Genomic DNA, 144,179 nt, shown 5'->3' with positions numbered 1-144,179 from the left:
TCTTAATCTCAGGAAACAAACTGAGGGTTGCTGGAGTGGGGGCTGGGGTGGGAGGGATGGGCTCACTGGGTGTTGGACACTGGGGAGGGTATGTGTTCTGGTAAGCGCTGTGAATTGTGCAAGACTGTTGAATCTCAGATCTGTACCTCTGAAACAAATAATGCAATATATGTTAAGAAAGAAAAAAAGAAGAAGAAGAATGTAGCAGGAGGGGAAGAATGAAGGGGGGAAAATCGGAGGGGGAGAAGAACCATGAGAGACGATGGACTCTGAAAAAGAAACTGAGGGTTCTAGAGGGGAGGGGGGTGGGAGGATGGCTTAGCATGGTGATGGGTATTGAGCAGGGCACGTTCTGCATGGAGCACTGGGTGTTATGCACAAACAATGAATCATGGAACACTATATCTAAAACTAATGATGTAATGTATGGGGATTAACATAACAATAAAAACATTTAAGAATAATAAAGAAAAAGAAAGCTTGCTATTAGACTTCCATGCAAAAGTGGGGCCGCAGTGCTAACTTCATGAAACAAGTGGGGAGGCGTGTCCTCCCTTCTCCCGGGGCCTGAGTCTCACACGGAAAATGGTTTGGGACTCCATTGCACTTCTCTCACGCAGGCACACAGCAAAATGCTTCCAACCTCAGGAATGCCTATGTTCGCGGAAGCAGGAATTCTCTACAGAGTTGTTCCTTCGACTTAGGTGCTTGGCTTTAGGCCTGCAGGCACACCCGGGGCAACTGCACTAGCCTCGTAAACAAGAGGTGAGTTGACAGCTGCCTGTCTCTCCCTCGATTTTACCTATGGAACCTGTCCCCAGGCCCTCACCCACAGTGCAGCGTAAACTGCTTTCTCACACAGAGAGGTCGACGGTAGCTAAAGCACGGTTTCTCTACTGTGCAGTTTCTTCGAGTTAGAACGCTAGCTATTAGACTTCCATGCAAATGTGGGGCTGCCGTGCTAGCTTGGTCAAACACATGGGGAGTCGTGTTCTGCCTTTCGCTGGGGCCTGAGTCTCACTCGCAAAAAGCTTTGGACTCCCTTGCAGTGCTCTCACGCACGCACACAACAAAATGCTGCCACCCTCAGGAGCAGCTCCTTCACCTGAAGCACAGGCTCTCAACCGAGTTTTTCCTTTGAGTTAGGTGGATTCATTTAAGCCTGCACACACACCCTGGGCACCGGTACTAGCCCCATAACCATAATGTGGGTTGAGAGCTGCCTTCTGTACTGGCCTGTCTCTCCCCGATATTACGATATTGAAACCGTCCCCAGGCTCTCAGCCACAGTACACCCTAAACTGCTTCGCCCACAGAGAGGTCGACGGTAGCTAAAGCAAGGTTTCTCTACTGTGTTGTTTCTTCGAGTTTGAAAGCTAGCTATTAGACTTCCATTCAAATGTGGGGCTGCAGTACTAGTGTCACGGAGCAAGTGGGGAGTCGTGTTCTGGCTTCTTCCGGGGCCTGGGTCTCACAAGGAAAGTGGTTTTGGACTCACTTGCTGTGCACTCACGCATGCACACCACACAATGCGTCCACCCTGAGGCATGGCTCTTTTAGCCGAAGCAGGAATTCCCTACAGAGTTGTTCCTTTGAGTTGTTAGGTGGTTGGCTTATGGCCTGCAGGCACACCCAGGGCAAGGGTACTAGCCTCATAAACAAGAGGTGAGTTGAGAGCTGCCTTCCGCACCGGCCTGTTTCTCACTCCATTTCACGTATGGGACCCTTTCCCCGGTCTCTCCTACACGAGCACTATACAACTCCTGCGGCTTCAGGAACGGCAATGTTAGCTAAAGCGCAGTAACGCTACAGCATTGATTCTTGGTGTTAGTAGCCTGGGAGGCGAATGAGCTGCAGCTGGGATTCTTGACAGGCTTGTTTCTTCGCAGTCAGTGTCGAGCACATAGCATTCCAAGCACACATGGAGCAGTAGTGTTAGCTTCAGGTAGCAAGAGCTGAGTCCAGAGGTGCCTTCTGCCCAGACCTATTTCTCTCTTGGTTTCACGTATGGAACCCGTTCCCCAGGCTCTCAGCCACGGTGCTCCGTGTAATGCTTCCTCCGTCTAGAGGTCGACGGTAGCTAAAGCACGGTTTCTCTACAGTGTTGTTTCTTCGAGTTAGAACACTAGCTGTTAGACTTCCATGCAAAAGTGGGGCTGCCGTGCTAGCGTGATGAAACACATGGGGAGTCGTGTTCTGCCTTCTGCTGGGGCCTGAGGCTCACTCACAAAAAGCTTTGGACTCCCTTGCAGTGCTCTCATGCACGCACGCAACAAAATGCTTCCACCCTCAGGAGCGGCTCTTTTAGCTGAAGCATGGATTCTCCCGCTAGTTTTTCCTTCGAGTTAGGCGGTTTTCATGAAGCCTGCACACACACCCGGGGCAACGGTACTAGCCCCATAACCGTGGTGTGAGTTGAGAGCTGCCTTCTCTCCGGCCTGTCTCTCCCTCGATTTTCCGAAACGGAACCCGTCCCCAGGCTCTCAACCACCGTACACCCTAAACTGCTTCCTCCCACACAGAGGTCGTCGGTAGCTAAAGCACGGTTTCTCTTCAGTGTTGTTTCTCCGAGTTAGAACGCTTGCTATGAATGTCCACAATAGCCAAACTGTGGAAAGAGCCAAGATGTCCACCAACAGATGAATGGATAAAGAAGAGGGGGTATATATATATACAATGGAATATTATGCAGCCATCAAAACGAATGAGATCTTGCCATCTGCAACGACGTGGATGGAACTGGAGGGTCTCATGCTGAGCGAAATAAGTCAAACAGAGAAAGACATGTATCATATGACCTCACTGATAGGAGGAATTCTTAATCTCAGGAAACAAACTGAGGGTTGCTGGAGTGGGGGCTGGGGTGGGAGGGATGGGCTCACTGGGTGTTGGACACTGGGGAGGGTATGTGTTCTGGTAAGCGCTGTGAATTGTGCAAGACTGTTGAATGTCAGATCTGTACCTCTGAAACAAATAATGCAATATATGTTAAGAAAGAAAAAAAGAAGAAGAAGAATGTAGCAGGAGGGGAAGAATGAAGGGGGGAAAATCGGAGGGGGAGAAGAACCATGAGAGACGATGGACTCTGAAAAAGAAACTGAGGGTTCTAGAGGGGAGGGGGGTGGGAGGATGGCTTAGCCTGGTGATGGGTATTGAGCAGGGCACGTTCTGCATGGAGCACTGGGTGTTATGCACAAACAATGAATCATGGAACACTATATCTAAAACTAATGATGTAATGTATGGGGATTAACATAACAATAAAAACATTTAAGAATAATAAAGAAAAAGAAAGCTTGCTATTAGACTTCCATGCAAAAGTGGGGCCGCAGTGCTAACTTCATGAAACAAGTGGGGAGGCGTGTCCTCCCTTCTCCCGGGGCCTGAGTCTCACACGGAAAATGGTTTGGGACTCCATTGCACTTCTCTCACGCAGGCACACAGCAAAATGCTTCCAGCCTCAGGAATGCCTATGTTCGCGGAAGCAGGAATTCTCTACACAGTTGTTCTTTCGACTTAGGTGCTTGGCTTTAGGCCTGCAGGCACACCCGGGGCAACTGCACTAGCCTCGTAAACAAGAGGTGAGTTGACAGCTGCCTGTCTCTCCCTCGATTTTACCTATGGAACCTGTCCCCAGGCCCTCACCCACAGTGCAGCGTAAACTGCTTTCTCACACAGAGAGGTCGACGGTAGCTAAAGCACGGTTTCTCTACTCTGTAGTTTCTTCGAGTTAGAACGCTAGCTATTAGACTTCCATGCAAATGTGGGGCTGCCGTGCTAGCTTGGTCAAACACATGGGGAGTCGTGTTCTGCCTTTCGCTGGGGCCTGAGTCTCACTCGCAAAAAGCTTTGGACTCCCTTGCAGTGCTCTCACGCACGCACACAACAAAATGCTGCCACCCTCAGGAGCAGCTCTTTTACCTGAAGCACAGGCTCTCAACCGAGTTTTTCCTTCGAGTTAGGTGGATTCATTTAAGCCTGCACACACACCCTGGGCACCGGTACTAGCCCCATAACCATGATGTGGGTTGAGAGCTGCCTTCTGTACTGGCCTGTCTCTCCCCGATATTACGATATTGAAACCGTCCCCAGGCTCTCAGCCACATTACACCCTAAACTGCTTCGCCCACAGAGAGGTCGACGGTAGCTAAAGCACGGTTTCTCTACCGTGTAGTTTCTTCGAGCTAGCTATTAGACTTCCATGCAAATGTGGGGCTGCCGTGCGAGCTTGGTCAAACACATGGGGAGTCGTGTTCTGCCTTTCGCTGGGGCCTGAGTCTCACTCGCAAAAAGCTTTGGACTCCCTTGCAGTGCTCTCACGCACGCACACAACAAAATGCTGCCACCCTCAGGAGCAGCTCTTTTACCTGAAGCACAGGCTCTCAACCGAGTTTTTCCTTCGAGTTAGGTGGCTTCATTTAAGCCTGCACACACACCCTGGGCAACGGTACTAGCCCCATAACCATGATGTGGGTTGAGAGCTGCCTTCTGTACCAGCCTGTCTCTCCCCCGATATTACGATATTGAAACCGTCCCCAGGCTCTTCCATTCAAATGTGGGGCTGCAGTACTAGTGTCACGGAGCAAGTGGGGAGTCGTGTTCTGGCTTCTTCCGGGGCCTGGGTCTCACAAGGAAAGTGGTTTTGGACTCACTTGCTGTGCACTCACGCATGCACACCACACAATGCGTCCACCCTGAGGCATGGCTCTTTTAGCCGAAGCAGGAATTCCCTACAGAGTTGTTCCTTTGAGTTAGGTGGTTGGCTTATGGCCTGCAGGCACACCCAGGGCAAGGGTACTAGCCTCATAAACAAGAGGTGAGTTGAGAGCTGCCTTCCGCACCGGTCTGTTTCTCACTCCATTTCACGTATGGGACCCTTTCCCCGGTCTCTCCTACACGAGCACTATACAACTCCTGCGACTTCAGGAACGGCAATGTTAGCTAAAGCGCAGTAACGCTACAGCATTGATTCTTGGTGTTAGTAGCCTGGGAGGCGAATGAGCTGCAGCTGGGATTCTTGACAGGCTTGTTTCTTCGCAGTCAGTGTCGAGCACATAGCATTCCAAGCACACATGGAGCAGTAGTGTTAGCTTCAGGTAGCAAGAGCTGAGTCCAGAGGTGCCTTCTGCCCAGACCTATTTCTCTCTTGGTTTCACGTATGGAACCCGTTCCCCAGGCTCTCAGCCACGGTGCTCCGTGTAATGCTTCCTCCGTCTAGAGGTCGACGGTAGCTAAAGCACGGTTTCTCTACAGTGTTGTTTCTTCGAGTTAGAACACTAGCTGTTAGACTTCCATGCAAAAGTGGGGCTGCCGTGCTAGCGTGATGAAACACATGGGGAGTCGTGTTCTGCCTTCTGCTGGGGCCTGAGGCTCACTCACAAAAAGCTTTGGACTCCCTTGCAGGGCTCTCATGCACGCACACAACAAAATGCTTCCACCCTCAGGAGCGGCTCTTTTAGCTGAAGCATGGATTCTCCAGCGAGTTTTTCCTTCGAGTTAGGCGGTTTTCATGAGGCCTGCACACACACCCGGGGCAACGGTACTAGCCCCATAACCATGGTGTGAGTTGAGAGCTCCGGCCTCTCTCTCCCCCGATATTACGAAATGGAAACCGTCCCCAGGCTCTCAGCCACAGTACACCCTAAACTGCTTCGCCCACAGAGAGGTCGACGGTAGCTAAAGCACGGTTTCTCTACAGTGTTTTTTCTCCGAGTTAGAAAGCTAGCTATTAGACTTCCATGCAAAAGTGGGGCCGCAGTACTAGCTTCATGGAGCAAGTGGGGAGTCGTGTTCTGGCTTCTTCCGGGGCCTGGGTCTCACAAGGAAACTGGTTTTGGACTCACTTGCAGTGATCTCACGCATGCACACAGCAAAACGCGTCCACCCTGAGGCATGGCTCTTTCAGCCAAAGCAGGAATTCCCTACAGAGTTGTTCCTTTGAGTTAGGTGGTTGGCTTATGGCCTGCAGGCACCCCCGGGGCAAGGGCACTAGCCTCCTAAACCAGAGGTGACTTGAGAGCTGCCTTCCGCACCGGCCTCTTTCTCACTCCATTTCACGTCTGGGACCCTTTGCCCGGTCTCTCGTACACGAGCATTGTGAAATTCCTCCTGCTTCAGGAACGGCAATGTTAACTCAAGCGCAGTCACTCTTTAGGATTGACTCTTGGTGTTAGTAGCCTGGTAACTAGGCATCCAGGCACACAGGGTACCGCAGTGCTAATCTCCTCAAACAAGAGGTGAGTCCACAGCAGCCTTCCTTCCAGGCCTGCTTCTCACTCCGAGTTACGTTTAGGTTCCATTTCTCATGCTTTCACAAAAACACGCAATAGATGAAGTTCACGCTCAGGAAGGGCGATCTTTGCTGAGGCACGGGTTCTCTACAGTTTTGTTCCTTTGCGTTGCGTGGATGGCACTGAGGATTCCATGCACACACGGGAGAGCCGATCTAGTTTCCTGAAACAAGAGTTGAGTCGATAGGTGCCTTCTGCCCATGCTTATTTCTCCCTCCAAATTGTGCTGGGACTCCTTCCCCAGGTTTGCACTCAAGCAGACTTGAAAATGCTGCCACCCTGTGGAGAGGCGAATGAGCTGAACCTGGGGTTCTAGACCGGCTTCTTTCTGCCAAATCAGTGTGGAGCCCTTAGCATTCCTATGCACACATGGAGCCAAAGTGTTAGCTTCAGGTAACAAGAGCTGAGTCGAGAGGAGCCTTCTGGCCAGGACTCCTTCTCCCTCGGTTTCACGTAAGGAACCCGTTCCTCAGACCCTCACCCACGGTAGCCTGGAAAGTGCTTCCTCCCTCAGAGAGGTGGATGGTAGCTAAAGCACGGTTTCTCTACCGTGTTGTTTCTTCCAGGGAGAACGCTAGCGATTAGACTTCCATGCAAAAGTAGGGCCGCAGTGCTAGCTAAAGGAAACACACGGGGAGTCGTGTTCTGCCTTTTGCTGGGGCCTGAGTCTCACTCGCAGAAACTTTGGACTCCCTTGCAGTCCTCCCACGCACGCACACAACCAAATGTTTCCACCCTCAGGAGCGGCTGTTTTAGCTGAAGCACGGATCCTCTACCGTGTTATTCCGTCGAGTTGGGTGGCTGTCTTAAGCCTGCACACACACCCAGGGCAACGGTACTTGCCCCATAACCATGGTGTGAGTTGAGAGCTGCCTTCTCTCCGGCCTGTCTCTCCCTCGATTTTACGAAACGGAACCCGTCCCCAGGCTCTCAACCACCGTACACCCTAAACTGCTTCCTCCCACACAGAGGTCGTCGGTAGCTAAAGCACGATTTTTCTTCAGTGTTGTTTCTCCGAGTTAGAACGCTTGCTATGAATGTCCACAATAGCCAAACTGTGGAAGGAGCCAAGATGTCCACCAACAGATGAATGGATAAAGAAGAGGGGGTATATATATATATATATACAATGGAATAATATGCAGCCATCAAAAGGAATGAGATCTTGCCATCTGCAACGACGTGGATGGAACTGGAGGGTATCACGCTGAGCGAAATAAGTCAAACAGAGAAAGACATGTATCATATGACCTCACTGATAGGAGGAATTCTTAATCTCAGGAAACAAACTGAGGGTTGCTGGAGTGGGGGCTGGGGTGGGAGGGATGGGCTCACTGGGTGTTGGACACTGGGGAGGGTATGTGTTCCGGTAAGCGCTGTGAATTGTGCAAGACTGTTGAATGTCAGATCTGTACCTCTGAAACAAATAATGCAATATATGTTAAGAAAGAAAAAAAGAAGAAGAAGAATGTAGCAGGAGGGGAAGAATGAAGGGGGGGAAATCGGAGGGGGAGAAGAACCATGAGAGACGATGGACACTGAAAAAGAAACTGAGGGTTCTAGAGGGGAGGGGGGTGGGAGGATGGCTTAGCCTGGTGATGGGTATTGAGCAGGGCACGTTCTGCATGGAGCACTGGGTGTTATGCACAAACAATGAATCATGGAACACTATATCTAAAACTAATGATGTAATGTATGGGGATTAACATAACAATAAAAACATTTAAGAATAATAAAGAAAAAGAAAGCTTGCTGTTAGACTTCCATGCAAAAGTGGGGCCGCAGTGCTAACTTCATGAAACAAGTGGGGAGGCGTGTCCTCCCTTCTCCCGGGGCCTGAGTCTCACACGGAAAATGGTTTGGGACTCCATTGCACTTCTCTCACGCAGGCACACAGCAAAATGCTTCCAGCCTCAGGAATGCCTATGTTCGCGGAAGCAGGAATTCTCTACACAGTTGTTCTTTCGACTTAGGTGCTTGGCTTTAGGCCTGCAGGCACACCCGGGGCAACTGCACTAGCCTCGTAAACAAGAGGTGAGTTGACAGCTGCCTGTCTCTCCCTCGATTTTACCTATGGAACCTGTCCCCAGGCCCTCACCCACAGTGCAGCGTAAACTGCTTTCTCACACAGAGAGGTCGACGGTAGCTAAAGCACGGTTTCTCTACTGTGTAGTTTCTTCGAGTTAGAACGCTAGCTATTAGACTTCCATGCAAATGTGGGGCTGCCGTGGAGCTTGGTCAAACACATGGGGAGTCGTGTTCTGCCTTTCGCTGGGGCCTGAGTCTCACTCGCATAAAGCTTTGGACTCCCTTGCAGTGCTCTCACGCACGCACACAACAAAATGCTGCCACCCTCAGGAGCAGCTCTTTTACCTGCAGCACAGGCTCTCAACCGAGTTTTTCCTTTGAGTTAGGTGGATTCATTTAAGCCTGCACACACACCCTGGGCACCGGTACTAGCCCCATAACCATGATGTGGGTTGAGCGCTGCCTTCTGTACTGGCCTGTCTCTCCCCCGATATTACGATATTGAAACCGTCCCCAGGCTCTCAGCCACAGTACACCCTAAACTGCTTCACCCACAGAGAGGTCGACGGTAGCTAAAGCAGGGTTTCTCTACAGTGTTGTTTCTTCGAGTTAGAAAGGTAGCTATTAGACTTCCATTCAAATGTGGGGTGCAGTACTAGTGTCACGGAGCAAGTGGGGAGTCGTGTTCTGGCTTCTTCCGGGGCCTGGGTCTCACAAGGAAAATGGTTTTGGACTCACTTGCTGTGCACTCACGCATGCACACCACACAATGCGTCCACCCTGAGGCATGGCTCTTTTAGCCGAAGCAGGAATTCCCTACAGAGTTGTTCCTTTGAGTTAGGTGGTTGGCTTATGGCCTGCAGGCACACCCAGGGCAAGGGTACTAGCCTCATAAACAAGAGGTGAGTTGAGAGCTGCCTTCCGCACCGGCCTGTTTCTCACTCCATTTCACGTATGGGACCCTTTCCCCGGTCTCTCCTACACGAGCACTATACAACTCCTGCGGCTTCAGGAACGGCAATGTTAGCTAAAGCGCAGTAACGCTACAGCATTGATTCTTGGTGTTAGTAGCCTGGGAGGCGAATGAGCTGCAGCTGGGATTCTTGACAGGCTTGTTTCTTCCCAGTCAGTGTCGAGCACATAGCATTCCAAGCACACATGGAGCAGTCGTGTTAGCTTCAGGTAGCAAGAGCTGAGTCCAGAGGTGCCTTCTGCCCAGACCTATTTCTCTCTTGGTTTCACGTATGGAACCCGTTCCCCAGGCTCTCAGCCACGGTACTCCGTGTAATGCTTCCTCCGTCTAGAGGTCGACGGTAGCTAAAGCACGGTTTCTCTACAGTGTTGTTTCTTCGAGTTAGAACACTAGCTATTAGACTTCCATGCAAAAGTGGGGCTGCCGTGCTAGATTGATGAAACACATGGGGAGTCGTGTTCTGCCTTTCGCTGGGGCCTGAGTCTCACTCGCAAAAAGCTTTGGACTCCCTTGCAGGGCTCTCACGCACGCACACAACAAAATGCTGCCACCCTCAGGAGCAGCTGTTTTACCTGCAGCACAGGCTCTCAACAGAGATTTTCCTTCGAGTTTGGTGGCTGTGCTTAAGCCGGCGCGCACAGCCTGGGCAACGGTACTAGCCCCATAACCATGATGTGGGTTGAGAGCTGCCTTATGTACCGGCCTGTCTCTCCCCCGATATTATGATATTGAAACCGTCCCCAGGCTCTCAGCCACAGTACACCCTAAACTGCTTCGCCCACAGAGAGGTCGACGGTAGCTAAAGCACGGTTTCTCTACAGTGTTGTTTCTTCGAGTTAGAACGCTAGCTATTAGACCTCCATGCAAAATTGGGGCCGCAGTGCTGGCTTCACGAAATAAGTGAGGAGTCGTGTGCTGCCTTCTGCAGCTGCCTGAGGCTCCCTCCGAATTAGGTTTGCGATTCCCTTGCAGTGCTCTCACGCACACACACAAAAGAAGCTTCCACCTTCAGGAGCAGCTGTTTTAGCTGAAGCACAGATTCTTTACTGAGTTTTTCTTTCGAGTTAGGTGGTTGTGTTTAAGCCAGCACACACCCACGGGGCAACGGAACTAGCCCCATAACCATGTAGTGAGTTTAGAGCTGCCTTATGTACCGGCCTCTCTCTCCCCCGATATTACGAAATGGAAACCGTCCCCAGGCTCTCAGCCACAGTACACCCTAAACTGCTTCGCCCACAGAGAGGTCGACGGTAGCTAAAGCACGGTTTCTCTACAGTGTTTTTTCTCCGAGTTAGAAAGCTAGCTATTAGACTTCCATGCAAAAGTGGGGCCGCAGTACTAGCTTCATGGAGCAAGTGGGGAGTCGTGTTCTGGCTTCTTCCGGGGCCTGGGTCTCACAAGGAAACTGGTTTTGGACTCACTTGCAGTGATCTCACGCATGCACACAGCAAAATGCGTCCACCCTGAGGCATGGCTCTTTCAGCCAAAGCAGGAATTCCCTACAGAGTTGTTCCTTTGAGTTAGGTGGTTGGCTTATGGCCTGCAGGCACCCCCGGGGCAAGGGCACTAGCCTCCTAAACCAGAGGTGACTTGAGAGCTGCCTTCCGCACCGGCCTCTTTCTCACTCCATTTCACGTCTGGGACCCTTTGCCCGGTCTCTCGTACACGAGCATTGTGAAATTCCTCCTGCTTCAGGAACGGCAATGTTAACTCAAGCGCAGTCACTCTTTAGGATTGACTCTTGGTGTTAGTAGCCTGGTAACTAGGCATCCAGGCACACAGGGTACCGCAGTGCTAATCTCCTCAAACAAGAGGTGAGTCCACAGCAGCCTTCCTTCCAGGCCTGCTTCTCACTCCGAGTTACGTTTAGGTTCCATTTCTCATGCTTTCACAAAAACACGCAATAGATGAAGTTCACGCTCAGGAAGGGCGATCTTTGCTGAGGCACGGGTTCTCTACAGTTTTGTTCCTTTGCGTTGCGTGGATGGCACTGAGGATTCCATGCACACACGGGAGAGCCGATCTAGTTTCCTGAAACAAGAGTTGAGTCGATAGGTGCCTTCTGCCCATGCTTATTTCTCCCTCCAAATTGTGCTGGGACTCCTTCCCCAGGTTTGCACTCAAGCAGACTTGAAAATGCTGCCACCCTGTGGAGAGGCGAATGAGCTGAACCTGGGGTTCTAGACCGGCTTCTTTCTGCCAAATCAGTGTGGAGCCCTTAGCATTCCTATGCACACATGGAGCCAAAGTGTTAGCTTCAGGTAACAAGAGCTGAGTCGAGAGGAGCCTTCTGGCCAGGACTCCTTCTCCCTCGGTTTCACGTAAGGAACCCGTTCCTCAGACCCTCACCCACGGTAGCCTGGAAAGTGCTTCCTCCCTCAGAGAGGTGGATGGTAGCTAAAGCACGGTTTCTCTACCGTGTTGTTTCTTCCAGGGAGAACGCTAGCGATTAGACTTCCATGCAAAAGTAGGGCCGCAGTGCTAGCTAAAGGAAACACACGGGGAGTCGTGTTCTGCCTTTTGCTGGGGCCTGAGTCTCACTCGCAGAAACTTTGGACTCCCTTGCAGTCCTCCCACGCACGCACACAACCAAATGTTTCCACCCTCAAGAGCGGCTGTTTTAGCTGAAGCACGGATCCTCTACCGTGTTATTCCGTCGAGTTGGGTGGCTGTCTTAAGCCTGCACACACACCCAGGGCAACGGTACTAGCTCCATAACCATGATGTGAGTTGAGAGGTGCCTTCTGTACCGGCCTGTCTCTCCCCCAATTTTACAAAATGGAAAATGTCCCCAGGCTCCCAGCCACAGTACACCGTAAACTGCTTCGCCCACAGAGAGGTCGACGGTAGCTAAAGCACGATTTCTCTACTGTTTAGTTTCTTCGAGTTAGAACGCTAGCTATTAGACTTCCATGCAAATGTGGGGCTGCCGTGCTAGCTTGGTCAAACACATGGGGAGTCGTGTTCTGCCTTTCGCTGGGGCCTGAGTCTCACTCGCAAAAAGCTTTGGACTCCCTTGCAGGGCTCTCACGCACGCACACAACAAAATGCTGCCACCCTCAGGAGCAGCTGTTTTACCTGCAGCACAGGCTCTCAACAGAGATTTTCCTTCGAGTTTGGTGGCTGTGCTTAAGCCGGCGCACACAGCCTGGGCAACGGTACTAGCCCCATAACCATGATGTGGGTTGAGAGCTGCCTTCTGTACCAGCCTGTCTCTCCCCCGATATTACGATATTGAAACCGTCCCCAGGCTCTCAGCCACAGTACACCCTAAACTGCTTCGCCCACAGAGAGGACGACTGTAGCTAAAGCACGGTTTCTCTACTGTGTTGTTTCTTCGAGTTTGAAAGCTAGCTATTAGACTTCCATTCAAATGTGGGGCTGCAGTACTAGTGTCACGGAGCAAGTGGGGAGTCGTGTTCTGGCTTCTTCCGGGGCCTGGGTCTCACAAGGGAAGTGGTTTTGGACGCACTTGCTGTGCACTCACGCATGCACACCACACAATGCGTCCACCCTGAGGCATGGCTCTTTTAGCCGAAGCAGGAATTCCCTACAGAGTTGTTCCTTTGAGTTAGGTGGTTGGCTTATGGCCTGCAGGCACACCCAGGGCAAGGGTACTAGCCTCATAAACAAGAGGTGAGTTGAGAGCTGCCTTCCGCACCGGTCTGTTTCTCACTCCATTTCACGTATGGGACCCTTTCCCCGGTCTCTCCTACACGAGCACTATACAACTCCTGCGACTTCAGGAACGGCAATGTTAGCTAAAGCGCAGTAACGCTACAGCATTGATTCTTGGTGTTAGTAGCCTGGGAGGCGAATGAGCTGCAGCTGGGATTCTTGACAGGCTTGTTTCTTCGCAGTCAGTGTCGAGCACATAGCATTCCAAGCACACATGGAGCAGTAGTGTTAGCTTCAGGTAGCAAGAGCTGAGTCCAGAGGTGCCTTCTGCCCAGACCTATTTCTCTCTTGGTTTCACGTATGGAACCCGTTCCCCAGGCTCTCAGCCACGGTGCTCCGTGTAATGCTTCCTCCGTCTAGAGGTCGACGGTAGCTAAAGCACGGTTTCTCTACAGTGTTGTTTCTTCGAGTTAGAACACTAGCTGTTAGACTTCCATGCAAAAGTGGGGCTGCCGTGCTAGCGTGATGAAACACATGGGGAGTCGTGTTCTGCCTTCTGCTGGGGCCTGAGGCTCACTCACAAAAAGCTTTGGACTCCCTTGCAGGGCTCTCATGCACGCACACAACAAAATGCTTCCACCCTCAGGAGCGGCTCTTTTAGCTGAAGCATGGATTCTCCAGCGAGTTTTTCCTTCGAGTTAGGCGGTTTTCATGAGGCCTGCACACACACCCGGGGCAACGGTACTAGCCCCATAACCATGGTGTGAGTTGAGAGCTCCGGCCTCTCTCTCCCCCGATATTACGAAATGGAAACCGTCCCCAGGCTCTCAGCCACAGTACACCCTAAACTGCTTCGCCCACAGAGAGGTCGACGGTAGCTAAAGCACGGTTTCTCTACAGTGTTTTTTCTCCGAGTTAGAAAGCTAGCTATTAGACTTCCATGCAAAAGTGGGGCCGCAGTACTAGCTTCATGGAGCAAGTGGGGAGTCGTGTTCTGGCTTCTTCCGGGGCCTGGGTCTCACAAGGAAACTGGTTTTGGACTCACTTGCAGTGATCTCACGCATGCACAGAGCAAAATGCGTCCACCCTGAGGCATGGCTCTTTCAGCCAAAGCAGGAATTCCCTACAGAGTTGTTCCTTTGAGTTAGGTGGTTGGCTTATGGCCTGCAGGCACCCCCGGGGCAAGGGCACTAGCCTCCTAAACCAGAGGTGACTTGAGAGCTGCCTTCCGCACCGGCCTCTTTCTCACTCCATTTCACGTCTGGGACCCTTTGCCCGGTCTCTCGTACACGAGCATTGTGAAATTCCTCCTGCTTCAGGAACGGCAATGTTAACTCAAGCGCAGTCACTCTTTAGGATTGACTCTTGGTGTTAGTAGCCTGGTAACTAGGCATCCAGGCACACAGGGTACCGCAGTGCTAATCTCCTCAAACAAGAGGTGAGTCCACAGCAGCCTTCCTTCCAGGCCTGCTTCTCACTCCGAGTTACGTTTAGGTTCCATTTCTCATGCTTTCACAAAAACACGCAATAGATGAAGTTCACGCTCAGGAAGGGCGATCTTTGCTGAGGCACGGGTTCTCTACAGTTTTGTTCCTTTGCATTGCGTGGATGGCACTGAGGATTCCATGCACACACGGGAGAGCCGATCTAGTTTCCTGAAACAAGAGTTGAGTCGATAGGTGCCTTCTGCCCATGCTTATTTCTCCCTCCAAATTCTGCTGGGACTCCTTCCCCAGGTTTGCACTCAAGCAGACTTGAAAATGCTGCCACCCTGTGGAGAGGCGAATGAGCTGAACCTGGGGTTCTAGACCGTCTTCTTTCTGCCAAATCAGTGTGGAGCCCTTAGCATTCCTATGCACACATGGAGCCAAAGTGTTAGCTTCAGGTAACAAGAGCTGAGTCGAGAGGAGCCTTCTGGCCAGGACTCCTTCTCCCTCGGTTTCACGTAAGGAACCCGTTCCTCAGACCCTCACCCACGGTAGCCTGGAAAGTGCTTCCTCCCTCAGAGAGGTGGATGGTAGCTAAAGCACGGTTTCTCTACCGTGTTGTTTCTTCCAGGGAGAACGCTAGCGATTAGACTTCCATGCAAAAGTAGGGCCGCAGTGCTAGCTAAAGGAAACACACGGGGAGTCGTGTTCTGCCTTTTGCTGGGGCCTGAGTCTCACTCGCAGAAACTTTGGACTCCCTTGCAGTCCTCCCACGCACGCACACAACCAAATGTTTCCACCCTCAGGAGCGGCTGTTTTAGCTGAAGCACGGATCCTCTACCGTGTTATTCCGTCGAGTTGGGTGGCTGTCTTAAGCCTGCACACACACCCAGGGCAACGGTACTAGCCCCATAACCATGGTGTGAGTTGAGAGCTGCCTTCTCTCCGGCCTGTCTCTCCCTCGATTTTACGAAACGGAACCCGTCCCCAGGCTCTCAACCACCGTACACCCTAAACTGCTTCCTCCCACACAGAGGTCGTCGGTAGCTAAAGCACGATTTCTCTTCAGTGTTGTTTCTCCGAGTTAGAACGCTTGCTATGAATGTCCACAATAGCCAAACTGTGGAAGGAGCCAAGATGTCCACCAACAGATGAATGGATAAAGAAGAGGGGGTATATATATATATATATACAATGGAATATTATGCAGCCATCAAAAGGAATGAGATCTTGCCATCTGCAACGACGTGGATGGAACTGGAGGGTATCACGCTGAGCGAAATAAGTCAAACAGAGAAAGACATGTATCATATGACCTCACTGATAGGAGGAATTCTTAATCTCAGGAAACAAACTGAGGGTTGCTGGAGTGGGGGCTGGGGTGGGAGGGATGGGCTCACTGGGTGTTGGACACTGGGGAGGGTATGTGTTCCGGTAAGCGCTGTGAATTGTGCAAGACTGTTGAATCTCAGATCTGTACCTCTGAAACAAATAATGCAATATATGTTAAGAAAGAAAAAAAGAAGAAGAAGAATGTAGCAGGAGGGGAAGAATGAAGGGGGGGAAATCGGAGGGGGAGAAGAACCATGAGAGACGATGGACACTGAAAAAGAAACTGAGGGTTCTAGAGGGGAGGGGGGTGGGAGGATGGCTTAGCCTGGTGATGGGTATTGAGCAGGGCACGTTCTGCATGGAGCACTGGGTGTTATGCACAAACAATGAATCATGGAACACTATATCTAAAACTAATGATGTAATGTATGGGGATTAACATAACAATAAAAACATTTAAGAATAATAAAGAAAAAGAAAGCTTGCTGTTAGACTTCCATGCAAAAGTGGGGCCGCAGTGCTAACTTCATGAAACAAGTGGGGAGGCGTGTCCTCCCTTCTCCCGGGGCCTGAGTCTCACACGGAAAATGGTTTGGGACTCCATTGCACTTCTCTCACGCAGGCACACAGCAAAATGCTTCCAGCCTCAGGAATGCCTATGTTCGCGGAAGCAGGAATTCTCTACACAGTTGTTCTTTCGACTTAGGTGCTTGGCTTTAGGCCTGCAGGCACACCCGGGGCAACTGCACTAGCCTCGTAAACAAGAGGTGAGTTGACAGCTGCCTGTCTCTCCCTCGATTTTACCTATGGAACCTGTCCCCAGGCCCTCACCCACAGTGCAGCGTAAACTGCTTTCTCACACAGAGAGGTCGACGGTAGCTAAAGCACGGTTTCTCTACTGTGTAGTTTCTTCGAGTTAGAACGCTAGCTATTAGACTTCCATGCAAATGTGGGGCTGCCGTGGAGCTTGGTCAAACACATGGGGAGTCGTGTTCTGCCTTTCGCTGGGGCCTGAGTCTCACTCGCATAAAGCTTTGGACTCCCTTGCAGTGCTCTCACGCACGCACACAACAAAATGCTGCCACCCTCAGGAGCAGCTCTTTTACCTGCAGCACAGGCTCTCAACCGAGTTTTTCCTTTGAGTTAGGTGGATTCATTTAAGCCTGCACACACACCCTGGGCACCGGTACTAGCCCCATAACCATGATGTGGGTTGAGCGCTGCCTTCTGTACTGGCCTGTCTCTCCCCCGATATTACGATATTGAAACCGTCCCCAGGCTCTCAGCCACAGTACACCCTAAACTGCTTCACCCACAGAGAGGTCGACGGTAGCTAAAGCAGGGTTTCTCTACAGTGTTGTTTCTTCGAGTTAGAAAGGTAGCTATTAGACTTCCATTCAAATGTGGGGTGCAGTACTAGTGTCACGGAGCAAGTGGGGAGTCGTGTTCTGGCTTCTTCCGGGGCCTGGGTCTCACAAGGAAAATGGTTTTGGACTCACTTGCTGTGCACTCACGCATGCACACCACACAATGCGTCCACCCTGAGGCATGGCTCTTTTAGCCGAAGCAGGAATTCCCTACAGAGTTGTTCCTTTGAGTTAGGTGGTTGGCTTATGGCCTGCAGGCACACCCAGGGCAAGGGTACTAGCCTCATAAACAAGAGGTGAGTTGAGAGCTGCCTTCCGCACCGGCCTGTTTCTCACTCCATTTCACGTATGGGACCCTTTCCCCGGTCTCTCCTACACGAGCACTATACAACTCCTGCGGCTTCAGGAACGGCAATGTTAGCTAAAGCGCAGTAACGCTACAGCATTGATTCTTGGTGTTAGTAGCCTGGGAGGCGAATGAGCTGCAGCTGGGATTCTTGACAGGCTTGTTTCTTCCCAGTCAGTGTCGAGCACATAGCATTCCAAGCACACATGGAGCAGTCGTGTTAGCTTCAGGTAGCAAGAGCTGAGTCCAGAGGTGCCTTCTGCCCAGACCTATTTCTCTCTTGGTTTCACGTATGGAACCCGTTCCCCAGGCTCTCAGCCACGGTACTCCGTGTAATGCTTCCTCCGTCTAGAGGTCGACGGTAGCTAAAGCACGGTTTCTCTACAGTGTTGTTTCTTCGAGTTAGAACACTAGCTGTTAGACTTCCATGCAAAAGTGGGGCTGCCGTGCTAGATTGATGAAACACATGGGGAGTCGTGTTCTGCCTTTCGCTGGGGCCTGAGTCTCACTCGCAAAAAGCTTTGGACTCCCTTGCAGGGCTCTCACGCACGCACACAACAAAATGCTGCCACCCTCAGGAGCAGCTGTTTTACCTGCAGCACAGGCTCTCAACAGAGATTTTCCTTCGAGTTTGGTGGCTGTGCTTAAGCCGGCGCGCACAGCCTGGGCAACGGTACTAGCCCCATAACCATGATGTGGGTTGAGAGCTGCCTTATGTACCGGCCTGTCTCTCCCCCGATATTATGATATTGAAACCGTCCCCAGGCTCTCAGCCACAGTACACCCTAAACTGCTTCGCCCACAGAGAGGTCGACGGTAGCTAAAGCACGGTTTCTCTACAGTGTTGTTTCTTCGAGTTAGAACGCTAGCTATTAGACCTCCATGCAAAATTGGGGCCGCAGTGCTGGCTTCACGAAATAAGTGAGGAGTCGTGTGCTGCCTTCTGCAGCTGCCTGAGGCTCCCTCCGAATTAGGTTTGCGATTCCCTTGCAGTGCTCTCACGCACACACACAAAAGAAGCTTCCACCTTCAGGAGCAGCTGTTTTAGCTGAAGCACAGATTCTTTACTGAGTTTTTCTTTCGAGTTAGGTGGTTGTGTTTAAGCCAGCACACACCCACGGGGCAACGGAACTAGCCCCATAACCATGTAGTGAGTTTAGAGCTGCCTTATGTACCGGCCTCTCTCTCCCCCGATATTACGAAATGGAAACCGTCCCCAGGCTCTCAGCCACAGTACACCCTAAACTGCTTCGCCCACAGAGAGGTCGACGGTAGCTAAAGCACGGTTTCTCTACAGTGTTTTTTCTCCGAGTTAGAAAGCTAGCTATTAGACTTCCATGCAAAAGTGGGGCCGCAGTACTAGCTTCATGGAGCAAGTGGGGAGTCGTGTTCTGGCTTCTTCCGGGGCCTGGGTCTCACAAGGAAACTGGTTTTGGACTCACTTGCAGTGATCTCACGCATGCACACAGCAAAATGCGTCCACCCTGAGGCATGGCTCTTTCAGCCAAAGCAGGAATTCCCTACAGAGTTGTTCCTTTGAGTTAAGTGGTTGGCTTATGGCCTGCAGGCACCCCCGGGGCAAGGGCACTAGCCTCCTAAACCAGAGGTGACTTGAGAGCTGCCTTCCGCACCGGCCTCTTTCTCACTCCATTTCACGTCTGGGACCCTTTGCCCGGTCTCTCGTACACGAGCATTGTGAAATTCCTCCTGCTTCAGGAACGGCAATGTTAACTCAAGCGCAGTCACTCTTTAGGATTGACTCTTGGTGTTAGTAGCCTGGTAACTAGGCATCCAGGCACACAGGGTACCGCAGTGCTAATCTCCTCAAACAAGAGGTGAGTCCACAGCAGCCTTCCTTCCAGGCCTGCTTCTCACTCCGAGTTACGTTTAGGTTCCATTTCTCATGCTTTCACAAAAACACGCAATAGATGAAGTTCACGCTCAGGAAGGGCGATCTTTGCTGAGGCACGGGTTCTCTACAGTTTTGTTCCTTTGCGTTGCGTGGATGGCACTGAGGATTCCATGCACACACGGGAGAGCCGATCTAGTTTCCTGAAACAAGAGTTGAGTCGATAGGTGCCTTCTGCCCATGCTTATTTCTCCCTCCAAATTGTGCTGGGACTCCTTCCCCAGGTTTGCACTCAAGCAGACTTGAAAATGCTGCCACCCTGTGGAGAGGCGAATGAGCTGAACCTGGGGTTCTAGACCGGCTTCTTTCTGCCAAATCAGTGTGGAGCCCTTAGCATTCCTATGCACACATGGAGCCAAAGTGTTAGCTTCAGGTAACAAGAGCTGAGTCGAGAGGAGCCTTCTGGCCAGGACTCCTTCTCCCTCGGTTTCACGTAAGGAACCCGTTCCTCAGACCCTCACCCACGGTAGCCTGGAAAGTGCTTCCTCCCTCAGAGAGGTGGATGGTAGCTAAAGCACGGTTTCTCTACCGTGTTGTTTCTTCCAGGGAGAAGGCTAGCGATTAGACTTCCATGCAAAAGTAGGGCCGCAGTGCTAGCTAAAGGAAACACACGGGGAGTCGTGTTCTGCCTTTTGCTGGGGCCTGAGTCTCACTCGCAGAAACTTTGGACTCCCTTGCCGTCCTCCCACGCACGCACACAACCAAATGTTTCCACCCTCAAGAGCGGCTGTTTTAGCTGAAGCACGGATCCTCTACCGTGTTATTCCGTCGAGTTGGGTGGCTGTCTTAAGCCTGCACACACACCCAGGGCAACGGTACTAGCTCCATAACCATGATGTGAGTTGAGAGGTGCCTTCTGTACCGGCCTGTCTCTCCCCCAATTTTACAAAATGGAAAATGTCCCCAGGCTCCCAGCCACAGTACACCGTAAACTGCTTCGCCCACAAAGAGGTCGACGGTAGCTAAAGCACGATTTCTCTACTGTTTAGTTTCTTCGAGTTAGAACGCTAGCTATTAGACTTCCATGCAAATGTGGGGCTGCCGTGCTAGCTTGGTCAAACACATGGGGAGTCGTGTTCTGCCTTTCGCTGGGGCCTGAGTCTCACTCGCAAAAAGCTTTGGACTCCCTTGCAGGGCTCTCACGCACGCACACAACAAAATGCTGCCACCCTCAGGAGCAGCTGTTTTACCTGCAGCACAGGCTCTCAACAGAGATTTTCCTTCGAGTTTGGTGGCTGTGCTTAAGCCGGCGCACACAGCCTGGGCAACGGTACTAGCCCCATAACCATGATGTGGGTTGAGAGCTGCCTTATGTACCGGCCTGTCTCTCCCCCGATATTATGATATTGAAACCGTCCCCAGGCTCTCAGCCACAGTACACCCTAAACTGCTTTGCCCACAGAGAGGTCGACGGTAGCTAAAGCACGGTTTCTCTACAGTGTTGTTTCTTCGAGTTAGAACGCTAGCTATTAGACCTCCATGCAAAATTGGGGCCGCAGTGCTGGCATCACGAAATAAGTGCGGTGTCGTGTGCTGCCTTCTGCAGCTCCCTGAGGCTCCCTCCGAATTAGGTTTGCGATTCCCTTGCAGTGCTCTCATGCACACACACAAAAGAAGCTTCCACCTTCAGGAGCAGCTGTTTTAGCTGAAGCACAGATTCTGTACTGAGTTTTTCTTTCGAGTTAGGTGGTTGTGTTTAAGCCAGCACACACCCACGGGGCAACGGAACTAGCCCCATAACCATTTAGTGAGTTTAGAGCTGCCTTATGTACCGGCCTCTCTCTCCCCCGATATTACGAAATGGAAACCGTCCCCAGGCTCTCAGCCACAGTACACCCTAAACTGCTTCGCCCACGGAGAGGTCGACGGTAGCTAAAGCACGGTTTCTCTACAGTGTTTTTTCTCCGAGTTAGAAAGCTAGCTATTAGACTTCCATGCAAAAGTGGGGCCGCAGTACTAGCTTCATGGAGCAAGTGGGGAGTCGTGTTCTGGCTTCTTCCGGGGCCTGGGTCTCACAAGGAAACTGGTTTTGGACTCACTTGCAGTGATCTCACGCATGCACACAGCAAAATGCATCCACCCTGAGGCATGGCTCTTTCAGCCAAAGCAGGAATTCCCTACAGAGTTGTTCCTTTGAGTTAGGTGGTTGGCTTATGGCCTGCAGGCACCCCCGGGGCAAGGGCACTAGCCTCCTAAACCAGAGGTGACTTGAGAGCTGCCTTCCGCACCGGCCTCTCTCTCACTCCATTTCACGTCTGGGACCCTTTGCTCGGTCTCTCGTACACGAGCATTGTGAAATTCCTCCTGCTTCAGGAACGGCAATGTTAACTCAAGCGCAGTCACTCTTTAGGATTGACTCTTGGTGTTAGTAGCCTGGTAACTAGGCATCCAGGCACACAGGGTACAGCAGTGCTAATCTCCTCAAACAAGAGGTGAGTCCACAGCAGCCTTCCTTCCAGGCCTGCTTCTCACTCCGAGTTACGTTTAGGTTCCATTTCTCATGCTTTCACAAAAACACGCAATAGATGAAGTTCACGCTCAGGAAGGGCGATCTTTGCTGAGGCACGGGTTCTCTACAGTTTTGTTCCTTTGCGTTGCGTGGATGGCACTGAGGATTCCATGCACACACGGGAGAGCCGATCTAGTTTCCTGAAACAAGAGTTGAGTCGATAGGTGCCTTCTGCCCATGCTTATTTCTCCCTCCAAATTGTGCTGGGACTCCTTCCCCAGGTTTGCACTCAAGCAGACTTGAAAATGCTGCCACCCTGTGGAGAGGCGAATGAGCTGAACCTGGGGTTCTAGACCGGCTTCTTTCTGCCAAATCAGTGTGGAGCCCTTAGCATTCCTATGCACACATGGAGCCAAAGTGTTAGCTTCAGGTAACAAGAGCTGAGTCGAGAGGAGCCTTCTGGCCAGGACTCCTTCTCCCTCGGTTTCACGTAAGGAACCCGTTCCTCAGACCCTCACCCACGGTAGCCTGGAAAGTGCTTCCTCCCTCAGAGAGGTGGATGGTAGCTAAAGCACGGTTTCTCTACTGTGTAGTTTCTTCGAGTTAGAACGCTAGCTATTAGACTTCCATGCAAATGTGGGGCTGCCGTGCTAGCTTGGTCAAACACATGGGGAGTCGTGTTCTGCCTTTCGCTGGGGCCTGAGTCTCACTCGCAAAAAGCTTTGGACTCCCTTGCAGTGCTCTCACGGACGCACACAACAAAATGCTGCCACCCTCAGGAGCAGCTGTTTTACCTGCAGCACAGGCTCTCAACCGAGTTTTTCCTTCGATTTAGGTGGCTTCATTTAAGCCTGCACACACACCCTGGGCAACGGTACTAGCCCCATAACCATGATGTGGGTTGAGAGCTGCCTTCTGTACCAGCCTGTCTCTCCCCCGATATTACCATATTGAAACCGTCCCCAGGCTCTCAGCCACAGTACACCCTAAACTGCTTCGCCCACAGAGAGGTCGACGGTAGCTAAAGCAGGGTTTCTCTACAGTGTTGTTTCTTCGAGTTAGAAAGCTAGCTATTAGACTTCCATTCAAATGTGGGGCTGCAGTACTAGTGTCATGGAGCAAGTGGGGAGTCGTGTTCTGGCTTCTTCCGGGGCCTGGGTCTCACAAGGAAAATGGTTTTGGACTCGCTGTGCACTCACGTATGCACACCACACAATGCGTCCACCCTGAGGCATGGCTCTTTTAGCCGAAGCAGGAATTCCCTACAGAGTTGTTCCTTTGAGTTAGGTGGTTGGCTTATGGCCTGCAGGCACACCCGGGGCAAGGGTACTAGCCTCATAAACAAGAGGTGAGTTGAGAGCTGCCTTCTGCACCGGCCTGTTTCTCACTCCATTTCACGTATGGGACCCTTTCCCCAGTCTCTCCTACACGAGCACTATACAACTCCTGCGGCTTCAGGAACGGCAATGTTAGCTAAAGCGCAGTAACGCTACAGCATTGATTCTTGGTGTTAGTAGCCTGGGAGGCGAAGGAGCTGCAGCTGGGATTCTTGACAGGCTTGTTTCTTCCCAGTCAGTGTCGAGCACATAGCATTCCAAGCACACATGGAGCAGTCGTGTTAGATTCAGGTAGCAAGAGCTGAGTCCAGAGGTGCCTTCTGCCCAGACCTATTTCTCTCTTGGTTTCACGTATGGAACCCGTTCCCCAGGCTCTCAGCCACGGTACTCCGTGTAATGCTTCCTCCGTCTAGAGGTCGACGGTAGCTAAAGCACGGTTTCTCTACAGTGTTGTTTCTTCGAGTTAGAACACTAGCTGTTAGACTTCCATGCAAAAGTGGGGCTGCCGTGCTAGCGTGATGAAACACATGGGGAGTCGTGTTCTGCCTTCTGCTGGGGCCTGAGGCTCACTCACAAAAAGCTTTGGACTCCCTTGCAGTGCTCTCACGGACGCACACAACAAAATGCTGCCACCCTTAGGAGCAGCTGTTTTACCTGCAGCACAGGCTCTCAACGGAGATTTTCTTTCGAGTTTGGTGGCTGTGCTTAAGCCGGCGCACACAGCCTGGGCAACGGTACTAGCCCCATAACCATGATGTGGGTTGAGAGCTGCCTTATGTACCGGCCTGTCTCTCCCCCGATATTATGATATTGAAACCGTCCCCAGGCTCTCAGCCACAGTACACCCTAAACTGCTTCGCCCACAGAGAGGTCGACGGTAGCTAAAGCACGGTTTCTCTACAGTGTTGTTTCTTCGAGTTAGAACGCTAGCTATTAGACCTCCATGCAAAATTGGGGCCGCAGTGCTGGCATCACGAAATAAGTGAGGAGTCGTGTGCTGCCTTCTGCAGCTGCCTGAGGCTCCCTCCGAATTAGGTTTGCGATTCCCTTGCAGTGCTCTCACGCACACACACAAAAGAAGCTTCCACCTTCAGGGGCAGCTGTTTTAGCTGAAGCACAGATTCTGTACTGAGTTTTTCTTTCGAGTTAGGTGGTTGTGTTTAAGCCAGCACACACCCACGGGGCAACGGAACTAGCCCCATAACCATGTAGTGAGTTTAGAGCTGCCTTATGTACCGGCCTCTCTCTCCCCCGATATTACGAAATGGAAACCGTCCCCAGGCTCTCAGCCACAGTACACCCTAAACTGCTTCGCCCACAGAGAGGTCGACGGTAGCTAAAGCACGGTTTCTCTACAGTGTTTTTTCTCCGAGTTAGAAAGCTAGCTATTAGACTTCCATGCAAAAGTGGGGCCGCAGTACTAGCTTCATGGAGCAAGTGGGGAGTCGTGTTCTGGCTTCTTCCGGGGCCTGGGTCTCACAAGGAAACTGGTTTTGGACTCACTTGCAGTGATCTCACGCATGCACACAGCAAAATGCGTCCACCCTGAGGCATGGCTCTTTCAGCCAAAGCAGGAATTCCCTACAGAGTTGTTCCTTTGAGTTAGGTGGTTGGCTTATGGCCTGCAGGCACCCCCGGGGCAAGGGCACTAGCCTCCTAAACCAGAGGTGACTTGAGAGCTGCCTTCCGCACCGGCCTCTTTCTCACTCCATTTCACGTCTGGGACCCTTTGCCCGGTCTCTCGTACACGAGCATTGTGAAATTCCTCCTGCTTCAGGAACGGCAATGTTAACTCAAGCGCAGTCACTCTTTAGGATTGACTCTTGGTGTTAGTAGCCTGGTAACTAGGCATCCAGGCACACAGGGTACCGCAGTGCTAATCTCCTCAAACAAGAGGTGAGTCCACAGCAGCCTTCCTTCCAGGCCTGCTTCTCACTCCGAGTTACGTTTAGGTTCCATTTCTCATGCTTTCACAAAAACACGCAATAGATGAAGTTCACGCTCAGGAAGGGCGATCTTTGCTGAGGCACGGGTTCTCTACAGTTTTGTTCCTTTGCGTTGCGTGGATGGCACTGAGGATTCCATGCACACACGGGAGAGCCGATCTAGTTTCCTGAAACAAGAGTTGAGTCGATAGGTGCCTTCTGCCCATGCTTATTTCTCCCTCCAAATTGTGCTGGGACTCCTTCCCCAGGTTTGCACTCAAGCAGACTTGAAAATGCTGCCACCCTGTGGAGAGGCGAATGAGCTGAACCTGGGGTTCTAGACCGGCTTCTTTCTGCCAAATCAGTGTGGAGCCCTTAGCATTCCTATGCACACATGGAGCCAAAGTGTTAGCTTCAGGTAACAAGAGCTGAGTCGAGAGGAGCCTTCTGGCCAGGACTCCTTCTCCCTCGGTTTCACGTAAGGAACCCGTTCCTCAGACCCTCACCCACGGTAGCCTGGAAAGTGCTTCCTCCCTCAGAGAGGTGGATGGTAGCTAAAGCACGGTTTCTCTACCGTGTTGTTTCTTCCAGGGAGAACGCTAGCGATTAGACTTCCATGCAAAAGTAGGGCCGCAGTGCTAGCTAAAGGAAACACACGGGGAGTCGTGTTCTGCCTTTTGCTGGGGCCTGAGTCTCACTCGCAGAAACTTTGGACTCCCTTGCAGTCCTCTCACGCACGCACACAACCAAATGTTTCCACCCTCAGGAGCGGCTGTTTTAGCTGAAGCACGGATCCTCTACCGTGTTATTCCGTCGAGTTGGGTGGCTGTCTTAAGCCTGCACACACACCCAGGGCAACGGTACTAGCCCCATAACCATGATGTGAGTTGAGAGGTGCCTTCTGTACCGGCCTGTCTCTCCCCCGATTTTACAAAATGGAAAATGTCCCCAGGAACCCAGCCACAGTACACCCTAAACTGCTTCGCCCACAGAGAGGTCGACGGTAGCTAAAGCACGATTTCTCTACTGTTTAGTTTCTTCGAGTTAGAACGCTAGCTATTAGACTTCCATGCAAATGTGGGGCTGCCGTGCTAGCTTGGTCAAACACATGGGGAGTCGTGTTCTGCCTTTCGCTGGGGCCTGAGTCTCACTCGCAAAAAGCTTTGGACTCCCTTGCAGTGCTCTCACGCACGCACACAACAAAATGCTGCCACCCTCAGGAGCAGCTCTTTTACCTGAAGCACAGGCTCTCAACCGAGTTTTTCCTTTGAGTTAGGTGGATTCATTTAAGCCTGCACACACACCCTGGGCACCGGTACTAGCCCCATAACCATGATGTGGGTTGAGAGCTGCCTTCTGTACTGGCCTGTCTCTCCCCGATATTACGATATTGAAACCGTCCCCAGGCTCTCAGCCACAGTACACCCTAAAGTGCTTCGCCCACAGAGAGGTCGACGGTAGCTAAAGCACGGTTTCTCTACTGTGTAGTTTCTTCGAGTTAGAACGCTAGCTATTAGACTTCCATGCAAATGTGGGGCTGCCGTGCTAGCTTGGTCAAACACATGGGGAGTCGTGTTCTGCCTTTCGCTGGGGCCTGAGTCTCACTCGCAAAAAGCTTTGGACTCCCTTGCAGTGCTCTCACGCACGCACACAACAAAATGCTGCCACCCTCAGGAGCAGCTCTTTTACCTGCAGCACAGGCTCTCAACCGAGTTCTTCCTTCGAGTTAGGTGGCTTCATTTAAGCCTGCACACACACCCTGGGCAACGGTACTAGCCCCATAACCATGATGTGGGTTGAGAGCTGCCTTCTGTAGCAGCCTGTCTCTCCCCCGATATTACGATATTGAAACCGTCCCCAGGCTCTCAGCCACAGTACACCCTAAACTGCTTCGCCCACAGAGAGGTCGACGGTAGCTAAAGCAGGGTTTCTCTACTGTGTTGTTTCTTCGAGTTTGAAAGCTAGCTATTAGACTTCCATTCAAATGTGGGGCTGCAGTACTAGTGTCACGGAGCAAGTGGGAAGTCGTGTTCTGGCTTCTTCCGGGGCCTGGGTCTCACAAGGAAAATGGTTTTGGACTCACTTGCTGTGCACTCACGCATGCACACCACACAATGCGTCCACCCTGAGGCATGGCTCTTTTAGCCGAAGCAGGAATTCCCTACAGAGTTGTTCCTTTGAGTTAGGTGGTTGGCTTATGGCCTGCAGGCACACCCAGGGCAAGGGTACTAGCCTCATAAACAAGAGGTGAGTTGAGAGCTGCCTTCCGCACCGGCCTGTTTCTCACTCCATTTCACGTATGGGACCCTTTCCCCGGTCTCTCCTACACGAGCACTATACAACTCCTGCGGCTTCAGGAACGGCAATGTTAGCTAAAGCGCAGTAACGCTACAGCATTGATTCTTGGTGTTAGTAGCCTGGGAGGCGAATGAGCTGCAGCTGGGATTCTTGACAGGCTTGTTTCTTCGCAGTCAGTGTCGAGCACATAGCATTCCAAGCACACATGGAGCAGTCGTGTTAGCTTCAGGTAGCAAGAGCTGAGTCCAGAGGTGCCTTCTGCCCAGACCTATTTCTCTCTTGGTTTCACGTATGGAACCCGTTCCCCAGGCTCTCAGCCACGGTACTCCGTGTAATGCTTCCTCCATCTAGAGGTCGACGGTAGCTAAAGCACGGTTTCTCTACAGTGTTGTTTCTTCGAGTTAGAACACTAGCTGTTAGACTTCCATGTAAAAGTGGGGCTGCCGTGCCAGCGTGATGAAACACATGGGGAGTCGTGTTCTGCCTTCTGCTGGGGCCTGAGGCTCACTCACAAAAAGCTTTGGACTCCCTTGCAGGGCTCTCATGCACGCACACAACAAAATGCTTCCACCCTCAGGAGCGGCTCTTTTAGCTGAAGCATGGATTCTCCAGCGAGTTTTTCCTTCGAGTTAGGCGGTTTTCATGAAGCCTGCACACACACCCGGGGCAACGGTACTAGCCCCATAACCATGGTGTGAGTTGAGAGCTGCCTTCTCTCCGGCCTGTCTCTCCCTCGATTTTCCGAAACGGAACCCGTCCCCAGGCTCTCAACCACCGTACACCCTAAACTGCTTCCTCCCACACAGAGGTCGTCGGTAGCTAAAGCCCGGTTTCTCTTCAGTGCTGTTTCTCCGAGTTAGAACGCTTGCTATGAATGTCCACAATAGCCAAACTGTGGAAAGAGCCAAGATGTCCACCAACAGATGAATGGATAAAGAAGAGGGGGTATATATATATACAATGGAATATTAGGCAGCCATCAAAACGAATGAGATCTTGCCATCTGCAACGACGTGGATGGAACTGGAGGGTATCACGCTGAGCGAAATAAGTCAAACAGAGAAAGACATGTATCATATGACCTCACTGATAGGAGGAATTCTTAATCTCAGGAAACAAACTGAGGGTTGCTGGAGTGGGGGCTGGGGTGGGAGGGATGGGGTCACTGGGTGTTGGACACTGGGGAGGGTATGTGTTCTGGTAAGCGCTGTGAATTGTGCAAGACTGTTGAATCTCAGATCTGTACCTCTGAAACAAATAATGCAATATATGTTAAGAAAGAAAAAAAGAAGAAGAAGAATGTAGCAGGAGGGGAAGAATGAAGGGGGGAAAATCGGAGGGGGAGAAGAACCATGAGAGACGATGGACTCTGAAAAACAAACTGAGGGTTCTAGAGGGGGGGGGTGGGAGGATGGCTTAGCCTGGTGATGGGTATTGAGCAGGGCACGTTCTGCATGGAGCACTGGGTGTTATGCACAAACAATGAATCATGGAACACTATATCTAAAACTAATGATGTAATGTATGGGGATTAACATAACAATAAAAACATTTAAGAATAATAAAGAAAAAGAAAGCTTGCTATTAGACTTCCATGCAAAAGTGGGGCCGCAGTGCTAACTTCATGAAACAAGTGGGGAGGCGTGTCCTCCCTTCTCCCGGGGCCTGAGTCTCACACGGAAAATGGTTTGGGACTCCATTGCACTTCTCTCACGCAGGCACACAGCAAAATGCTTCCAGCCTCAGGAATGCCTATGTTCGCGGAAGCAGGAATTCTCTACACAGTTGTTCCTTCGACTTAGGTGCTTGGCTTTAGGCCTGCAGGCACACCCGGGGCAACTGCACTAGCCTCGTAAACAAGAGGTGAGTTGACAGCTGCCTGTCTCTCCCTCGATTTGACCTATGGAACCTGTCCCCAGGCCCTCACCCACAGTGCAGCGTAAACTGCTTTCTCACACAGAGAGGTCGACGGTAGCTAAAGCACGGTTTCTCTACTGTGTAGTTTCTTCGAGTTAGAACGCTAGTTATTAGACTTCCATGCAAATGTGGGGCTGCCGTGGAGCTTGGTCAAACACATGGGGAGTCGTGTTCTGCCTTTCGCTGGGGCCTGAGTCTCACTCGCAAAAAGCTTTGGACCCCTTGCAGTGCTCTCACGCACGCACACAACAAAATGCTGCCACCCTCAGGAGCAGCTCTTTTACCTGCAGCACAGGCTCTCAACCGAGTTCTTCCTTCGAGTTAGGTGGCTTCATTTAAGCCTGCACACACACCCTGGGCAACGGTACTAGCCCCATAACCATGATGTGGGTTGAGAGCTGCCTTCTGTACCAGCCTGTCTCTCCCCCGATATTACGATATTGAAACCGTCCCCAGGCTCTCAGCCACGGTACACCCTAAACTGCTTCGCCCACAGAGAGGTCGACGGTAGCTAAAGCACGGTTTCTCTACTGTGTAGTTTCTTCGAGTTAGAACGCTAGCTATTAGACTTCCATGCAAATGTGGGTCTGCCGTGCTAGCTTGGTCAAACACATGGGGAGTCGTGTTCTGCCTTTCGCTGGGGCCTGAGTCTCACTCGCAAAAAGCTTTGGACTCCCTTGCAGTGCTCTCACGCACGCACACAACAAAATGCTGCCACCCTCAGGAGCAGCTCTTTTACCTGAAGCACAGGCTCTCAACCGAGTTCTTCCTTCGAGTTAGGTGGCTTCATTTAAGCCTGCACACACACCCTGGGCAACGGTACTAGCCCCATAACCATGATGTGGGTTGAGAGCTGCCTTCTGTACCAGCCTGTCTCTCCCCCGATATTACGATATTGAAACCGTCCCCAGGCTCTCAGCCACAGTACACCCTAAACTGCTTCGCCCACAGAGAGGTCGACGGTAGCTAAAGCAGGGTTTCTCTACTGTGTTGTTTCTTCGAGTTTGAAAGCTAGCTATTAGACTTCCATTCAAATGTGGGGCTGCAGTACTAGTGTCACGGAGCAAGTGGGGAGTCGTGTTCTGGCTTCTTCCGGGGCCTGGGTCTCACAAGGAAAGTGGTTTTGGACTCACTTGCTGTGCACTCACGCATGCACACCACACAATGCGTCCACCCTGAGGCATGGCTCTTTTAGCCGAAGCAGGAATTCCCTACAGAGTTGTTCCTTTGAGTTAGGTGGTTGGCTTATGGCCTGCAGGCACACCCAGGGCAAGGGTACTAGCCTCATAAACAAGAGGTGAGTTGAGAGCTGCCTTCCGCACCGGCCTGTTTCTCACTCCATTTCACGTATGGGACCCTTTCCCCGGTCTCTCCTACACGAGCACTATACAACTCCTGCGGCTTCAGGAACGGCAATGTTAGCTAAAGCGCAGTAACGCTACAGCATTGATTCTTGGTGTTAGTAGCCTGGGAGGCGAATGAGCTGCAGCTGGGATTCTTGACAGGCTTGTTTCTTCCCAGTCAGTGTCGAGCACATAGCATTCCAAGCACACGTGGAGCAGTAGTGTTAGCTTCAGGTAGCAAGGGCTGAGTCCAGAGGTGCCTTCTGCCCAGACCTATTTCTCTCTTGGTTTCACGTATGGAACCCGTTCCCCAGGCTCTCAGCCACGGTGCTCCGTGTAATGCTTCCTCCGTCTACAGGTCGACGGTAGCTAAAGCACGGTTTCTCTACAGTGTTGTTTCTTCGAGTCAGAACACTAGCTGTTAGACTTCCATGCAAAAGTGGGGCTGCCGTGCTAGCGTGATGAAACACATGGGGAGTCGTGTTCTGCCTTCTGCTGGGGCCTGAGGCTCACTCACAAAAAGCTTTGGACTCCCTTGCAGGGCTCTCATGCACGCACACAACAAAATGCTTCCACCCTCAGGAGCGGCTCTTTTAGCTGAAGCATGGATTCTCCAGCGAGTTTTTCCTTCGAGTTAGGCGGTTTTAATGAAGCCTGCACACACACCCGGGGCAACGGTCCTAGCCCCATAACCATGGTGTGAGTTGAGAGCTGCCTTCTCTCCGGCCTGTCTCTCCCTCGATTTTCCGAAACGGAACCCGTCCCCAGGCTCTCAACCACCGTACACCCTAAACTGCTTCCTCCCACACAGAGGTCGTCGGTAGCTAAAGCACGGTTTCTCTTCAGTGCTGTTTCTCCGAGTTAGAACGCTTGCTATGAATGTCCACAATAGCCAAGCTGTGGAAAGAGCCAAGATGTCCATCAACAGATGAATGGATAAAGAAGATGTGGTATATATATATGTATACACAATGGAATATTATGCAGCCATCAAAAGGAATGAGATCTTGCCATTTGCCACGACGTGGATGGAACTGGAGGGTATCATGCTGAGCGAAATAAGTCAAACAGAGAAAGACATGTATCATATGACCTCACTGATAGGAGGAATTCTTAATCTCAGGAAACAAACTGAGTGTTGCTGGAGTGGGGGGTGGGGTGGGAGGGATGGGGTGACTGGGTGATGGACACTGGGGAGGGTATGTGTTCTGGTAAGCGCTGTGAATTGTGCAAGACTGTTGAATCTCAGATCTGTACCTCTGAAACAAATAATGCAATATATGTTAAGAAAGAAAAAAGAAGAAGAAGAATGTAGCAGGAGGGGAAGAATGAAGGGGGAGAAATCGGAGGGGGAGAAGAACCATGAGAGACGATGGACTCTGAAAAACAAACTGAGGGTTCTAGAGGGGAGGGGGGTGGGAGGATGGGTTAGCCTGCTGATGGGTATTGAGGAGGGCACGTTCTGCATGGAGCACTGGGTGTTATGCACAAACAATGAATCATGGAACACTATATCTAAAACTAATGATGTAATGTATGGGGATTAACATAACAATAAAAAAATTTAATAAAAAAAAAAAGAACGCTTGCTATTAGACTTCCATGCAAATGTGGGGCCACAGTGCTAGCCTCAGGAAACAAGTGGGGGGTCGTGTTCTGCTTTCTGCCGGGGCCTGAGTCCCACACGGAAAATGGTTCTGGACTCACTTGCAGTGCGCTCACGCATGCACACAGCAAAATGCGTCCACCCTCCGGCATGGCTACTTTAGCCGAAGCAGGAATTCTCTACAGAGTTGTTCCTTTGAGTTAGGTGGTTGGCTTTAGGCCTGCAGGCACACCCGGGGCAGGGGTACCAGCCTCATAAACAAGAGGTGAGTTGAGAGCTGCCTTCTGCTCTGGCCTGTTTCTCACTCCATTTCAGGTATGGGACCCTTTCCCCGGGCTCTCATACATGAGCACTGTCAAATTCCCCTGGCTTCAGGAACGGCAATGTTAACTAAAGCGCAGTAACTCTATAGCATTGATTCTTGGTGTTAGTAGCCTGGTAACTAGGCATCCAGGCACACAGGGTACAGCAGTGCTAATCTCCTCAAACAAGAGGTGAGTCCACAGCAGCCTTCCTTCCAGGCCTGCTTCTCACTCCGAGTTACGTTTAGGTTCCATTTCTCATGCTTTCACAAAAACACACAATAGATGAAGTGCACGCTCAGGAAGGGCGATCTTTGCTGAGGCACGGGTCCTCTGCACTTTTGTTCCTTTGCGTTGGGTGGATGGCACTTAGGACTACACGCACACACGGGAGAGCCGATCTAGTTTCCCAAAACAAGAGTTGAGTCGATAGCTGCCTCCTGCCCATGCTTATTTCTCCCTCGGAATTCTGCTGGGACTCATTCCCCAGGTTTGCACTCAAGCAGAGTTGAAAATGCTGCCACCCTGTGGAGAGGTCCGTCAGATATAAATTTTACTGTCGCAGAATCAAAACATAATTCCAAATAAATAAATAACCCCAGTTTATATCAAAGTATTTTCAAAATTAAGCCTTAAAGACCTCAATTTTAAAACAATTACCTTAAAATAAGAGTAAAATTTTTCAGTGACTATACTTCATCTTTGATTTTCAAAAACTTCAAAGGCTCACAAGCACTGGCCTAGCTTGTCTATGCACCAAACTTCCATTTCTTGACATTTTGTTAACATTGTTAACATAGGATTTAAAATTCCTAAACCATAACTGAATTTTAGGAACAAAAGCACTGAAATTCCAAAAAAAAAAAAAAATCTTTTCAGAAATTTTAACAGAGAACTCTTCTTAATCATTACTATAAATAGGAATTCTTTTGACAGAAAAATAATTTTATTTTTAGACCTTTAATATCAATTTTTTAAATGATCAGGTTAAAAGAATTCTCCAGGAAAAAAATATAATTATACCTAGGTTTTTATTTCTATGCTCAACAGTGTCAGGCTAAAACATCTCTAAGAAATGGTAGCTTTAAAGTATACTAAACAAAACTCGAAAAAGCAAATCCACTACTAGGCATACTTGCTGCCAACATTTTTCCATATTACCTGCAACTATCTATAGGGCAAAAGGGAACAGAGAGGATGACTACTGTTGGTCAATTTCATTTCAGTATTTAGGGTAATGAAGTTTAAATGTCACTTCATACTGAGAGGCTGAAAAATTCCAATTAGCACAAAAGCTAATGTTATATAAAAGAACGGTAGTTCACATGATTCAACCAATACATTGTAATACCAGTCTCCCATCATCCTCCTCTCTCACCACCAGTGGGATGGAAAAATGTCTACATTCCTGCTAAGTTCCAAAGGTCAGGTTTGTATCTTCCAGAGAGCAGCCTTCTTTTTTAGAAAAAAACTGAATTACTATGAAGAAACATTCATTAATTTACCTGAAACTATTTAACACCTGGTTAAAACATGAAAATTAAATTGTCTGACCAATCAGCATAAATTACCATGCATTTGCTTAACTGAAACTGCCCAGTATATGTTTAATGCATGAAGTGTTCACACTTTATCTTGCCATTAATAATCTTAACAATATTAATCTAAAGATTCAAGGATCACACTCCTGTTCAATCTTTCCTTGCTATTTTCAAGAGATCCATTCATCCTTCCATCCATTCACCCTTTCACGTATTCAGAAAACATTCACTGAAGGCCTCTCATGTGCCAACCACTACACTAGATGCTGGGGACAGAGTGGTGAAGAGGACACAAAGTTTTTGCCTTCATGGAGCTTCACGCTCATTAGAGAAAGAGCAAATAAGTAAGTACATAAAATAATTACAGATTACAGTTAAGTGTTGTGCAGGAAATAAGACTCTAGGAGGCAAATAAGAGGCAGCCGATATTAAATTAGGTGGTAAGGGAAAGTGAAAGAGGATGTGACATTTAAACAGAAAAGAGAAGGAGCTAGCATGAGAAAAACATTTCAGATAGCTTGGGCAGAAAGCACAAAGACAAAACAGAGATTGGCACTTACGAGGAACCAACAAAAAGTATGAATGGAGCATAGTGAGCTGCAGGGAAGGCTAATTCATACGAATATTTACTCAGGGATGTGATTTAACATGTGGTATAACTGAGCTGTTAGGATAATGAGGTGCACTGTCAAAGTATTTTACTATATTTGTAGCGTAAATTCCTCACCTACAGGTCTCCAAATAATTTTACATTCATGGACAATATTCCAATTTATACATAAATTGCCAAGTTTATAGGACTGGTACACATTTTGATACAATGACTAGATGTTTTCCTTCCTCAGTAATTCTCCTTTTCTCATATAATTTTTTTTTAAATATCACTTGCCCTCTTTCCAAACTTTCTCAAATACCTCTGATTTAATCAGAATAGTTCTCTTAGTTCCCCTCCTGAAGTCTCCCCTTAAATCAGAATTACATCCATTTGGAGGGCGTAACTCCTGCCTGGGAGCTGGCAGATCTTGAGGGCTGCCAGCAACATTGCTGCCCGCCCCCCCGCCATTGTACAAGTGGGGCAGGAAATCAGATTTGGAAGGAGTGTTTCAGAAACCACTGCACAAATGAAAAAATACTGCTTTAACCTCTGCTCATATCTTCAGGGACTCTAAGGTAAGTGTTAGCTTGGGTATATGCCACCATCAATATTAGACCACAGGCATTCACATTCAGAAGCAAAATGTGATACAGTCCCTCTTCCTCAGAGTGACTGCTGGGAGGTTGTCTTTTGGGGGTGCTGTACAACTTCCCATCACCAACTGAGTGGGGATCAGATATTATAAAGGAAGAACATAAACTTTTTAAAGCATCAGGATTGTGACAGACAAAACTAGAGAATTTGTGGCAGGTGGTGCCACCTGCACCAGACTAACTGCATGAAAATGACTTCCTCCCCAGAGGTGGTGGTGATGGAGGATGGAAGGACGGCAGGCACAGAACGGGGGACGGGTGTGAGCAGAGACAGTCTAGTACACAAATATACTAGGGAGGGAGGAATTTCTGCCAGTGGGCACAGCTAACTTCCTTCATGTAGAGTAACTGTTGAACATGCTCCAGTAACCTCCATGCCTTCAAAAATGTAACAGCTTTACAAGTCCAACACCAAATGCCACTGTATCAGATTGCGCACAGGGTATGTGTATGACTGCTGATCCACTAGTAGACAGCATACCCCAGGAACCTTGTTCTAGCACGCATTCTAATGAGAACACATTACAACATATAAATTTTAATAACTTTATTTTTCTGTCTTTTTTGCTGTTGTTGCTTCACCTTCTCTTCTACTTTAAAAGTTTTACACTTATTTTTTTATACAATTTTATTTATTTGAGACAGAAAGAGAGAACATGAGCAGGGGAGGGGGCAGAGGGAGAGGAAGGGCAAGAAGCAGACTCCCCCTGAGCAGGGAGCCCGAAACGGGGCTTGATCCCAGGACCCTGGGATCATGACCTGAGCTGAAGGCAGACACTTAACCGACTGAGTCACACAGGCACCCCTTCACTAACTTTTAAATAAGCGAATTTTAAAATTAATTAACCAAGGATCTGGTAAATGAATACTAAAAGCTAAATTGTTATCTATTTTTCACAAATTTCTCATTCTTCAAGTCAAATGCAAAGAATGATAGCAATTACTGTCTATTTTTCCATTTACTTTGAAATCATGCTTTAATTCAAAAGTTATTTCTATATGGGGCACGCCTGGGTGGCTCAGCCAGTTGAGTGTCTGACTTTGGCTCAGATCATGATCTCAGGTCCTGGATTAAGCCCAGCATCTGGCTCTGTGCTCAGTGGGGAGTCTACTTGTCCCTCTCCCTCTGCCCCTCCCCCCACTCATGTTTTTTCTCTCTCTCAAATAAATACAATCTTTAAAAAGTTATTTCTGTATATATTCCCCATGGCTAACAGTGATACTTTTATATACTTACTTTAATGCAATAAGAGATGCAATTATCTTCATAGTGTTTGCAACACCTATGCCTTGGTCCATGCTTACATCTGAAATAAGACAAAAATAATAAATGATGTGTATGTGTGTAGATGTGCTTAACACTCTCTAACCAAAAAAAGCAGAAAACATTACCTACTTGTTTCTAAATGCATGCATCTTTTGGTTTCTTAGGACATAAAAAAGCAAAGATAACAGATTTTTTTTTCTTTTCAGTTCACCATTTGACACAGTGCATAAAATATGTGACTGCAGTCAAAATACTTAAATGCAGAACAGAAAAAACATTGGTAAATATTTGTGACTAAATATGAAAAATATGTAATATATTATCTCTATACTCTGCCAAATCTTTTGGAAGCTTTAAGTTGCTTACTGTAGAGTATAACGGTCATAAGTCACCCATGAAGTCAGTACTTGAGCAACAATCATAATGAGAAAGTGCTCAGGTTACAGGAATTTATACTTAATTATATTTGAGAGAAAACATCTGGAAAAGAAACATGATACGGTATTAGAATTCAAAATTCAGTTTTTAAAATAAATAGAGTAATAGATCATGTGGGAATTCAAAAGTAGGTTATTTGTGATTTAAATGCAAACCACTTGGTCCTCTGGTGTTTAGTAAATGTTTCTGCTGGGGGGGCTACTGTTCAAGACACATAGATTTTTAATTATTTGGTATGCTGACTCCAGGACTATATTGAGGCGTAAAAAAGTAAGTAAAATATCTAACAGGGGTCTGGCTCTCCCCCTTTCTCTATGAAGTGTTCATGTTCCAAAATGAGTAGTCTTTGTAATTCTTGCAGACTGCAGTTAATTAATTATCTCATGGTTGGAACACATTAAGTTTCTTGTTTGTAACAATAATGTGTAGAGTGATATTCTGGCTCCACACCTCTTTAATTCCATTTGCAAACTGATTAGCAAAACCCTTTCGGAAATCCAATTCTGCACCACAGCTGGCATATACGTGTAGCCCTTCACCGACAAGGGGGCGGCAGGGATTCCTGCTGCCCGTAGCCCTTATGTCATCAGGATGATGGGACATATCTGGCCATGTGAAGTTGAGGGATTAAAGCTGGGACCTAAAAGAGGTAAATCAGAGAGGGGTGGCCATGTGTAAACCATCACTCTTCATACTTCTAAGTGTCCTCTTCAAAGGCATTCCTCAGCCAGTGCTACTGGAACTACACAGAAATCATTAAACTCTCTTTGCTAGTGAAGTTCAATTCTGGTATCAGCTATACTGTCATTTAATCTTCCCTCAGTCTGTTATTAAAACTTCTCAAAACCTGGACTCCCCATCTCCTGTCTTATCTGCTCTGCTTATGTATTACCCTGCATCTGCTTCCACAGCAGTGGACTCACGGAGGCAAGTCTGACAAGTTCTGCCATGACCTGATTAGTTCTGATACCCAAGGCATCATTCACCCACATAATACATTCTCTGCATTCCCGTCTCCGCATTCCCCTCTGATTCATGGTGACATGATTTCCATGAATAGGGATTCCTTGTCTCTTTTCTTCACTCAGGTGATCAGTAACTATTTTGAACTTGCTTAAGAATTAAGAAGTTCATTACCAATCTCACTAGTGGCTATTTACCCAAAAATTACAAAACACTAATTCAAACGGACATATGCATCTCTATGTTTATTGCAACATTATTTACAATAGCCAAATTATGGAAGCAGCCCATTTCAATCAATGAATGGATAAAGAAGAGGTGGTATACACACACACACACACACACACACACACACACACACAGTAATATTCAACCGTATTACTCATATGTGGAATTTAGGAAACAAATGAGCAAAGGGAAAAAAAAAGAGAGAAACTAATCAAGAAACAGACTCTTAACTACAGAGAACAAACTGCTGATTATCAGAGGGGAGGTAGTTAGGGATATGGGTGAAACAGGTGATGGGGATTAAGGAGTGCACTTATCATGATAAAAAAAAGGATATACATAAATTTTTTAAAAAAGTTTACTACCACAATTATTCCTGCCATCTGTTATTCCTTCCCTCCCTCTTACCTTCTGTATGTGCTGTATACTAAAATGAAGACAAAGTCTTTAAATACAGTAAAAATTTTGAGCACCTACTCTGTGCTCATGTACGTGAGGCAACTCACATGTTATTTCATTTAATGGACGCAACACTCCATAACAGAGATCATTAACCCAAGTTAACAGATGAGGACTTTAGGGTCCAGAGTGGTTAAATCACTTGCCCAAAGTCACAAAGCCAGCAGGGGTGAAATGAGAGTCTAAGGTCTGATTTATTGGCTTCAGCTTCCCATAACTGATCCCTAACTTTCTATATTGGCTATTCATTCAACACTCTCTAAAATATCACTACAAAGATTATTTTTATTAACTGATGTTCTAATTTTAAATCACTAAATTTTCTATTAATTATAGATGTATTTTAATATTATATAGAAGTATAATTCCTATACTTGAAATAGCCCAGTGATGGGTATTAAGGAGGGCACATATTGCGTGGAGCTCTGGGTGTTATACGAAAACAATGGATCGTGGATCACTACATCAAAAACTAATGATGTATTGTATGGTGACTAACATAACAACAACAAAAAAAGGACAAAGTTAAAAAAAAAACCAAAAAAACCAAATACTATTTGTATGAAATTCAGACTTCTTTGTATAATATACAAATAAAGATGTTTTATTCCATTTCCAAAGCCCTGAAAATTTCTACTCTTACAAAAAACATTTATGTAAGGTTTGCTCCTTATTATTCCTCTATCTTCTTGAATGTGCCCCAGAACTTTTCTTTCTCCTTTCCACATTTGGAATATTTGATTAGCACATATTAACCTGTTTCCTAAAGTTCCCCATTCTAGCCTCCTACAACTGTGTCTAGTTTGACATAGAAAACTATTACAAGTTCATATAAATCTATTCTAAAGGCATATGTTGGTCTATAGTCCAGACAAAAATAATAAATAACACTGACTTGCCATTATGTGCCTTTTATAAAACTCTATGCACTGTTTCTGGTAAAAAAAAAAAAAAGATAGATATGATATATATGTATATCATTACTGAAAAGAAAATAAAACACCTTGGCAAAGTACAAATATCATATAAAACAGTAACACAGTGTGCTAAATATCAAGATAAAAAACTTACACTGAATCCACAAGTTTCCTGATTAGAGCAATTATATTCAATCTTCTTGGCTTTTCTTCATGTTTCTCTGTCTTTTGTTCCACTTTTGCATATGCTGCTTCTGGTGAATAAGAATGTGTGGGAATTTCTTCCTTCCCTACAATAAACCTAAAGAAAAGAGCACAATGTGAGGCATTTTCACCTTTAAAAAATAAAAGGAAAAAGACAATAAGGAAAAAAAACCCATCCTGATTCTGTTAATATACAAATACATTTTGGAGAGTACCTTATCATTTGAAATAATGTTTTTCAAAATTTAAATAAAATCTTATCCTTTATAAGAAAATGCTGACAGCCATTTCTTTAATAATGCAATAAATTCTTCTATTAAGTTTTCTATTTTAGTTCCAGCATAGTTAACATACAGTGTTATATTAGTTTCAGGTGCATAATACACTGACTCAACATTATTCAGTGTTTATCAAGATAAGTGTACTATTAATCTCCTTCACCTATTTCACCCACCCCCCACCCACCTACCCTCTGGTAACCATCAGTGTGTTCTCTGTAGTTAAGAGTCTATTTCTTCGTTTGTCTCTCTCTCTCATTTTTTTTCCTTTGCTCATTTGTTTTGTTTCCTAAATTCCACATATGAATAAAATAATACGGTATTTGTCCTTCTCTAGCTGGCTTATTTTGCTTAGCATTATACTCTTTAGCTCATCCATGTTGTTGCAAATGGCAAGATTTTATTCTTTTTTGTGGCTCAATATTCCATTGTGTGTATATGTGTATGTGTGTGTGTGTATAAAACCTCTTCTTTATCCTATTGATGGACACTTGGGCTGCTTCCATAATTTAGCTATTGTAAATAATGCTGCAATAAACAGAGGGTACACGTAGTGTCTCTGTGAATTAGTGTTTCTGTATTTTTTGGGTAAATACCCAGTACTGTGAGTACTAGGTTGTAGGGTAGTTCCATTTTCAACTTTCTGGGGAATCCCCATACTGTTTTCTAGCATGGCTGCATCAGTTTGCATTCCCACAAATAGTGCAAGAGGGTTCCTATTTCTCCACATCCTTGCCAACACCTGTTGTTTCCTGTGTTGTTGATTTTAGCCATTCTGCCAGGTGTGAGGTGATAGCTCATTGCAGTTTTGCTTTGCAGTTCCCTGATGATCACTGATGGTGAGTATCTTTTCATGTGTCCGTTGGACATCTGGATGTCTTCTTTGGAGAAATGTTCGTTCATCTTGTCTGCTCATTTTTAAATTGAATTAGTTGTTTTTCAGGCATCGAGTTATAGAAGTTCTTTATAATTCTGGATACTAACCCTTTATCAGATATGTCATTTGCAAATATCTTTTCCCATCCCATAGGCCGTCTTTTAGTTTTGTTGATTATTACCTTTGCTGTGCAGAAGCTTTTTATTTGATGTAGTCCCAATAGTTTTATTTTTGCTTTTGCTTCCCTTGCCTCAGGAGACATCTCTAGAAAAAAGTTGCTATGTCCGATATCAGAGAAGTTACTGCCTGTGCTCTCTTCTAGGATTTTTACGGTTTTATGTCTCACATTTAGGTCCTTAATCCATTTGGAATTTAGCTTTGTGTATGGTGTAAGCCAGTGGGCCAGTTTCATTCTTTTGCATGTTGCTGTCCACTTTTCTCAACACCATTTGTTGAAGAGGCTGTCTTTTTCCCACTGGATATTCTTTCCTGCTTTGTCGAAGATTAACTGACCATATAATTGTGAGTTTACCTCTGGTTTTCTATTCTGTTCCATTGATCTATGTGCCTATTTTTGTGCTAGTACCATGCTTGTTTTGATTACTAAAGCTTTGTAGTATAAGTTGAAGTCTGGAATTGTGACATCTCCAACTTTGCTTTTCTTTTTCAAAATTGCTCTGGCTATTCAGGGTCTTTGTGGTTCCATACAAATTTTAGGATTCTTTGTTCCAGTTCTGTGAAAAATGTTGTTGGTATTTTGATAGGGATAACATTAAATCTGTAGATTGTATACATTTGTGTAGTATGGACACTTTTACAATATTTGTTCTTCCAATCCATGAGCACAGATTATCTTTCCACTTGTTTGTGTAGAAACAGCAACATCTTTTATCAATGTTTATAAATATTGTTTATAAATATATAAACTATATATAATATATATATAAAATATAAACTATAAAACATTGATAAAAGATAATTTATATATTTTTACACAAGTCTTTCACCTCCTTGGTTAAGTTTATTCCTAGATATTTTATTACCTTTGGTGCAATTGTAAATGGAATTGCTTTCTTAATTTCTCTTTCTGTTGCTTATTAGTATATAAAAATACCATGAATTTCTATATGTTGATTTGCTATCATGCAATCTTACTGAATTCATTTATCAGTTCTAATAGCTTTTTGGTGGAGTCTTTAAGGTTTTCCATATATAGTATCATGTCATCTGCACATAGAAAAAGTTTTACTTCTTCCTTCCTCTTTTCTGATCACTGTGGCTAGGACTTCCAGTACTACGTTAAATATGAGTGGTGAGAGTGGACATCCTTGTCTTGTTCCTGACCTTAGGGGAAATGCTCTCGGTTTTTCACCATTGAATATTATGTTAGCTGTGGGTTTTTCATTTATGGCTTTTATTATGTTGAGGTGTTCCCTCTAATCCCACTTTGCTGAGGGTTTTTATCATGAATGGATGTTTTATATTCTAAAATGCTTTTTCTGCATCCATTAAAATGATCATTTGGTTTTTATTCCTTCTTTTATTGATGTGATGAATCACATTGATTGACTTGTGAATACTGAACCACCCTTGCACCCCAGGAATAAATTCCACTTGATTCTGGTGAATGAATTTTTAATGTATTGTTGGGTTCAGTTTGCTAGTATTTTGTTGAAAATTTTTGCATCTATGTTCAGAAAGAGATATTGGCCTGTATTTCTCTTTTTTTGTAGTGTCTTTATCTAGCTTTGGTATCAGGGTAATGTTGGCTTCATAGAATAAATTAAGAAGTTTTCCTTTTCTATTTTTTGGAATAGTTTGAGAACAGGTGTTAACTCTTCTTTAAATGTTTGGTAGAATCCCCTTGTGAAACCATCTGGTCCTGGACTTTTGTTTGCTGGGACATAGGTTAACATTCTCCTACAATCTTTTTGATTTCTGTGCTTCGGTTGTTACTTCTCCCCTTTCATTTCTAATTTTATTTACTTGAGTCCTCTCTCTCTTTTTATGAATCTGGCTAAAGGCTTATGATTTTGTTGATTTTTCAAAGAACTGGCTCCTGGTTTCACTGATTTGTTCTATTGTTTTTTTAGTTTCTACTTTATTTCTGCTCTAATCTTTATTATTTCCTACCTTCTACTGGCTTGTGGCTTTGTTTGTTGTTCTTTCTCTAGTTCCTTTAGATGTAAGGTTAGATTGGTTGTTTATTTAGGATTTTTCTTGCTTCTTGAGGTAGGCCTATATTGCTATAAACTTCCCTCTTAGAACAGCTTTTGCTATATCCCAGATTTTGGACTATTGTGTTTGCATTTTCATTTCTCTCCATGTATTTTTTATTTCCTCTTTGATTTCTTGATTTACTCATTCATTGTTTAGTAGTATGTTATTTAACCTCCATGTATTTATGTGCTTTTCATGTTTTTTCTTGTGCTTGATTTCTAGTTTCATACCATTGTGGTCAGAAAAGATGTATTTTTATAACTTCAATTTTTCTGAATTTGTTGAGACTTGTTTTGTGGCCTAATATGTGATCTATTCTGGAGAATGCTCCACGTACATTTGAAAAGAATGTGTATTCTGCTGTCTTAGGATGGAATGTTCTGACTATATCTGTTAGATCCATCTGGGCCAATATGTCATTCAAAACCACTGTTTCTTTGTTGATTTTGTTTGAATGATCTGTCTATTGATGTAAGTGAAGTGTTGAAGTACCCTACTATTATTGTATTACTATTGATCATTTTCTTTATGTTTGTTATTAACTGCTTTATGTATTTATTTGGGTGCTCCCAAGTTGGATTCATAAATATTTACAATTTTTATATCTTCTTGTTGGATTGTATTGTTTATGATCATACAGTGTCCTTTGTCCCTTTTTACAGCCCTTGTATGAAAGTCTATTTTGTCGATATAACTTGCTACTCAGGCTACCTTTTCACTTCCATTTGCATGATAGATGTTTCTCTATCCCTTCACTTTCAGTCTGCATATGTCCTTAGGTCTGAAATGAGTCTCTGGCAGGCAGCATGTAGATGGGTCTTGCTTTTTTATCCATTCTGTCATCATGTGCCATGATTGGAGCATTTAGTCCATGTACATTCAAAGTAATTATTGATATGTATGTATTTATTGCCATTTTGTTACTTGACTTATGGTTATTTTGATAGTTCCTCTCTGTTCCTTTCTTCTCTTGCTCTCTTTTTTCATGATTTGTTGGCTTTCTTTAGCAAAATATTTGGATTCCTTATTGTTTTTTTTTAATTTATTAGTGTTTTTTTTAAATTTTTTTATTGTTATGTTAATCCCCATACATTACATCATTAGTTTTAGATATAGTGTTCCATGATTCATTGTTTGCTAGTATGCTCAGTGCTCCATGCAGAACGTGCCCTCCTCAATACCCATCACCAGGCTAAGCCATCCTCCCACCCCCCTCCCCTCTAGAACCCTCAGTTTGTTTTTCAGAGTCCATCGTCTCTCATGGTTCTTCTCCCCCTCCGATTTCTCCCCCTTCATTCTTCCCCTCCTGCTACATTTTTCTTCTTTTTTTCTTTCTTAACATATATTGCATTATTTGTTTCAGAGGTACAGATCTGAGATTCAACAGTCTTGCACAATTCACAGCGCTTACCACAGCACATACCCTCCCCAGTATCCATCACCCAGTCACCCCATCCCTCCCACCCCACCCCCCACTCCAGCAACCCTCAGTTTGTTTCCTGAGATTAAGAATTCCTCCTATCAGTGAGGTCATATGATACATGTCTTTCTCTGTTTGACTTATTTCGCTCAGCATAATACCCTCCAGTTCCATCCACGTCGTTGCAAATGGCAAGATCTCATTCAATTTATTACTGTTTTTGACTTGTAGTTACCGTTAGGTTTATATATAACATCTTCCGCATATAGCAGTCTATGTTCAGCTAATGGTTGCTTAATTTTACTCCTCTCCTCTCCACATTTCAGATATTTGGTATCATATTTTACATCCTTTTATTTTGTGCTTCTCTTGACTGATTTTTATAGATATACTTATTTTTTTGTTGTTTTTGTACTTCCTGTTTTTTCTTACTCTTACTTATGATTTTTGTTTTCCTCTTACAAAGCCCCCCTTAGCATTTCTTGTAGGGCTGGTTTAGTGGTCATGAATTCTTTTAACTTTTGTTTGTCTGGGAAATTCCTTCTAATCTGAATGACAGCCTTGCTGGATAGAATATTCTTGGCTTCCAATTTTTCCCTTTGAGCACTTTCAATATATCATACCAGTCCCTTCTGGTCTGCAACGTTTCTGCTGAAAAATCAGCTGATAGCCTTATAGGGTTTCCTGTATATGTAACCATCTTTTGTTTTTACAATCTTTAAAATTCTTTCCTGGCGCACCTGGGTGGCTCGGTCGTTAAGTGTCAGCCTTTGGCTCAGGTCATGATCCCAGGATCCTGGGATTGAGCCCTGCATCGGGCTCCCTGCCTGGCGGGAAGCCTGCTTCTCCCTCTCCTACTCCCCCTGCTTGTGTTCCTGCTCTCACTATCTCTCTCTCTGTGTCAAATAAATAAAATCTTTAAATAAAATAAAATAAAATTCTTCGTTTATCACTATTTTTTGCCATTTTAATTACTATGTGTCTTGGTGTGTACCTCCTTAGGTTGAATCCTAACAGGGGGATTTCTGTGCCCCTGAATCAGGATCTCTGTTTCCCTCCCATGATGTGGGAAGTTTTCAGCTATTACTTCTTCAAATACATTTTCTGTCCCCCTTTCTCTCATGCTTGATGGAGTCACTGAATTTTCTGAGTCTATTCTCATTATGTAGTATTTATTTGTCTCTCACCTGTTCAGCTTGATTGCTTTCCATTACTCTATCCTCCAGGTCACTTACAGGCTCCTCTGCTTCCTGTAGCCTACTGTTTATTTATTCCATCTATTGTATTTTTAATTTCATTTATCGAGTTCTTCACCTCTGATACATTATTTTTTATCTCTCTCTCTTTTTTAAAGAGTTTATTTATTTATTTGTTTGACAGAGAGAGACACAGCAAGAGAGGGAACACAAGCAGGGGGAGTGGGAGAGGGAGAAGCAGGCTTCCTGCCAAGCAGGGAGCCCGATGCAGGGCTCGATCCCAGGACCCTGGGATCATGACCTGAGCTGAAGGCAGGCACTTAATGACTGAGCCATCCAGGCACCCATTTTTTATCTCTTTGTCAAGAGTTTCACTGATGTCCTCCACCCTTTTCTGAAGTCCACTATCTTTATGAGCATTACTTTAAATTCTTTATCAAACATCTTACTTTTTTCTGTTTCACTTAATCTCCTGCTGTGATTTTGTCCTGTTTTTTCATTTGGGACATATTCCTCTGTTTCCTCATTTTGTCTGTCTGTATCAGTTTCTCTTTGTTAGGAAAGTCAGCTACACCTTCTGCTCTTGAAAGTAATGGCTTCATGAAGAAGAGGTCCTGTACTGCTCTGCAGTATAGTGTCCCCTGTTCACCAGAACCTGGCACTTCAGGGGAATCTCCTGTTTGTGTTGCTTGTGTTGTGTCTGAGTCGCTTTTTCTTTCAGTCCAGACATCTTCATTGACTCTGTATCTGTTGTGGGCTTTGCTTGCTTTCTGTGGTGTTAGTGAGACACAGGCTGCGAGCTCTGAGAAGACATCAGGTGAGCTAAGGGCTGAGGTCAGCATGCTTGGAGTGTGCCAGTCCTCAGGAGAACACATGGGCAAGGCACACTGCTAGCAGGTTAGGTAGCAAGTGTCTGTGCAGTGCTGCCCACAGGTGGCCCTGTGTTTATGCTGGGCAGCAGGGGAGGAAAATGGTGCCTGCCACCTCCTTTGTTCCCAGAGAAGTCCCCTAACACACTCAAAATCAGTATAAACATATCTTCCTCTTGTTTGTCCCAGGCACTATGCAAACTGTCATTTCTATGTTGCCTCTCTATGGGCTGCTGTATCTTTAAAGGCAAGATCCAGCTATCACTCACTCTCCCATCTTGCCCGGTGCTGAGTCAGCTGACTTTTTAAGCTCCAGACTCCAAATCCTGTGATTTATACAAACTCATGGAATTCAGCCCCTCTGGTTTTCAAAGCCAGATGTTATGGTTTGGGATCCCTAGTGTGAGAGACTGTTTTCTTTCCCCTCTCTACACCCGTAGCTCCCTCCCTCCTGTGGGCAGCTCCCAACCACTGTTTCTACCCTTGGTAACCTCTCAGATGCAGCTTTTTTTTCTTTAAAGAGTTCATTTATTTATTTGAGAGAGAAAAAGAGAGAGGGAAAGCACAGAGGGAGAATGAGAGGGAGAAGCAAACTCCCCACTGAGCAGAGAGCCCGACATGGCACTTGATCCCAGGACCCTGAGATCATGACCTGAGCTGAAGGCAGACACTTAACTGACTGAGCCACCCAGGCACCCCCTCAGATGCAGCTTCTTTACATTTAGTTGTGGAGTTTGTTCTACCCATCTTTGGATTGCCCTCTAGCGTATTTACATCGATGTGAGTGATATCTAGTTGTCAACATGGGATGGGGTGAACTTAGGGTCCTGCTACTCCACCATCTTCCCAAGCTTCCCAACAATGCACGTATTTTAAAATCAAATTAACCAAGTAAAATACAGCATAACACTTTTATGATGCACCCTTTTAACCTAAGTTACCACTTTTTAAAGATATTACACACCTTGAAGTTTTTTCAAACAAAAAAGCAGGTGAAATATTTACTTGGGTCTACTAGTTGATCAAAAAATTCTATTTTTTTGTCTAAATTCTACTAATAGTTACAATTGAATGAGGTTCTCATTTTTCAGTATAAAGTTATATCTCATGTCACTTTGAGTCATAAAATAGCTGCAATGCAATATTAGGTCATATAAAGATATTCAGGGAAATGGAGGAAACTAAAGACTGAGAATCATAAAATGGTCAAGATTCCATGCATTCTCACATAATTTCATTAGAAAACCTTAAACTCAATATTATTCTAATCTAGTTATTTCTCTTCTGAAAAACCTAATATCTGGGAGAAGACACTATTCTTATCTCATCAAAACTGGAGTATTTTTTTCCCAGACAATGCGAAAGAAAAGAAAGAAAAGAAAAGAAAAAAAGAGTTGCTACCATTAGATATCATTCAATCAGTATCCTTTACTAGTTTTCCATTTTTGCTGTTTGTATCTTCACTATGAGTCATTGCTCTTATAAAGAATAACTAAGCTTTCTTAAGAGAACTCTACCTGCTGAACTTTCAGAAAATACCATAAAATGCAGACAAAAACAAGGGATCAGTAATACTACACTAAGGTTCTGGAACATGGGACCTATGACAAATAGAATAAGAAAATGTAAACACTCAGAAAAGAGAGGTGAAACAAGCTATTACTATCAACAACTGTATCCCATCTCATTCGGACAAACTTGGTAAAATATCTAGCTTATTAAATCATAAAGGGCATGTAATGAGATTGTCACAAGGTGGCAGCTGTGCAGTCTCAGTAGCTGTTATTCCAAAAGAATTTGGTTCTTAATCATGGGTGTGCATGGAGAGTTCAAGGTCTGTACTACTGTTCTTTATAAACAAGACAAAAACTATGTTAGAACAGATAAAATCATCTCTCTCACACTGTTCATAACACTGTTTCTCTTTTGGCCAGGACTGACCATCTCAGATTAGAGGTCACTTCCTTGGAGAAACTGTCCCCGCCCAAGCTGCAGTGAGTTAGCAATCCTTCCCTTGTGCTATCAAAGCCCAATGAGTCCCCAATAGCAGAAGCACCTTATTAGTAGTTTGCATCTCCCATTAAACTGTGGGTCTGTGAGACTCTATACATCTTTTGCTATTACACCCCAGGGACTGGCACATAGTAAAAATTTAATTAATACATACTGAATGATCAAATATAGTAATAATGAGCATTTTCTGAACATTTACTATATGACAGGACAGTACAGAGGATTAAATCATTTAATCCTCATAGCAACACTACGAAGTAAGTAGGTGCCATCATTTCCGTGAGAGTTAGCATGAAAAAGCATTTGACCACATCCAAAAACAATTACTTGGACCCAAAAAACTGTCTGACTCTAAAGCCTGGGCTCTTAATCACTAAGCTGCCTATACACTTCTAAGTATTAAACTATGTTGATGCAGGTTTGGTATACCATAAGGCTCCTGAACTGGTTCCCAGCCTTTGACTCTATCTTTGACTCTATCTGTTCTCATAACTTCTACTAACTTAGCAAGAATTAATAACCATTTTTTTCCAGAATATTTTCCTATAATACAGAGTAAATTCTAAGTGCAAATAGTTATCCAGCCCCTTATTTTGAGTGGATTTGACGAAGAGACACAAAAATATCGGATACATTTTGAGTTTCTGTAAGGATTCTGGGAGCCTATGGAGAGACACGGGAAAAGGCAAAGTTTTCTCTTTAGGAAAACCAACTTTTGGTTTTGTTATAAACTTTTGACATAACATAGAATCTTCACATTCAATGCAACAACAACAAAAAGTTATTTTCTGAAATGTTTCATGATCTTTCAATGAAAAATATAATATGAAAAAATTACCGCTGTGTATTATGACTTAGTTACTGTTACCACAGAGTTTCCACAACCAAAGATACTCTTATTCACACAGGGGACTCAATTTGTCCCCTCCCAAACTAGCTTCCTTGCACACCATCTGATTTTCTGTTAATAGCACCTTTTTTCATGTACTTAGGTTTTCAAAACTTGGCTCGTAGCAAGGATTGGAGGGAAAGAGGAAGAAGGAAAATATCAATCAGTAGGTCTTCATTTCCTTCGACACCAGTCTCAACTTTGCCTCTTTCTCTTTAATCCTCCACTGTCGCCAAATCCCAGTCCTTATCACTTCATCTTTCTTCCTTCTGATTCTCTCTTTCACAATGTCTGTCCCAAATACTGTGGCCAGACTAATCTTTCTGAAACAATGTCAACTACCCTGCTCAAAACCCTTTAGTGGCTCTCTACTGCCCATCTTATCAAATTCAAATTTGTCTTCTTTTTTTTCTGTTTAGGTCTTCCAAAATCTGGCCCTGCTCTGACCATCATTTAAAAAATCAAAAAACCCCACAAAACCTTATGATCCCTAAAATAAGCTTTTCATACCAATTAAGTTGATTTTCCCACTCTTACCTCATATTTTATGTTTATAATTTTCATACTTTTGCTAACATTATTCACTTCTACCCAGAAGGTTCCTCCTCTTCCCTTCTAGTTCTCTAAAGCTATCCTTCAAGTGCAGTTTAAGGCTTATCCCCATAAGAATAATAATAACAGTAATAGCCAACATTTCTTGAGCACTATGTGCCATGCACAGTTCTAAACACTTTTCATGCATTAACTCATTTGATCCTCAAAATAACCTAAAAAAGACAGTCATATGAAATCTTCTAGCATACCGAAGGCTACCCTAATTTTTCCCTCCTATATTTATAATAAATACTCCACACCTAATCTTCACTAAGCATCTACTATATGTACTTAGGAGAATAAAAGAGGCAACATTTATAATACAAACTGGAAGAGCATTAGGTTTCAAGTAAGTATATGCAGTCACTGTGTGACATTAAATTAGTTAAGTATTCTAAGCCTCACGTCACATGGGCATAAAAATACCCATCTCACAGAACTGCTGTGAAAATTTTCTAATCTATGTGAAAATGCTTGGTGAACTGTAAAATACAATGGAAGTGCTGCCAACCAACTTTTCTACACTATCTACTACTATCGGCCAATAACTATGGCAAGAGATGGCATACAGGGTGAAAAGCAGATTCTAGTGACTCTAGTGAAGCTTATGATTCAAAATGTGTCTGACATGAGCCCTGTCCTAATGAAGCCCATAATGTGGTACCACACAATTCAGTATTTAATTTTGCAGTAATTATTCACATGTAGCTTTGTTTTTCCAATGCTCCTTGAAGAGAGAGTTCTTCTAATTCTTTCCTAACACCCAGTGATATGAGGCACACAATAGGTCCCAAAAGCAGTTGTTGATTTTTTTTTTTTTTCAAAGATTTCACTTATTCATTTGACAGAGAGAGACACAGTGAGAGAGGGAACACAAGCAGGGGGAGTGGGAGAGGGAGAAGCAGGCTTCCCGCTGAGCAGGGAGCCCGATGTGGGGCTTGATCCCAGAACCCTGGGATCACGACCTGAGCCGAAGGCAGACGCTTAACGACTGAGCCACCCAGGCACCTCCAAAAACAGTTGTTGATTGACTGATTTTTAGGGGGGAAGAAATCCAATAAATTAGACTCTTTTAATAAAATATCGTAAAAGTGACTGTGACTCCTGCAATTATTTTGGGCTAGAAAACTAAGTCGATAAACATCTATTGTAATTATGCGCAATAATATTACTTTTTGAAAAAGTTAACTTGCAAATTCTCTCTTAACATAAGGTAAATAAACTACTTACCTAAGAGCAGAGAATGTAAATCCTTTCAAACCATCTTTGCACCTAAAACAATAAAAATTATGATAAAGTAACAATTTTTGAGATATAAAGTAGTATATTAAGTAGCTATTAAAATTTATTCTGAAACAGATGACTTTTATTTTTAAAATTTTTTTATTTTTTTAAAGATTTTATTTATTTATTTGACAGAGAGAGAGAGACAGCGAGAGAGGGAACACAAGCAGGGGGAGAGGGAGAGGGAGAAGCAGGCTTCCCGCCAAGCAGGGAGCCCGATGTGGGGCTCAATCCCAGGACCCTGGGATCGACCTGAGCCGAAGGCAGATGCTTAACGACTGAGCCACCCAGGCGCCCCTGAAACAGATTACTTTTAAAAGGTGAAACTTTTAGGACTCAGTGATCTGAGCAGTACAAATGCAACAAACAAGCAAGCCATCTTACACAGGATGATTAAAATTTCCTATGTCAAATTAACATAATTTAAGGCTCAACTCTCCTATTTGCAGGTGGAAGAGAGATTTAAGTATATCTTCTAAGGGCTCCATGTGGACTTAAAATGAAGGCTCAGAGTGGAATATTCATTTTACCCAATCCCTGGGGGAGCAAATTGTTGAGAAGAAAAGGCCACATACACCTGCTGGGTATTATGAATAGATCAATTCAAGGTCCTGACTTCTCCCTACTTATTAATTCAGTGAATGCAGAGCAATGTAGAGCTGGCAGGCACAAAAAGGCTTCAAGTTTAGTTCAACAGTTTTAACTTTTGAGTAAGCCCAATCAGAATGGATAACATAGCAACGGGAACAGAGTGGGGGTAAGGGGAGGGCACAGAGGCAGGAGTTCAAATAATATTTATTGAGTATTTACTATTGCTGGGCATTGTTTTGGGCACTTTATATGTGTTGTCTCATTTAATTATATCACACCTCTATGAATAAGTATTTCTCTATTCTATAGCTGGGCAGAGGCCCCCTCCCCCAAAACGGGCAACTTCCAAGAGGTCACAAAATAAATAATAGTCGGAATTCAGGAAAAAAAAAGTTCCTCTGACTTAAAAACTGTGGTTTTCTCTTATACCTCCTTCTGAAATAGTGTATTCCTTTTAACTGGGGGAAGGTTCAAACTGCATGACAATTAAAAAAAGATTCTCAGATCTGCAAAAAATATTTAAACAAGATTTTAAAATGGGGACATTACTATACTAGTCTTAATGGCCTGCTTTATAAGTATGATCAAGTTACTAAAGAATTGTTGTATATCTAGTATCAGAATCCTTTGGAGAAACTATAGAGATTGGTGATACAATGATGCTCAAATGTATGTTAATTTTAGACACTGGATATTCTTGGATAAAAAGTACAGCCTCAAATCTAATTGGGCAACTCTCTCAGTATACCTTTTATATGAAAGGTCACAAAGGAAATGCATAAAAATATAAGAAGTCCTTCTGAACAAGTCTAAATGTAGATATTTTTACTGGGGGACACACAGAATCTCAGAAAAGAATTTAATTCGTGTGCATAGATCTTTTAAAACACTTAAGAATTCATTTTAATTAAGAAACATGATCTACTTTGCGATCATGTTAACAGTGAGAAATGTAATCACAGAATTTAGCTAACATACTACATAATTACTCACCCCACACAGAATGAGGGTAAAGGCAAAAGAATTCATATGTTAAGCTAAAAATATGCATGAGAAAATTATAGCATTAACATTCTTAAACTTATCTTTTTTCCATCTGAAGTGTTTCTCAGTAATTTAAAACCCATAATTGGGCAATTTCTAGATAGGTGGGGTGGTGAGCGGGTTAGGCTAGGCGTCTACTGACTGGAAAACAGAAAGCAGCAGATTGATTAAAGATTACATACAAGTGGGAACAAATTTTGGCTTAGGTACGCTATTGTTAAGAGATAGCCATTTATCTTTGTGCAATGCTGAATAGATAAAGGATTCTGACAACTTGGTCTAGTCAGGATTGCATATTTGTGACCTTAAACAATAAATCTAATTGCAGACCAAACATCAAAAAGTAGCTTTCAAATAAAAAAGGGCATGTACAAATGAATTTGCAATTTCATTATGATGGAAGTTTGGTTCTTTCAGCAGAACCCTGTGGGAAGCACTTCATACTGATAAAGTCTTAGCCTGAATTCAAAAGGGGCTATTCTTCTTTCCATTCATGTGTATAAGGTCTGTTAATGTAATTGAGGGTCAGATGTCTATGTCAAAAGAACAAAAAAGTAATTATTCCCCTAAAAAGAATCTTTAAAATAATAATATTGCCCTGCATTTTGATACCAAGAGTATTGTCTGAGCCTTAGCCTAACTATGAAACACTATCGTAATCTGAGTTAAATGTAAAAAGTATGGTATGCACAGAAAGATTTATACAGAACAGACCCCATTAGAAGGGGCCTCACTATTTAACAGATCCAGTTATTATAATGCAAATCAAATTACTTTCTACATTCAGGTCTTAAGGCTCACTGATTTCCTCAACAAATACTGACTGAATGCCTACTATGTGTAAGCACTAGTTTCAGATCTAAGGAGGTAACAGCGGACAATACAGAATCTCTGTTTCCATACAGGTGACATTCTGGGCCAGGGAAAGGTCCGAGGAAAACAAGTAAATATATCTGGTGGTGATAAGTGCTATGGCAAAACACAACGCAGGGGAAGAGGAGAAAAAGATGTGGTCGGGCCTTCTTATCTTAGGTAGTGTAATCCAGAAGGGCCTCTCCAAGAAGGTGAAATTTGATGATGTGATCAGAAGCCTTACAGGATGGAGGGAAGAGTATCTGATTGAAGGAAGAGCAAGCACAAAGCTCCTGACTAGGAGTTTTCGTGGCACTGAAGGAGAACAGCAAAGTAGATTACTGTAGCTGGAACAAAAGAGGGGAGGGAAGCCGTGGTAGGAAAGGAGGTCACAGTCACAGTGGAGGAGGGAAGGAGTGGTCCAAAGTTCTTGGTAGGGCCCTTTAGGCATGGTAAAAAAAAAAAAACCAAAACAAAACCTCAGCAGAAGAGTGACAAAGACCTGTCTTAAATTTTAAGATAATCTTTGGTTGCTCATTGGAAAACAAACCACAGGAAGGCAAGGTTAACAGCAAAGAGGCGAGGGGTGCCTGGGTGGCTCAGGCGGTTAAGCGTCTGCCTTCAGCTCAGGTCATGATCTCAGGTCCTGGGATGGAGCCCCAGCTCCCAGCTCAGCGGGGAGTCTGCTTCTCCCTCTCCCTCTGCCTCTCCCTCTGTTTGTGCTCTGTCTCTCTGTCTCTCAAATGAATAAAATCTTTAAAAAAAAAAAAAACCAGCAAAGAGGTGAATTAGGAGGGGAAAGACGATTGTGGCTTGACTAGGTCATTAAGTGGTAGAGGTAGAGAAAAGTGGTAAGACTCCAAAGGTATTTCAAAAATAGAGTTGGTGGAATTCCTTGATGGTACAAGAGAAAGAGAAAATTTACAAATTATTAAAATATTTTTGATTTGAGCAAGCAAAAGGATAAAACGTCCGTTTACTGAAGTGAGGAAGACTACGGGAAGAACAGGTTTGAGGAGAAAATCAGTTTTATTTCGGACATGGTAAGTTTGAGATGACTGTTACCTACAAATGGAAATGTTAATGAAACAAGTGGCTGCTGTACAGGTTTGGGGGTCAAGGAAGAGGGGTGATTCATCTATAAGTAGAACTTAAATCCACAGTACAATCATCTAGGAAATAAGTGCCAATAGAGAAAATACCCAGGGACTGAGTGTATTTTATTTCTCTATTATTTTATAGTGCAGAAAATCTGTTCCATAGGAAAAAAACAAAAAACAAAGTCATTTCTCTTCCTAAAGAAATTGTTCTCTAATACAAAGTCTCATTTTTATTTTTGAGCGTGCATAAATATAATGCCTATAACTCATGTACACACAGACTTTTCTATTAGTTAGCCTATAAATGGCATAAATATCTAGTAAGAGTCAATCGTAGTTACTGAATCTCTACATTTGCAAGGTTATGTGCAAGGTTCAGGAAAGAGGAGGAGGAAAAAGTGCAGCACCATATCAAACAACTTAGGTGATACACAACTTATTAGAGAGGTTCAGGCTGGAATTATACACTGTGGAGAAGAAAGTATAAAGTTTAATACTGTTATTAGAATAATATACTTGGTCAAATGCCAATGAGAGGGGGAACCCACAAACACAATTTTTTTTTTAAATTGTAAGTGTAAATGATAGTTAAAAAAAAAACAAAACAATTTGCCCATAAAGATTCTTTGTCTCACGCTTAATTTCCATGAAATTATTTCCGGGAGATACTTTTATTTTTATTACCAAATTACACCAGCAGATGTCACTAGTAAACCATTTTCTGAAGAGTTTGTAGCTCTGTGAGGTGATTTATCATTTTTTGCATGTTTTCCCTTAAAAACACATTTACTGACATTTGAAATGTTGTTAATCTTAGCTACATTGCATTAAATTCCCACAAGTAAATATCGTCATATTAGACTTTTAATTACAGCTGATGTTCATTCCTATCATTCTATACAGTTATGAAATCTTTAAGAACACCCCACCATTTGACACCAACATAAAATCTGATATGTACATGTGCTATATCATTATGGTCTCTATTAAGCTGAAAACAATGAAAACTATTTTGTTTCCCACTTTTTTTATTTGGTAAACATAATGGAATATAAAAGATGTAGTACTCAATAAATCTTTAAAATATTTCTTGAAGGCAGTGCATGCTACAGTGGAAAAGACTCTTGATTTGAATGATTCACAGTCATAACTTCACTACCAACCTGGAGTAAATCATTTAACTTTAGGGTTCAATTTTGTTGTCTGTTAAACAAGAGCCTGGAAGTAAATTACCTTCATAATTGACTGACTGAATGTCTTCTAATTCTGAAATTCTACCAATTATTTTATCATTTTATTTACTGCTACTGTTATTAGAAATCACAATAGAAAAATAGAATGAATTATTCTGTCACTAGTAACATAAACAAAAAATTGATCTCACCATCGAGAATAAAAAAATTTTTTAAAAACCATACAAAAAACCCCCCTGAATTTGCCTTGAGATTACTGGCCTGCTACTAATATTATTACATTTGCTTATTGTTTTGTAATACTTACTGATGTGGAACTTATTCCTGCAGAGGTTCAAAGGGAACCTTTTCTTTTTTAACTTTAAGATTACAAGACCAACTATTGGATTAGTCTGCTATAGAAAGACCTGATAAGAAACACCATCAAATAAAAGAAGGAATTCTATAGATATAATCTCAATAATGATTAAATGTTACATTATTATCTATATTAAATATCAATGCTGAAATAGAATTAATGAGAAAACGTACAAATGTTGTTTATATACATATGAAAAAGTGGTCAAAAAGAAATATCTGAAACCCTTGATAGTAGGCTACCTAATGAAGTCGAATGGGTTAAGATGCACGAAAAGAACATAACCTTTTACTCTCTATTTATATATTACTAAAAAAATTTTTACAAGTATATATTTATATATTGTGTAGTTTCATTTAAAACATCAATACTTGAGTACTTAGGAACAGATTAAACAGTGCAAATTATTCATCTCTATTTCACCCCCACAATGGCAGAGAATGTAAACTCAAAGTAGTCAACTTCACTGTTGTAAAAGTTTTGTAAAATTACTAACTAAAGTAGATAGTTTAGATTAAAATTTTCAGAAACTATATCCCCAATCAACATGGATAATTAGGTGACTACAAGGATTAAAAAAAGAAAGAAAGAAAGAAACATGCATTAAGTATCAATTTCAGAGTTCTGTCCATTTTTAATCACTGAATTGATTAAAAGGAAACTCAAATATTGATTAAATATTACATCATCTATCTTTATTCGCTCAACAGTCATTTCTTTATTGGGCAGCTAATACACAGAAAACACTGTATTGCTTATTTCTTGAGGAAGGGAAAGATAAATTATATGCCATCTCTGACCATTAAAAAAAAGGTATATGCAAAGCTCTGTGTTTGTTTCTCATAAGAATAAAAATAACCTTGACTAAAAGTTATAACCTTGACTACAAGTTATGACACAAAATTTCTTGTATCAGTAGTGCTTCTCAAGAGTTTAATTACTCTACCGTGCTTTATATTTATAATTCAGCTTCAAATTTCTTTGTCCAGTCTTTTTCTTCATTTATCTTCTTAAATTATTTGATTTGAGAAAAGCAGTACATGCAAAACCATAATTAACGATGCTAAAAGACTGGCAATAAATAGAGATGAATTAGATTTAAAATAGTTGAGTACATTGATAAGCCTTAAAATATTCTATTCTGTTGATTATATTGTAATCACCTAAGTCACTCAGTATCAAAAACAAGTTACATTATTATATGTGAACAAAATTATTTAAAACAGAAAATGCTTAAAGTTCAGGCATATAGAAGGTATAAAAAGAATGACATATAAAGTTAATTATAAATAATAGTTACAGATAATAGCTGAATCAAAATCAAAGTTTTGATTTGTCTAATTATTACTGGTATTAAAAACATAAATATATTTGGAGTGAATATGACTGAAAAGTTTAATGTGAAAGTTAAAAAAGGAACCAGAATGCCTATTTAAATGCTTCAAATTTGTGACTCATTGTTGTATTTATTATAAAGAAAACTCATGCAATTTTATATAGTTTTTTTTTTTTAAATGAAAGAAAAAGTCCATGATTTTACTGAAATGTTTTAATACACTTGGGCACCCTGGGTGGCTCAGTGGGTTAAGCATCCAACTCTTGATTTCAGCTTGGGTCATCAGGGTTGTGAGATCGAGGCCTGCGGCAGGCTCCTCGCTGGGCATGGAGCCTGCTTAAAATTCTCTCTGGCCCTCTGCCCCTCCCAGCCACCCCACCCCCGCCCCCGCTCATGCACACTCGCATGCGTTCTCTCTCTCTCTCTCAAAAAAAAAAAAAAAGTTTTAGTACAGCATTGGAAGATCTTAAAATCATATATCCTAAACCAATACAGCATTGAAAATGACATATTCCTGAATCTAGTTGACTTCTAAAAAAGGAAGGTTATAGTATATCCATAAGTTGATTAATATATTTATGTTAGAGACTGAGCAGCCCTGGTATATTCTTATTTCTCTGGCTCCCTTTTCTGGCTAGATATATGCCAAGTCTAGCCCATTCAGCAGAGTTGGACAGGATTAATGTATTTGGTGGTTTCCTAATGTTAATGAAAATGTCAATGTTTCCACAAGGGATGTGCAAGTTCTGGGATTAGGCTGCTCTTGAGGCCATCTGCATCATCTTTGTTGAACTCAACTTAAAGTTAAATTTTTCTTATTTTGTTTTGAAAACTCACATAAAAGAAAAAACCACTTTTTCTAATTAATTTTCCTAATCCATTTTCAAGTGTAGAAACTCATCTAAGTACTCAGTTATAAATTAGTAACTGAAACTTGATCAACAACTATAGAATTTTGGTTGACACCTGTTTATCATAAGAATAACAAAAAAAGATCGACATGGAATTAATTCCAGCCTTTTGTTTTCGTTTTGTTTAAAAAAACAAACAAACAAAAAAAAACACTTCACTGTCTTAATCACATAGCATGCTCCAATAGCTTAAATCAACAATTTCAATTTACTACTCAGAACTTGGGGTGCTCAATTAAAATACATTCATTGCTTACATACACACAAGAGACTTTTTCTCTTAGATCTAATATTATTTGACTAATAGACTGAGAGAGCTCAGTTTCAGTCTGCATATGGCACTGTATATGAGAAAGCAAAATAACTAATGTTATGTTCCTATCTTAAGAACCTCATACAAAAATCTGAAGTCGGAATAGCAACAAATCAAGAAATTTGAGGACGATTATTTTCTTTGCTTCATGAACACATTATATATCTTCAAACTAATTTTCAACTGGATTTCTTTAAATATAAGTGAATTCTCCAAGAGCATCAAAAATGTTATTTTTGATTCTGGCAAATATTTTACAGTACTTTATTTCATATGGAATGGAACATTGGTGTTTAGCTTTGTTCTCAAGAACCTAAGGGACGTTACTGAAGCAGGCAGCAGTTACGGGTAATCAAGTGTGTTTGTAAGTCCCCAGATGATTATTGTGCACTTTTTCTGGTGTGTCCTAAATATGAACCAAGAATCACCTACAGAATGTTTCTAAAAGAAATGCTAATTAGGATGAATTTCCCTCCCAAAATGAAACAGTAATAGCAATACTAGTCAAGCTTTAAAATACTTGTAAAAGGAGTAGATTTGAGTTGTATTGGACCTAACATGAAAGGCCTGTTTGCAGTTGCTGAGGAAATGGCATGTGTTTAGACCTGACAAATTAACTAGAGGCAAAAGCCAAATTTGAGATCAAAATGGTGTTTTATGTAAATCCAAGGAAAAACTTTGCAAGTTCCTTAAGATCATGGCATTGCAATAGCCACAAATTATTTACATTAAACAGAATTATAACCACAATTCTGAACCAATCCATTTTTTAAAGACTTCAAGACTGGCAAGTATTTTCATTTTTTCTCCCTCCCATAATGGTTGTAAAAGATTAAAACAAATGTTTTCAATTATACAGAATCTTTGAATCAACATTAATTTGTTTTCAAATGCATGTTGGTATCTATGTCATTAAAATAATAATGGCAATTGGTTTTCATACTGAACAAAATAAGCAGCTATTTGAAACTATAACATTAGGCCATGCTTTTTCCTAAGTTTATGCTTATTCAGTATCAAAGTTCAAATCTAAAAATAAAATACGCCATCTATAGGTAATGGAGTAAAAACAAAATTTTGGAAGCTTTTAGAAAACTATTTTCTGATTGAGCACTACAGAGTATCCTAACTCTAAAAGAAATACATTTATTTCAAATACTGCAGCGTACTTCATGCATCTCAAAGATTATGAACTTAATTTGTGGTATGTATAATAGAAATTGGGCAAGTTAACACATACCGGAATTTTGTTGGCCGAAAGTATTAGAAAAATGGAATACTGGAACCTGAGAGAATTATATTTTACAAATTAAGAAACCAAGGCCCAAAGAGGTTAAGTGATCTCCCTGAAAACAGTTTGTTCCTAGACACCCTCACACAACACTAAAATCATTCTACATCCCAGTCAACTCCCTTTCTGCCTGCTGAGGTCTCCCTGTGGAGGAGAAATACCACAGAGAAGCAGTGGGACCTTGGGCCATAGAAAAGAAACCACAAAACATGTGAACACAGAGAGCAATGCTCTTCCAACTAGTTCTATGCAAAGACTTTACACAGGACTGAAGCGCATGGAACCAATTTCCATTTCCTCACTTCCACATGTCTCCTAGCTAAACCTGACGTACTGGGGAGTGTCCTTTGGTCAAGACTCCATGCTGGCCTCTCTCACCCACTTCCTCTTCGACAATAGCTATTATTCACAGCAGTCTCTCCAGGACTTCCTGGACAATCATAAGGCCTACCCTTGGTATTAATTTGCCACCTTTAGCAACAAAAACTCCCAAAGCACCTCAATGTAAACATGAATACAAAAAACAGTACTGAACTGAAGCTTCACTGTGTTTCATTACAGACCAAGTTAGAAACTGGACTTCTGAAAGAGACTCTCCTTTATCTGTCTCTCAGTAGCGAACTCTATTAGTGTTACGTTCAGATGCATTTCACACTTTCTCACCTCTCTCATTTTGGTCATCCGTGGTCCTTCCATATGCAATGACCTCTTTAACTACCCTCCTTTTTTGAGAGAATTCCTACTAAGTCCATCAGGATGGCATTTTCTCCCACAATCAGATGTGACTGTTTCTTTCTCAAATTCCCTTTGCTCTTTGTATATTTTTAGCACCTTTTATTTGAATCTGACTAATATGGTAGTAATTTCCATGGTTATCTAATCCACTCTACCAAATTTAGGGTTTCTTACGACATTTTGTGTGTCCATATTCCACAAATCAAAGGAGCATTTTACAGAGTTTACTTCTTTATTAATGAAGTTGGGAAATATTCCGCATTTTGTTGCTGTAATATTTATTAAGTAATTAGAGTATCCAGGAATATGAATTCACGGGCTGTATCAGGAAAGGTGAGTTCTCAAAGTGCGGGCTCTGAAGCACCTCAGCATCTGATGGTAACTTGTTCGAAATGCAAATTCTTGGTCCCCACCCCAGACCTACTGAATTCAGAAACTCTAAGGGGCCCAACAGTGTAAAACCTGTACGATCGCCTTTTAACAGAATCTTCACGTGATTCTAATGCATGCTCAAGTTGGACAACCACTGGGTGAGGTTATGTTGCCGTAATAAAATTTCAATGGCTTTCAACATTTTTTTTTCTTGCTCATGTTACATGTCAAACAAGGGTTGGCAATGGCTCGTCTTATAGGTCATTTTTATTTCAGACGTTAGGGTGAGGAAGAAGCATCTATCAGATCTGCTGGTTGTCAGAGCAGAGAAGAAAAGAGAATATAGGACACTATGTTCTGACTCAAAACTTCTGCTCATAAGTAAACATAAATCATTTCCACTCTTATTTTATTAGTCAAGGCAAAGCTAAGGCCTGGCATGAGGCCAATAGGATAGGGAGGAGCAGCAAAGGTTTCTGAACAATAACACAGTCTACCATACGGGCCAGGTATATTATTCTTGAAGATCAATTGTATTTGTTTATTACATTTAAGGAAATTCAAAGCACAATTCCCCCTTTCCTCCCAAATCCTACCATCATTTAGTTTTTTTCACAGTAACTTTAATATCTCACTTTAAATAATCCTAAAATCTTTTGGTATTGGTTTCAGAAATAGGCTTATCTAAAACATACTAATTAGTATTTTACATATATGCATAAACGTGTGTGTGTGTATGTGTTCTAGGCTCCATTTTTTCCTATTTATTAAAGCATTCAGGAAGTTAACATTGTTCAATTATGTATCCCAAGTGCCTACAGCAATGCATAACATATTAGTCACTCAAAAGATATATGTTGAAAGAGAGAAATTTTTATCTGTGTAGTAACTGATAACATCATACTTCATATATTTCTAATTGGGTACCAACTTTTTTGGATTCTTTTTTTTAACAGCAATTCTAGAGTTTGGGGGTTTTTCACATTCAGTTTCTAAAGAAATTTGTGTATATTTTTTGAGAAACTTTTTAAAAAAGATTTTATTTATTTTGAGAGAAAGAGAGAGAGAGAGCACGAGCAATGGAGAGGGGCAGAGGGGGAGGGAGAAGCAGACTCCCCGCTGAGGAGGGAGCCTGACCTGGGGCTCGATTCCATGACTCCAGGATCAACACCTGAGCCAAAGGCAGATGCATAGCTGACTGAGCCACCCAGGTGCCCAGAAATTTGTATATGTTTAAATTAGCTACCCTGACACTTATTAACAACTTCCAATGATTGTCCTTAATATCAATTTGTATTAATTTTTTATACTGATAATTTGGCATGAATTTATATAGACATAAATATGCATAAGTAAGTCTAAAATATGAGTCGCTCATCTTTTTTTAATGTTTTTTTTTTTTTTTAAGTAGGCTCAATACCCAACATGGGGTTTGAAATCATGACCCTGAGATCAAGAGTTGCATGCTCTATAGATTGAACCAGCCAGGTGCCCCTAGAGCTATTTTAAATACCTCAAATGCAATGTAAGTGACTGTAATGTAAAACTATCAAGTCTAAAAGGCAGGACTGGGATGCTGATATAGTTAGCTTGTTAATTTACTAGGATCTGTACCTGAGTAAAAAAAGTAAGACCATAAAGTTTGTAGATTGGGGCATTATTCACACTCATTCATCATTCATTCACTTATTCACACATTCAATATTTCACAAATATTTACTCTGAGTTGACTATGTACCAGGCAGGTTGCCAAGTGCTGGGAATAGCTATTTTCCCTGTTTTCCAGAAGTTCACCATCCAGTGGGGTATACATATAAGTGAAAAGTGCTACAATATTACAGAAAGTGTATCAATATAAGGGACACAGTGTTTATAGGAGCACAAAGGAAGGGTGCCTGACCTTGGCTTTGTCACGGAAGGCTAGCCAGAAAAATGACATATTTAAGGTGGTATGTAAAGGAAGAAGGGGAAGAAGAAAGCAGGGAGAGACAGTATCTATAAGATTTAGAGAAAAGAGAACATTGAGTATTTTGGGAACTGAGGAAGTTTAATGTAACTGGAGCCTGGAGACAAGGAAGCAAAGTGGAGGGAGACTGGCACAGGCCAGACCACCCCAAATTGAGTTTGAAATTTACCTATAAGGCAAAAGGCCCTATGCTCCACAAGAATGACATGGCCAGATTTGTGTTTAACAATGATATTCCAAGTGGAGTTTTCAGGACCTACTACTGAATCTCATCTCATTATTTACTTCTAAATTAATCTAATTTAGTAATATTTGTTTAAACTTTGTAACATGTCAACTTACAAACTGAATTCTGTTGAAAGCAACAGATATTAAAGCCATCTAAAAACTTATATTGTTCTTTAAGATAATAGATTAAACCACACATCAACTTTAAGACAGATTTTTAATATCTTTTGATAGATTAACAAATTAGTTTAAAAATAATAACTCCTTTCAAAACCACAACTAAATACAGACATAAAGTATGAAACTTAATGACACTATAAAATCAAGGTCATGGGGCGCCTGGGTGGCTCAGTCAGTTGGGCGTCTGCCTTCGGCTCAGGTCATGATCCCAGAGTCCTGGGATCGAGCCTCGCATCGGGCTCTGTGCTCAGCAGGGAGCCTGCTTCTCCCTCTCCCTCTGCCTGCCTGTCTGCCTGCTTGTGATCTCTTTCTCTCTCTCTCTGTCAAATAAATAAAATCTTTAAAAAAATAAATAAATAAAATCAAGGTCATTAACACTAGCTGTTGCAGTAAACAAGCCAAAAAATCTCAGTGCTTTAACATAATGAAGACCGATTACTTGCTTGTCACCATCCAAGTAGGAATTCATCTAGACTGTCTCTGCCTCAGAGAGTAACCTCATTTCTGGCAACCATAATGGAGTTCTAGATATTGCTCTGTGTGTATATGATTAATAAAGTCACATCATTTATTGTGGGAACAGGGAAGGATGATGAAAACTAAGACTACCAATGAGTCATTTCAGACGAAGTTATATACTTTTGTGTAACTAACACCATATCCAGAGAACTATGAAGCAATCCTTATTCTTCTACACATTCATTTGTTTGTCCCACAATTATTAAGCACTGAGGCAGCAGAGTTAAAAGGGGAGGGCTACAGAATCAGACAAGCAAGTTGTATAAATCCTGTGTCTGTTTACAGGTAAAATGCAAAAAATAGCACCAACTTCATATAATTATTATACTAAGTGCTCAATATCACCTATTACTACTGCTTCTGTTATTACTGTGAAGTTACAAACTACAAAGGTGAGTGTATGGTAGTTCCTGTCCTCAGTAGTGGGAGGACTATAAAGAAAATGTAATAATCCCTACCCATGTCAAACTCATCAGCTTAAACCCTAAGTTGAAAGATCGAGCCACGAATAGCAAGAGGAAATTGGACAGCATCTGCCAGGACATTAACACCATTATCTAAAAGGTCCAACATTACAGCCCTCCCTCCAAAGATACAAAGATATAATCACGTTATAACCTAATTATTTACAAATCTGGGACAATACATATGACATAAACTGTCAAATGAAAAGTTGAGTGGACCTGGAAAGGATTCCACAGACATATGAATGCGTAAACTGTGGCATATCAGGGAACATTACTCAGCAGTGAAAAAAAACGAACTGGTGATATACTCAACAGAACAGATGAATCTCAAAAAAATGTGGAGGAGAAGCCAGACCCAACACTGTATACTGTGTGATTCTACTTATATGAAATTCTAGGGAAAGAATCTCATTTATAGTGACAGGAAGCAGATCGGCATTTCCCTGGTACCAGGGATGAGGTAAGGGTAGGAAGTGACTGCAAAACTGAATGCACAAGAGAACTTGTAGAGACTAATGATTAAATCACTTGACCTCAGAGGGCTTCCGTTTCCTCAAATGTAAAATCACATAGTATGACTTCCCGTAAGAGCACTGCTGTAGGACATAGAGTTAGGTCTGAAACAGAGAAGGTGCTCAATACATTGTTACTGCCTGGGGTTTTGTTGGTGGTCTTTTGGGAGGAGACGGGGAAAGCGCCAGAGGGTTTGAGCATCGTAACACATAGCTTTCTAAACACAGGATTAAATGCCTGCAATTAAAGAGTTATAAAAATCTCAAAACTATTCACTGAACACAGAATTTATCATCCTTTAGGCACTATAATTTTAAGATGACAAAACCAGGAAATCAACCTCAGGGAGGGAAATGAGTGACAAAAGACAGTAAAGATGGAGCACTAGGGGAGGGTGTGGAGGAGAAGGGGCTCCTGAAGTCTTCTTAATCCCTTCTAAGAGGATCTCATGGGAAATCCTAAGTTTGATGGCTCTTACCAGCCTTAGAACTCCACTTCTGCAAATATTTTGGGGGGATTGAGTTGAGTAATGGAGGGAAGAAAAAGGGACTGTTTGCAGGGATACCCTGATATTTTTTGAGAAACTTTAGAAAGGGATGTTTTACTTTCCCCCAAGCTTTATTAAAAGTAAAATTCTACACAGATAAAAAACTAAAATAAAAAGGTTTTAATTCATCAAACTACTTGGAAAAATGAAGTTTTTTTTAACACACACACAAAACACAATGAATTTATATGCAAACAGTCTTCTTTACCTCAAAAACAAAAACCAACCCTATCTGACCAGCCTGAATGAGGAACAAGCAGTTTTGCAACACAGTTCAGTAAACAAACAGTAAAGCCATCTGGAAGGTATTTCTGAGATATCAGTCATGTGGCATTGATAATTTAGAAATGCAAGAGAAAGGAAAGACAGCTATTCTTACTTGAGCAGTGTTTCACTTACTGGAGCCAACAACATTAATGACTTAGAATGGTCTTAAGGTTATCATGAATTTCGACAGAAATGACTGGTTCATCTACAAATAGGTCGAGAGATATATATATGTTCTGCTATAGTGAGAGGTTAACTCTTTTCTTTCTAGTGAACATTCTTCTCCCAGTTTAGACTCCACAATTAATTTATGATAAGCCAGAGTCTGAGATTCTCATTTTTAGTTCTGGCTCTTTGACTAAACAGTTACAAAACCTTAAACAGAAACATACTGAGATTCTCAGCCTTAGTTTCTCCAAGTATAAAATGAAAGGACTGAATTGAACGGTCCTTCAGATTCTGCAAAACTTAAAAATTCTGGTGCAAATTATCCACAAATTTTTATGATTTGCTCAAACCTGATACAGTCCCAGTTTGATTCTAGGTTTCGAAGTAAAACCAAAGTAAAAAACCAAATCAATACCAAATTTGTATGAGGTGCACTGGAACATATTCTAGAGACCACTGAAGATACCTTCTTTGTTCTAAGTAGAAAAAATATTGTATAATTAACACTCTACCCAAAGTAAAAAAACTTCTAATACCAACTAAATAGTCAAATGGTCAAAATCATATTTTACCTTCAAGGGCTTATCTATTTCTGTATTAGTCCATCATATTTCCATATGTGGAAATTATCTGAGCTCTGTTGAATTAAGTACTATAGCAAATAACCAGGGTATACCGCTTACAGTAGCATCTACATTTTTTATAAGCTGACTTTCTGCAACATACTCTTGCTTTTACCAGTTTTGAAAGGTGAAACATTCATGTGCAACATTTTACAGGAAAATACTGTAGAGTATTTAATGTGTATATAATCTAATATTTAGCAAGAAAATATCTCAGAACATTTAACAAACCTCCACTGGGAAATGTTTAAGAATATATTAAAAAGCTGACAAGATTTATATACACACACAGTTTTAGGATTACCTATGTTCTGCTTTAAAGATGGCAAAACTGATGTACGGGCACACCTAAGTAATTCTAATTACATCTTAATTCCCTCCTAAATACCATCCTAGCTAATGTCTGTTCCTTATAGTTTTTTTATTTTCCTTCGCATATGTAAACTGAGATGCTGGGGAGTCAAAAGCAGTAACAGTATTTAAAAATGCAGAAAGTACTTTCTTTTCAGTGCTACATGATTAGGGGGCCCTGTGGAGCTTGGTAGTAGGGGAAAATGGGAGGAAAACTTTAAAATCCAAACTAGCTTGGCTTTTCTCACTATGAGACTCTAACTTGGTGAAAAATGTATTTTGTCTTCCAACAAGTTTGTATGTGTGGGCTATATTTTAGGTTTTCAGTATCCTGCCAGACAAATACTTAATACACAGAGTGGTTTTTTTTTTTTTTAATTTTTGGTAACAGTATATCAACACTCCACATTCTTAGAGTTAGTCCAGTACCCTTTCCTAGAACATATAGTCACCCAACAGCCAAGTGGCTAATAGGCAGGCTTTGGCCTTAAGGAGCCTGTATCGGTTGCTAGAACTTAAAGATGGGAATTTACTTTGACTTCAAGCCATGCCTTGTTCTCCATCTCATTTTTGTAGAAGAAAGGGAAGGAAATTCAAGCTTCAGAGGCAAAATTCCAAGAGGCTAAAGAGGAGGGAGAATTAAGTGAAAGTACAAAAGACAATCACACAGTAGGATAAAAGAATTATAATATTCTGGTATTTAGTTTGAAATAAAATTACCCAATGTAATAATAACACTTCACATAACTTTCTTTTTTAAGTAGAAAAATTGTAGAGGTCTGAACGTGGAGATAAGAGCTTCTCAAATATTCATTCATGTAAATGAAAGAGAAAATGAAGAAGAAAGAGGTTAAGGGTTATTTGTTCTAGAAATACAACAGATGCCTCTTTTCTCCTTAAGGGAAAAAAGATTTCTTTAGAAACCTGTGCACTTAGAAATCATATTTTATAAATGTCTTGTCCGGCCTTCTTTAGTATGAGAACATGGACTTGAAAATACGGTATTTCTTTCTCAAGAGTCCATTCATTCCTGCCACAAATTCTACACTGGAGTCCATAGAGCACATTTGCCATAAGACTTCGAAAGCACAAAGTATCCGGCATCTTTTGGCCGTTCCAAAAACGAAGTCAGCAAGTCAGAAGGGAAGAATGGACTGGTGGAACCTAAGAGACATGTATGGGGTAGAATACGAGGGAGCTAATAAGCAGAAAAGCATGGACAGAGAGGAAAGCTTTGAGGGAAGCACGCAGATTGTTATAAGCCACATTTGTGAAGACATTTCAAGTGAGTCTGGAGTTAGCCCTGAAAGGCACAGCATAATTCACAAATTTACAATTACCATTTTAGCTTTGCCTACCCGTAACGGAAGTAGCTGGCTGAAGAGTGAGAGCCAGGTCCTAAGGGAATGTGGGAAAGAAAACCAGACACTGAGAGGGTTTCACTTTGAGTGTTGAGCAGCTTTCAGACCTGAAAGTTCTGTTGGCATTTTTAGCTCGGGAAAGGAAGGCCTTCTGAATTACCACCACCCTCCTTCCACCCACTCTAAAGACCGGTCTAGAGATCTATGTTTCCCAAAACAGTACAAAATTCATTTCATAAACATCGTATCTGGTATCCTTGTTTAAAAACACTCAAATTTCATTTAGTTTCACTAGTACACTGGAGACCAACTCTATCTACATTGTTAGCATAGAACTCAAGCACCCAAAGTAAATAGTGCTTACCAAACAATGGTCTGGGGTGGGGGGGAATGCAGATAAACAATAAGGAGAGACTTGAATTACTTGAAAGCAAGTTACTTAATGGCCTGGCCCGAAGTTCCTTTCTCTATAAGATAGGAGGAAAAAACAAAACTCCCTTAAAAAATTGTAGTGAACATGAAATAAAATGAGGTAACATAAAATCATCTATCAAGAGCAGTGCCTGGCACATGATAAGTATTCAGTATGTGTTGGGTTCTCCCTTCACCTAGGGTCTTGTATTCTTCAATATGTGGTGCTCTCCCTTCCCCCACTCTTGGTATTTGGAACTTTTCTCTCAATCTATGATCTCGGCTATTAAAAATCTACATGCAAATCCCAAGTGATGCTTTCATTTTGTGAGCAATAAGATATTTGCTCTATTTTTCCTTTATAACCATAGTTTCTTAGAAGGACTAAAGATCGTGGAAACACAAATATCAATGGATGAGAGAAAGAGAAGACCTAAAATAATAATAGGAGTAAATAGCAAGGAATAAAGGACACTAGGAAAGGACAGTACCCTTGAAGTCGAATGCTGTCAAGAAGGTTAAAAGGAAAATATTTCTGAATAAGAACATGGGTAAGTGGTAACAATATTTACATAATGTTTTATTTGAGCCTCATAATATCCATTTTACAGATAAAAAGATTGAGGTTTAGGAAGACAATTGTCTTGTCTAGGATTGTTAAGTTAGTAAGTTATTAGATGAGGAACCAGAATTAGAATCTAAGACTTTTCACTCTAAATCCTATATTCATTCATTCTATTATCCATTCTAGACCTAATGAAGACAGAACTCAAACTCTGAGAAGTCAAAAGTTTTGGATGGAAAAATGCGATCACTAGATAAAATCAATAAATGTGAGGTTTTTAACAATAAAATGATGAAGAAAGGCATGATAACAGCTTACCAGGTAGAAAGATCCAACTTCAGAAATGAGAAAATTTAGGCATAATAAAAAGTTTAAAGGTGAAATTCTCCAAAGCGAAGAAGTTTGGTTTATGCCCTGAGAAACAGAAAGGATTTTCCAAGAGCTCTACATTCCAAAGTAACATACTGTAAAAGTCCTCAATAGAGACAGCAATATCATAACAATCAAAAATAAAATGACGGCTCCATAGTCAATCAGGACATCAATCAGAATCACCACAATGCTGGGAACAGAAGGATCCATAGAGATCATCTCTAGTCTTATATCTGCTAAAGTATCACTGTCCAACAGAAATATAATGCAAGCTATGTGTATATAATTTTAAATCTGCTAATGGCCATATATTAAAAAGAAAAGTGAAAGATGAGAAATTAATTTCAATAATATATTTTACATAACCCAATATATCTAAGATATATCATATCAACAAATAATCAACATAAAAGAATTATTAGTGAGATATTTACACCTTTTTCTGCACTAAGTCTTCAAAATCTAGTGTGTGCTTTATACTTATAGCACACTAAATTTGGACTAGCCCCATTTCAAGTGCTCGAGAGCTGTATGTGGCTGGTGGCTACCATACAGAACAATGAACTTCTACATAATCACAAAAGTAACGACAGCCTGCGTATGTTAAGTGACTTTCTAAAGATTAAAATTAATACTGTGATAATAGAATGTGAGATACAACTTTCTTCTCTTCATTGATATTAGAACCATGAAAACCTCATAGAAATCCATACTAAGTTAATGTGACCATACGGTGGTTCAGGGGGTGGTTATTGATCAATTGAATCCAGTAAGATTATGATTACAGACATATATTTTTAGTGCTGGTATATAATTTTCAAGGGGGGCTTTTCTTCTAAGGATTATAGTCAACAAGGAAACAATCACAAATGACCTGTCTAAAAAGTAAGCTGATAAGTAACCTGATATAGTGTCATGAGAAGTATATTATAACTGGGACTTCACATAAAAACAGAATTGAGATTTTTACAGATGCTCTCTCAGGTATGTATGATCTGAATATGATAAAACTGAAAGCTTATCTAAAAAAAACCAACAACTTTTGAAAGTCAACAGAAATCTGTAGTCTTAAGAATAATGATGGCCAATACCTTTCCAGAAAATGTTATTGTGTAGAACTTTTAACATTTGTAGCATTATGAAGGAAGATATGCAACTCTGCTTTAATAATAAACAGAAGAGTCTGACAAGTCATGTAAGTCAAAACTATATGTTTGAAACTGCTTACATTTTGGTGAAAAAAATAAGAAGGCAAGAATTCATGCAAAAAATTCGGGTATGATAAATCATATGGTAAATATGAATAGAAGTTTGTCTCTTCACATTATTAGAGGTTATAATTTCTGAATCAGAAGCACTAAGGAAATGTTCTTTTGATATATACTGTGGCACTTTTCTTGGAGTGAATTCTGATTTGATTAATTGAAATTAGAAAAGCACAAGTAATTAAAAAAAACCCTTCCTTCCTTAAAACTAGCCATTTTTTGGCTGGGTGATAGACATTGGGGAGGATATGTGCTATGGTGAGTGCTGTGAATTGTGTAAGACTGTTGAATCACAGACCTGTACCTCTGAAACAAATAATACATTACATGTTAAAAAAAAGAAGAAGATAGTAGGAAGGGAAAAATGAAGGGGGGAAAATCAGAGGGGGAGACGAACCATGAGAGACTATGGACTCTGAAAAACAAACTGAGGGTTCAAGAGGGGAGGGGGGTGGAGGGATGGGTTAGCCTGGTGATGGGTATTAAAGAGGGCACGTACTGAATGGAGCACTGGGTGTTATATGCAAACAATGAATCATGGAACACTACATCAAAAACTAATGACATAATGGTGATTAACATAACATAACAAAATAAAAAACTAGCCATTTTTACAAGCAAATTTTGGAATCTATAATTCTATCAGTGTAACAAATTGAAGCTTAAATACCGATTTTTAACATGAAAATCTAAGTAAAATTCTTCGAAACTTAGAAAAACAAAGAATTTAAACTGCTTAAGAAAGACTAGGAAAGGGGGGCCTGGGTGGCTCTGTTGTTAAGCATCTGCCTTTGGCTCAGGTCATGGTCCCAGGGTCCTGGGATCGAGCCCCACATCGGGCTCCCTGCTCGGCAGGAAGCCTGTTTCTCCCTCTCCCACTCCCCTTCCTTGTGTTCCCTCTCTCGCTGTGTCTCTCTCTCTGTCAAATAAATAAAATCTTAAAAAAAAAAAAAAAAGAAAGACTAGGAGAGGCATCTAACCAGAACTGTCTTTTCAATCTAGATGCTCTATGAAACCTAGACTTCTAAGAGAAAAACCTCAAACAGCTGGAATCCAGCTTAGATACACAAAATAAATCATTTCTGACTGAAAATTCACTCTCAAAAGCTCTAATCAGGTTTCCACAAGCAACAAAACAAAACAAAGAACATCAATAACACTAGTAAACTGGGTTTACTAATTGTGCAGCAACAAAAAAAAAACACAATAGAAAAGAGGAGACAGAAAAGAATTCCTTGTTAAATCCATGATCATCCATCCAGTACCTTTGACCCTTAAGGTCAGAATTTGTTCCTACTTAAGTCATCTAAAATGTGATAGTTGATAGAGTCTGTATAAATGACAAAGTCATAAATATTCATACTTAGGCCATCTTTAGAAAAAAGTAGGTGTACTTAATCTCCCCTGAAAATAAATAAGACTTTACTATAGCTACCCTGTATTCCAAAGCACACTGTCTTACAGGGAAATAAGAATATGGATCATGACATTTAGTTTCATATATTGTTTTTTTAAATGTATATCATGCAAAATATTCTCTACTTTCATGAAAACTTTTTATGTATTACCAAAAGCAATAAAGAGATCCAAGCTGTAAATAAAACAAGAAATAAACTTAAGTAACGATCAGAAGCTTACTATTACCTTCAGCTGGGGGGGGGGGGGAACGAAACTTTTCCAATGAAATGTTTTTCCTCCAAAATACTTTGTTTTTCTTTTTCTGTATAATAAAACTCCCATAACTCCATGTGAAATCAGACATAGCATGTCTTCCACTCTTTAAAGGGGGGTGGACAAGAGAGAGGGAGAATTAGAAAGGAACTTCCCTCTGATCATTTAGAACTCTCTCAGTTCAATAATCAATCTTCTCTTACATACCTAAATAAATGACACAAAGTGATAATTTTTTCATCCACTCCCTTCCCATGTAGGGACAAGAAGCCCAATTAAAAAACACTGCTTAGCAATGTCCACAATAGACAAACTATGGAAAGAGCCAAGATGTCCATCAACAGATGAATGGATAAAGAAGATGTGGTATATATATATATATATATATATATATATATATATATATATATATACAATGGAATATTATGCAGCCATCAAAAGGAATGAAATCTTGCCATTTGCAACAACGTGGATGGAACTGGAAGGTATTATGCTGAGTGAAACAAGTCAATCAGAGAAAGACATGTATCGTATGACCTCACTGATATGAGGAATTCTTAATCTCAGGAAACAAACTGAGGGTTGCTGGAGTGGTGGGGGGTGGGAGGGATGGGGCGGCTGGGTGATAGACATTGGGGAGGGTATGTGCTATGGTGAGTGCTGTGAAGTGTGTAAGACTGTTGAATCACAGACCTGTACCTCTGAAACAAATAACACAATATATGTTAAAAAAAAAAAAAAAGAAGAAGATAGCAGGAAGGGAAAAATGAAGAGGGGGAAATCGGAGGGCGGACGAACCATGAGAGACAATGGACTCTGAGAAACAAACTGAGGGTTCTAGAGGGGAAGGGGGTAGGAGGATGGGTTAGCCTGGTGATGGGTATTAAAGAGGGCATGTGTTGAATGGAGCACTGGGTATTAACCACACACAATGAATCATGGAACACTACATCAAAAACTAATGATGTAATGTATGGTGATTAACATAACAGTACAAAAAAAAAGTACTGCTTTTTATTAACCTGTTAATAACATATTTTATGTGAATATATAATCAGACTTCACTAGTCACTTTATGGAAGAGTTTTACTCTAAAGGAAAACTACAGCAATTATGACATGTGCCCGCCACAATTTGCTTTTTGTGTTACTCTCACCATATGCTATGAGTGCCCCCAAAATCCCCATTCTACTCTTTTTCAATCCTTCTCCTCACTTGTGTCTGTTATTTAAATTTTCAGTCCAGGGCACCTGGGTGGCTCAGTCAGTTAAGCATCTGCCTTCGGCTCAAGTCATGATCCCAGGGTCCTGGGATGGAGCTCCAGCATTGGGTTCCCAGCTCAGTGGAGAGTCCGCTTCTCCCTTTCCCTCCGCCCCTCCCCCACTCATGCTCCCACTCTCTCCCTTTCCCTCCATCTCTGGCCCTCCCAAATAGATAAATATTTTTAAAAAAATGAATTTTCAGTCCAAAATGTTCTGATAAAATCAGTGTAAAAGACCAGTAGGAAAGGATGTGGATACCAAGGATGGTGTCTTGCAGGCTGCTGGATACTTACCCAATATCCATTCTCCCTTTCTAAGTAACAGAAATCATTGTCTAGTTATGCTGTTATCCAGAACAAAAGACCACAATTCCCAGCCTGTATGGCCATATGACTGAATTCTAAATAATGAAATGAGAGCAAAAGTATTAGTGGGGCTTTGTTTAAAGAAAGCTGAATCTGATAGAAGTGGTCCATTTTTTTCTTTTTTCACTATTCATCTCCCTTCTGGCCTGTAAGACAGACACAGTGGCTGGAGTTCCAGCTGCCATCCTAGTATAGGAAGTGATCTCAGGAATGAAATACACTCACAAGGCTGATGAAACAGATAGTGGGTCCAGACACAATGACTATGGCGTTGCCATATCAGCCCTGCACTGCCCACCTCGTGTCCTCTTTTATGTAAGAAATAAATTTCTCTCACAAAGTTTAAGCCACTGTATTTTGGGTTCTTCAGTCTTAAACACTGAATCCTAAGTAATCCACAGGGACTAAAAAATAAGAAAGAAAATGTAAAAGTTTTATTTTTTCATGGGCCATATTCTTCCCGATATCACATAAAGTGATTTAGCATAATGGTTAATATCACAGACTGGATTCAAATAGCTGGGTCCAGGTCCTGGCTCTGCCACTTACCAACAGGTTAGTTTATCCTCTCTGTACCTCAGTTTACCCATCTGTAAAAGTGGGATGATGATAATAATGGGATTACCCCCATAGGATTGTTTTGAGTATCAATTAATACATGTAAAGTACTTTAACAACACTTGGCACAATATAAGTGTTATATCTATGTTAGCTACATGATTACCTCTGTAGATACTTTTAATAACAACAAATAGCCTTGATTATAAATTTATATTTCAATACTAAATGGATTTGAGGAAATTGCTCAACACAAGGAGATTTTCTCAAACATACACCAAGTCCAACACTGGAAGATGGGTGCAGCCAAATATATCTGCTTAGTAAGAGAAGATTTATTTCACTGGGAAATTTTTAAAAAGTATTTCCAAGAAAGGATAATGACATCATTCAATGAGAAAACAATTTTTTAATTTTACCACTTAGTAGGTTAAATGAATCATTAAAGAAAAAGCAATTTTTATTGTATCTTGGTAATTTATAAGCATGATCATATGATCATTAACTCAAAGAATATTAAACCTAGAAGCATTTTCTTTAAACAGCATGAGACACTGAGGAAAATTTAATTCCAACAGGTGCATAATCAGTTTACCACATTTACAAATAGAATACTACAGTCCTTAAACAGTAGATGTTTCATTTGATTTATAAATTTTGCACTGACATCACCCATCGTTCTGATAATTTCTCTTACCCATCCTAGTACTCTTGACCTCATCTCTTTAATGGTGAGATTATTAAAGTCCATCTGTATAGGCATACTCCATTCCAAACACCAATACACATGAAAACCAAAAGGAGTAAGCACGTAATATTGGTGTTTCAATCAACTTTATTACTAAATCACCTTTCACTGAGTACCGACTACCTGTGTTTTGTCCTATAATATTAACTCCATCTTGAAAAGGTTCGGTGTGTATGTGTATTTTTGTTTTTTTGCCTCCTCCAGTGAAAAGTAGCTGTTCCTTAGAGACATATATGCCCTGTAGCCATCTCAGATGAAGGCTATTTGTTTACTAATCACATTCTTCCTTGTTCTCTATTTCTAGCTTTACACCATTTATCTCTGATTCTTTAGTAAAGACCCTGATCACTTGAGGCTCATGCCATTCAGTCATACCACCCCCTCTGCCTCTGCATCACTGTTGTATCTACTAATCTCTTGTCATTCTTCCATATTCATCAAAGGCTTTGGAACTTAACTCAGTCTTCTCTGCATTCCAAATCTTTCCATTATTCTGAGTGACTTCTGTATCCACATGTGTGATCCATGTAGTCCTCTGGCCTTCTCGATTCCATTAAGTAACTCCACGTCAGCTCAGCCATTTACTTCCACAATTATCATAATCTTGCCATCCTAACTGTTCTTGAATCGTTTATTCAAGCAGTCCATCTTATTACTTCCAATTGTCTTGATGAACTACTCTCACCATGAAGATCCGTCTCTTAAGAGACTTCCAATTCATTAGCTGCGTAGTGCTTCCCACCTATCAATGCTTTCTTCTTCACTATCCTCCTAATCTAGTTTAAATTCCATGATCCTAGGAAACATTCTATTACTCTAAACTCCTTTCCCATTCAGTCTTTGCATCGCCTCCATTGGCAAAACTGCAACCATCGTGAAACTAACTACTTTCTCTGTAAATATAATGAAGCTGGTATGTGCTGCTAGGGAAAACCACAAAGCAAAATATAATCACCATGCTCAACGGATCCTGAATATGGCCCAGCAATCCTATCATTTTTTCTCTGATCTATACAAAACAAGTATTTCAAATCCTCCAAATTCTGACCCTACCTTCTACTTTACTGAGAAACACAGAGGTTCACAGACATGACTTTTCAATGAAAAGTGGAAGACATTCATGCCTGACAGTTTCTGCTTTGCACCATTTTCTTTTCCTTCCCTCCTACCATTAGACAGCAGTTAAAGCTATGAACATGAGATAGCTATTTATAGTGAGAATTCAGAGAGAGATAAGAAGAGAGTTTAGAACCAGTCTTTGAAGAATTCTAAGATTTGATGGCTGAGTAGAGGAGAATGAAGCTTCAAATCAAGGTATAAATTTTGCACTAAAAACAAGTCAGCTACATTTTGTGTCTTTGTTTATGCAGTCATACATACATACACACACTCATATTTATACAAGAAACTGGTTTTGAAGGCAAATATAACTCTAGTGTTTTCCAACAATATTAAACATTAGCCCTTTGGCAGATGAAATTTGGAAATGTTATCATTGCTGAGGTCCAAAAAAATCTTTTCCCCTGTGGAAATGAAATAATCTCCTTGACAGAATTTTACTAGCCAAGGGTGGTGGGGAGAAACATGAAATTATTACCCTTTGTAGACATAAAACTTTCTAGCTGGAATAAAGATAGCTCTTGCTCATCAAGAGCATATGTAGATTTAAGATCCTTAACTATAAACAGTAGGCTTCATGGGGCGCCTGGGTGGCTCAGTCGTTAAGCGTCTGCCTTCGGCTCAGGTCATGATCCCAGGGTCCTGGGATCGAGCCCCGCATCGGGCTCCCTGCTCAGCGGGAAGCCTGCTTCTCCCTCTCCCACTCCCCCTGCTTGTGTTCCCTCTCTCGCTGTCTTTCTCTCTGTCAAATAAATAAAATCTTTAAAAAAAAAAAAAAAAAAAAAAATAAACAGTAGGCTTCAGGCCTGGGTGGTCTGTGTTATTTCCAATAATATATAAATTGGCTTATCCTCAAAATAAATATTTCCTTTTTCATTACTGAGTCATGGAAGAGATTCAATCTTTGTTTAAAAAAGAAAGGTTTTCAATAAAGTCTTTTAGATATAAGTCCATATATTCAATAGATAGTTCAGGATACTATTCTTCATTAAATGCATATGAAAAGATCTTAACTGATTTTCTCAGTACCTCAAGAACACTCAGTAAACTGGGAAGATGCTTAATGAGAAATGAATCCTCCCCATGCATTTAATGATCACTGATATTTTTTGCATAGTGTTTAATAATAAGCTATGATTCAGGGGATGAAATGAACATCAAAATACCCTGTATTCCTGTTTTTATCTCAGAGATAACTTATTACTATATTATTTGGCATAACATACAAGCCCCCTAAAGACTATTTTTAAACGAACATGTCTTTCATTTTCTTTAAATTTTATATCAAAATGACAGCTGATTAGGTTAAATGTGTCTTTAAGAGAATATTTAAATATTTTATAAATGATGCATATGAATTATTTTAAAGCCTTCAGATCCTTATCAAACTTTGGTCTAAAAATAAGGAAAAGTAGCATATAAATGAAAGGAAGTACATTTCCTTTTTCTTTTTTTTTGAAAAAGAGTAGAAGAGGGGAAAACACTGAGGAGTAACATACTCCATTTATGTACAATATGGCAAAATGGCTCCATGAAACCATCCACAGAATTGTTTTTCTCTTTCACAATGAAAAGAGTCCAGTATTCTTCATGCATGATAGGAACTCGGTCTGACTCATTCAGGATTTGTTTCCATACCTGCCTAATGAGTTGGCCAGAATATATTCTAAAGTCATAACAAAGACATATCATCAGTGTGTAAAGATTCCAAAATCATCATGACCAGATGTGTAGGACTGAAAATTTTGGCTTCTGGCTGGGTTTCTCACAGTTGGTCTATAAAATGAGAATTAAATACTATTTGTTCTAGCTCTAAATTTCCTCCTTCTAAAAGAGCTGATCTAAGTGTGAAACACTTTCTCTATGAAAAGTTAATGAACATTATGAGGAAATGTGTGAGCTGCAACTGGCTGTTTTCCAGACGGGTACACATATACTCAGATGTTCACTCAACTCTTATATAACCCAATACTCAGACCTGCAGCTGTGGAATACTAACACTACTTTATAACAGTAATTATATAGTACCCTATATAATTAATATGACACTTTTTATTTTATTATCTAAATGATAAAAAATTTCACCTTCGATTCTCTTAGTTTTTCTAATAACTGAAAATTTGTGACAAACACCATAGCCATCTTTTAATTATAAAAATCTTTATTGTATTGGGATAACATAGGCAGAAAAAAGCTACACATTTTTAATAATGAGGAAGCTAAGATTCATCTTGAGTTTGAATCCAAACATTCATTATGCTAGTATTACTGGATGCATTAAACTAAGTCTAAATAAATAGAAATCTAATATGTTGGGGGAGGAAGGCACATTTTAAATAAAAACGATACTATTTTGTAAAAAGAATAATGGGAGGGACACCTGGGTGGCTCAGATGGTTAAGCATCTGCCTTCGGCTCAGGTCACGATCCCGGAGTCCTGGGATCGAGTCCCGCATCGGGCTCCCTGTTAGGCAGGGAGCCTGCTTCTCCCTCTGCTGCTGCCTCTCTCTATCTCTCTCTCTGACTCTCATGAATAAATAAATAAAACAAACAAACAAAAATTAAAGAATTAAAAAAAAAGAATAATGGGAAATAAAGAATACATGCCATCTTTAAATTATTCTAGTTAAAATATGAAAACAGGATTTTCTTTTCTTCCCTGTTGTAAGACAGTACTAGCCAGGAGCCATGAGCGTGCAATACAGGAAACCTTTCATGTACTTGTGGAAAACTTCACTTCAGAGTTGTAATTTAAACATTAGTAATTGTGCTTTATAAAACAAATATTTTATCAACCCAGGGACGTGTCCACTCAGGAAGAGTGTGTGATTTCTATCATAAACTTCATAAAGGATGGTCCTTTTTCATACTTGTGTCACTCCTTATTCTGCTTATTACTGAACAAAATTCTGGGGTGTAACATACCTTTAAAACAATGAATTGAGGAGGAGGAGCAAGATGGCGGAGGAGTAGGAGACCTAAATTTCGTCTGGACCCAGGATATCAGCTAGATAGGGATCAAACCATTCTGAACACCTAGAACTCAACAGGAGACCAAAGAAAAGAATAGCAGCAACTCTCTGAACAGAAAAGCAGCCACTTTCTGGAAGGTAGGACATGCGGAGAAGTGAATCCGAGGCGATATTGGGGAAGATAGATGGCGGGGAGGGGGCCTCCACTGGCCGCTACCGGCAAATGATAGAGCAGCAGAGCACAAAATCGGAACTTCTAGAAGTCGGCTCCGCTGACAGATGTCGCTCCAGTGGCTAAGCGGGGGGTGGAACCCTCGCTGGGACAGTGTGGTCTCAGGACCTTTGGGGTCACAGAAAGACCGGGGGTGCCTGAGTGTGGCAGAGCTCCCAGGTGTCAGAGCAGGGAAGCTGGCTGCAGAGACGGAGCCGAGGAGCGGGCTCTCAGCTCGGGGTTGCCATAAACGGTGATCCGCAGCACAGTCGGGCCACTGCTCCTCCAGCACGGACCCAACAAGCAGCAGATCTGGGGAGACTCCCTAGCGTGCTGCAGGGATCTGCTGGGTTTGGAGACTCCAGATGGGGTCATGTGCCAGCAGAGATAGAAACACTCGGTCACAGGCCGGGTGAGCATGGAGTGCGGCGGGAGACCGGGGAGACGGGAGTGATTGACTGCTTTTCTCTGGGGGCTCACTGAGGAGTGGGCCCTGAGTTCTCAGCTCCTCCCGGGCAGAGATTGGGAGGCCGCCATTTTCACTCTCGTCCTCCAAAGCTGTACAGAAAGCTTGCAGGGAACAAAAGCTCCCGAGAGTAAACCCAAGCAGATTACTTAGCCCGGACCCGGCAAGGGCGGGGCAATTCTGCCTCAGGCAAAGACATTTGGGAACCACAGCAACAGGCCCCTCCCCCAGAAGATTAGCAAGAACAGCCAGCCAAGACCAAGTTTACCATCAATGAAAACGGCAGAACTCCAGGGCTAGGGGAATACTGCACATAGAATGCATGGCTTTTTTCCCATGATTCTTCAGTCTGAATTTCAAAGTTAATTTTTTTCTTAACTTTTTCTTTTTTTTTTGAATTTTTCTTCTTCCCTTTTTCAACCAACATCTTATCAATGCCTTTTTAAAAAATCTTTTTTATTTTTCATTTTTAAGTCATATTCTATCCCTTCATAGTAGTTAACCTTATTTTTGGTATATATATATATATATATATATATATATATATATATAAGTTGTTCTCTTTTTAAAATTTTGGGATACAGTCTCTTCTAACAGACCAAAATATACCCTAAATCTCTAGTGTATGGCTTTGTGCTAGTCTCCTGCCTGATGACATTCTCTCCTTTTTTTTTTAAAAGATCCTCTTCTTTCTTTTTTCAACCAACTTCTTATCTTATCAATTCCTTTTATAAAATTTTTGATAATTTTCATCTTTACAGTCATATTCCATCCCTTCATTGTATTTACCCTTATTTTTGTACATATATAAGGTTTTCTTTCGTTAAAATTTTGGGACGCACTTTCTTCTACCAGACCAAAATACGCCCAAAATCTAGTGTGTGGCACTGATCTATGCACCAGCCTGATCATATTTGATCATATTCTGTTTTTTTTTTGTTTCTTTGTTGGTTGGTTGGTTTATATCTTTTTCTTTTTTCTTCTTTCCCTTTTTTCCCCCCGGTTTCAGGTCCCTTCCGATTTTTTTAGCGTGTATTTTTCTGGGGTCATTGTTACCCTGTTAGCATAGTGTTCTCTCATTCATCTATTCTCCTCTGGACAAAATGACAAGACAGAAAAAATCACCTCAAAAAAAAAAAAAACAAGAGGCAGTACTGACTGCCAGGGACCTAATCAATACGGACATTAGTAAGATGTCAGAACTAGAGTTCAGAATGACGATTTTAAAGATACTAGCTGGGCTTGAAAAAAGCATGGAAGATATTAGAGAAAACCCTTTCTGGAGAAATAAAAGAACTAAAATCTAACCAAGTCGAAATCAAAAAGGCTATTAATGAGGTGCAATAAAAAATGGAGGCTCTAACTGCTAGGATAAAGGAGGCAGAAGAGAAAATTAGTGATATAGAAGACCAAATGATGGAAAATAAAGAAGCTGAGAAAAAGATAAACAACTACTGGATCACAAGGGCAGAATTCGAGAGGTAAGTGATACCATAAGACAAAACAATATTAGAATAATTGGGATCCCAGAAGAAGAAGAAAGAGACAGAGGGGCAGAAGGTATATTGGAGCAAATTATAGCAGAGAACTTCCCTAATTTGGGGAAGGAAACAGGCATCAAAATCCAGGAGGCTCAGAGAACTCCCCTCAAAATCAATAAAAATAGGTCAACACCCTGACATCTAATAGTAAAACTTATGAGTCTCAGAGACAAAGAGAAAATCCTGAAAGCAGCTCAAGAGAAGAGATCTGTAACCTATAATGGTAGAAACATTAGATTGGCAACAGACCTATCCACAGAGACCTGGCAGGCCACAAAGGACTGGCATGATATATTCAGAGCACTAAATGAGAAAAATATGCAGCCAAGAATACTATATCCAGCTAGGCTGTCATTGAAAATAGAAGGAGAGATAAAAAGCTTCCAGGACAAACAAAAACTAAAGGAATTTGCAAACACGAAACCAACCCTACAAGAAATATTGAAAGGGGTCCCCTAAGCAAAGAGAGAGCCTAAAAGTAACATAGACCAGAAAGGAACACAAACAATATACAGTAACAGTCACCTTAGAGGCAATACAATGGCACTAAATTCATATCTTTCAATACTTACCCTGAATGTATATGGGCTAAATGACCCAATCAAAACACACACGCTATGAGACTGGATAAAAAAACAAGACCCATCGATATGCTGTCTGCAAGAGACTCATTTTAGACCCAAAGACACCCCCAGATTGAAAGTGAGGGGGTGGAAAACCATTTACCATGCTAATGGACACCAAAAGAAAGCTGGGGTGGCAATCCTTATATCAGACAAATTAGATTTTAAACCAAAGCCTGTAATAAGAGATGAGGAAGGACACTATATCCTACTTAAAGGGTCTATCCAACAAGAAGATCTAACAATTGTAAATATCTATGCCCCTAACATGGGAGCAGCCAATTATATAAGCCAATTAATAACAAAAGCAAAGAAACACATCGACAACAATACAACAATAGTGGGGGACTTTAACACCCCCCTCACTGAAATGGACAGATCATCTAAGCAAAAGATTAACAAGGAAATAAAGACTTTAAATGACACACTGGACCAAATGGACTTCACAGACATATTCAGAACATTCCATCCCAAAGCAACGGAATACACATTCTTCTCTAGTGCCCATGGAACATTCTCCAGAACAGATCACATCCTAGGTCACAAATCAGGTCTCAACCGGTACCAAAAGATTGGGATCATTCCCTGCCTATTTTCAGACCACAATGCTTTGAAACTAGAACTCAATCACAAGAGGAAAGTCGGAAAGAACGCAAATACATGGAGGCTAAAGAGCATCCTACTAAAGAGTGAATGGGTCAACCAGGAAATTAAAGAAGAATTTAAAAAATTCATGGAAACCAATGAAAATGAAAACACAACTGTTCAAAATCTTTGGGATGCAGCAAAGGCAGTCCTAAGAGGAAAGTATATAGCAATACGAGCCTTTCTCAAGAAACAAGGTCTCAAATATACAACCTAACCCTACACCTAAAGGAGCTGGAGAAAGAACAGCAAATAAAGCTTAAAATCAGCAGAAGAAGAGAAATAATAAAGATCAGAGCAGAAATCAATGAAATAGAAACCAAAAGAACAGGAGAACAGATCAACGAAAGTAGGAGCTGGTTCTTTGAAAGAATTAACAAGATTGATAAACCGCTGGCCAGACTTTCAAAAAGAAAAGAGAAATGACCCAAATCAACAAAATCATGAATGAAAGCAGAGAGATTATTATAAGAACATATTATGAGAACATATTATAAGAACATATTATTATAAGAACATATTATGAGCAACTATATGCCAGCAAATTAGATAATCTAGAAGAAATGAATGCATTCCTAGAGATGTATCAACTACCCAAACTGAAGCAGTAAGAAATAGAAAACCTGAACAGACCTATAACCACTAAGGAAATTGAAGCAGTCATCAAAAATCTCCCAACAAACAAAGCCCAGAGCCAGATGGCTTCCCAGGGAAATTCTACCAAACATTTAAAGAAGAATTAATACCTATTCTTCTGAAACTGTTCCAAAAAATAGAAATGGAAGGAAAACTTCCAAACTCGTTTTATGAGGCCACTGTTACCTTGATCCCAAAACCAGACAACGACCCCATCAAAAAAGAGAATTACAGACCAATATCCTTGATGAATATGGATGCAAAAATTCTCACCAAAATACTAACCAATAGGATCCAACAGTACATTAAAAGGATTATTCACCACAACCAAGTGGGATTTATCCCTGGGCTGCAAGGTTGGTTCAACATCTGCAAATCAATCAGTGTGATACCATGCATTAATAAAAGAAAGAACAAGAACCATATGATCCTCTCAGTAGATGCAGAAAAAGCATTTGACAAAGTACAACATCCTTTCTTGATCAAAACTCTTCAGAGTATAGGGATAGAAGGTACATAACTCAAAATCATAAAATCCATCTATGAAAAACCCACAGCCAATATCATTCTAAATGGGGAAAAACTGAGAGCTTTCCCCCTAAGGTCAGGAACACAGCAGGATGTCCACTATCACCACTGCTATTCAACATAGTATTAGAAGTCCTAGCCATAGCAATCAGACAACAAGAAGAAATCAAAGGCATCCGAATCGGCAAAGAAGAAGTCAAACTCTCACTCTTTGCAGATGATATGATACTTTATGTGGAAAACCCAAAAGACTCCACCCCAAAACTGCTAGAATTCATACAGGAATTCAGTCAAGTGGCAGGATATAAAATCAATGCACAGAAATCAGTGGCATTCCTATACACCATCAACAAGAAAGAAAGAGAAATTAAGGAGTCGATCCCATTTACAATTGCACCCAAAACCATAAGATACCTAGGAATAAATCTAACCAAAGAGGCAAAGGATCTGTACTCAGAAAACTGTAAAATACTCATGAAAGAAATTGGGGAAGACATAAAGTAATGGAAAAACGTTCCATGCTCATGGATTGGAAGAACAAATATTGTGAAGATGTCAATGCTACCTAGAGCAATCTACACATTCAATGCAATCCCTATCAAAATACCATCCACTTTTTTCAAAGAAATGGAACAAATAATCCTAAAATTTGTATGGAACCAGAAAAGACCCCGAATAGCCAGAGGAATGTTGAAAAGCAAAGCAAAGCTGGTGGCATCACAATTCCGGACTTCAAGCTCTATTACAAAGCTGTCATCATCAAGACAGTATGGTACTGGCACAAAAACAGACACATAGATCAATGGAACAGAATAGAGAGCCAAGAAATGGACCCTCAACTCTATGGTCAACTAATCTTTGACAAAGCAGGGAAGAATGTCCAATGGCAAAAAGACAGTCTCTTCAACAAATGGTGTTGGGAAAATTGGACAGCCACATGCAGAAGAATGAAACTGGACCATTTCCTTACACCATACACAAAAATAGACTCCAAATGGTTGAAAAACCTCAATGTGAGACAGGAGTCCATCAGAATGCTAATGGAGAACACAGGCAGCAACCTCTTCGACCTCAGCCGCAGCAACTTCTTCCTAGAAACATCGCCAAAGGCAAGGGAAGCAAGGGCAAAAATGAGCTTTGGGACTTCATCAAGATGAAAACCTTTTGCACAGCAAAAGAAACAGTCAACAAAACCAAAAGACAACCGACAGAATGGGAGAAGATATTTGCAAATGACATATCAGATCAAGGGCTAGTATCCAAAATCTATAAAGAACTTATCAAACTCAACACCCAAAGAACAAAGAATCCAATCAAGAAATGGGCAGAAGACATGAACAGACATTTTTCCAAAGAAGACATCCAAATGGCCAACAGACACATGAAAAAGTGCTCAACATCGCTTGGCATCAGGGAAATCCAAATCAAAACTTCAATGAGATACCACCTCACACCAGTCAGAATGGCTAAAATTAACAAGTCAGGAAACGACAGATGCTGGCGTGGATGCGGAGAAAGCAGAACCCTCCTACACTGTTGGTGGGAATGCAAGCTGGTGCAGCCACTCTGGAAAACCGTATGGAGGTTCCTCAAAAAGTTGAAAATAGAGCTACCATAAGACCCAGCAATTGCACTACTGGGTATTTACCCCAAAGATACAAATGTAGGGATGCGAAGGGGTACGTGCACCCCGATGTTTATAGCAGCAATGTCCACAATAGCCAAACTATGGAAAGAGCCAAGATGTCCATCAACAGATGAATGGATAAAGAAGATATGGTGTATGTGTGTATATATATATACAATGGAATATTATGCAGCCATCAAAAGGAATGAAATCTTGCCATTTGGAACGACGTGGATGGAAGTGGAGGGTATTATGCTGAGCATTTCAAAATAAGTCAATCAGGGAAAGACATGTATCATATGACCTCACTGATATGAGGAATTCTTAATCTCAGGAAATAAACTGAGGGTTGCTGGAGTGGTTGGGGGTGGGAGGGATGGGGTGGCTGGGTGATAGACACTGGGGAGGGTATGTGTTATGGTGAGTGCTGTGAATTGTGTAAGACTGTTGAATCACAGACCTGTACCTCTGAAACAAATAATACATTATATGTTAAAAAAAAGAAGATAGCAGGAGGGGAAGAATGAAGGGGGGGAATCGGATGGGGAGATGAACCATGAGAGACAATGGACTCTGAAAAACAAACTGAGGGTTCTAGAGGGGAGGGGGGTGGGAGGATGGGTTAGCCTGGTGATGGGTATTAAGGAGGGCACGTTCTGCATGGAGCACTGGGTGTTATACACAAACAATGAATCATGGAACACTATATCAAAAATTAATGATGCAATGTACGGTGATTAACATAACATAATAAAGAAAAACAGAAAAAAAAAAGAAGATAGCAGGAAGGGAAAATTGAAGAGGGGGAAATCGGAGGGGGAGACAAACCATGAGAGACTATGGACTCTGAGAAACAAACTGAGGGTTCTAGAGGGGAGGGGGTGGGGGGATGGATTAGCCTGGTGATTGGTATTAAAGAGGGCACATACTGAATGGAGCACTGGGTGTTATACACAATGAATCATGGAACACTACATCAAAAACTAATGATGCAATGTATGGTGATTAACATAATAAAAAACACAATGAATTGATAATTAGCATTTTTTTATAGTATTTCAAATGAATGAAAATTCTGGATACTACACTGTCATATAGTATACTAATCAAAAGTAGCGTTAGTTACGAACTACACATTCTGAAGGAAATTCAATTCTTAGGTGGTATGAAATGATAATGAAGAATATAATAAGACTACTCAAACATAAAGCAAGACTATTCCTAAAACTAAACTAGAATTTTTTTTTTTAAAGATTTTATTTATTTATTTGAGAGAAAGAGAGAGTGAGAGAGAGCACAAGCAGGGGGAGCGGCAGGCAGCGGGAGAAGCAGGCTCCCTGCCGAGCACAGAGCCCGATGCAGGACTCCATCCCAGGACTCTGGGATCATGACCTGAGCTGAAGGCAGGCGCTTAACTGACTGAGCACCCAAGCATCCCTAGAATTTGTTTCTAAACTGTTTCTAACATTGGCATTAGCCACCGAAGATGTTTCAATTATGTATCACTAAATCTACAAACTTTGTCAGTTCTACAGAATCAATAATGTATACAGTCTCCTGACATAGATTACGATAAATCTGCAATTTGCAATTGCAACCTCTGCTGCAGTTTCAGATGTATATTGCCTCTTTTCTCATGTGGCAACAATATTCAGAAAGCCCTAAACAGGGAATCAAGATTTTTTTCAAAATGTAAGACAATGGACAAAACAGGGTATGATATGGGAAATTTGTTTCATCAACAACCTTTTTTTTTTTTTTAAGATTTTATTTATTTATTTGACAGAGAGTGAGAGAGCACAAGCAGGAGAAGCAGCAGGCAGAGGGAGAGGGAGAAGCAGGCTCCCTGCTGAACTTCAGAGAGCCCGATGCGGGGCTCGATCCCAGGACCCTGGGATCATGACCTGAGCTGAAGGCAGCTGCTCAACCTACTGAGCCATCCAGGCGCCCCTCATCAACAACCTTTTATTATCAGACGGGCACAAAGCAAACAGCCTTCTGACGATTTAATTTAATAGAAAGTTTCTAGACTAACACCTGTTCATATAGGCAAGTCAAGAAATAATATTTCTATATTCAATATGCAGTCTATATGTATAAGTATGAGCATGATAAATACGCTGCTGGATAATTAAAGAATAAATTGAATCTAACCTACCATTTACTGAGGGCCTATACTATACACAGAAATGAAGACCTATTTTAACAGGTATTTGGTAGTCCTCTAGAATTAAAAAAAGAGTTCATGCCCCTCAAGAAACTCATAGTCTAGTGAGTTTTATGTGATATTACAGAAAATAAAAGGATTTTATAAGCGCTACTACTCACAAGAAAAGGAATAGTATCACTCCTTTCTAAAAACATGTAGAAAAAGGAAGGTCTTAATAATGCATCAGCACCACCTTTCACAACAAATGCAGTTAACAGGAGAGCATAGGAACTCCCATATTTTTAGCACCTTCTAAATTACAGTCACAGAGCTAAATATTGAATATGCTATTCCATAATACATTAGCTCATATCTTTACATCATCAGGCGGCATTACCCTGCCCATTTCATGGGTAAGAAAACAAAACCAAAAGAATTATAGAACTTGCTCGAGATGAAGCAGCCAGAACAAGTGGTGCACATTCTCACTCAACCCCCAAAGCATGTAAAGCAGATGCTTAAATAGGCAATCATGCTAGCAATGCAAGTGGCAGCAACTATTATGAAATACCATTAATCTGAATCTACAGTTCCTAACCTTTTATCTTTCGTTCAGGACCTGTGGTGTTCAGTGGTGTTAAACAGCTACTCTTGCTGCTATCAGGCATGGGGTCCTCCACACTAAATGAAACCCAGAGGCTTTCTACTGCCTAACAATGTACCCCACCCCCATGTTATACTTATTAAGAATGTAACTTCTAGATTCCAACGTGCCTTTTAAGCACTACATTCTTATAAAATATAGTCTGTGTTTTCAAAGGCCACGATGTTCAAGATCAATTTTGCATTAATGAACAATCATAAACAATTTGTGTTTTCTAAAGGTCAAATCTTCATTTACAACAAGTAAAGATTTTGCTTCATTCACATAAAAACTACACACGATTTCTGAGTAGTTCTGTATCATTCGGGACATGGTTTGACAGCAGTAAGGAACTATGCCCCAATCTCAGTGGCATAATACAGTAAGTTTATTTCTAGCTCATGCTGCAAGCTCAGCAGGAGGAGCTCTGTTCAATGTAGTCAGGAACCCAGGCTGATGGGTCCTCTCTATCTTGACATGTATTTCTTCTATCAGAAAGATAAGAATAGGGGCGCCTGGGTGGCTCAGCCAGTTGAGCAGCTGCCTTCGGCTTGGATCATGGTCCTGGGGTCCTGGGATCGAGCCCCCGTCTGGCTCTCTGCTCGGCGGAGAGCCTGCTTCTCCCTCTCCCTCTGCCTGCCACTCTGCCTACTTGTGCTCTCTCTCTGTCGAATAAATAAATAAAATCTTCAAAAAAAAAAAAAAAAGGAAAGACAGGAATGGGGATATGGCAACTGATACATGAATTCTTAACGCTTCTGCCTGGAAGTGACATACATAAATCACATTCATTCACATCCATTTGGCCCAATCTAGTCACATTTAGCTTCAAGGGTCAGTAAAGTACATGCCTACCATGTAACCCAAGGTCGGGGGAGAAATTTGGAAATATTTAGTGATTAGCACTAACAACTATTACAAAATTTAACAGATATTTTCTCAAACTAAAATATCTTTTTCCTTCACAGAAGTGGCACAATCCCCACAAATTTACTGAGTATTTACTATGTGTCAGGCACTGAACGAGGCCTTATCAGAACTGTCTCTAATCTTCAGTACAATCAGCAAAGAAGAAATTATTGGTATTTCATGAATAAATAAATAGGCTCCAGGAGATTAAGTAAATTATTCAAGGTTGCACACAACCAGTGAATGGTAAAAGTGGAATCTGAATCCAGAGTAGTCTAATTCTAAAGCCTGCTCACTCCACTACGAAATTGCCAACTGTATGTTCAAAAGGCAGTCAAAAAGAGAGAGAGAGGGAGAAAGAGAGTTTAAGGTTACATTTTCCCCCATCCTAACTCAAACTAAAACATCAGGATGGATGATCTAAAATCACTGATAGAAATATAAACAGTGGAAAAGAGAAGCCAATTGCCAAGACTTCATTTCCAAGATGTTTTCTTTAAAGGGGGAAAAAATCAGAAGTCACTTGGCATACAAATGCACTAATACAAATAAATATGTCTGTGAGAAATTTCAAAGAAAAAAACCTTCTTTCATCTGGTATTAGTGAAAAGCAGTAAGTCATATTCTTTTCATAAAGAGCTCAATTAACTTGTGAATTGTTGTCTACATCCCTACATCCTGACAGTTGAAAAAAGAGTTGATAATCTCTTTATCAAAGAAACAGAAAGAACAAAAGACTAAATAACATTCTGAAAAGTGAAAAATGTTCATAGTTTTGGCCTGCTAGGGCAAGCTATCAAAAAAAAAAATCAAAATTAACTTTTAGATATTTTAAAAGAAAGAACAAAAAGCAAACCATGCAATAGGTATGCATAATACCAAATTAAATCTGGGATGAACGACAATAATTGTTGGATAATCTTTTCCAATGAAATGAAAGAAAAAGGTATTACCACATAGGTGGCAACCAAAGCCAATCTATCCTCACAAGAGAATCTAATGTGTTTGGTGTTCGAAAATATAGTACTTGTTGTAACACCATTTAAAGTCTATTGCAAATAAAATAAAAACCCAATATAAACATCCCAAATCTTCAGACAAAAGCTCTGTAACAAATGCTCTCCTTTCATGAAATGTACTAAGCCTACAGAGTCAGATTAAATCAAGCCTGAACAGAACTTCTCTACTGTCAATAGGATATTAGTTCTTTTTTAACATTTGCAAAAGTACAAAAGGCTAAAGCGACAGACATATTTAACATAAGCTCCTCTAAACTTAACTCGGAATGTTTCACTTAAAAGCCTGAGGTAGGGCGCCTGGGTGGCTCGGTCGTTGGGCGTCTGCCTTCGGCTCAGGTCATGATCCCGGGGTCCTGGGATCGAGCCCCGCGTCGGGCTCCCTGCTCCGCGGGAAGCCTGCTTCTCCCTCCCACTCCCCCTGCTTGTGTTCCCTCTCGCGCTGTGTCTCTCTCTGTCAAATAAATAAAATCTTTAAAAAAAAAAAATAAAAAGCCTGAGGTAACACAACATGTCAAATATTTATTTATTTGTTTTGTGCATTTGAACACTGACTCCCGAAACCTTTCATGTTACAAGGCTGATGTTTGGAATTTTTTTTCTTTCTACATGCTGAGACTATAATTTACTTGAAGAATGTATTTTATGCATGAGGAGTTTGGATAAATATGCCATTTTATATACATTTAAAATAATGTCAGGATGAAGAAACTAAATTGTTTTTCAACACCACTAGAGAGACAAAGAGATTGTGTGTGTGCATGCATTGCCTCAAAAGACTTGTGACAGATAAGGAAAAACATTTGAAAACATGAATAATTGGAAGACTTCTTGGTCATCTCTCTGGATTTGAATTCCAGCTCTACATTTGATAGGACTGCCTCATTTTTGTTGATTCAGTTTCCTCATCTGTAAAACAGGGCTACAAATAACATTTCTGAAAGCTCTTTTGAGGAAAATAATGTACATAAAATGTTTAACATAGTCCCTGGCACATAGCAGGGGCTCAGTAAATGTTAGCTACTGCAGCTACCACTGTACTGATTATCTTTTTAAAGGACAGATCAAATTTTCACAAAACATCTTCTTCCTCTTTTGAAATCTGATGGTGTTCAAATGTCTATTCTCTCATTTGGCACCTAACATATAAACCATTTACTTTCTGCTAGTACATATCTGCAACAATCACCAATTACCTCATGCTCCCCACGTATGCTGAAATCACAGAAATCCTTGTGCTCTAACCAGTGAATGACCATATTAAGTGATGCCCTAAGATTGGATTTAATAATGGATTTGGGTAAGGTAACAATTGCAATAATAAGAGTTAACATTTACTGACTAATTACTACATACAAGGTATTGTTCTAACAACTCATTCAATCCTAGCAATAATCCTAATCCCATTTTAACAAAGCAAAGAAATGAGGCAAAAGAAAGATAATCGGTCCAACATCACACAAAGTGGTATCCAAATCCAAGCAACAGACTCCAATTCCTGAGCAGGATCCTAGTCTCTCAGGTGAGACCAGACCATTATAAAAAGACTTATAAATACCTGAGTTTAGACTTTACTCTGAGGGCAAAAAATTCACTGAATGGCTTTAAACTGGAAGCACAGGATCAGAATACTCTCTGGTTATAGTTCGGAAATGAACTGGACAGGTGAGACAAGAGACGCGTGGAAACCTATAAGAAGGCAGTTGTGGTACCAAGGCAAAGGAAGCCTTGATCAAGGAGGAGAGCAGCAACAGTGGGCATGGAGAGAGTCTCAGGGATTCGACATTTATTAAAGAGGCAAAATAGATAATTCTTGGTGACTGACGATATCGTAGTAATTGAAAAGGAGAAGTTTGGGATGGTGGCCAAATTTCCAACTGGGGCCAACGGGGTAGGTGGCATTTCCATTTATTGCAATCAACACTTGATGAAAAACAGAGTTTAGGGTAGAAGAGGTTAGGGGAGGGGTTGAGACAGTGACAATATGTTCAATTTGGGAAAAATTTATTTTGAGGGGCAGTGAGATAACTAAGCAAGCAGTTCAGGAGAGATCTGAGACACAGATATAGATTAGGGGGTCGTCAGTATATACATGGTAACTGAACCCAGAGAAATGTGTAAGAGTACCCACAGAGAGTATGAAGAGTAAGAAAAGGTGAGGTCCTAGAAAAGAATATTGAATACAAGAACACTTAAGGATGGTAGAAGTAAGAGAGGGACAAAAAGAGGATGGAGGAGTGACTAGACAGAGAGGAAAAACATGATTTCAGGGAAACTAAGGAGAATGTTTTAAGGGATGACACATGGACAACAATGTTGTAACCAGTTGAGAGACCTGATAAGAACATAAACGTGCCTGGGAGATTTAGTTACAGGGTGTCTGATGATCTCAGCGAAATGAATCTCAGAAGCATAGTATGTGGAAATCAGATTACAGCGGCACAGAAGAAGGCCAAACAGCAAGTATGGGCAAATGATTTGAGAAATTTGGCTATACAAAGGAAGAAAGAAATAAGGTACTAACTGGAAGAAACAAGGGGCAAGAAAGGGTTCTTTTCCTCTCCTTGTCCCTCCCTTTCTTTTTAACAGGTAAACACTGTTCTAAGCATTCCAACTTTAGTCTAAGTCTTTCCTGATACTATCAACTCTATCTGCATTACTGTCCTCATCACCAACCTCTTAACCTCCTGTGTTTAAATTCCACTAATCTTTCAAGGCCTGGATAAGATGCTACCTGTTAGTGAAACATTCACTACACTTACTAACTGAAACTAATCACAGTACCCTTCCTGTTTGTTGCACTTTGTTTATGACACGGGTAGGATACTGTACATGCTATAGTAAAGTAATTGATGTACAAATGTCTTTGTCCATTTGAGCTGCTTCAACAAAATGCCATAGTCTTAGTAGCTTATAAACAATAGAAACTTACTGCTCATAGTTCTAGAGGCTAAGAAGTCCAAGATCAAGGCACCAGTGTCTGGTAAGATTCAGTGTGTGGTGAGAACCAGTTTCCTGGTGTGTGGGATGGCACTTTCTTGCAGTGTCTTCACATGGCAAAAGGACCAAAGTATCTCTCTTGGGCCTGTTTTATAAGGACACTGATCCCATTCATGAGGGTTCCACCTGCATAGCCTAATCACCACCAAAAGGCCCCTCCTTCTATACCATCACCTGGAAGGTTAGAATTTTAATATATGAATCTGAAGGGGGACACAAACATCCAGACCATGGCAACAAGTATCATCTCTGCTGGCAAACCGTGAATCTTTTTTAACTACCAAAGTGCTGCACATAGAAATATTCAATAAATATTTCTTGAATGAACAAAACTCAACCATCAATAATATATGTTGTTATTACTTCAGCAGATGATGGGGGCGAGGGAGGAAGAGAGGAATATAACAGATCTGAGAACACATCACCAATCCAAACTCCCACCACCTGGTCTGTGATGATAAGGGGAGCCGGAGGCATTGTGAACTTAGGAAAAAAAAACCTCTCACGTCCTATTTTCTACAGGGACACTGTAGTGTAGCGCAGAGCTTCCCAATGGGTGGGCCTGCCACAAATAACTGACCAGTATCACTAGGTACTAAATCCTTCTTTACTCTGACTTGACTCAGTGGGATCCAGGGAGAGACCTCTAGGTTATCCATCATCTCCAGGTCAGTTGCCTCCAGTTGTAAGCAGCCTAGCCGTTTCCCCCACCATGCTGTAAACACACGCACATTTTCTAGGTATGACATGATGTGGAAAAGACTGGAAGTACTGGTGTGGTCAGATAGGTAAGAAAATGAGAACAGGCTCTGAGATTAAAGAGACCTTAAAGCAAACCTCATCTCTGTTTATTTCTAGTTCTATAATCCTTGGCAAGTTACTTGGCCTCTCAAAGCCTCAGTTCCCTCACATGGAATATGGAGAAGATAATAGTACCTACCCTAGTGTATAGTGGGTACTAGGAAGGATTAACCCAATACTGTTTAAACACAATGCCTGACACATAATAAGCATTCAGTAAATACTAGCTAGCTATAATTATTTCATCTTTCATCAGAGTGTCACCATCCACAGCCCTCTCCAACTGCCAAAGAGGGACAAAATGGCTCAGATGCTCTGGCGGACACTGACTAGTAGGGTGGATTTTTTAAGTCACGGGAACTTTGTATACTATTTACATGTAAAGTTCCTATTAATATATGACTCCTTCAAAGCTGATAAAACTTAAATATCTGTTCCTCAGATTCACAATATTTGTCTCTTTCACTAGTGTGTTGATAGCCCTTGCCATAAACATTTAAAATTTCTTCCACTCATGTTGCAGGCCAAGAAATCAGACTTTCTGCACTATTTCCTATATGAGAATATAGAAGGTTCTACTTAGGGTACATTAGTCACACGCCACAAAACTGGGCACTGAAATAAGGCATGCTGTGCCCAAAGTGTGACCTGTATAATGACTCCCACCTTGTAGATGACCACTCACAGGGTAGACTTCACTGACAGGCGGAAAAAAAAAAAAGAAAAAGAAGGGAAATTATGCTGAAAAGAAGAGATAGGCTGAATTTAAACAAAAAGTTCACAGCCAAAAAAAAGAGGGGGAGGGCCCCTGGGTGGTTCAGTTGGTTAAGTGTCTACCTTGGGCTCACTCAGGTCATGATCCCAGGGTGCTGGGATCCCTGCTCAGCAGGGGAAGGGGTCTTCTTCTCCCTCTACCCCTCCCTCTGCTCATGTTCTCTCTCTCGCACTCTCTCTCAAATAAATAAATAAAATCTTAAAAAAAAAAGTTCAACAGCCAAGAGAGGGAATCTAGTCAGATTTGCAGGGTTAGAAATGGGGCAGGAGGTCAAGATCTAAATATTATTAACCCATAAAAACAGTTAAACCCAAAGGAATTATGATTTGGAAAGAATAGTTTTAGACAAGACAGAACATTTTACAAGGTGGGTGTGATCAGTTTTAGACATGACAGAACGTTTTACAAGGTGGGTGTGATCAGCCTAATATCCATTTAATTCATTTCTGGAGAGGAAACATTTGGTTCTTGAAGAGAAATGAAGCAGAGCAGAATTAGAACTAAATTCAGTAAGCTAAAAGATGAGACTTGTGAGATGTTCTATACACACAATAAAATTCTAGCCACTCTCTTTTATGACAACAGCTGTTAGTAACATTCCAATTTCTGCTTTACGTCAAAATTTCATATTTCAATTGTAGCTTATTATTACTGTAGCCAATTTGATCTGAAAACCAAGAATGTAAAACCTGTCTTCTACAACCTAGTTTCAGACTTATGAAATTTCAAGTAGTTCAGAGCTTTAAAAAATAACAATCTCTTTTTATAAATCTCTTTGGAAATCTAGTCAGTCATTTTTCAACAAAATAAACTTTAATGCTACAAGTAAAATAATGTTCTCAAAGGTAATAAATACAGAATAAAGTTTAATATGTTTCTGAGTTCCTACATGAAATTAATATAACTTACCTTTAGAAGATTAAATGTAAGTGACAACTGACTATATGCACTGGCCTTAAGGCTGCAACTATATTGCAGAAATTAAAACTGAAGTCCTTAAAATGTACCAACTGCTGTTTAATACATATCTCTTTACATTTCATAAAAACATATTCATGATAAAATTTCAGAGATGATTATAAATATATACTAATGTATAGTTTCTTCGTTTTAAGAAATTAGTAATAAGGCATAAGGAGGAGTAACATAAATTTAATTCCATTCTAAAATGCCATTCACAGACACATTTGTCACACTTAAAATGACATGATGGATATTTAATGGTAAGTGCCATAAAGCAATTCTAGTTATTTCCTTGACAATATATAATAAAGCAAAAAACAAAAAGATTGAAAGAGAAACGGTGGAGATGGGGAGGGTCAGAGGCAGGGAGGAAGATAGGGAAAGGGAGAGAGGCTGAAACACAGAGACAGAAAGCATAGCCATCTGACTACAAAGGAACTTTTCTCCTTTCTGGTTTAAAATCTAGTCACAAGAAAGGAGTTCCAAGGATTTCTAATGGCAATTATCAGAAATATTATTTCAAACAGAAAGATTAATAATCCCATGAGATGGTATTTCCGTTATAGTTAAAACTATTTCATACACAAACCCAAAATATGCATTAAGAAAATTGTGACCAAACTTTTACCTTCCTTAATTTCTAGGTCTTTCCGTTTAATTTCAGCTTTCCTCTCAAAAAGTGCTTTCCATTACATTGTACATTTAAGAGTACAAAAACAGCTGAATCTTTTGCCATGTTTCTCACATAAATTTCTAAATATTCAACTGTTTTGAAATGATTTATGGTATGTAAAGCAAATTTTTCAAAATTCTACTTCTACCTCTGCCCTAATTGCTGACTGAGCTAAGACAAGTCACAAAAATCCTCAGAGATTCTGTTTCCTCAACAGAAAAGGGACAATGCTATATTACATAATCTCTAATTTGCTCCCTACTCTAAAAATCTATGATCCTCTGAAACATTAAGTATTGGTATTATTCACTTTAAAGGAAAATACTTTTGTTTATGGATTTTTGCAACATATCAAATGAATTTAAAATAACACTGAATCAGCATATAATCCATGAATTCTTAAATTCAGTTATTTTTAGGCTAAATAAGCATCAAGATCTATGTCAAGTATATAAATTGATTCCTACAGTGAAAGTATGACTGAAGTTTGGCTCTACTAGGATAAATAAGCCCCCCGCCCCCACCACCACCAACAAAAAAAAAAAGGGTAACGGCCAAATTTTGAGGGCTTTAAAGCATAGAAAAAAAATCCTGAAAGAATGGAAAAGAAGCCAGGATGATGATATTGCAGAGGTAAAAGGTGTAGGATCAGAAGTTAGTATGTTTTAAATGTGCTCCTTACTGTAAAAAATTATCTAACCTCCATTTAGGAGACTACATTAAATAAGACAAATTTATCTTGGCGTCTCTATTTTCTCTCTGTAAAACATTCTAATATTCACATTGATTGCTCAGAAATAAAAACACCACTCTCAAATATGACTGCATACACATCTGTTCACACTAGCTGAGTTATATGCCTGTCAAAAATCGGTTGTGTTTGTCCCCAGATGTGTTGATGTCATTTATATTTATTAATGTAATTATGTAACTGACCTACACATTACATAAACCAAAAAGGATTAAATTTTTTTTTCCATGGAAACTGAGTTGAATGCTTTGGAAAGACAACACCTTATAAGTATGGTTTATACAACAAAAACAACTCAGGACCCCAGCTAGGGAACTCATACTCGAAGAAAATGCCTTGGTAAATGAGCGAATATAGATGTGTGCTAATAAAGCACTTAAGATATACACGTACAAACATTTTGGAGAATGCGTTAGTGAAAACAAACCTCATTCCACTGCCCTGAGGGCGGCTTTCCTTGCATAGCTTTTGTCTCTTCAGCGTGGGCATCAGAATGAACACATGAGGAGAAGAACTGCCCTAACTGACCCACAGACCTGCAGCATGACACAGAGCTGGCCCAGTCAACTTGCTTGTTACATGCTATGCTCTGTAGATGCCAGCTAAAACTGGGATAATAAATTAAAGTAAAATACACAATGAATGCTAAAAGAAGTTGATATTGAGAAAAATGTAAGAGAGAGAAGGAGAAACTTAATAACCACTAAGCATCCAAAGTGAGTATATGAATACCTGTTTTCTATTTCATCTAAGAAAAGGACTTGGATAAGCCCATTTCCCCTTGTTAGAGACATTTAGGATATTTGGGGAAAATGTCCTGACTCTATATATTGTCAACTACTAGAATGGGTTGCCAAGAGAGGCAGTGAGATTATAAAGTCTTGGATTTTTTTTTTTTCATTTTAATTTTATAATTTGTTTCTTGAGGTGACTTACAGATGTGCCGCTCAAGATGTGATCCCAGGGCCAGCAGCACTAGCATCACCTGGGAACTTCCTGGAAATGCAGAAGCTAAGATCCCACCCCAGACCAACTGAATCATCATCTGCATTTCAATAAAATCTCCCAGTGATCTGTATGCACATACACGTTTGAGAATTTCCTTATAGCTTTTACATCAGACATCTGAATTTGTAATAATTCATTTTATACCTCTTGAGCATTAGTAAGTGTGTACTTCGGAATCAATAAAAAGGAATACCTCATTTAACAACAAAACCTTTCTTTTTCATCCTTATTGGAACTATTTTATTTCTGCTCTTCTAAAGAATAATTTAAAAGAACACTATTTCACCAGGTCAATATTCTTTTAAGGTGAAAGCCATCTCAGTCCAACTCATATCCATTCACACAGTTGTTCCTATCATTAGAATGTAATAGAAAATTATAAGGGATATAAGCTAAAATCCAAAAGAAAGAGTCAATAACTTTAGTTAAGCGATCAAAAACTTTAATGACTGTAAGTAATTTCAACAAGGTTGGCTTGCTATAACAAATTTCCCTACATGTTTCATACCAGAAGTTGCTAGTGATTTTAAAAGGTGAGGGGAGTCTCCTCTTCTATAAGAATCCCTGAAAATATCTTAAAATGACACCCTGCAAGAAGGGTTTGTACAAAATATTACAATTGGTACAATTACAATTGGTACAATTGAGAATTATCCAATTCCAAAAGCATCTTTTTAACACTCAAGCAAGAAACATAAGATAAAATAGCAATTGTGCTCCTATTACTAGAGCTTGATGTTTCTGTGATAGAAGACATTAACTCTGATAAGCTCAACTGCTTTCCATTATCAGATTCTGAGTATTATTCTTGTTCTGAATGTGCTTTAAGGAGCTTAAAACTGTAAGAATTACATACTCCATTTTAGTGAACAAACAAATCACCTCAGAAAGCATTCCAAGGTAGCTTGGATTCAGAGGACCCGGGCTGCCACAAGCAACTTAATTCTCTAAGGCCTGGGAACCCAAAGTTATGTTTTCCTCCTCCTTTTATTTTGCGTTTTAGGATGACGGGAACATGATAAACAGCCAGCCCTCAGTCACCATCCAGGCCCCACCAGTACAAAGAGGCTTTGTGATTGACAAGAGCATATAAAAAAGGGAGGAGGAGACCCACTTTTTTCTTCCTCTAGGGAAGACTATGGCTGAAATTTTAGAACTTAAAAGCTTCTCCCGTTTCGACCAGCTCACCTTGCAGGTAAACACCTTCCTGGTTCAGTGACTCAATCACAAATTAGAGACAGAATCTGTGCTGAAAACTGATAATGGTGGAAAAATATTCTTTTACTGTAACTTTCAGCTCAGTGCAGCTGTAACGTACTTCCTCCCCCAGGAAGCCCTGTCACTAAACCTGTGCAGCACGAAAAATAAGCCTTCATGAGTGGAGATTTTATTTGACATTTTAAGGATACAGATTGGAATAAATCCAAATATTTCCAATTTTTGCTGTGACTTTTAAAAAAATGTCTAGAATAGATCATGAAAGAAAAAGAATTGATGATACATGACATAAATACTAATATAATTTCCTTCTATGCCCTTCCATTCAATTCAATAATTTTCTACGGCAAGGACAGCGATTTAAAACATCTCCCTCAAAATAAAAGGACACTACAGCAAAATTCTTCTTCAATATATAATCAAATATAATCTATGAAATACATATTCAAAATATAATCAAGTCTAATAATTTCTTTTGCCAAAGACTATAATTTAATTTTCATTCAAACTAAATTGGGATGTATTAGCAATGCACTTTCTAGGTATTTAAAGAACATCCTCGTGATCAGTCTTTAAATGGCAATCCATGACTTTTCACTTTGATAAGCAAGACTTATATATAGAGTCAGGATATTTTCCCCAAATATCCTAAATGTCTCTAACAAGGGGAAATGGGCTTACCCAAGTCCTTTTCTTAGATGAAATAGAAAACAGGTATTCATATACTCACTTTGGATGCTTAGCGATTATTAAGTTTCTTTTTCTGTCTCTTACATTTTTCTCAATATCAACTTCTTTTAGCATTCATTGTGTATTTTACTTTAATTTATTATCCCAGTTTTAGCTGTCATCTACGGAGCATAGCATGTAATAAGCAAGTTGACTGGGCCAGCTCTGTGTCATGCTGCAGGTCTGCGGGTCAGTTAGGGCAGTTCTTCTCCTCATGTGTTCATTCTGATGCCTATAAGTCATCAGACTTATATTTAAGAATATTTTCACTAAACGCCTGTTTCATATAAATAACTTTATCTCATCCTTCATCTTGTTTTCCTCCAATTAATAAATACTTTTGATATTGTACCATATCTGCATGTATTTCTGAAATTAGTCTTTGTTGGCAAGCCTATAAACCTTTTTTTAAACTGCACTTTTCAAATGCTACTACCAAGTAAAAAATTTAACATCCTAACTCAGAAATATCAAAAAACGAATTTCAGCACAATGTTGTATTAACAATCTTATATACACTTGAGACTTCTATGGCAGCTTCCTCTTTTGTTTTCCTTCTAATTCCAAAGTGTAGTGTCTCATAACCAAGAGCATACATATCCTAAACTGCAGTTCTGACAATTCTGGAAAGAGAGCTGATAAGCCCTACAGGGCACGTGCATGTTCTTCATTCTGTCATTCTCCAAGGGAACACTCCTTCAAATACACCTGAGAAAAAGAGAAGTCTCCTGATGTTCTGTTTCAGTGTACGCCTATGTGCCCACAAAAATGAGTAGCATCCCTGAGAGGCAGCAACCAGTGGGATATCTGATGGTGGTAACACAAGAAACACCATGCCTCTGTGCAACAAAGGTTTGTTTCCAGTTCAGATTTTTTAATAACATGCTAATTGATATAATTTACATAATATACAAATCACTATTTAAAATGCAACATTCAGTGATTTTTATAGTCCCAGCCTTGTGTACCCATCATCACAATTACTTTAAGAACATTTTCATCACCATTAAAAAAATACTCATTTGTAGTCATTCCCCATTCCCTGCAAGTCCCCTAGTCATAGGCAATGCAAATCTACTTTCTATCTCTATGGATTTGCCTATTCTGGACATCTCATATAAATGGAATCATAGACTACATGAATGATCTTTACAGCTCAGACTTAAATAATAAAAATAGCTAACATTTATTGAGTGTGTAAAATATGACAGTCATTTAATTCTTTTATTTGACAGAGAGACAGAGACAGTGAGAGAGGTAACACAAGCAGGGGGAGAGAGAGAGGGAGAAGCAGGCTTCCTGCAGAGCAGGGAGCCCGATGCGGGGCTTGATCCCTTAGCTGAAGGCAGACGCTTAAGGACTGAACCACCCAGGCGCCTCAACAGTCATTTAATTCTTATAATAATCCCATGAGGTAAGTACTATTACTATTCCCACTTTAAGATGAGAAAGCTGATGCACAGAGAGGCTAAGTAGCTTAGCCAAGATCACAAAACAAGTTAGATGAAGTGAAGATTTGAACGTAACGCAGCCTGGCTCCACAGTTCACGCTCTTAACCAACTCTGCTACACTATAGTGCCCCTTACTTACCTCTAAGCAAACTCACACGGTTGAAAACAACAGAAACAAAGTCAGGCTTGAAAAAAACATAGTGAGTTACAGCATTCCTCATAACCAATAAAATAAGCAATTAACTGCTTCAAATTTGTACATCTGTATCAGCAAAGTCTAAGAACTTTCTGTGATTAGTAGTAATTCTCCTTAAACAAGAAGAAGATAGCACACAGAAGAGGATTCCCCGGACTTGAAAGAATAGATGCTTGGAATCATTATTTTAGTCATGTTCAGATTATTAAGAGTTATCACCAGTTTCTTTTAGTGAAGAACTGAAGACTGGTGTCAGAATCCTTTCTACCGCTTCTAATAATTTGTTGTGTGCACCTGGGCAAGTGGATGTGAGTATAAGTGTGTGTAATTCAAGAGAAGGCTTGCTGCTTAGACTAATCACAGAAAGTTCCTAGTCTTTTCTAATGCAGATATGCCAACAAAAGGCATTTCATCATCCAGCAACATGATATGATCTCATTTGAGAAGTATATCTATGTAGAAGATGTGGAAGGAGAGAGGAAATGAGGAGGGGGGAAGAAAAGGAATAAGGAAGGAAGGGAAAGCGGAAGGCAGAGGGAGAGAAGGCAGGCAGGTGGAGAGGAAAGACAGACAAAGACATAGCAAATGGCCAATAAGGATATACACAAAGGTAGCAGTTATTCTCTGAAAGATTTTGTTTGGTATTTTTCTACAATGAACAAAATATATACATATATGTATTTTACAAAAAAATCAATATAATCTTAATTTGAGGCTATTTGTCCTCTAATGTGTTTTACAAAATTCTGGCTATTTTTCTAATTCACAAGGCATCAGTTCTCATTATAGAGTTAGTTTTATCATTCTTCTTTACTCATCATAATTCCCAAATTTAAAAATCTCTCTAGGCATTATATCATAACTCAACCAAATAAAGCCAAAAGGTAATTCTTAAAAGTATCTGCAATTACTTCTGTATCGTCTCTTCACAGCTAAATCGCTTCAAGCTTCTATATTTATCATTTATAAATTATATTCAATTCCAAATAATTTTAATCTCATATTTTCAAAACCATTATATTTATATCTCAAGCCCAAATGAAATGGAGTAAGTTATAATTACGACTATGGTGTATAGGTGTGTAAGTTTGCGTAGCTGGAATCCCTGGTTTTGGCTAATACTATAGATCTTCTATTGTATACAGTAGAGTGGTGTTTGGGTTAAGAATGAATAATAAATTTAATTCAAAGGAGTTTATAATTTCAGACTTCATTTAAAAGACTCCTATTAAAACACTTTCCTTTAAGGGAAAGGAAGCTTACATGGAGACAGTAGTTGGCCTACACCTCAGGGTAGCAAGCAGGTCTGCAAGCCAATTTTTGTAATGGACACCTGAAATATTAACGCATTACATTAGAAAGTGGAAAAGCCCTTCCCAGTTGTCTTAGTTCAAGCTAGTATAACAAAATACTAGACACTGGATGGCTTACAAACAACGGAAATCTGTTTCTCACGGCTCTTGGGGCTGGGAAGTCCAAGGCCATGGGTGCCAGCCTACTCAGTGCCTGGTGCAGCCCACCTCCTCATGGACAGAGGCTTCTCCCTGTAACCTCCTATGGCAGAGGAGAGCACGGGCGCTCTCCTCAGCCCCTTTTATACAAGAAGATGATATACCAGCAAATTCTGGGAAAATACTGGCTTTTAACTACACGGGAGATACACAAAGATGAATGTAGATTCTTCCAATACAAATGGCCACTCTAGCAACATAACTTAGGCCTCCTCTTAACCTACTGCTTCTAGCAATTGTTTCCTCTTCCTTATTCCTCCCCTTCTCTATCATTCCCACCTCTACAGGCAAGAGATGAAATAGTCAACTGTGTGAAAACAGGGTCAAGTGCACGGTAGCTGTTTGAAAAATGACAAAAAAAAGTGCTGCAGACACTTTCAGGAATCACCTATGGCTTTATTCTGTTGAGTTATGATAGAATATGATGCAATATGATGCCCAGAGAGATTTGGAACGTGGAGTGAAAAGGATACCCTATTTGGCTCCATTCTTTTTTTTTAAGTTTTTATTTTAATTCCAGTTAGTTAACATACAGTGTTGCATTACTTTTAGGTGTATGTGTAGTGATTCAACAATTCCATACATCACCGGGTGCTCATCACAACAAGTTGCACTCCTTAATCCCCATAACCTTGGTTGGTTCCATTCTTTAGATTTTTTTTAAACCAATTTCCAATGGATGGACTAGCAACCAGTTAAGAGTAAGGCTGGCAACAGAAAGACACAGCCAAATCTTGCTGCTCTGGGAATCTGGGGCCAATACACTTCCTTCCTCCTCACTCTCCTCCCTACCCACCTACCCCAACCCCCACAGCGCCCATCTACCCTATACTTCCAAGACCCCTTCTTCTCTAGCCCCACTTACTGTGCTGCCCCAACACCCCTCCAGTCAGATGGCATCAGAGTAGGGAATAGGGAGGAGAAGAAAGAAAAAGGAAGACAAGTAAAAGGAAAGCCCCAGGTTAAACCATAATCCCACTCTTTTGGCTCTTAAATTTGCGGTATTAGCCTGTTTTTGTTTGTTTGTTTGTTTTAAGATTATTTATTTCGGGGTGGGAGGGAGAGAATCTTTAGCAGACTCCTCACAGAGCACGAGCCCAATGCGGGGCTCTATCTCACGACCCTGAAATCATGACCTGAGCCAAAACCAAGAGTCGGATGCTTAACCACCTGAGCCACCCAGGCGCCACTGTTTCATTTTGCTTTTAACCACTCTCTTCCTGAGAGGTCTAATTCTGTTCTTCTATCCCCTCATTTCCCGTCTCCTATGCTCTGAGCTCTTGCTCTGACAGGGGACGCTGTGGAATAGCTCAAGAACTGGGTAATTTCCAATCCTTTTGCTTTAGCTCTAACATATTGGAAATAAATATATTTTCCCAAAAATATATTATCATAAATATTATTTGTTTCTATAGTACTACTGGCACTATACTCCAAGTACATTTTATGGATTCATTTATAGGTTAATTTTAAAGGATTAGCTTGGAAACTTAAATATCATTTAAAAAATATTTTCTTGGGGATATCTGTTCTAAATTCTCATAACTATAGGGATACTTTTATGGATGAAAAATTTAAAAAGAAACCAAAGAAATAATTTACCAAAGCCACAGAATTAGTAAGTGGTAAGAGCCAAAACCTAAAGAGAGGTCTGTTCGAACGTGAGGCACTGAAGACTATACAATTTCCATTATACCATGGAACCTCCAAAAACACATCTACGTTTTTTCATTAAGTAAATGAAAATTCTGAAAAGCTAAAAATTTTACTCAATCATTAGATATTTTAAACTCAGTATCATTTATTCAAACATTTACCAGGTACTCTTTTACTCAAACCATCTCCAGCAATAATCACCAATGCTAATAAACTATGACTGACATCATCAGGGAAAAAAAAATGTATCTACATTATTTCAAGAATTCACCACTAATGTTAGAACTTTATCATATTATTTCTCTTACTTATGAATATTTGATTTGCTGAGACTTCTGTTAAGGTAACAGATTCTTACACCCAAGAGTGATTTTTTGTTGCTCAAAACAGAAATGCTTTATTAAAATCTTCTGTGAATTGTCATTTCCAAAACAAAAACATTTTCATTTCTCCTAAATACTTAAGAAGAATTATTTATAAGAATTATTCTTCTGTTAATAAAATAAATACAAGTGTAGAACTTGGAACAAATGACTTCTTATGCATGACATAGCTATTAACTACTATTAAATTCTAGCTACATTGTATCTTACAGATTCAATAAAAAATAAATACAACTATATAGTGCCAACTTGATTTAGGTGAAAAGTGCTAACATAAGTTAAAATTGTTTTAGTAAAAAAAAAAAGATAAGCATAATTATGGTTTATCCTTTATTGTAACTGCAAACTGCCATCTTGATTCACAGAGGCTCCAACATCCAGTGGAACCTGAGAACTACTAGAACAAGCCTACTGGCATGTTAACAGTGTAAACTCTTCACTGACTTAGTAACATGTCATCACTTCTTGAACTTCGACATCAATAAAAATAAATAAAATATTTACATTTAGAAAACCACCCAAAAATGCATTTTTATTCTTGAAAATAAAACTGCAAAGACAACTGACCACTTCTAATGTGATTGTGTGCCACGAAGTCTGTAAGAAGTTGCATTTTAAGTTGATAGTATTTCTCCAAACAATATTTCTCTTTGCTTTCTACTAAAAAACAACAAACATTTATATTAGATATAAAATGTTTGAGCAATTTCTTTATTGAGGCACAGTATTTCAAAGGCTGATAGGCAAAAAGTGAAAACAGATTTGCCACAACTTCCATCCATAGATGGAGTATATTCACCACATGGGCAGACTAATTCTCTACCTCCCCCAAAAAGAAAGTCAGATTACAGTCATTTGACTTGATAATAAGCTCTGCATTGTCAGACACAGTGATTTACAAAATTTTGAACCTATGTTTTCTCACCTTTTCAACTTACTTTGAGGAAAGCAACAGTCCTGAGGATCTCTACCTTTATCTTTGCATAGGACAGATTTTGCATTCTTGGTAAGCTCCCTAGTTAGTTGCCATTTATGAAAGTACCTCAGTTCACCTGCATATATCTTCTGAGGAATGTTGGTTTCCCAAGCCCATGTCAATTTTTATCAACAAGTTAATTAACTTGTAATTAATACCTTTTAAGAATGACAATGAATTTAGGAAGCCAAAGACCTAAGATTTTTCTATTTACTACCTCTTCTATATTTATCAATCCTCTTCCACTTAAACAGTATGTTCAAGGCTTTTAAAAGGAACTTCAATTTCCTCATAATTATCTAACATGATCTCTATCAGACAAATAGGTTTAACAATCTAGCTATCTCTGTTGACATTCTGGACTGCATTTTAGACCATTTCTCTTCTCTTTCCTATTTCCCCAACTTGTTAATCTCTCCTGCTTGTGCAACCTTCTTTTACTCACTTAAACTTTCCCATAGTCTAGTCTCTCTTGCCTAAAAAAAAATAAACTAAGAAGGAATCCAAAAGAAAACCTTACTCCTATAACAACTTGCCCTTTCTCCGCTCAAACTTTGAGTTTATTATACTCATTCCGCTTCCTCAGCTCACACCTTTTTTGCATTTATTAAAAAAAAATTTTCCTAACTTTCCTCAAAAAATAATTGACAAAATTAATTGTATATATTTAAAGTGAACATCATGTCACATTTCTCAATCTACTATCCCAATTCAGCAACAAAAATTTCTCTAGCTGGTTACCACTGACAACCAGGTTGCTAGAGCAAATGAGCATTTTTAGCCCTTACCTTAATGAATATATTTACAGCATTAACACTAAAGATAATGCCCTCATTCTTGAAATCCTCCATTTTAATTAATTTTCTTTCCTAGTTTACAGACAATAATCACTACTCATAACTCTACTTCTGCTAAAGTAATAATCACTGAGCAAGGTGCTCACCTGTATTAGCTCAGTGTTTTTTCACACTGCTGGTAGTTCAAAGCAGCTTTTTAAATAAAACAAATTAGAATAAAAAATATCCAAATGTATTCCATGTAGTAAGGTTAAGTATTATTCTGGAAAATTTATGTGTGTGTGTGTGTGTAGTTCTTATTTTGGGTCATATTCAAAAAAGTTGGAAAGACACTGTGCTAATTTAATCACCAGAAGCCAACCTATGAGGTCCATATAATAATTTATACTTTTTAATAAAGAAAAAACTAAGCATACAGAAGTTGTATAATTTGTCTGTACTCAACCAATTGGTGTGACAATCAAGCATAGCCTCTATTTATGTCCTAATCTCCAAATACCCAAGTGATATACATTTATATCTCTTAATGTGAGTGTCTTAAATGCACTTCAATCTCAGTAATTGCAAAACCTGTACTCAATTTCCATACATTTTCTAATTTGCTAATTTTCTAATTTCCAGTGTTTTTCTCTTCTTCATCCAAGCATCAATACTCATATCTCATATAGATCCACTCTTTACTATGTTTATTATTTATTATTACCATAATAACCTTCAGTCACGCCCCCACCATTTTCTTCCAGGATAACTGCAACAGTATCCTCCCATTAACTGCCATTATGCCCCCTACAAGCCCCCAATTCACTCTCTGCTTTGCTGGATGGAAGAAATCTCTTCAAAATACAAACCTCATTAGGGCAAACTCTCCTAATCCTGAAGTAAAACTTTTAAAGTTCAAATGCTATATATAATTTTCTAGACTGGATTTCTGTGTAGTTTTAGGCAGTACTTTAAAAAATAGAACCTAATTGATATTTAAAGGGCTTTTGTTAAAATCAATAATTGTCGAAAGACCCAGATCAAAAGTTCTTTACTTGCTGTTAAAGTCACTTCAAAGATACTAGGTTCCGTTTACATTAGGAGATTCAAGGACAATCACAAATGTCTTTCACTCAAAAATGCAGACAGCCAATGAATAGTGTCATTTCATTTTCTTAAAAACAAAATACATCCATTATCTTGAGACTAATGAAACAGTTTATTATTTGTACCTTCACAGAGACTTGACCAGAATTCATCCATGGCAGGCATCAATACTATTTCTAAATAATGTTTTAAACACAACAATCAACTTTAATTTGCACTAGATTCTAAATAAAAATACGTTTTTCAATGTTTATAGCAGATTAAGTTATGTCTCCTGTGAATCAGTCATACACAGTCCATAGATTATCTGCTATGACAACAAGTCTGAGCCTTTCAATCTACATGTTTAAACAAACTGTTGGATTTGTTGCTGCCTTTGCAAAGGCAGGTGGAAAGAATTTCTAGCTAGGTACTCACCAGGATGGGATCAAAGCTGTCATGATATGCTTTATGATACTATTTTAAATTAAATTATTAAAGAAAAGTGAAACAATTATTTCACTTTTCTAAACTATGTGTTCTCCATACACAGATACCTAATGTTGAAATAAAACCAATAAATAAATTGTTTAAAAGTATAGCATGTTTCATTGTTTTTTGTTAGCAGGATTATGTGTATTAGTTTTGGCATGCTGTTTGTGTTGTTGTTGATTCTCTCCTTTGCTTTTCAGTTAAAAAAATGAAAGAGCTAATGGTTCAAAAGAGACTCATTTCTTCTCTCCACATGACTGTTGGAAAGATCCTAATAAAGCCTGAATCAACAACTATAATAAATCCTTGACTTAAAAAAAAAAAAAAGTTGCTTTACCCATAAGTATACATTTAGAAGTTAAAAAAAAAATGTGCTTTAAAGGTATGCATGAGAAGAAATATTCTACCAAATTTTCAACTATGATTTCTGCTTCATAGTGACAGACATGCTCTAAGACGAAGTTATGACAACAACATACAAAATAATAACATGATTGAACAATGGAAGCAGAATCATTATGAAGAATGCCCACTGGGGGGTTGTACAGAAAGACTTCGTTCAAAATATCTTCAAAATATTGTACCCCAGTTCTTAACAGAATCCACAGCATATGTTGGTATCAACAGACACCTGAATGGATGGATGGCCAGCTGGCTAAGAACTAGAACTCTCTTCACGTTCCTCAACCCAAGCCTCTGAAGTTTTCTTAGAATTCTATCTGAATGTAAGCCTTATTTCTGATGTACAGATTGAAAATCAAGATCACTGTGTATGAGAAAATGCATGTGAAAAGAAAACTGTACCTATTAAAAAATAACAAAAGAACTACTCAAAAGTAAGATGTTTTCATTACACATTTTAATAGCCATGATTTTAATACTAAGAACACTGCATTACTTTTTAAGTAAATTCATACTGTAACCATCACATCCTATATGTCACTTTTAGAAAATACTTATAGAACTACTTCCTCAAGTTCCTACTCTAAATAAATAAAATTGGCACATTTCCTCTCTATTGAAAGGGGGTCTCATTTCCCTTTTTCCCACTTACAGGTTAGGATAAAAACACAAGCTTATTAATTTCTAACATAAAATGATTCCCTTATCCTCTCTTCTCAAAGGAAATTAGTATAAATGGAAACCTAGGGACAATATCATTTGATATTTACCTATTTTAAGCAATTAGAATTAAAATTGTTAATAAATGGAAAAAATATGACCTCACATATCTGTATATTAAACTGAGTTTTAAGAATAAAATATTTTAATGCAATTAGACTCGCTAACTGCTATGTACAATGTTGTTTGTTCATTCCAAACACAGGCCAGAGTTCAGACAAACATGTAACATTGTTTTGTTTGATTGTAGTACTTTATAAATGGTTTTATTTTACCATTTGCCAAACCTCTTTTGTTGAGTTATTCAAACTAACTTCTGCCAAGAACACTAGGAATTTGGTGATAGTGCTTCTTTTAGGAGAAAACAAGCCCTTTCCTCAGAAAACTGAAAATGTTTATCTTGGCACTAAAACCTTGTATTGAGCCTTCTGGAAAGTATTTTAAAATGTTGTTTTTAACCTAGACTTTGTGACTGAAACAGGAAAAGGCTTCATAGCTCTACACCAAAATACATATTTATAGGGCTGATTTTCTTTCTACACCAAAAATACTACGTTGATGGCAGCAGTTTTCAAAGTATGATTTCTGAGGACCAAGCTAAAACTTGGGCATTATCACGATATTCAACATACAATTTGTTTTTTAAACCTCAAAAACTGGCGACTAAGAAATGCTAACTGTTGATCAAATACACTGTCTTTAAGTGTCAGACTGGAAGGACTGTTGCATTTAACTATCTGCTTTTGGGAATTTTCACAAAAAGAAAATTTACTTGATATTGTATTTTCCTCCTGTACATGTCAACAGAAGATAGGTTTCTAAGTTTTTCTCTTTTTTATATTTTCCCCACTAGGTAAGCTTTACCTTCAGACTAGATAGACATAAAGATCAACCATGTGAACTTTTTACATATTGTCCTAATAATGTATCTGAATACAATATACAATTTTTGGAAATTGATGAAATGATATAGTCAATGTCCCTAACTCCTATACCTGACCCCTAAATTGTTAAAATATAAGAAAGAGACCATATGGTAGCTCAAACAATTTCACAAAGACCCCCGGAGAGCTGCAATGATTTTTCAGTCATTAATAACTGACAAAAAATATTATGCACCCATTACCAATCCTTTACAAATCAAGTTCTCCCTACCTTGAAATCTGATCCATTTTTCCCTTCTAATGGCCTGGCTGTCCCTTGACAAGAATAACAGCAGCAGCATCACTTTAAATGTGCATGTAAAATTTTGGATAAAGTCATAGTAAGTTAAAATCCTATCATTGTGCTTATCAAATATTTATTAGGATGTTCTGGCAGGAAATTGTTTTAAAATTCTGGTATGGTTGAATTGTCTGATTTAGGTAAAAAGAAAAAAATTAAGATATCTATCAAATATATCTTATTAAAATCTGTAACTGCTTTGGTCAATCAAGTACAAATTTTAATTTTAAAAGTTTGGTCCTTCCTATTGTGATTGAATTCTGCCTATATCCAGAAAAATCAAGAAAAGTCTATTCAAATTAGTGTAATAAGACTGAAATAAATGGGAATTACTGGTATCACTGACAATAAAGGTTAGGAAGGAATGGACTCTTCCCAATCCAAAATCCTCTTCCTGTACTGCTATGGCTATAGAACGATGGTATCCTTTTCATTGGCCTTGAAATCTTGAGCCATCCTAACACTGCTCCACAGGCCTCACAGTTTCAATGTCAATGAGAAATACAACTCTGACATTATGGACTAATTTAATATTTTAAAGACAATTATTAATGTGCTACGTTACCTTGGCAGAAGATTTAGATTAAGCCCTACCATCACTTTTTTCTTATTTAAATTTATTTAAATTTCTTATTTAAATTTAAAATGTTGACTTAAATTGATTTAAAATGTTGGAGAGTGGAGAATATCTAAAATCAGGTCCACAAAAAACAAAAACTCACTTATCAGTATTTAAGATTATTAATTTATATATTCAGCTTTCCAAGATGAACCTGTAAGGAGAATATGAGAAACAAACAAACAAACAAAACAAATCTTTTTTCCCTCTCTTCTATCCACTAAGAAGCAGTGATTTATCTCTAACAATCCTAGAGGAAGGAAACAAAAACAAAACAAAACCTCGTGCTACTTGTGAGAAATAATTATTTAGGGAACAACATTAGTTACATGGCTGATTTAAAAAACACAAAGGAACCCTATTTTTTCTATTAAAATAAATAGGTATAACAGGACATACCTGAAAAAGAACATGTACATGGCAGCTGTGATGCAGAACAAAAGGACCTACAACAAGGAGAAAATATATTACTTGCAAAAGAACACTGACATCATTTGTGTATCTTTCTTTTTCTAAATTTTAATTCCAGTATAGTTACCATACAGTGTTATATTAGTTTCAAGAGTAGAAGATAATGATTCACCAATTCCATACATCGTGGGGTACTTATCAGGACAAGTGTACTCTTTAATCCACATCCCCCCACGCACCTCCCCTCTGGTAACCATCAGTTTGTTTTCTATAGTTAAGAGTCTGTTTCTTGGTTTGTCTCTCCTCTCTTTTTTTTTCCCTTTTCTTGTTTTGTTTCTTAAATCCCACATGTGAGTGAAATCATATGGTATTTGTCTTTCTCTGACTGACTTATTTCACTTAGCATTATACTCTCTAGCTCCACCCATGTTGTTGCATCATTGTGTCTTATAAAAGCAAAATACCCACTATTAAATCTTGTGCCTGATTTAAAGATGTGAAAACTAGCCATACACGTGTCATATTCTCTACCTTTCATATAAACCATATTAAGGCAATAATGAGTCTGTACACACACATATAAATAAAATTACATACATTTTACATTATGTAGTATAAAATATGTATATATATTACTATATGTATATATGTATACAGATTAGGTAGAAGGATAACATGGTTCAAAAAGGATCGATTTTTTAAATAATCTAAAAATGCCTGAAAAAGCAAGTAACTTAAGAACAAAGACAATGGCTCTTATATAATGAAGTCAGCAAATAAATCATAAGCATATTAACTGTTATACCAAGATGACCAGATTTTTTTCAAACCTAAAATACAGTTCAGTTGTCAACCAATTCTAATCAATAAGAAAAACTCCTAAAAATATAATCATCCTTTGTGGGATATGGACTAGCTATAAAAAAATCCTCTAAAAACAGGCATCTGAATATAGTAAACCTAACTTTAAAAGCTCCCCTCAAACGTATCACACTAAATACAACAAAATAAAATGTATATGGAGGGGTGCCTAGGTGGCTCAGTCAGTTAAGCATCTGACTTGATTTTGGCTCAGGTCATGATCTCAGTGTTGCGAGATCAAGCCCCACGTCCAGCTCCACACTGGGTATGGAGCCCGCCTAACATTCTCCCTCTCCCTCTGCCCCTTCCCCGCTACTCTCCTAAAAAAAAAAAAAAAAAAAAAAAGGTATATATGGAAAGAATCCAGAATCCAAGTCCTGACCAAAAGCTTAGTTGTGCCAACAAAGAGGATCTCCATAAGTTGTTTTAAATCACTGAAAAACAAGTTGTAAAATGTGTTCTTATGTTAACAACAGTGTAAACTAAACATGACTGTCAATGGCCTCACATCATAGACAAATGACAAATGGACAATCTTTAACTGTAAATGGCTGACCACAAAGCGCACCAAAAATGAATATTGTGCAAAACAGTGTTTTGTTACTTCCAACACAAATAATTTCTAGTCAACTTAAGGGAAGTCTAATAGTTTTGCTATTACAAATTAAGTTTGACAAGTTTGCCACCTTGGCTTAAGATAAGCACTATAAACATAACCTGAATGGCTTAGAAATCTATAAACCTACAAACCAAAAGAAAGTATCAGTTACTACAAAACAAATATTTTTATTACTTATTATACAGAAAATATATAAAATCTTTTTCTATATGTAAAGTATATAAAATTTTTTCTAATAAGCACACACACACAATCTTCTGTCCTCCTCGCTCCTTCCTTTCCTCTCTCCTTTCCATTACCTTTAAAAATACCCTATCAATGATGTGTAAGGTTCATATCACTGCTTTTGACAACATAAAGCATATGGAATAATTTTCAATTATTGATTAACCAATTAAAAATTAGAGTCCAATTGAGTTTATTTACTGGTTATAATTTGCCAGCCAATGACCCAGATCACGAACCTCAATTTGTATTTCCCTATCATTTTATCCCTTTGGGCAAAGCCATCCTTCCTAGATGTTCAATGTTTCATTCCTTCCCTGACCTAGTCATTTTCCCCTTTGCAGACCTATTCACAAACCTCTCTAGAAGTGTCCCACAAATCTTTCCCACACCCTCTAACTTCTCTAAGGAAAATTTCCTTAGTCTCTTTCCCTCAAAATGTTGCTATGCTCTAACCTAATATGCTAAACCTATCGATACTCATGTTAAACTAACATTTATCTCTGCAAATAATACATCTGAAACTGGGAAAAAGTACAATGTTTAAGATCTCAATCTTTAGAGTATGGCAGATCTGGGTTTGAATCTAGTTGTATGTGACTTTCAAAGCCTTACTTAATTTCCTAAGCCTTAGATCCCTTGTCTGTAAAGTGAGAATTTCATCTCACTTTGAACTGCTGGGAAGATTCAATGAGACGATAATTGTTAGAGGTGTTCAGCAAACTGTTTTAACTTTGTTTTGTTACTTATAGAAGTGATCTAGATACGAAAAACGTCACCCAGACACCTAAGTCTGGAAAGTTTCTATTAAACAGACAGACCTTTCAAAATCTCTCAAATTCAAGAGATGAAAATCTGTACAAATGGGGTGGGGGGGAGGAGAATCTAAAGGATATTAATGTATAATTGATCATTTCATTTAACAGGTATTTACTGAATGCCTATTATGTGCTGGGCACTGTTCGAGAACTTACAACAGTACACAAAATGCACAAACTCCTTGCCCTAAAGAAAGCTATCTTTTAGTTAGGTAAAAGAAGATATTAAAGGAAAAGATAGTGGTTGCAGTTTTGGAGAAAAACAAAGCAGGATAAGGAAATAAATGCAGGAGAATAGGGGTTGTTGTTTTATACAAAGTAGTCAAGGATGCAGAGACTTGGTACAGACATTGAGGAAATGAGAGATAAGTGAGGGGACTATATCAACAGAACCATGGGAAGGTTCTGATTCTTATTATGAAAGGTATTCAGTATTGTGTTAAAGATGCTAAAGAAAGGATTGAAATTTGAGTGACCTAGTGTTTCAAATTTTTTTTAATTGTGCTAATTTACTATACATCTTGACTTTCAAAAACATGTTTTTTCAAATAAATGTAAATCTGTAGGTAAATAAAGAAGAGTATTTTCTCTGTGTTTCAAATTACAAAATTTTAAAGCTAAAAAGAATTTAGGTCCACCTAAGTTTCACTTTTGGTTTCATTAATGTTCTCTATCGTTTTTCTGTTTTCTATTTCATTGATTTCAACTTGATCTTTATTAGTTCCTTTTTCTGTTTGCTTTGGATTTCATTTGCTTTTGTTTTCCTATTTTTTTAAAGACAAAAATTTAGGCCATTGATCTAGATTTTTTTTTTTAAATATAGGTATATAATGCTATTAATATCTTCCTAAGATCTGCTGTACCTGTATCCTGATAATTTTGATAAGTTCGTTATTCATTTTTATTCATTCAAAATACTTTCAAATTTTGCTTTTGCTTACCTCTGTGATACATGACTTACTTAGAAGTATGTTTAGTTTCCAAATATTTGGGGATTTTAAGTGACCTTTCTGTTGTTACTGACTTCTTATTTGATTCCATTATGGTCAGAAAATACTTTATATGAGTTGATTATTTCTAAATTTATCAGGACTTATTTTGTGTCCCAAAACATATCAGAATATGTTCCATATATTTGGTAAATATCCATGTGTATTCTTTTTTTTTATGTAACCTCTACACTCAACATGGGGCTCAAACTCACAATGCTAAGATCAAGAGTTGCATGCTCCTCAGACTGAGCCAGCCAGGCAACCCTCCACCCCAATGTGCATTTTATTTTTTTAAGATTTTATTTATTTATTTGAGAGAGCACAAAAGTGAGAGAGATTACAGAGGAAGAGGGAGAAGCAGACTCCCTGCCGAGCAGAGCCAGATGTGGGATCATGACCTGAGCCGAAGGCAGACACTTAACCGACTGAGCCACACAAGCGCCCCCCAATGCGCATTTTAAAAGAATGTGCCTTCTACTGTTGCTGAGAGAGATATCTATCGATTAGGTTGTTCAAATCTTCTGTATCCCTAATTGTCTACTTGTTCAATCAATTATTGAGAAAAGTTATCAAAATGTCCTGCTATAATTGTGGAGTTGTCTCCACAATCTCTCCTTGCAGTTCTATCAGTTTTTCCTTGGTGTATTCTGAAGCTCTGTTTTTAGGAACATAAATATTTAGAATTATGTCCACTTTATCATGATTAAATTACCTTATCTCTGATAATATCCCTTGTTCTGAAATCTATTTTGTCTGTAACTCCAGATTTCTTTTGATACTATTAGTTGTCCATTCTTTTACTTTTAACTGATTGGGTCTTTATATTAGAAGTTCATGTGTGTAGGCATTCTTGTTGTTTCTTGTTTTACATGCTATCTGAAAACCTCCATCTCTTCATTGGCATTGAGTGTTCATATTTAACATGACTACTGGTAAGTTCAAAATTAAATCTATCATCTTGGTATTTATTTTTCTATTGTTTCTCATTTGTGTTCTTTTTCTGCCTTTTCTGGATTAACTATTTTTTATGATTCCATTTTCTCTCCTTTGTTGGCTTATTTTAGTGTTTGCTTTAGGGTTTATAGTATAGATTTTTAAATTGATAGTCTCCATTCAAGGGATATTATACTACTTAATATATAATATGGAACTTTACAATAGGATACTTCCATTCCTCCTCTTCTGCCCTTTGTGCTATTATTGTCATCTATCATACTTTAACCTATATTACAAAATGACTACATTTTAATATTTTTTCTTTAAAAACATAGATCTAAAATAATTTCCTTTATTTTTAAAGACTTTTGCAGGGTGTAGATTTCTAGGTTGATGGATTTTATTTCAGTAGTTAGCTCAACAAATGTCACTCCAATATCTTCGTACAATTTGATTATGATGTGCCTTGGAGTAGTCTTCTTCTTGTTTCTTCTACTATGGTTTCATTAAATTTCTTGGACCTGTGGGTTTACAATTTTCACCAAATTTGAAAAATTTTTCAGTCATAATTACATTAATTTTTTTCTTTCCCCCTTTTCTTCTTTAGGAACTCAAATTAATATACAATAGGCCCCCTGAAGTTGTCCCACAACTAATGTTCTGTTTACTTTGTAAAAAAAAAAAAAATCTCTTTACTCTCTCTGTTTTATTTTGGGTTGCTTCTATTATTATGTCTTCAAGTTCACCAATATTTTCTTCTGCAATGTGTGTCATTAATGCCATTCAGTAGATTTTCCATCTTACACTGTGTAATTATCATCTCTAGAAGTTTGATTTAGATTTTTTCCCTATTTTCCATATCTCTAACTTTTTGAAACTATGGAATTCAGTTATAATAACTCTTTTTAATGTCCTTGCCTACTAACTCTAACAGCTTTGTCAGTTTGGGTTTGGTATTGACATATTTATTGTCTCATTATGGGTCAAATTTTCTTGTTTCTTACTGCATGCCTGGTAATTTTGATTGGCTATCAGACATTCTGAATTTTACCTTGGTGAGTGCTCGATATTTCTGTATTCTCATAGATCTTGAGCTTTGTTCAGGGACACAGTTATTTGGAAACAGTTTGATCACTTAAGGACTTGCTCTTAAGATATTTTAGGAGGGAGCAGAGTAGTGCTCAATTTAGAGCCAATTACTCCCCATTAACTGAGATAAGACCCTTATGTGTACTTTACCCAAAGCCACATGAATCTTGAGATTTTTCCAGTCTGGCTAGTAGAAACAAGACACTATTCCTGCTGCTATCTGAAAGGCAAGCACTCAAGTAAGGACCTCAAATCCTTTCAGGTTGTTCTTTCCTTGACCTGGGGCATTTCCCGCAGGTACTTGTCCTAATCATTAGGCAAGCAGCTAAGCACTTTTCTCTCTAGTCTTCTGTTCTATGAACTCTATCCAGCATTGTCTTCTCTCACTCTCCACTCTGTTTCTTCAACTCAGAAAGTCCTTGACCTTGTCTGAATGCCTCCTCTTTGATCCAAGCCTTGAAACTCCCGCAAGCGGGAAGCTAGCATACTCTACTGTAGGGTTCATTTCATTTGTTTCCCTGCTCTCAGGGACCTCTCTGCCCTTTGGTGTCTTATAACCAAGACCTTGAAACCACTGTTTCATCTGTTGCACAGGGTTTTTGACTGTTACAGCTGTAGGAGTAAGGATTACTGTGATCAACCGGTAACTGTTACTACATCAAGGACAGAAGCAGAGTGTAGTTAAATTTAAATTATTTACAATTATATAACATTAAAATTTAGTTCCTCACTCACACTAGTCCTATTTCACGTAACCAACAGCCACATGTAGTTGTGGATACTATAACAGAAGAGATACAGAATAGATCTATAATTGCAAAAAATTCTATTAGAACTATCTGGCTAATGAGTGGTATTTCCACTGTGCATTGTGGTGTTATGTAGCACGTAAAATATTCTAACTTTGGCTGTAGATATCTGCATACATCTATTTTTATACTTTATGCTTTTATGTGTAAATTGACACAAAACTTATAATCATACCACTTAATTTACTCATTTGTAGAAACAATACAATACCATCTATTACATATATTGTAAGGATTAAATAAGATAACATACATAAAGCCTAAAAGAATTACTAGTACATCAAAGATGCTCAATAAATAGTAACTCTGACAACAAATACTTTCTCTGTAATTCTCTTCCATTTCACAACCATTACACAACATACTTAAAAAGGATAATTTTCCAATTGCTTTTTTTACTTTAATTTTAACATTTTTTAACTCAAAAAGTAATATAGGGCATGCTACAACATGGATGAACCTCAAAAATATTATTTAACTGAAAGAAGCTAGTTATAAATGACCACATGTTGTATGATACCATTTATATGAATTCCAGAAGAGACAAATCTATTTACAGAAAGTAGAGTAATGGATGTCTAGAGCTAGGGAAGTGAGGTGTGATAGCAACTGTTTGCTAATGGTACAAAGTTTCTTCTGAGGATGATGAAAAGTTTCTAAAATTAGATTGTATGGATAGATGCAGAACTCTATAAATACACTAAAACTCACATAATTAACTTTCAACTGGCAAATTTTACAGCATGTAAATTACATGTCAAAAACTATTCAAGCTGATTTTTACAAAGTAATGCATATACACAATAAAAACAAAACTGCAAACTGAATAACAAAAATACAGTGAAAAGAAAGTCCCCTCCTATTCCAGGTCTCTGATATCCTGTCTGTGCACACATTTGTATATATATACCTAATAAAGGCACTGTTTTATACTTTCCTTTCTAATTTTACACACACACACACACACACACACACACCCCATATGGAAATGCTGACATTTTTAAAAACAGTATATGAATAGATATTTAGAGTGGGTGGAGCCAGAAAATACTGAATACCAAAGTATATTTTGCAAACATGTGCACTTATATCTCTTGAGATAAATTCTTAGACCTGAATTCACTGCATTTAGGGCTAGGTGCATTTTTAATTTTGATTTATTCCCATCATCCACATATGAAAGCACTTATTTCCTTACACTACCTATTTTCCCATACCCAGTTTGTGTTTTATCAAACTATTCTTGCCAATCTGGATGCATGAAAGAAGCGATAGCTCATATTATAGTTGCATTTTTCTTGTAAGTGAAACTGAGCCTCCCAGATTTATAAACATTTTTGTTTGTTTTTAGGTCATTTGGTTTAACTCTTTTTCATATCCTTTGCCTATTTTTGGATTGTTGATCTGTTAGAAACCATTTATATTTTTTGAAACTGCATATACTTACATGAAAACATAGAATTTATTTCATTATTATCGATTTGCACCAAGAATATGAATAACCGGTTAAATAAAAGTAATCATGGAAAGGAAATCTCATAATGTCCAATGCCAAAAGAACATTTTAAGCCAAGACTATACACAAAGTATAACAAATAATGTAAAAGTAAAGTTCATTCAGCTGAAAAGTAGTTTCTTCCAGAATGCCTTTTTAGGAAGTGATAGATTCACAATACACCATTTCCTGCTATCGAGCTTTACAAAACTTGCAGAAAAAAAATTGTACTATTACTCTTTTCACTATGTCATGTGGAATTATATGAAAACTATCCCTCTCAAGGCTCTAACAAAGAAAAAACAGTACCACAATATATGAATACTTTAAAATCCTAAAAATAACCAGGAATATTAAAAATGTGAATATAGCCCAATGTGAACATGTCCCGGAAAAGAAACCTCAAAATGGTTAAAACACATATCCTGAAGTCATTTTAGAGCCTACTAGAGACCTAAACAGATGGCACATTTAACTACTTCCTACCACAGAGCTCTCCTGCTTTTCTTTAACATACTCGATTAAATGTTCTTTGTCCCTGATCACTCCTTCTTGAGTGTGTCCAAAGACAATGACGCCCTTTGCTGCCTGGCCTTCATTACTCATCAAGCCCATTTCCCCCATATTCATTGAGCCCTCTTCTTCCATGACACAAATAAATACTGAAATCTCACTTCTGTTTCTGTAAAAGAAGCAACAAACTCCCCTTGCCCATGTGTGCTTTAGTCATACTTCAGCCAAGCAGCCCATTCACAAAAGTTGATCTGGTGTGTCTATGTGTTTCTGAACACTTTGTGACTTAGCAAGTCTGTAAGAGAGAGCTATACAGAGGTAAGCTCCAGACGATCAGGAGCCCACATGATCTTTGGGTGAAAAAGAACAGATAAAGAAGCACACAGGTTCTCACCTTTATTTATATATTTATTCAGTACTTGCTATATTGCCAGCATATTATGGAAACAAAACTACATAATTATGGATACCTGTTGCCCTTATGAGGCCAGTCTAGTGGAAATGCAGGCACATTAACAAATCATTCCAATATGATACGTGAGGACAGAATATTTACACTTCACCCTTCAAGAGGTGCTCACCAAAACATCTGATTATGTTATTATTGTAATTATTCGACATATTTAGGTAATGCTCTTTGGCCATCTATATACCTTTTTTATGTCTCCACCAGAACCTACTTAGAACACAAAGTCCCAAAGGACAGTCTCTATTTCACCTAATTCCATACATGGATAGATTTTTGATATATAAGGCTTTTGATAATGATATTAGTTTCTATTTATAGAATCCATCTTTCAAAAAACTAAATAGTACTTCTATTCATACACTTTTTAAAAGGCTGAACTTTAGACTCTAAGCATTTTTTCACTTTTCTGCAAACACAGATCACTGCATGGCCTCTTGGGAGAAACCACTCTTACTGGATGATTGAGTGTTATCATAACTTGCAGTGTATACATTTTGACTTTGAACACACAACTTATCATTATCACAATATTGATTGGCTTTAGACAATGCATAGTTTTAAACAGTGCTATTCTCAAGTTAAATAGCTATGTATTGCTTCATAATTTTTAAAAATCCTTATGTAATTAAAATCTCCCTTAACACACAGTCCACCTTTTTAATCTGTCCCTTTGTTTTACATTGGCAGTTTTACTTAATGATTTTTTTAAAATTTCCCTTCCTTGATAAAACAAATACAGGAACAGTATAAAACACCCTATGGGGAGTTTTAGAGTCACAAATGCCAGAGTAGAGGTAAGAAAAAAGTCTTGGTTCTCCAGATTAAGACTAAAAACTTGATCAAATCACTTCAATTTTTTAAACCTTAACTTTTTCATCTTTAAAAGAAGTTAATCTCTAGGATTCTTCAGAACTCCAAAATTCCATGACTCCCTACGTCAATTTTTTTCACCGTACAAGAAATTATTTCAAAGCAAACCATCACTAATATACTAGGAGACAAATCCCAGAATATTTATATATATTGGGCAATTTAAAGTATTTGCACTGAGTATAAGAAATTACACTAAATATGACCAAAATTTGGGCCTAGTCTCTTCCTTGCATTGCTGACTATTCTTGATTTATACCTTCAAGGTCAGCAAACAAAGTCTGTCAACACATTAACCTTGAAATTTTTCAGTTGTGAACGAATTATGTTAGATAGTGGCTGGGAAGTATAGCCTATATGATATCCTCCTGTCCTTTTATGGCTAAGTGAGTAAACTGTACTTTGTTTTCCATAAAAATGAAACAATGTAAAGTATACAACTATGAAAAATTTCAGTACACGGTAATTACACAACTTGCAAGTTAATTCCTTATAACAACAAAATGTTAATTCTCCTAAAGTAAATAGCTTTAAACAACTATTTAAAAGACCAAAGATAAGATTTATACATAGAAACATTCAGTGCTTATTTAAAAAATTTTTTGGGCGCCTGGGTGGCTCAGTTGGTTAGGCGACTGCCTTTGGCTCAGGTCATGATCCTGGAGTCCCGGGATCGAGTCCCGCATCAGGCTCCCTGCTCAGTGGGGAGTCTGCTTCTCCCTCTGACCCTCCTCCCTCTCATGCTCTCTGTCTCTCATTCTCTCTCTCGCAAATAAATAAAAAATCTTAAAAAAAAAAAATTATAAAAAATTTTTTAAATGTAATGGTCAGGTAAAAGCCAAGATGTGAATTCATTCACTGAACAAAATATTCGTTGAAAGCATACTCTCTGGTCTATAAATACCAGTTAGACATTATCGTTCATACACCCACAACACTTTATTCGCATCCCAATTATGATCAGGTAAAGGAAATGCAGTTTATTGGAAGTAAAGTTTGGCCACTGACTTACATTTAAAAGTTATCAAGATACTCAGCTGCTTCTTTTTTTCCCCATACCCATTTCTCTATTGTATGGTCATTTCACTAGTCACTAACATTCATTAAAAATGCAATTCAAAACAAACAGGAAAAGAACTAAGTGTGAAAAGGAAGCCAAAAGAAATCATGGTTGAGCTTAAAGATGCAAAGTTAGTAAAGGTAACTCAAGACAATCAAAAGGACCAGAAAACAAGGAGAAAGAAGAAAGGAGAGGAATAAAACAGATAATAAACTGCTATTGATTAACAGTGCCAGGTACTATAAAAGGTATTTTTAAAATATTATCTTTAATCCTAACAACAGCTCTTCAAGGTAGGTTTTTTATTACTCCCCTTTTAAGTGGGCTCACTTATTTCATCATGGAAACACAACAGATCAAGGCCTCTCAGTTATGTTGGGTTAACTAACTTTAAGAAAACTTCATTTTCTGTGTTGTTTTTTTCCTCCCCAGTCAGCAAGACAGATTCAGTACCTAGTTTATCACTAAGAGACACAATAATATGGGAATGTATGCTTTAAAAATACCTACAAAAGCATCTTAACAGTTTGAACAGAAAAGAGAATGATAAATGAATTAAAAAAAAATCACTACCAATATCTTCTGAAATCCAAAGTCAACTTTGTTCAGTATTTATGGGTCTAGGGCAATGAGAAGAAACTTAAATGCTTATCTGCTCTTGTTCCAACAGTAAAAATGGATTAAGATTAAAGAGATAAAAATCTAGTACAAAATGAAGTTTACATCCAGTATTAGCTATTAGTTATGGATTGCAAAATGATTTTAAAAACAGAGATTTAAGAGAGAGAGGGGCAGAAGGTATACTGGAGCAAATTATAGCAGAGAACTTCCATAATTTGGGGAAGGAAACAGGCATCAAAATCCAGGAGGCACAGAGAACCCCTCTCAAAATCAATAAAAATAGGTCAACACCCCAACATCTAATAGTAAAACTTATGAGTCTCAGAGACAAAGAAAAAGTCCTGAAAGCAGCTCGGGAGAAGAGATCTGTAACCTACAATGGTAGAAACATTAGATTGGCAACAGACCTATCCACAGAGACCTGGCAGGCCACAAAGGACTGGCATGATATATTCAGAGCACTAAATGAGAAAAATATGCAGCCAAGACTACTATATCCAGCTAGGCTGTCATTGAAAATAGAAGGAGAGATAAAAAGCTTCCAGGACAAACAAAAACTAAAGAAATTTGCAAACACGAAACCAGCCCTACAAGAAATCTTGAAAGGGGTCCTCTAAGCAAAGAGAGAGCCTAAAAACAACATAGACCAGAAAGGAACACAGACAATATACAGTAACAGTCACCTTACAGGCAATACAATGGCACTAAATTCCTATCTTTCAATAGTTACCCTGAATGTAAATGAGCTAAATGCCCCAATCAAAAGACACAGGCTATCAGATTGGATTAAAAAACAAGACCCATCGATATGCTGTCTGCAAGAGACTCATTTTAGACCCAATGACACCCCCAGATTGAAAGTGAGGGGGTGGAAAACCATTTACCATGCTAATGGACACCAAAAGAAAGCTGGGGTATTAGAAGTCCTAGCCACAGCAATCAGACAACAAAAAGAAATCAAAGGCATCCGAATCGGCAAAGAAGTCAAACCCTCACTCTTTGCAGATGATATGATACTTTATGTGGAAAACCCAAAAGACTCCACCCCAAAACTGCTAGAACTCATACAGGAATTCAGTCAAGTGGCAGGATATAAAATCAATGCACAGAAATCAGTGGCATTCCTATACACCATCAACAAGAAGGAAGGAGAAATTAAGGAGTCGATCCCATTTACAATTGCACCCAAAACCATAAGATACCTAGGAATAAATCTAACCAAAGAGGCAAAGGATCTGTACTCAGAAAACTATAAAATACTCATGAAAGAAACTGAGGAAGACACAAAGAAATGGAAAAATGTTCCATGCTCATGGATTGGAAGAACAAATATTGTGAAGATGTCAATGCTACCTAGAGCAATCTACACATTCAATGCAATCCCCATCAAAATACCATCCACTTTTTTCAAAGAAATGGAACAAATAATCCTAAAATTTGTATGGAACCAGAAAAGACCCCGAATAGCCAGAGGAATGTTGAAAAAGAAAAGCAAAGCTGGTGCATCACAATTCCGGACTTCTAGCTCTATTACAAAGCTGTCATCATCAAGACAGTACGGTACTGGCACAAAAACAGACACATAGATCAATGGAACAGAATAGAGAGTCCAGAAATGGACCCTCAACTCTATGGTCAACTAATCTTTGACAAAGCAGGAAAGAATGTCCAATGGCAAAAAGGCAGTCTCTTCAACAAATGGTGTTGGGAAAATTGGACAGCCACATGCAGAAGAATGAAACTGGACCATTTCCTTACACCACACACAAAAATAGACTCCAAATGGTTGAAAGACCTAAATGTGAGACAGGAGTCCATCAAAATGCTAAAGGAGAATACAGGCAGCAAACTCTTCGACCTCAGCTGCCACAACTTCTTCCTAGAAACATCGCCAAAGGCAAGGGAAGCAAGGGCAAAAATGAACTATTGGGACTTCATCATGAAACTGGACCACTTCCTTACACCACACACAAAAATAGACTCCAAATGGTTGAAAGACCTCAATGTGAGACAGGAGTCCATCAGAATGCTAATGGAGAACACAGGCAGCAACCTCTTCGACCTCAGCCGCAGCAACTTCTTCCTAGAAACATCGCCAAAGGCAAGGGAAGCAAGGGCAAAAATGAGCTTTGGGACTTCATCAAGATGAAAACCTTTTGCACAGCAAAAGAAACAGTCAACAAAACCAAAAGACAACCGACAGAATGGGAGAAGATATTTGCAAATGACATATCAGATCAAGGGCTAGTATCCAAAATCTATAAAGAACTTATCAAACTCAACACCGAAAGAACAAAGAATCCAATCAAGAAATGGGCAGAAGACATGAACAGACATTTTTCCAAAGAAGACATCCAAATGGCCAACAGACACATGAAAAAGTGCTCAACATCGCTCGGCATCAGGGAAATCCAAATCAAAACCTCAATGAGATACCACCTCACACCAGTCAGAATGGCTAAAATTAACAAGTCAGGAAACGACAGATGTTGGCGGGGATGCGGAGAAAGCGGAACCCTCCTACACTGTTGGTGGGAATGCAAGCTGGTGCAACCACTCTGGAAAACAGTATGGAGGTTCCTCAGAAAGTTGAAAATAGAGCTACCATACGATCCAGCAATTGCACTACTGGGTATTTACCCCAAAGATACAAATGTAGGGATCCAAAGGGGTACGTGCACTCTGATGTTTACAGCAGCAATGTCCACAATAGCCAAACTGTGGAAAGAGCCAAGATGTCCATCGACAGATGAATGGATAAAGAAGATGTGGTATAATATAAAATGGAATATTATGCAGCCATCAAAAGGAATGAGATCTTGCCATTTCCAACGACGTGGATGGAACTGGAGGGTGTTATGCTGAGCGAAATAAGTCAATCAGAGAAAGATATGTATCATATGACCTCAATGATATGAGGAATTCTTAATCTCAGGAAACAAACTGAGGGTTGCTGGAGTGGGGGGTGGGGTGGGAGGGATGGCGTGACTGGGTGATGGACACTGGGGAGGGTATGTGTTCTGGTAAGCGCTGTGAATTGTGCAAGACTGTTGAATCTCAGATCTGTACCTCTGAATCAAATAATGCAATATATGTTAAGAAAGAAAAAAAGAAGAAGAAGAATGTACAGGAGGGGAAGAATGAAGGGGGAGAAATCGGAGGGGGAGAAGAACCATGAGAGACGATGGACTCTGAAAAACAAACTGAGGGTTCTAGAGGGGAGGGGGGTGGGAGGATGGCTTAGCCTGGTGATGGGTATTGAGGAGGGCACGTTCTGCATGGAGCACTGGGTGTTATGCACAAACAATGAATCATGGAACACTATATCTAAAACTACCGATGTAATGTATGGGGATTAACATAACAATAAAAAAATTTAATAAAAAAAAAAAAGAACGCTTGCTATTAGACTTCCATGCAAAAGTGGGGCCGCAGTGCTAGCCTCAGGAAACAAGTGGGGAGTCGTGTTCTGCCTTCTGCCGGGGCCTGAGTCCCACACGGAAAATGGTTCTGGACTCACTTGCAGTGCGCTCACGCATGCACACAGCAAAATGCGTCCACCCTCCGGCATGGCTACTTTAGCCGAAGCAGGAATTCTCTACAGAGTTGTTCCTTTGAGTTAGGTGGTTGGCTTTAGGCCTGCAGGCACACCCGGGGCAAGGGTACCAGCCTCATCAACAAGAGGTGAGTTGAGAGCTGCCTTCCACTCCGGCCTGTTTCTCACTCCATTTCACGTATGGGACCCTTTCCCCGGGCTCTCATACACGAGCACTGTCAAATTCCCCTGGCTTCAGGAACGGCAATGTTAACTAAAGCGCAGTAACTCTATAGCATTGATTCTTGGTGTTAGTAGCCTGGTAACTAGGCATCCAGGCACAGAGGGTACAGCAGTGCTAATCTCCTCAAACAAGAGGTGAGTCCACAGCAGCCTTCCTTAGAGGCCTGCTTCTCACTCCGAGTTACGTTTAGGTTCCATTTCTCATGCTTTCACAAAAACACACAATAGATGAAGTGCACGCTCAGGAAGGGCGATCTTTGCTGAGGCACGGGTCCTCTGCACTTTTGTTCCTTTGCGTTGGGGGGATGGCATTTAGGACTACACGCACACAAGGGGGAGCCGATCTAGTTTCCCGAAACAAGAGTTGAGTCGATAGCTGCCTCCTGCCCATGCTTATTTCTCCCTCGGAATTCTGCTGGGACTCATTCCCCAGGTTTGCACTCAAGCAGAGTTGAAACTGCTGCCACCCTGTGGAGAGGCGAATGAGCTGAAGCTGGGATTCTTGACCGGCTTCTTTGTGCCAAATCAGTGTGGAGCACTTGGCATTCCTATGCACACAGGGTGCGTTAGTGTTAGCTTCAGGTAACAAGAGCTGTGTCGAGAGGTGCCTTCTGGCCCGGACTTCTTCTCCCTCGGTCTCACGTAAGGAACTCGTTCCCGAGGCTCTCACCCACGGTAGCCTGGAAACTGCTTCCTCCCTAAGAGACGTGGATGGTAGCTAAAGCACGATTTCTCTACCGTGTTGTTTCTTCGAGTTAGAACGCTAGCGATTAGACTTCCTTGCGAAAGTGGGGCCGCAAGCTAGCTTGATGAAACACATGGCGAGTCGTGTTCAGCCTTCTGCTGGGGCCTGAGTCTCACTCGCAAAAAGCTTTGGACTCCCTTGCAGTGCTCTCACGCACGCACACAACAAAATGCTTCCACCCTCAGGAGCATCTATTTTACCTGCAGCACAGGCTCTCAACCGAGTTTTTCCTTCGAGTTAGGTGGCTGTGTTTAAGCCTGCACACACACCCTGGGCAACGGTACTAGCCCCATAACCATGATGTGGGTTGAGAGCTGCCTTCTGGACCAGCCTGTCTCTCCCCCGATATTACGATATTGAAACCGTCCCCAGGCTCTCAGCCACAGTACACCCTAAACTGCTTCGCCCACAGAGAGGTCGACGGTAGCTAAAGCACGGTTTCTCTACTGTGTAGTTTCTTCGAGTTAGAACGCTAGCTATTAGACTTCCATGCAAATGTGGGGCTGCCGTGCTAGCTTGGTCAAACACATGGGGAGTCGTGTTCTGCCTTTCGCTGGGGCCTGAGTCTCACTCGCAAAAAGCTTTGGACTCCCTTGCAGTGCTCTCACGCACGCACACAACAAAATGCTGCCACCCTCAGGAGCAGCTCTTTTACCTGCAGCACAGGCTCTCAACCGAGTTCTTCCTTCGAGTTAGGTGGCTTCATTTAAGGCTGCACACACACCCTGGGCAACGGTACTAGCCCCATAACCATGATGTGGGTTGAGAGCTGCCTTCTGTACCAGCCTGTCTCTCCCCCGATATTACGATATTGAAACCGTCCCCAGGCTCTCAGCCACAGTACACCCTAAACTGCTTCGCCCACAGAGAGGTCGACGGTAGCTAAAGCAGGGTTTCTCTACTGTGGTGTTTCTTCGAGTTTGAAAGCTAGCTATTAGACTTCCATTCAAATGTGGGGCTGCAGTACTAGTGTCACGGAGCAAGTGGGGAGTCGTGTTCTGGCTTCTTCCGGGGCCTGGGTCTCACAAGGAAAGTGGTTTTGGACTCACTTGCTGTGCACTCACGCATGCACACCACACAATGCGTCCACCCTGAGGCATGGCTCTTTTAGCCGAAGCAGGAATTCCCTACAGAGTTGTTCCTTTGAGTTAGGTGGTTGGCTTATGGCCTGCAGGCACACCCAGGGCAAGGGTACTAGCCTCATAAACAAGAGGTGAGTTGAGAGCTGCCTTCCGCACCGGCCTGTTTCTCACTCCATTTCACGTATGGGACCCTTTCCCCGGTCTCTCCTACACGAGCACTATACAACTCCTGCGGCTTCAGGAACGGCAATGTTAGCTAAAGCGCAGTAACGCTACAGCATTGATTCTTGGTGTTAGTAGCCTGGGAGGCGAAGGAGCTGCAGCTGGGATTCTTGACAGGCTTGTTTCTTCGCAGTCAGTGTCGAGCACATAGCATTCCAAGCACACATGGAGCAGTCGTGTTAGCTTCAGGTAGCAAGAGCTGAGTCCAGAGGTGCCTTCTGCCCAGACCTATTTCTCTCTTGGTTTCACGTATGGAACCCGTTCCCCAGGCTCTCAGCCACGGTACTCCGTGTAATGCTTCCTCCGTCTAGAGGTCGACGGTAGCTAAAGCACGGTTTCTCTACAGTGTTGTTTCTTCGAGTTAGAACACTAGCTGTTAGACTTCCATGCAAAAGTGGGGCTGCCGTGCTAGCGTGATGAAACACATGGGGAGTCGTGTTCTGCCTTCTGCTGGGGCCTGAGGCTCACTCACAAAAAGCTTTGGACTCCCTTGCAGGGCTCTCATGCACGCACACAACAAAATGCTTCCACCCTCAGGAGCGGCTCTTTTAGCTGAAGCATGGATTCTCCAGCGAGTTTTTCCTTCGAGTTAGGCGGTTTTCATGAAGCCTGCACACACACCCGGGGCAACGGTACTAGCCCCATAACCATGGTGTGAGTTGAGAGCTACCTTCTCTCCGGCCTGTGTCTCCCTCGATTTTCCGAAACGGAACCCGTCCCCAGGCTCTCAACCACCGTACACCCTAAACTGCTTCCTCCCACACAGAGGTCGTCGGTAGCTAAAGCACGGTTTCTCTTCAGTGTTGTTTCTCCGAGTTAGAACGCTTGCTATGAATGTCCACAATAGCCAAACTGTGGAAAGAGCCAAGATGTCCACCAACAGATGAATGGATAAAGAAGAGGGGGTATATATATATACAATGGAATATTATGCAGCCATCAAAAGGAATGAGATCTTGCCATCTGCAACGACGTGGATGGAACTGGAGGGTATCCTGCTGAGCGAAATAAGTCAAACAGAGAAAGACATGTATCATATGACCTCACTGATAGGAGGAATTCTTAATCTCAGGAAACAAACTGAGGGTTGCTGGAGTGGGGGCTGGGGTGGGAGGGATGGGCTCACTGGGTGTTGGACACTGGGGAGGGTATGTGTTCTGGTAAGCGCTGTGAATTGTGCAAGACTGTTGAATCTCAGATCTGTACCTCTGAAACAAATAATGCAATATATGTTAAGAAAGAAAAAAAGAAGAAGAAGAATGTAGCAGGAGGGGAAGAATGAAGGGGGGAAAATCGGAGGGGGAGAAGAACCATGAGAGACGATGGACTCTGAAAAAGAAACTGAGGGTTCTAGAGGGGAGGGGGGTGGGAGGATGGCTTAGCCTGGTGATGGGTATTGAGCAGGGCACGTTCTGCATGGAGCACTGGGTGTTATGCACAAACAATGAATCATGGAACACTATATCTAAAACTAATGATGTAATGTATGGGGATTAACATAACAATAAAAACATTTAAGAATAATAAAGAAAAAGAAAGCTTGCTATTAGACTTCCATGCAAAAGTGGGGCCGCAGTGCTAACTTCATGAAACAAGTGGGGAGGCGTGTCCTCCCTTCTCCCGGGGCCTGAGTCTCACACGGAAAATGGTTTGGGACTCCATTGCACTTCTCTCACGCAGGCACACAGCAAAATGCTTCCAGCCTCAGGAATGCCTATGTTCGAGGAAGCAGGAATTCTCTACAGAGTTGTTCCTTCGACTTAGGTGCTTGGCTTTAGGCCTGCAGGCACACCCGGGGCAACTGCACTAGCCTCGTAAACAAGAGGTGAGTTGACAGCTGCCTGTCTCTCCCTCGATTTGACCTATGGAACCTGTCCCCAGGCCCTCACCCACAGTGCAGCGTAAACTGCTTTCTCACACAGAGAGGTCGACGGTAGCTAAAGCACGGTTTCTCTACTGTGTAGTTTCTTCGAGTTAGAACGCTAGCTATTAGACTTCCATGCAAATGTGGGGCTGCCGTGCTAGCTTGGTCAAACACATGGGGAGTCGTGTTCTGCCTTTCGCTGGGGCCTGAGTCTCACTCGCAAAAAGCTTTGGACTCCCTTGCAGTGCTCTCACGCACGCACACAACAAAATGCTGCCACCCTCAGGAGCAGCTCTTTTACCTGCAGCACAGGCTCTCAACCGAGTTCTTCCTTCGAGTTAGGTGGCTTCATTTAAGCCTGCACACACACCCTGGGCAACGGTACTAGCCCCATAACCATGATGTGGGTTGAGAGCTGCCTTCTGTACCAGCCTGTCTCTCCCCCGATATTACGATATTGAAACCGTCCCCAGGCTCTCAGCCACAGTACACCCTAAACTGCTTCGCCCACAGAGAGGTCGACGGTAGCTAAAGCAGGGTTTCTCTACTGTGTTGTTTCTTCGAGTTTGAAAGCTAGCTATTAGACTTCCATTCAAATGTGGGGCTGCAGTACTAGTGTCACGGAGCAAGTGGGGAGTCGTGTTCTGGCTTCTTCCGGGGCCTGGGTCTCACAAGGAAAGTGGTTTTGGACTCACTTGCTGTGCACTCACGCATGCACACCACACAATGCATCCACCCTGAGGCATGGCTCTTTTAGCCGAAGCAGGAATTCCCTACAGAGTTGTTCCTTTGAGTTAGGTGGTTGGCTTATGGCCTGCAGGCACACCCAGGGCAAGGGTACTAGCCTCATAAACAAGAGGTGAGTTGAGAGCTGCCTTCCGCACCGGCCTGTTCCTCACTCCATTTCACGTATGGGACCCTTTCCCCGGTCTCTCCTACACGAGCACTATACCACTCCTGCGGCTTCAGGAACGGCAATGTTAGCTAAAGCGCAGTAACGCTACAGCATTGATTCTTGGTGTTAGTAGCCTGGGAGGCGAAGGAGCTGCAGCTGGGATTCTTGACAGGCTTGTTTCTTCGCAGTCAGTGTCGAGCACATAGCATTCCAAGCACACATGGAGCAGTCGTGTTAGCTTCAGGTAGCAAGAGCTGAGTCCAGAGGTGCCTTCTGCCCAGACCTATTTCTCTCTTGGTTTCACGTATGGAACCCGTTCCCCAGGCTCTCAGCCACGGTGCTCCGTGTAATGCTTCCTCCGTCTAGAGGTCGACGGTAGCTAAAGCATGGTTTCCCTACAGTGTTGTTTCTTCGAGTTAGAACACTAGCTGTTAGACTTCCATGCAAAAGTGGGGCTGCCGTGCTAGCGTGATGAAACACATGGGTAGTCGTGTTCTGCCTTCTGCTGGGGCCTGAGGCTCACTCACAAAAAGCTTTGGACTCCCTTGCAGGGCTCTCATGCACGCACACAACAAAATGCTTCCACCCTCAGGAGCGGCTCTTTTAGCTGAAGCATGGATTCTCCAGCGAGTTTTTCCTTCGAGTTAGGCGGTTTTCATGAAGCCTGCACACACACCCGGGGCAACGGTACTAGCCCCATAACCATGGTGTGAGTTGAGAGCTACCTTCTCTCGGGCCTGTGTCTCACTCGATTTTCCGAAACGGAACCCGTCCCCAGGCTCTCAACCACCGTACACCCTAAACTGCTTCCTCCCACACAGAAGTCGTCGGTAGCTAAAGCACGGTTTCTCTTCAGTGTTGTTTCTCCGAGTTAGAACTCTTGCTATGAATGTCCACAATAGCCAAACTGTGGAAAGAGCCAAGATGTCCACCAACAGATGAATGGATAAAGAAGAGGGGGTATATATATATACAATGGAATATTATGCAGCCATCAAAAGGAATGAGATCTTGCCATCTGCAACGACGTGGATGGAACTGGAGGGTATCCTGCTGAGCAAAATAAGTCAAACAGAGAAAGACATGTATCATATGACCTCACTGATAGGAGGAATTCTTAATCTCAGGAAACAAACTGAGGGTTGCTGGAGTGGGGCCTGGGGTGGGAGGGATGGGCTCACTGGGTGTTGGACACTGGGGAGGGTATGTGTTCTGGTAAGCGCTGTGAATTGTGCAAGACTGTTGAATCTCAGATCTGTACCTCTGAAACAAATAATGCAATATATGTTAAGAAAGAAAAAAAGAAGAAGAAGAATGTAGCAGGAGGGGAAGAATGAAGGGGGGAAAATCGGAGGGGGAGAAGAACCATGAGAGACGATGGACTCTGAAAAAGAAACTGAGGGTTCTAGAGGGGAGGGGGGTGGGAGGATGGCTTAGCCTGGTGATGGGTATTGAGCAGGGCACGTTCTGCATGGAGCACTGGGTGTTATGCACAAACAATGAATCATGGAACACTATATCTAAAACTAATGATGTAATGTATGGGGATTAACATAACAATAAAAACATTTAAGAATAATAAAGAAAAAGAAAGCTTGCTATTAGACTTCCATGCAAAAGTGGGGCCGCAGTGCTAACTTCATGAAACAAGTGGGGAGGCGTGTCCTCCCTTCTCCCGGGGCCTGAGTCTCACACGGAAAATGGTTTGGGACTCCATTGCACTTCTCTCACGCAGGCACACAGCAAAATGCTTCCAGCCTCAGGAATGCCTATGTTCGCGGAAGCAGGAATTCTCTACAGAGTTGTTCCTTCGACTTAGGTGCTTGGCTTTAGGCCTGCAGGCACACCCGGGGCAACTGCACTAGCCTCGTAAACAAGAGGTGAGTTGACAGCTGCCTGTCTCTCCCTCGATTTTACCTATGGAACCTGTCCCCAGGCCCTCACCCACAGTGCAGCGTAAACTGCTTTCTCACACAGAGAGGTCGACGGTAGCTAAAGCACGGTTTCTCTACTGTGTAGTTTCTTCAAGTTAGAACGCTAGCTATTAGACTTCCATGCAAATGTGGGGCTGCCGTGCTAGCTTGGTCAAACACATGGGGAGTCGTGTTCTGCCTTTCGCTGGGGCCTGAGTCTCACTCGCAAAAAGCTTTGGACTCCCTTGCAGTGCTCTCACGCACGCACACAACAAAATGCTGCCACCCTCAGGAGCAGCTCTTTTACCTGAAGCTCAGGCTCTCAACCGAGTTTTTCCTTTGAGTTAGGTGGATTCATTTAAGCCTGCACACACACCCTGGGCACCGGTACTAGCCCCATAACCATGATGTGGGTTGAGAGCTGCCTTCTGTACTGGCCTGTCTCTCCCCGATATTACGATATTGAAACCGTCCCCAGGCTCTCAGCCACAGTACACCCTAAACTGCTTCGCCCACAGAGAGGTCGACGGTAGCTAAAGCACGGTTTCTCTACTGTGTAGTTTCTTCGAGTTAGAACGCTAGCTATTAGACTTCCATGCAAATGTGGGGCTGCCGTGCTAGCTTGGTCAAACACATGGGGAGTCGTGTTCTGCCTTTCGCTGGGGCCTGAGTCTCACTCGCAAAAAGCTTTGGACTCCCTTGCAGTGCTCTCACGCACGCACACAACAAAATGCTGCCACCCTCAGGAGCAGCTCTTTTACCTGCAGCACAGGCTCTCAACCGAGTTCTTCCTTCGAGTTAGGTGGCTTCATTTAAGGCTGCACACACACCCTGGGCAACGGTACTAGCCCCATAACCATGATGTGGGTTGAGAGCTGCCTTCTGTACCAGCCTGTCTCTCCCCCGATATTACGATATTGAAACCGTCCCCAGGCTCTCAGCCACAGTACACCCTAAACTGCTTCGCCCACAGAGAGGTCGACGGTAGCTAAAGCACGGTTTCTCTACTGTGTTGTTTCTTCGAGTTTGAAAGCTAGCTATTAGACTTCCATTCAAATGTGGGGCTGCAGTACTACTGTCACGGAGCAAGTGGGGAGTCGTGTTCTGGCTTCTTCCGGGGCCTGGGTCTCACAAGGAAAATGGTTTTGGACTCACTTGCTGTGCACTCACGCATGCACACCACACAATGCGTCCACCCTGAGGCATGGCTCTTTTAGCCGAAGCAGGAATTCCCTACAGAGTTGTTCCTTTGAGTTAGGTGGTTGGCTTATGGCCTGCAGGCACACCCAGGGCAAGGGTACTAGCCTCATAAACAAGAGGTGAGTTGAGAGCTGCCTTCCGCACCGGCCTGTTTCTCACTCCATTTCACGTATGGGACCCTTTCCCCGGTCTCTCCTACACGAGCACTATACCACTCCTGCGGCTTCAGGAACGGCAATGTTAGCTAAAGCGCAGTAACGCTACAGCATTGATTCTTGGTGTTAGTAGCCTGGGAGGCGAATGAGCTGCAGCTGGGATTCTTGACAGGCTTGTTTCTTCGCAGTCAGTGTCGAGCACATAGCATTCCAAGCACACATGGAGCAGTAGTGTTAGCTTCAGGTAGCAAGAGCTGAGTCCAGAGGTGCCTTCTGCCCAGACCTATTTCTCTCTTGGTTTCACGTATGGAACCCGTTCCCCAGGCTCTCAGCCACGGTACTCCGTGTAATGCTTCCTCCGTCTAGAGGTCGACGGTAGCTAAAGCACGGTTTCTCTACAGTGTTGTTTCTTCGAGTTAGAACACTAGCTGTTAGACTTCCATGCAAAAGTGGGGCTGCCGTGCTAGCGTGATGAAACACATGGGGAGTCGTGTTCTGCCTTCTGCTGGGGCCTGAGGCTCACTCACAAAAAGCTTTGGACTCCCTTGCAGGGCTCTCATGCACGCACACAACAAAATGCTTCCACCCTCAGGAGCGGCTCTTTTAGCTGAAGCATGGATTCTCCAGCGAGTTTTTCCTTCGAGTTAGGCGGTTTTCATGAAGCCTGCACACACACCCGGGGCAACGGTACTAGCCCCATAACCATGGTGTGAGTTGAGAGCTACCTTCTCTCCGGCCTGTGTCTCCCTCGATTTTCCGAAACGGAACCCGTCCCCAGGCTCTCAACCACCGTACACCCTAAACTGCTTCCTCCCACACAGAGGTCGTCGGTAGCTAAAGCACGGTTTCTCTTCAGTGTTGTTTCTCCGAGTTAGAACGCTTGCTATGAATGTCCACAATAGCCAAACTGTGGAAAGAGCCAAGATGTCCACCAACAGATGAATGGATAAAGAAGAGGGGGTATATATATATACAATGGAATATTATGCAGCCATCAAAACGAATGAGATCTTGCCATCTGCAACGACGTGGATGGAACTGGAGGGTATCATGCTGAGCGAAATAAGTCAAACAGAGAAAGACATGTATCATATGACCTCACTGATAGGAGGAATTCTTAATCTCAGGAAACAAACTGAGGGTTGCTGGAGTGGGGGCTGGGGTGGGAGGGATGGGGTCACTGGGTGTTGGACACTGGGGAGGGTATGTGTTCTGGTAAGCGCTGTGAATTGTGCAAGACTGTTGAATCTCAGATCTGTACCTCTGAAACAAATAATGCAATATATGTTAAGAAAGAAAAAAAGAAGAAGAAGAATGTAGCAGGAGGGGAAGAATGAAGGGGGGAAAATCGGAGGGGGAGAAGAACCATGAGAGACGATGGACTCTGAAAAAGAAACTGAGGGTTCTAGAGGGGAGGGGGGTGGGAGGATGGCTTAGCCTGGTGATGGGTATTGAGCAGGGCACGTTCTGCATGGAGCACTGGGTGTTATGCAGAAACAATGAATCATGGAACACTATATCTAAAACTAATGATGTAATGTATGGGGATTAACATAACAATAAAAACATTTAAGAATAATAAAGAAAAAGAAAGCTTGCTATTAGACTTCCATGCAAAAGTGGGGCCGCAGTGCTAACTTCATGAAACAAGTGGGGAGGCGTGTCCTCCCTTCTCCCGGGGCCTGAGTCTCACACGGAAAATGGTTTGGGACTCCATTGCACTTCTCTCACGCAGGCACACAGCAAAATGCTTCCAGCCTCAGGAATGCCTATGTTCGCGGAAGCAGGAATTCTCTACAGAGTTGTTCCTTCGACTTAGGTGCTTGGCTTTAGGCCTGCAGGCACACCCGGGGCAACTGCACTAGCCTCGTAAACAAGAGGTGAGTTGACAGCTGCCTGTCTCTCCCTCGATTTTACCTATGGAACCTGTCCCCAGGCCCTCACCCACAGTGCAGCGTAAACTGCTTTCTCACACAGAGAGGTCGACGGTAGCTAAAGCACGGTTTCTCTACTGTGTAGTTTCTTCGAGTTAGAACGCTAGCTATTAGACTTCCATGCAAATGTGGGGCTGCCGTGCTAGCTTGGTCAAACACATGGGGAGTCGTGTTCTGCCTTTCGCTGGGGCCTGAGTCTCACTCGCAAAAAGCTTTGGACTCCCTTCCAGTGCTCTCACGCACGCACACAACAAAATGCTGCCACCCTCAGGAGCAGCTCTTTTACCTGCAGCACAGGCTCTCAACCGAGTTCTTCCTTCGAGTTAGGTGGCTTCATTTAAGGCTGCACACACACCCTGGGCAACGGTACTAGCCCCATAACCATGATGTGGGTTGAGAGCTGCCTTCTGTACCAGCCTGTCTCTCCCCCGATATTACGATATTGAAACCGTCCCCAGGCTCTCAGCCACAGTACACCCTAAACTGCTTCGCCCACAGAGAGGTCGACGGTAGCTAAAGCACGGTTTCTCTACTGTGTTGTTTCTTCGAGTTTGAAAGCTAGCTATTAGACTTCCATTCAAATGTGGGGCTGCAGTACTACTGTCACGGAGCAAGTGGGGAGTCGTGTTCTGGCTTCTTCCGGGGCCTGGGTCTCACAAGGAAAGTGGTTTTGGACTCACTTGCTGTGCACTCACGCATGCACACCACACAATGCGTCCACCCTGAGGCATGGCTCTTTTAGCCGAAGCAGGAATTCCCTACAGAGTTGTTCCTTTGAGTTAGGTGGTTGGCTTATGGCCTGCAGGCACACCCAGGGCAAGGGTACTAGCCTCATAAACAAGAGGTGAGTTGAGAGCTGCCTTCCGCACCGGCCTGTTTCTCACTCCATTTCACGTATGGGACCCTTTCCCCGGTCTCTCCTACACGAGCACTATACCACTCCTGCGGCTTCAGGAACGGCAATGTTAGCTAAAGCGCAGTAACGCTACAGCATTGATTCTTGGTGTTAGTAGCCTGGGAGGCGAATGAGCTGCAGCTGGGATTCTTGACAGGCTTGTTTCTTCGCAGTCAGTGTCGAGCACATAGCATTCCAAGCACACATGGAGCAGTCGTGTTAGCTTCAGGTAGCAAGAGCTGAGTCCAGAGGTGCCTTCTGCCCAGACCTATTTCTCTCTTGGTTTCACGTATGGAACCCGTTCCCCAGGCTCTCAGCCACGGTACTCCGTGTAATGCTTCCTCCGTCTAGAGGTCGACGGTAGCTAAAGCACGGTTTCTCTACAGTGTTGTTTCTTCGAGTTAGAACACTAGCTGTTAGACTTCCATGCAAAAGTGGGGCTGCCGTGCTAGCGTGATGAAACACATGGGGAGTCGTGTTCTGCCTTCTGCTGGGGCCTGAGGCTCACTCACAAAAAGCTTTGGACTCCCTTGCAGGGCTCTCATGCACGCACACAACAAAATGCTTCCACCCTCAGGAGCGGCTCTTTTAGCTGAAGCATGGATTCTCCAGCGAGTTTTTCCTTCGAGTTAGGCGGTTTTCATGAAGCCTGCACACACACCCGGGGCAACGGTACTAGCCCCATAACCATGGTGTGAGTTGAGAGCTACCTTCTCTCCGGCCTGTGTCTCCCTCGATTTTCCGAAACGGAACCCGTCCCCAGGCTCTCAACCACCGTACACCCTAAACTGCTTCCTCCCACACAGAGGTCGTCGGTAGCTAAAGCACGGTTTCTCTTCAGTGTTGTTTCTCCGAGTTAGAACGCTTGCTATGAATGTCCACAATAGCCAAACTGTGGAAAGAGCCAAGATGTCCACCAACAGATGAATGGATAAAGAAGAGGGGGTATATATATATACAATGGAATATTATGCAGCCATCAAAACGAATGAGATCTTGCCATCTGCAACGACGTGGATGGAACTGGAGGGTATCATGCTGAGCGAAATAAGTCAAACAGAGAAAGACATGTATCATATGACCTCACTGATAGGAGGAATTCTTAATCTCAGGAAACAAACTGAGGGTTGCTGGAGTGGGGGCTGGGGTGGGAGGGATGGGGTCACTGGGTGTTGGACACTGGGGAGGGTATGTGTTCTGGTAAGCGCTGTGAATTGTGCAAGACTGTTGAATCTCAGATCTGTACCTCTGAAACAAATAATGCAATATATGTTAAGAAAGAAAAAAAGAAGAAGAAGAATGTAGCAGGAGGGGAAGAATGAAGGGGGGAAAATCGGAGGGGGAGAAGAACCATGAGAGACGATGGACTCTGAAAAAGAAACTGAGGGTTCTAGAGGGGAGGGGGGTGGGAGGATGGCTTAGCCTGGTGATGGGTATTGAGCAGGGCACGTTCTGCATGGAGCACTGGGTGTTATGCACAAACAATGAATCATGGAACACTATATCTAAAACTAATGATGTAATGTATGGGGATTAACATAACAATAAAAACATTTAAGAATAATAAAGAAAAAGAAAGCTTGCTATTAGACTTCCATGCAAAAGTGGGGCCGCAGTGCTAACTTCATGAAACAAGTGGGGAGGCGTGTCCTCCCTTCTCCCGGGGCCTGAGTCTCACACGGAAAATGGTTTGGGACTCCATTGCACTTCTCTCACGCAGGCACACAGCAAAATGCTTCCAGCCTCAGGAATGCCTATGTTCGCGGAAGCAGGAATTCTCTACAGAGTTGTTCCTTCGACTTAGGTGCTTGGCTTTAGGCCTGCAGGCACACCCGGGGCAACTGCACTAGCCTCGTAAACAAGAGGTGAGTTGACAGCTGCCTGTCTCTCCCTCGATTTTACCTATGGAACCTGTCCCCAGGCCCTCACCCACAGTGCAGCGTAAACTGCTTTCTCACACAGAGAGGTCGACGGTAGCTAAAGCACGGTTTCTCTACTGTGTAGTTTCTTCGAGTTAGAACGCTAGCTATTAGACTTCCATGCAAATGTGGGGCTGCCGTGCTAGCTTGGTCAAACACATGGGGAGTCGTGTTCTGCCTTTCGCTGGGGCCTGAGTCTCACTCGCAAAAAGCTTTGGACTCCCTTGCAGTGCTCTCACGCACGCACACAACAAAATGCTGCCACCCTCAGGAGCAGCTCTTTTACCTGCAGCACAGGCTCTCAACCGAGTTCTTCCTTCGAGTTAGGTGGCTTCATTTAAGGCTGCACACACACCCTGGGCAACGGTACTAGCCCCATAACCATGATGTGGGTTGAGAGCTGCCTTCTGTACCAGCCTGTCTCTCCCCCGATATTACGATATTGAAACCGTCCCCAGGCTCTCAGCCACAGTACACCCTAAACTGCTTCGCCCACAGAGAGGTCGACGGTAGCTAAAGCAGGGTTTCTCTACTGTGGTGTTTCTTCGAGTTTGAAAGATAGCTATTAGACTTCCATTCAAATGTGGGGCTTCAGTACTAGTGTCACGGAGCAAGTGGGGAGTCGTGTTCTGGCTTCTTCCGGGGCCTGGGTCTCACAAGGAAAGTGGTTTTGGACTCACTTGCTGTGCACTCACGCATGCACACCACACAATGCGTCCACCCTGAGGCATGGCTCTTTTAGCCGAAGCAGGAATTCCCTACAGAGTTGTTCCTTTGAGTTAGGTGGTTGGCTTATGGCCTGCAGGCACACCCAGGGCAAGGGTACTAGCCTCATAAACAAGAGATGAGTTGAGAGCTGCCTTCCGCACCGGCCTGTTTCTCACTCCATTTCACGTATGGGACCCTTTCCCCGGTCTCTCCTACACGAGCACTATACAACTCCTGCGGCTTCAGGAACGGCAATGTTAGCTAAAGCGCAGTAACGCTACAGCATTGATTCTTGGTGTTAGTAGCCTGGGAGGCGAAGGAGCTGCAGCTGGGATTCTTGACAGGCTTGTTTCTTCGCAGTCAGTGTCGAGCACATAGCATTCCAAGCACACATGGAGCAGTCGTGTTAGCTTCAGGTAGCAAGAGCTGAGTCCAGAGGTGCCTTCTGCCCAGACCTATTTCTCTCTTGGTTTCACGTATGGAACCCGTTCCCCAGGCTCTCAGCCACGGTGCTCCGTGTAATGCTTCCTCCGTCTAGAGGTCGACGGTAGCTAAAGCACGGTTTCTCTACAGTGTTGTTTCTTCGAGTTAGAACACTAGCTGTTAGACTTCCATGCAAAAGTGGGGCTGCCGTGCTAGCGTGATGAAACACATGGGGAGTCGTGTTCTGCCTTCTGCTGGGGCCTGAGGCTCACTCACAAAAAGCTTTGGACTCCCTTGCAGGGCTCTCATGCACGCACACAACAAAATGCTTCCACCCTCAGGAGCGGCTCTTTTAGCTGAAGCATGGATTCTCCAGCGAGTTTTTCCTTCGAGTTAGGCGGTTTTCATGAAGCCTGCACACACACCCGGGGCAACGGTAGTAGCCCCATAACCATGGTGTTTGTTGAGAGCTACCTTCTCTCCGGCCTGTGTCTCCCTCGATTTTCCGAAACGGAACCCGTCCCCAGGCTCTCAACCACCGTACACCCTAAACTGCTTCCTCCCACACAGAGGTCGTCGGTAGCTAAAGCACGGTTTCTCTTCAGTGTTGTTTCTCCGAGTTAGAACGCTTGCTATGAATGTCCACAATAGCCAAACTGTGGAAAGAGCCAAGATGTCCACCAACAGATGAATGGATAAAGAAGAGGGGGTATATATATATACAATGGAATATTATGCAGCCATCAAAAGGAATGAGATCTTGCCATCTGCAACGACGTGGATGGAACTGGAGGGTAATCTGCTGAGCGAAATAAGTCAAACAGAGAAAGACATGTATCATATGACCTCACTGATAGGAGGAATTCTTAATCTCAGGAAACAAACTGAGGGTTGCTGGAGTGGGGGCTGGGGTGTGAGGGATGGGCTCACTGGGTGTTGGACATTGGGGAGGGTATGTGTTCTGGTAAGCGCTGTGAATTGTGCAAGACTGTTGAATCTCAGATCTGTACCTCTGAAACAAATAATGCAATATATGTTAAGAAAGAAAAAAAGAAGAAGAAGAATGTAGCAGGAGTGGAAGAATGAAGGGGGGAAAATCGGAGGGGGAGAAGAACCATGAGAGACGATGGACTCTGAAAAAGAAACTGAGGGTTCTAGAGGGGAGGGGGGTGGGAGGATGGCTTAGCCTGGTGATGGGTATTGAGCAGGGCACGTTCTGCATGGAGCACTGGGTGTTATGCACAAACAATGAATCATGGAACACTATATCTAAAACTAATGATGTAATGTATGGGGATTAACATAACAATAAAAACATTTAAGAATAATAAAGAAAAAGAAAGCTTGCTATTAGACTTCCATGCAAAAGTGGGGCCGCAGTGCTAACTTCATGAAACAAGTGGGGAGGCGTGTCCTCCCTTCTCCCGGGGACTGAGTCTCACACGGAAAATGGTTTGGGACTCCATTGCACTTCTCTCACGCAGGCACACAGCAAAATGCTTCCAGCCTCAGGAATGCCTATGTTCGCGGAAGCAGGAATTCTCTACAGAGTTGTTCCTTCGACTTAGGTGCTTGGCTTTAGGCCTGCAGGCACACCCGGGGCAACTGCACTAGCCTCGTAAACAAGAGGTGAGTTGACAGCTGCCTGTCTCTCCCTCGATTTTACCTATGGAACCTGTCCCCAGGCCCTCACCCACAGTGCAGCGTAAACTGCTTTCTCACACAGAGAGGTCGACGGTAGCTAAAGCACGGTTTCTCTACTGTGTAGTTTCTTCGAGTTAGAATGCTAGCTATTAGACTTCCATGCAAATGTGGGGCTGCCGTGCTAGCTTGGTCAAACACATGGGGAGTCGTGTTCTGCCTTTCGCTGGGGCCTGAGTCTCACTCGCAAAAAGCTTTGGACTCCCTTGCAGTGCTCTCACGCACGCACACAACAAAATGCTGCCACCCTCAGGAGCAGCTCTTTTACCTGCAGCACAGGCTCTCAACCGAGTTCTTCCTTCGAGTTAGGTGGCTTCATTTAAGCCTGCACACACACCCTGGGCAACGGTACTAGCCCCATAACCATGATGTGGGTTGAGAGCTGCCTTCTGTACCAGCCTGTCTCTCCCCCGATATTACGATATTGAAACCGTCCCCAGGCTCTCAGCCACAGTACACCCTAAACTGCTTCGCCCACAGAGAGGTCGACGGTAGCTAAAGCACGGTTTCTCTACTGTGTTGTTTCTTCGAGTTTGAAAGCTAGCTATTAGACTTCCATTCAAATGTGGGGCTGCAGTACTAGTGT

General features: G+C 41.4%; 1 protein-coding gene across 1 annotated transcript; it reads right to left on the bottom strand.

Moving 5' to 3' along the window:
• Window positions 1–35,653: 35,653 nt before the first annotated feature.
• On the bottom strand, window positions 35,654–112,901 carry LOC144379884 (transmembrane protein 135-like). The gene is made up of 5 exons (XM_078060538.1): window positions 112,771–112,901; window positions 51,319–51,360; window positions 39,683–39,829; window positions 36,494–36,563; window positions 35,654–35,677 (listed from the first exon to the last, which is right to left on the bottom strand). The coding sequence occupies exons 1-5, from the start codon at window positions 112,788–112,790 to the stop codon at window positions 35,654–35,656; spliced, it is 303 nt and encodes a 100-aa protein (XP_077916664.1). The 5' UTR covers window positions 112,791–112,901.
• Window positions 112,902–144,179: the final 31,278 nt, after the last annotated feature.

Source organism: Halichoerus grypus, chromosome 13, assembly GCF_964656455.1.
Source record: "Halichoerus grypus chromosome 13, mHalGry1.hap1.1, whole genome shotgun sequence".
Taxonomy (NCBI): Eukaryota; Metazoa; Chordata; class Mammalia; order Carnivora; family Phocidae; genus Halichoerus; species Halichoerus grypus.
This window is presented reverse-complemented; position numbering and strand designations above follow the sequence as displayed.

Bases quoted from the DNA above. Each gene is read 5' to 3' on its own strand.
- LOC144379884 (XM_078060538.1), bottom strand. From the start codon at position 112,790: ATGTACATGTTCTTTTTCAG. The intron at 51,361-112,770 runs GTATGTCCTGTT...TTATTGTTTTAG, and splicing joins ATGTACATGTTCTTTTTCAG to GTGCAAAGATGGTTTGAAAG. The intron at 35,678-36,493 runs GTAAGTATATAA...AATCTGATACAG, and splicing joins GCATCTCTTATTGCATTAAA to TGGCATTTGGTGTTGGACTT.